The sequence below is a fragment of the Oreochromis niloticus genome, linkage group LG20, assembly GCF_001858045.2.
Source record: "Oreochromis niloticus isolate F11D_XX linkage group LG20, O_niloticus_UMD_NMBU, whole genome shotgun sequence".
NCBI classification, from domain to species: domain Eukaryota; kingdom Metazoa; phylum Chordata; class Actinopteri; order Cichliformes; family Cichlidae; genus Oreochromis; species Oreochromis niloticus.
In genome coordinates this window covers 27,384,626-27,527,339 of record NC_031984.2, presented here as the reverse complement: position 1 = coordinate 27,527,339, position 142,714 = coordinate 27,384,626, and the positions used below count along the sequence as shown (strand labels likewise).

The following is a 142,714-nucleotide window of genomic DNA, read 5'->3' as shown; positions in this document are numbered from 1 at the left end:
CATCGCTAACTAGGTAGCAACAAGCCTCTAACACAGCGTGTATGCTAGCGGCTAATCTAGCAAACAAATGAACAGAGTGGTTTTAGGTGTTGTAGAAGGATAAGATGATAAGCTGTGTGTCTTTTTCAGAATGACCTGCTTGTATTTACCTTCATTGAAGGAGTGGTCAGTGTGGGTATAGCCATGAGGCAAAAAAGACAGCTGAAGCTGAAGAGTGTGGTGAAAACATGGTGCCGCCGCCGCCAGCAGGTTTCCAAGCAGGGATTCGGGTAGCAGGAAGGCTTTGGTAAGCCCTCCAACATCCAGTCCCATTTTGTGAATGCCAATAAAAAAATAGCTAGGTGTCCATGTGTAATTTGTGTGGAACAATATTGCACAAGAAGCTTAATAGATTTAGAAAAACGATAACAAAAAAAAATAAAAAATTGAAGAACAAAAGATAAATGTCCTTTTTTTTCCAAAGTTTACTCGCCCTGCTGAGTGGTGTACAGCGTTAAGAGGCCAGCATTCAGACTCCAGAGTTTAACGACCCTAGTTCGAGTCTCTGATAGTAGTCCGTCTGCTAGAGCAGGGTAGGCCCAGAGTGAAAGACGAAGCTCAAGCCTGCCTCCATTTTTCTCTCTCTTTTTTTTTCATTTCTTTTACTTTTTTCAAGCCGCAATTAAAAGCTCAGGGAAACACTTAGTTTTAAGGCGGCCTTTAAGGCACCCTATATATCAGTCCATACAGCGGTAAGGGCCAATCTCATGTATCAGTTACACATATATCAACGAAGGAAGAAAACAGGCCCAAACCAAAGAGGTGTGCAGGGAAAAAATCAGGTGTGAGTGTGTGAAATTTACTAAGTATTGGAGTGCAAAAATGCCTGGTCTCCAGCTCATTTCCAAAAGGCTGGGTGCGTGATGTGCGCGTTGTGGTCTTTAAATAGAGGAATTTTCCCACTTTTGTTTGCCCGTCATGTGGCGACATGTGGGGGGCTAGCAGCTTAGTAACATAGAGGCCCGGGTTCGAGCCCTAGGCTCACCTACCCTACCTCTCTATGTTCATCTGCTAGGGGGAGGTCCAGGCAGGGGACCTTGGAGTGAAAATTCCAAGGCCTGGACTTCCCCTGATTTTCATTTTTCTCTGTGTTTTTTCTTTTACCTGCCAGCAACAAACAGCCCAGCCCCATTTATGGGACCTCCTTCTTGTCATGGCTACCAAGGACCACTCTTCTTCTGCCAACAAGTCATTGCCTGACAAATAATTATTTCCTATGTTTCCCTAGGGGCTTTTTTTAATCTCCAATATCTTTACATATCTTGCTAGATAGACTTCCCTCAACAGGGTTTACAAACGCCTTATCCTCTTTGTCCACTTCAAATAACTTTAAACAACTATTCTTAGATTTCTTGCAACATCTGCTGTCCTCTTGCACAGATTACGCTTTTTAAAAAACAAACAAACACTTCTTTTTTTTTAACGTCAACCACATTTTTGGAACTAGATAAATAAAGCATATATAAAAGTCACTACCAAAAACTCATTGCAGCTTCTACCTTGTTATAGGAATGTTGTTTGTGGCTCAAGATGACTTGATTTCATCCATGAAGGATACATTTGATATATGTTTTCACATATTATAGACCAACAAGTTATTATAGCAGTTTAAATACGAGCGATCGGTTTTTGGAAGACGATCATTTTTTTTAGCACAACACCGCTAAGCACCAACTCATCCATCCTTTCTCCTTTTCTTCTTTTCATGCCGCCACCATGGGAAGCGCCCACAAATGTGTCATTTCACACTGGCAGCAGGCTCGCAGAGCTAGCTGTGGTGCTTGTTCTTCTTCTCTGACTTTGCTGTTTCACCGTGTTTAGATAACGTGCCATCCACAAACGGCCGCGCTCATTTTCGTGCTTTAGCTTTGTACTCACGCGCACACACACGTGCACACGTGCACACATGCACACACACACACACACACACACACGTGTGTGTTAGTTTAGTCTGTTTCAACCTCTCTTCGTGTGGAAACACACATATCTAGAACTATTCTTTAAGGATGTCTGCATTTCACACAACTGTCTAATAGGATAAAATAATTGACATTGTATACCCAAAGGTCAAGTCTGGATAAACGTGTATATGATCTCCAACTTGAATGCAAAGCCAAGGCATATAATTGTGTGGTGTGTCAACTCTAATGTGTTTCCTCTCTGTGCAGGGGGATGACTGAAGCTATCACCTTGCTAATCCTTGCTGTCCAAACTGGCCTCATTGAGCTGCAGGTCATCCACAGAGCCTTCCTCCTCTCTATCGTCCTCTTTATTGTTGCTGCAACAAACAACTATTAATAACTATGGGCAGTTAGTTAATTATCACAGAATTCATTATCTATGGTCATCAGTACAACTCATGCTAACATCATAAATTAAGTAATACTACGGTGTACTGTCCTTCTTTCTTCATTCCTAAACAGGCAGTTTGTCTTTTTGACATCAATCTGACTGAAAGTGTGTTTGCAAAGCCTGCTATCAACCTGCCTGCTTTCTCATATGCTGGTTTTGCTGCCCGTCCCGTAGGAGTTTGTGGAAGCACTTCCGTGCAGTTTCTCTCTGTCTCTTCCTGCTGCTCTTTCCAGCGTACATGGCTTATATGATCTGCCAGTTCTTCCACATGGACTTCTGGCTTCTCATCATCATCTCCTCCTCAATCCTCACCTCTCTCCAGGTAACACACAACCGCATCGCAGTGTGCAAAAACGTTAAATTAAATAGTTTAAACTTGCTCTACCCAAACAGTTCAGCCCAATAATAATTAAACATGTATATTTGCTTGTTTTTTTAATTCCATAATAACTCTGAAACACTCTACCGCCAGGTGCTTGGCACTCTGTTGATCTGTTGTTCTCTTCATGGTGGAGGAGTTTCGTAAAGCTCCAGTGTAGAACATGGATGAAGTCATATATTGTGTAAATGGGAGCTACAGATTGCTGGAGTTTCTGCTATGTGTCACACACACACACACCAACTCTTTGCTAAGTTCTGACTGTAAACAGACACTGTCATGTAATGCATCAGCACTGTCTCTGCCTCACTGTCAGTGATTTGTTACCTCACCAGGTTGCGGTGTGCGTGGTGTGCTATGGTGTATCAGAGACTGTATTTGGCGAGTGGAGTGTGATGGGAAGCACCATCATCTTGGTCCACTCGTACTATAACGTCTGGCTCAGAGCCCAGCTGGGCTGGCAGAGCTTCCTGCTCAGGAGAGATGCTGTAAACAAGATAAAAAAGCCTCCCTACAGCTAGCAATACACAGCTGGAGCAGTATAATGACATCTGTGCTATCTGCTTCCAGGTATGAACAGTTTTTATGTTTATCTAAAGAGGATGCATGACCCAGACTTAATCTGGGGCTTTAAAAGCTAGGCTAATGTGAAATTTGATTTGTTCCAGGACATGACCAGTGCTGTGTTCACTCCGTGCAGTCATTTCTTCCACGCTGGCTGTCTGATGCCCTCTCTGTCGTTCACAACCAAGAGCCAATCACCAACTAACGGTGGAGCTACCTGAGGTACACCTGCAGCCAATCAGAACCCTGCAGGACAGGAAGAAGGCACTCTACTGGATGACAGGAAAGAGGGAGCGTCAGTAGAGCAGGAGGGAGATAATGAAACTGCCACATCAGCTGGGGAAACCTCCTCTTCCACCTCCCCCACTGGCATGTCTGCTCCCCTGCCCATCGTCAAACCTCCATTATCATCTTCCTCTTGTTCTTCTTCTCCTCTTGCAACTGATTCTGTGCTGCACCAGTCCCCTGCAGATCACTCTTCTGCATCTTCTTTCTCTACCTCTTACACATCAGACACACCCGACGCTCCTGCATCTCTCTGCCATTCTGTCTCCACCTTTCACCAACCAACTTCACAGGTACTGACCTAAGCAGAGGCGAACCCTACTAAATCCGAATCCCCCCCCTCAGCTAAAATCAGTCTCCCTTGTGGACAGCCAGGCAAACTCTACTGGTCCATCATCACAATCTAACCCACCAACTCCCCATTCAGTGGAACCTCCTCCACGTCCTCCACCTCCTCCTCCATTCAACCCCTGAGCTCCATTTTAACACACACACAACATACATACATGCATATATAATTACACAATCTAAATAATCCCCTATTCTACTTGTCCAGCTGTTTGCTGTTGGCTCTCCCATCATGTCCAACTTCATATCCATGTTATGTTTCAAATGATCTAAAACAATCTCTAAGCAGAAATTCATCACTCGGCATTAAAAAATGTAAAAAAAAAAAGAGGACAATGATCGCAGCTTTACAAAATGTTAGTACTCGTTAGGCAGTTGTCTTGGAGCAGTGAAACGTATCCCATGATAGGTGTAACCCATGCCAGCAGTGATTTCATCACAGGTGCAGTTGTTTTCCACATGTTCTTTCACAGGGATTCAAATTTAATACAAAAACAGGATGCACTAATCTCATCTCAGAATGAATTGGGAATTTTACACCATGTCCAGAAAATGTGAAAATCGGATTTCCATCACGGCTTTTTCTTTCTTTTTTTCTCCCTACAGTCATGCTTTTACCCCTTACCTTTTGATGCCTGACATTTAGGGCGATGGTTGCTCCTGCCTTTGTTTGTACAGCTTTAACTTTCACCGCTGTATATTTCGTAGTGTTTGGGTGCCACGATTTATCTAAAAATTGATCAGACTATCGATTACTGATGGTTGTATTTTATACCGTGACAAAGTCTTAACATTTCATAACGTCTAGAAATTCTCCACATTTTTTGTTTTTCACTGCTGGGTGTCAGTAGTGTTGTGATTTAGTGAATACTGAGCGTTAGCAGACTGAATGTTGTTTATTGACATTCACATGACCTAAAGCCTGGTGCTAAGCAGAGGACACATGGTATGGTCTAGCTGAGGGGTGCAGTGTGAACTCTTGGTTCACATTGAAGAACTTACATGTGTCAAGCTTTTGCTTTTATACTACTTCAATATCTGATTCAGACTTGTTTGGCTGGTCCCAGCAAAAAAAAACAACTGTTCTATTCCTCATCGCCAAACTTTTGTATTACTGTTAAAGCAACTTTATTGTTAAGGTCACACGCTGCAAATGGACTAAGGGGAAGATGGAGAGACGAGGTATAAATTAGTCCACAGAGCCGAAAAGGAGCTCGGATTTTGGCCTCATTAGCTCTAGTTTATGGTTCTCACTCGCGCTCACCATTGCAAGCTTAGCTCACTCACAGATCAACCAATCATTCACATTGTTGGTTGCTGATGGCAGGAGCCAATCAGTTCCTTTCATTAGAGACCCTGTATTTTCTAAGACCATTAGCGTTTTCCTGCTCGTCAGTCAGTTTACTCCATAAATTGTTTATACCAGCAAACTGAGCCACAGCAAACAGATTGGGCCGTTTCCTCGTACACAGACATCAGAGGGTATTTGGTTGCCGACATCCACAGAACAGCTTTGGATCATTGCTAGTAAAAAATGACATTAGTGCAAATATAACCCCAAAAGAAAAAAACAAGGTAGAAAAAACACATTGGTTGCAAGGTTATAGCACACTGGGGACAAACAGGTTCTGTGGTCAGAGTGGCAGCAAGGTCTACATATAAGTGTGCATCAGGACTTGGCATCCTAAAGTTATCAGTCTTTCACACTCGCTTCAAAGCATATTTCTTCCTCGCCGTGCTTCATCTGCTAAATGCAGTAGCAAAAAGAAAGAGTGTGTTTTTGTGGGGAAAAAAGAAGGTGTACCTCTTAACGCTGTACACCACTCTTTTGTTCTTCAATTTTTTATGTTTTTTTTGTTATCGTTTTTCTAAATCTATTAAGCTTCTTGTGCAATATTGTTCCACACAAATTACACATGGACACCTAGCTATTTTTTTTATTGGCATTCACAAAATGGGACTGGATGTTGGAGGGCTTACCAAAGCCTTCCTGCTACCCGAATCCCTGCTTGGAAACCTGCTGGCGGCGGCGGCACCATGTTTTCACCACACTCTTCAGCTTCAGCTGTCTTTTTTGCCTCATGGCTATACCCACACTGACCACTCCTTCAATGAAGGTAAATACAAGCAGGTCATTCTGAAAAAGACACACAGCTTATCATCTTATCCTTCTACAACACCTAAAACCACTCTGTTCATTTGTTTGCTAGATTAGCCGCTAGCATACACGCTGTGTTAGAGGCTTGTTGCTACCTAGTTAGCGAAGCTACACACCTGTTACTCTGTATTTGTCAATGATTCAGCACTCCTTCGGTTTTGTTATCCATTTTTAGACAGTAATGAGATCATCTGCACACTCCGCTGTCATAGCGTTCGATGTCTGTACTTTAGCCCAGACAGAACTGTGTTAAACCACTGTGAGATATTGGTCATCTGTGTGCTTGTGCAAGTGTGTCTGAAACTGGGGGACCTGATCATAAATGTGTGTCTCCATTGAGCTACAAGTGATCAAAGAAAAGTGCTTCAAAGTGTTGGTTCTGGCATATAAATGAGACAGACCCCAGTGAAATTTAACTGGGGTGATGGGTAAAAATGAACTCCTACCCACAGAAAGGCAGCAGCTCTCTGCTGTCTGTAGAGACAAGGTCAGAGTTTCTGACCGTCAATCATTTAGGGATGAAAAGTAATCTTTGCCTAAATGTAATAGTTGATTGCACTGCAGCACAGCTTTCTTGATGAGGAAGAGCAGCTGTGCTGTGTTGTCAGCTTCAGCTGCCCAGCATGCACACCTGAAATGTTGGCGGTTTCAGTTGATGGGAACAGAAAGCTATATCACTTTCAGCAAAACGAAAGGTGCTCATTGTCGATGTTATTTGTTATTTGTTTTTATGCATATATTTATACAAACCTTCCATGGTTAGACTTTATTGTTTCTCTGATGTTGCTCTGATAATGTGACTTTTTTGATGGCGTTTTTGTTGCTGAAGACAGCCAAGTGTCTGCATTTGTGTGTAGTTACTGCAGCTGTGTGTGCATTCTGCTGGCAGGAACAGGAAACAAGTGAAAGAAAACTGGCGAGCACCCTGGAAGGAAAACTTAATCGGACATAACAAGTTAAAACAGTTTGCAAGTTTCAAGCCAAACTGCTGAATCTACCGTCCAGGTTCTCCTTGACAGCGTGACTCTGTGTTGTTCTCCTTCATTCTTCTGTCTCTGTCTGTCAAATCTCAGCGTAATATAAACCAACTATTGTCACGCTCTGCTGGTCGGTGTGCTGGCTGTTTGGTCAAGAATCTCAACCACGAGAAAGTTTGTACGAACGAAGCTGAAAAACCTGTGACAGAGTGTAAAACGTTATTAGCAGCAGTGAAATAAGATTCCAAAAGTTAGTGAAATGGTAGATGCTATTTTACGGGGGAAAAATTCTTCTTGCACAAAGTGTCCCAATAAACTGAACTTTTTAATACTGAAATACATCTAATGATAAAAAGACAAGCAGCGAATTCATTGTCTGTCTTCAATTTTTGTAATAAGTTAAGGAATTAAGTGAAGAAGAGTGATTAAATAAATTGTTTCTTGCATTTTTGATTTAATGATTGTGTTTAGGATTATTTCAGAAACATGTTTAGAGGATCTTTGTAAGCCTGTATTTGCTTTAAAAGAAGGGAAGCACTTCTTCATTCTAAAGAAAAGGTGACACATTACAGATGAGTTCATAAAAAGTGTCACTGTCACTCTTTCAAGGCTCTGTCACTTTTTCTTTTTTACTGGAACAGCATGGTAAAGTAGGCCTAGGCTGCCATCTTGTGGCAGTGTGTTGTTACTATAACATATGAAATTGTGTTTCTATTGGAAATATAATTCAGCGCCACCGAGCCACTCTCTGTTACAAACTGAACCTGTTTTTTTAGACATATAAATCACTAAGCACAGTGAAGCTTTTGGTTTTGTAAAAGTGTTTCTTATTCAAAATGCATGTTGATTGTTGATGGAGGCACATATACAAACTGTCGTAATTCCTACACCGTTCACCTGATTTTGATGCAAATACCCTCAAATAAAAGCTGACAGTCTGCAGTTAAAGCACGTCTTGTTCGTTTCATTTGGGATCCATTGTGGTGGTGTATGGAGCCAAAAATGTTAGAATTGTGTCGATGTCCCAATATTTATGGATCTGACTGTATGTAGTGTATTATCTTAAAAAAATACAAACAAATATAAAACAAGTATTTTATTTTCTAAATGTAATGCTTCCTTTTAGGAGGAAGGTGGAGGAGCAGCTCCAGCAGAGCAACACCAGAGGTGTGTGGAGAGGACCGACCGCCATCACTGGACGGAGCACTGTGAGCGGAGGGGGTCCAGAGTCTGGAGACCAGGTTCTGGCTAACAGATTGAACCAGTTTTTTAACAGGTTTGATTCAGTAGCCCTTCCCTCCCCCATCCACCAGAGCTCGTCACACCTCTCTGCAACCCCCCACAGCACCGGGGACATGAAATGCACCTCACCTGTCCCCCTTTTCCTTCAACGACTCTACTGGGTCTAAGTCGTCTCCACCTGCTACGGCAGCTGAGATTCTTTGGGGTGAACAGGACAGTCCTCAGGACATTTTATGACACTGTGGTGGCGTCTGCTATTTTCTATGCTGTGGTCTGCTGGAGTGGTGGAATGGCAGAGAGGGACGGGGGGAAACTCAACAAGCTGGTCAGGAGGGCCAGCTCTGTCCTGGACTGTCTGCTGAAGTCCATCGAGCAGGTTGGGGAGGAGAGGATGTTGTCGAAGCTAACATCCATCATGGACAACACCTCCCACCCCCTGCATGAGACTGTACGAGCACTGAGCAGCTCCTTCAGCAGTGGACTTTTACGCCCACAGTGTAGGAAGGAGCGCTACCGCAGGTCATTCTTACCAGCAGCTGTCAGACTCTATAATGCAGCTTAACATTCCTTTGGTCATCTTACTCACCAGCTTGTTAGTTTACTCTACGTTTTATACATATCTCTGTACAATTTTCTCAATTTTTCTATACATATTCTGTACATTGTTACCTGTATATACGAACTTCGGTTGCTTACGTTCATAGGACCACCCTGTGTCTTCCTTTTATATTTTATTTTCCCTTGTTGTAAGAGCTCTGTAACACCAAAATTTCTGATCCGTGGGATAATAAAGGTTTATTCTATTCTATTCTGTGTTTTATATTTGTTTGTATTTTATTTGTATTTTCCTTCTGCTATCTGTAACTGAGCTGAGGAAAAAATTTCCCCGCCGTGGGATCAATAAAGTCTTATCTTATCTTATCTAACAGAATGAACCTTTTGGGATTTAGTTACCTGGATGATTGAGCATGCATCAAGACATAACTGGACCCAGTTTGCACTTTTGTTTGGAGGGAGTTACGCACCACGGTGTAAGAAATCTTCACTTTTTGTTCCAGTTTCATACATAAACACCCTTATCCTTATACAAAATATTATACTCGTTACAAAAATAGTAAATCTAGCAACATCTGTGTCTGAAACACATTTCTAATATGATTAGATCAAATTTTCACTTTCCTGAAAAGAGAGTGACACGTCCAGTTGTATAAAACCTTTTTCTATAGACATTAGCACACACTCCAGCAGCTTTTCATCCCTTTGAACCCAAAAAGTCATTGCTCAAGACCCCAAACTTTCTCAATGTAATGCTTCCTCTGATGAGAACAATGCTTTTCAGTTTCTGAAATGCAGTTGCAGAAAACCTGAGCTATGCTATTTTCATCTGGAATGGCTTATTCTTTGTAGAAAGGTTTTTCTACTCATATATTATCCATCTGACACAGAATCACAATCTAAAATTACAATATACAGGAGTGATTGTTAGTAAAAGTGGGTTTCTGCATACCTGTGTAGATATTTCCTTAAACATCAGAAGTAATTTACAATGAATGATTCTGTTGGGTTTAAGTCAACCGTGCTGGTAAACAGAAACTGTTACTGAAAGCAGCCACACAGACACCTCAGTACGTTTTACTTGCAAGGGGAGCGTCGGAGAGCAGAGCTGCCACTCGTCTGTCCAAGCAACTCCAACTCCTCTGCGTCCGCCTCACTCTTTTATTGACAACAGAGGTTGCACACAATTCACTTAACCACCAAGACAAGCATGTGTGTGTGTGTGTGTCACTTCCTGACACCATACAAAGTATGATATCAATCAACGACCTAACGTGTGTCATGCTGAAACAGCAGAAGTGAGCGTCTCGCTAATGATCTTAAATGATCAATTCTGACATTCCCTCCTGTTTGTTGTTTGTGCAAGGCACTTCTCCTATCGTTGCTGATCCACATCTGTTTTTCTGCTCTAGGGTTAGGGGCAGAGCACGTCGTACACCCCCGTAGTCTTCCTCAATGTCACCACAGGATCACTTTCCACCTTTTTCAGATTTCACTGTTGTTCACAATCTCCTCATGACGATCTGTAGGAAGCCGAGTGGTACAGCCCTCTGCCTTAACTCCTCTCTGGATTGTCGGCTGTGCTGGAAATGGTCCCTGCTTCCCACTGGTCCTCTTGGAGCCTCCTCTCCTAGTCTCAGTCTGCACCTACACCTCAGTCTCTCCTTTCATACCACTCACGTCATGGTACCTGCAATTTAAAAATGAAAGCTCCCCCACAAAGGCCTCTTTTGCCACATGGTTCTTGCCATGCGTCAACTCAACACAATTAGAGATACACAATAAAGTTGCACATTCTCTATTAAAAGTTTCAGGGCTTCTCCCCTGGAGTAGTTCCGCTCCAGGCCTGTAAACCTGCGTTAGGAGATGTTAGTGTGGTTTTCACGTTAAGTCTGTTTAACTTCTAGCTTCACCTGGAGCCTGCATCCTAGAAAACAAAATCTGTAAGTTAATACAACTTCACATTTGCAAGCAACTGTTGGCCATAAGAGTAATAAGGCATCCAACACCACAGACACCAGTGTGCCACGTGCAGTTTATTTCCCCAAATCATTAAAAACACTACTGTTGCCATAATTTCCCCAAATCATGGATCATCCCATGTATTTATTCCAAACTACTGTAAGCAGTGACTTTTGTTAAGTAATGTCACTCACTTATTTTTACACTATGAGCTCAATAGTGGTATGATAATGAGCCCAACACTAAAGTGTTCTGTAATCACTGCACATCTTGCACTCATGTCTGTCTGTGTCTGTGCCGAATCCTCCACAAACACTCTTAGAGAGAAACAAAACATTAGCAGTGGAGCGTCCTGGAGGTCAGGCCTGGATTAACAGATTCCAGAGGTGCTGCTGTGAAAGGAGTGATACTGATTTTAACACAGTATGTATTTCACATTGCACACACATTTTTCCCACTGTAACATTTAACATTTTCCAACAATACAGTGTGATACTAGGGCTGTGCGATATAACCAAAATCTCATATCCTGATATAAGACATCTATCGTCCGGATAACGATATAAATCACAAAAATTTAACATTTTCTGTCAATTCTGTGAATCTCGGGCAGCTCCACTTGCGTGAAGTGTTTCCAGCTGGGCATCGTGTACTTGGAGTCCAGTGTTTTAACCGATGCATGAAGCTATACATTTTTAGACATAAGTTGTAACAGCCGCTGTTTTCTTTGTGAGTATTTATTACACGGTGTGCTGAGGGGAAAAGCCTGTTCTAACGTTTGAGTCTAAGGTTTATTTTTTTAGCACCTGGCGGCTCTCTTTTGCTTCTCATTCATAAACAATCTGCATACTCTTTCACGTAATTCAGTTTATTTTGAAAAGTCTCAACAGGATATTGATCTTTTTTGTGAAAGGTTTATGTGGAAAATAAACAAGCGAATGGTTTTACCGTAGTTGTTGCTAATGACAACGCATAAAAACAGTCTTGTCCGTCCGTAGTGTGGTTATATTAAATATAAGAGAAAGAGAGAACTTTAAGAAATTAATATAGCCACTACAGTGACCATCAAAACGATGAAAAAAATATTGCTGTAAACAGTTTATTTTGCGACACCACGAAACAAACGATCGTCATCCGATATATATCGTTATATCAAACAGCCCTAATATGAACTTATTTAGAACTTACCTGAATGAAAATGTCTGTAGCACACCAACAGATATCTGTGGATGGTAGCGAACTGGATATCAGCGCATCTCGCAGCTGCTATCCAGGCTAGATGCCTTCTATTAATAACAACCAAGCTCCCTCACGTTGCTTCCAGGTGGGGAAAGAATAAAAAGAGAGCCAATTTTCAAGCTTATTCCCTTCCCGATCGTGCGATCTAACATTACAACCGACAACACAGCAAGGAGAACCATTGCTTTTGCTCCTTAATCCCATTGTTTGGCTTGCTAAACTCCCGTGACATCACGCGCGAAAGCTATAGAATAACACCAAATTTAAAAAAAAAAAAAAGAATGTTACTGTTACATTATGTTATGACATCATCATGATGATCAAAGGGATTTCATATGCCTTTGATCTGCGAATCCTCAAATAGGGGTAAGGATCCCAAACTTTCATGCAGTTTATTTGCAACACTTAAGCATTCAAAGGTACGCTTGAGAAACATTTTAAAACAGTTGAATCTTCAGTCACTTCATCAACACTCCAAGATGTCTCAGAATAAACACGGCAAAAGTCAACAAGCTTACGCTGGCTTTACTACAATGGACCGCCAAAATCCAGAGCCAAATTCTGAAGAGACTCATTTCCAGCTTCCACTCAAGAGGAAGCGAGCCCTGGATTATGCTGCACAGAATTGCAGAAGTCCGGACAGCTGCTCTCCACCAAGGAAAAAAAGACAAATCTGTGAAGAAAAAATTGTGTTGAAAAGACGATACAGTCAGATTTCAAGAGGCAGCGAAAACAACTCTGAGAGCTACTCTCCAGAGACAAAGAGGATGAGAATAGACACTGAGAAAAAAGAAACAGCAGTGACTCAGAGCATCCAAAAAAGTTCTTCGTCAAGGACTATCCAACTCCAAGTTCAGAAATCGAACGATATGACCTCGAGTGATACCAAAACCTCTGAAAACACACTGAAAGACAACAAGAGGCCAGAACAAGCAGCAGTGACACAGAGGTTCCAAAAAAGTTTTTGGCCAAAGACTATCCAACACCCAGTTGAGAAAATGGAGGTTACGACCTCGAGTGATACCAAAACCTCTGAAAACACACTGAAAGACAACAAGAGGCCAGAACAAGCAGCAGTGACACAGAGGTTCCAAAAAAGTTTTTGGCCAAAGACTATCCAACACCCAGTTGAGAAAATGGAGGTTACGACCTCGAGTGATACCAAAACCTCTGAAAACACACTGAAAGACAACAAGAGGCCAGAACAAGCAGCAGTGACACAGAGGTTCCAAAAAAGTTTTTGGCCAAAGACTATCCAACACCCAGTTGAGAAAATGGAGGTTACGACCTTGAGTGATACCAAAACCTCTGAAAACACACTGAAAGACAACAAGAGGCCAGAACAAGCAGCAGTGACACAGAGATTCCAAAAAGGTTTTCCGCCAAAGACTATCCAACACCTAATTAAAAAAATGAACGATATGACCTTGAGCGATACCAAAACCTGTGAAAACACACCGAAAGACAACAAGAGGCCAGAACAAGCAGCATTGCCACAGAGCAGCCAAAAAAGTTTTCCGCCAAAGACTATCCAACACCTAGTTAAAAAAATGAACGATATGACTTTGAGTGATACCAAAACCTCTGAAAACACACCAAAAGACAACAAGAGGCCAGAACAAGCAGCATTGCCACAGAGCAGCCAAAAAAGTTTTCCGCCAAAGACTATCCAACACCTAGTTAAAAAAATGAACGATATGACTTTGAGTGATACCAAAACCTCTGAAAACACACCAAAAGACAACAAGAGGCCAGAACAAGCAGCAGTGACACAGAGCATCTCAAAAAGTCCCTGGTCCAGGACTATCCGACTCCCAGGTCAGAAAACAAACGATACGGCCTTCAGCAATACCAAAACCTGTGAAAACACACCGAAAAAGAAAGAGAGGCCAGAAGACCAGAGAGAAATAAACGTGTGGATCATTGGGTCCAGCTACATCAGACGAGCCAAGGGTGAAGCAAAAGAGATTTTCGGAGAAAATTTCGGACTTAATGCCAAAGTACAGTGGTTTGGCAAAGGAGGAATGCAATGGAGGGGAGTCCTTCCTCGTTTTTATGATGAGCTATTCACACAGAGCCCACCCGACATACTGGTAATCCATGCTGGGGGCAATGATTTGGGACTCTTTTCTGCTTATAAACTTTCTTCTGTCATTAAGAAGGAATTGATGCAATTGCACACAGAGTTCCCCTCAATGACAATTGCATATTCATCCATCAACGAGCGTCAAGTGTGGAGATATGGAAGTCCAGTCGAAATCAATAAGGACAGGAAGATTGTGAATGCCAGCATTAGAAAGGCTGTCGACCGCTTTGATGGAGTGATTATTGAGCATCCGCGCATCAGGTTTTTCAACAACTCAATTTTTTTACCCGACGGAGTTCATTTCTCCAAGAAAGGAAATGAACTGTTTCTGACAAGCATCCGCACAGCCATCCAGAAAAGTCTTCAGTCACGTCACTGAAAACTGACTTGAGACATTTCTTTCACAGTCCAGAAAACCATACGTTGTTCATTTTAGGCAATGTGAACAACATATAGCTAGCGTGTGCTCTCCTTTTTCTTTTCCTCTGCCTCTCACCCCCCAACCAGTCATGACAGATGGCTGCCCCTTTCTTAGCCTGGTTCTGTCAAAGGTTTCTTCCTGTTAAAGGGAGTTTTTCCTTTCCACCGTCGCCCAGCGCTTGCTATTAAAGGGGATCATTTGATTGTTGGCGTTGATAGTTTAGAATCTAAACTAAACTAATAAACATAAAACATCAGGTGAGGGGTTCACATAGTGGGGAGCACTACAAAAACTACAAATAAAAACATGTAATTGGTGGCAAATCAAAATAAAGAAAAAAAAATTGAAAAATATCTCTTACTGTTCTGTTTATTTCCTTAAATGAACACTTGTACTTTTTGTCATAGAAGAATAAGAATATTAATATGAATATGAACACCGAGGCGTTCCCAGGCCAGCCGAGAGATATAATCTCTCCAGCCTGTCTTGGGTCTGCCCCGGGGCCAAATGCCTGGTGGCACCCTTGCCTCCATGGGCACCTTCACTCATCACTTTTGGCGCAGATAATGTATTTTATGAACTAATATTAGTAGGCTGAAGCCTTTTATTTCAGCTGTGATTGTTTTTGTTATTAAGATATATATTAATATGCTTTTTTAAGGATCAAGATGTGGGTTTGTTTTTCCAGCTTCATTAGCAGTTGTTTTTTCAGAGATCAGATGTCCTCACAGGACAACATATACAAAAATATGATTTTACAGAATATGATGCATCGGTGTGGATTAAACAGTGTAATAGTTTTGATATTTACCTTAAAGAGCAGTAACGTTAATCAATATTGCACAGATAGAGAAAATCAGCAAAGTTATTGGCTTTAGTTTTGATATTTTGCCAGTAAAACAGTTTTATGTCTCTTGAGGTCTTTTCATTGTTTTATTGTTTCTTTTGCTAAAGAAAAAAATCCCTGCCATTCCTCATTGTTAGCTAATCATGAATCCATCACTGGATCACACTCAATTGCTAGCACAATCATCATGTTTAAGGTTGTGAGCTGGTGTCTGATTTGTGTTTTCGTTAAATGAAAGACATCATCTGCACAAATGAATGCAGAACAACTTCATCAGAAAACAGAAAACTAAGTGTCTGATGCTAAAATACCACATATGTTCCCTCCTATAACAAAAATTAAAAACTAAGGATTATTTACAGTATCATATTTTTTTTTATCAGATATGTTCTTATTAGTTTGTGTAAGAATTATTAAACTGCATAGTGACAACCAAAAAAACTGGTTCACTAATGCCTTAGACCGATGTTGGACAACATGCCTTCCTCTAATATTAAGTCAGTCTTCGCATTTCTTCCAGGTAACTCCCACAGGCATGACATGATGATTAAATCTTGGATGTGTAATCTGTCGTGTGTATTATGTGCTCTCCAGCAAGATAAATTCATGTTTTTTATATAGTTTAACAAAACTGTTTGCAACACAGGGTACAGAGGCCTGTTGATTCAAACAGGTTTGTTTAGCTGCACCTTTTTTGAGTGCATGTTTTCTATGATGAGTTTTAATCTAAATAAACACTTTAATTAGTAGCTTTAAATAACAGTCATCATACCCCCAAAAATGAATCAAAGCACCCCCAAAGATTTCTTACTTTTTTGACAATATTTGCTGGTTTTGTGACACACTACTAAAAATATAAAAAGCATACAGTACTTGGTTGAGACGTAACGTTTCAACAACAAAAGTATAGATACCCCTTCCAAAATGGTTTGTTCCAGCTCGCCTCTCCCCTACTCTGGCTCTAGCTCCGTTGCTGCCAGAGCGATGGTGGCTGAGAGGCAGCGGAGCGGAGGTGTTAGTGCCTGCCTTAAAACAGGACATATTAGCTGCATTTAACCTTCAGTTAGTCTTTATATAGTTAGGTGGGAGTCAGTCCATGTTTCTTTTTAACTGAAAAACATTACACCCAGGTAACCTGCAGTGTTTAAAACTTGTTTTCCGACGATGTTTGCTACCCTACAGTTTGTCCTGGTCTGTAGTAAAATCAGCGACATTTGACCGTCCTGTTGCTCCCTTTGAAATCTATACAGCCTATTTAAAATCTAAAACTTAAAAATTTCCGTAGCCTACTGTTGTTACCACTGTCCTGTTTGAAATGGATACTAACTAGCTAACTGACTGAATGCCCATTAACCTTATAACTCCTGTTGTGTGTGTGTGTGTGTGTGTGTGTGTGTGTGTGTGTGTGTGTGTGTGTGTTTGTGTACAGAGAGACAGCCAGGTTCATAATGGATATAAGGAAGTTTTTTCAAAAAAAAGGAGCCACATTCATGTAAAAGTGTAAAATCAAATGATCAGTCAATAAAGGATAATGTTGGATCAGTGTTTCAATATTTATATCTTTTATTAGATGTTTATGTTGTTTGGTTATTTTCCTTTTGGTTGAAAGTACACTGAGAGAGGACTTTTTGTTAGTGATCTTAATAGTATTTTTTTCATATTAATGTAATTTTTTCATCTAATTGAATACAATCTATTTGTGTATGATTGTCAGTCCAAAGAAGGAGAGAGGAAAGAGGGGAATGTGAGGAGAAAGTACAAGGTCAGGAAGAACCAGGTAAGAAAACAGACAGGGAATAGTGACAGGCACAACAGAAACCGTTAAACTGACAAAGAGAAAAAAACCTGATTTTACTCATACAGTCTGGAAGTTGTGTCCTCCCTGTATTAAAGCTGCTATACAGAATCTGCAAAACAAACTGGGTTGAAACATTTTTGACCCTCTTTAACAACATTCCAACATAACATTATCATTGATTGGGGAGATTAAAATTAATGATATATTTTTATGTGGTTCAGCCACAACTCTACTAAAACCTCAGCCAGTAATAGGTAGGCCAACACTTGGACCGTCCAGTTGTCTGTATGACTGCAGTACGTGCACCACATTTGCGCACTGAATCAGAAAGTGCCAAACAGCACTGGTGGAGTGAGGAGTGTAAAGAGTGTAAAGAGAAGCAGAGTGCTCTGTTTATATTCTAAAAGTGTTTTCAGCTAGCTTGTTTCAAAGATTCTGTACTCCAGCTTTAAATGTTTTCCAAAAGCACACATACACTTATCAGTGTTTCTCAAACTTTTTACAGTGTGTACCATTGGGAAAATGTCAAGCTCTCCCAAGTACCACTATGAAAGCATGAAACTCATAAATCTTACAACACAAAATTAGTATTATTAAATTAGTCAAATTAGTATCTGCAGTAAAGATTTTTTCATACATTGTATACATTCTACCACAGGCAAAGTTGCCTCCATTTTTATATTTTTTTTATTAATATTTTGTAATAATTTATTTGTAATAACGTATTCTGTTTTGGGAGTATTTTTTTTTTTTATGTATCTGTATTATGTTATATATACTCATTAAAAGTGAATCTCTGTCCAAAAAATGCACTCAGTTTACTTTTTACTCACTATGAGCATCATTCATTATTCTCCCGCAGTAATTAAGGTTAGGATATGTATTTTTTTTATTCTAATCCATTCTTCTTTTGCAGCATTCAAATAACCTTTATCAGATTTGATGGTTTTGTTACAGCCTTTTAAAAAAGTGTTTTGTTTTTCTTTCACAAATGTGGGGATTAAATTGTGTTAAAAATGCACAAAACAGTGATGTCATGTTTTGTGACGAGGACCCAGGCACAGAGAGACTTGATGAATTTAAGAATCTTATGATTTAATAAAGAAATTTGCAGACTTGCACAGAGAGGGTAAAATTATGATGACTGATAATGGAGACAAAGACAACAGACAACAAGGACAGGGAGGAACAGGGGTTTAAATGCAAGGAGACAGTCATAGAGAACTCGGGACAACTGGAGACATTTAAGGATGCAGGGACTGACAGAGACAGGGAAGAAGTCTCATCATGATGTGTAAAGTTTATTTTGCCTGGCTGGGCAGCTCTCTGGGTGCTCAGCACCCCCAAAGCTCTGATCCTAGAATCGCCCCTGAGCAGAAATAAAACGTTCAGGAGACAAAATGTTCTGATTTAACAAAATGAAACGTTTGATTCCTCTGTGTCTTCAAATAAACCATGCTCTTTGCAAGTGTGTGAGATTTAATAGACCAAACAACACATCCTGAAAACTGATCATCTGATGAACTGACACTGAAAATGTGTCGTAGTTGTGGTCATTTGGGCCAGGTGGAAGCCTTTATGTTCTTTGTGTTTATTGTTAATAGGTGGCAGAGAAAAAGTTTAACACATTCTCTGCACGCTGGAGCTGAAAGTGAAATAAGAAGAGTTTATTAATCCCTGTGGAAATTGTGTGGTTACAGTCGCTCCAAGACAATAAGAGCAGTAACACACTGAACAAAATTAAATAACACATTACACAGTTACAAAATATAAGGTGTGGCTGTAATATATATAAATAGCTCCATTGTAAATGTCCAAAATATTGCAGAGGAGAAATATATATCATTGACATTTTAGGCTAAACTGTAACAAATTGTTATTTTCACTGTAGAACAAAAGTGTGTGTCATGCATTAGATGGAGGAGCTGTACAGGGAGATGTCCACAGCCAGGAATGATTTCCTGTGTCGTTCAGTGGTGCATTCTGGGTAATCTCAGTCTCACAGACCGTCCCAGTTCACAGCCTCTCACTTCCGGCCTTCATAGTATTCATACAGGTACTGTACAGTTTGGTCAGTTCAAATCAGATTTAGCGCTGACTGTGCTGTGAGCACCGTGCAGGTTGAGCTTCTGATATGAAGAGTCTGTTTATTTTGTTTCCATACAGCTGATCAGAGTTAGTTTCACCCAAGGTCGTTCACTAGAACAACATGTAAACCCCCAACGTGTTAAAAAAATAATGCTTTTTTGCCATTAAATTCTATTGCATGCCACTGATCACGCACATTTAATAGACATTAATTCTAATCAGAGAAACCTGATTGATCCTAGAGGGGAAATTGAGTTGTCAGAGCAGCACATATACAACAAACTCATAAAAATGAGTGTAGAAGCAGAGACATTGTTAGATAAATATTGAGCTGACTAGATGAATACAGAGATGTAGGTATGAATATAAATAAGGACAAGCAAGTGTGCAAATATATGTCGTGGTGTACAAAAGTGACGGTGCACTGAGGTGAATGAAGTCTTTACCTGTGCCCATGTTCTTCTTTTTTGTGGAACTGCCCCAAATGATTTGTGTTATGGCTCTTCACAACAATTGTACTTTCCTTTAAACATGATTTTATGGAATTAAATTATAAAAAATAATTCTAGGAAATCTTTAAGCTGAAGCGTGTCGTTCTTCTGCTGCTTCTTATCTCTGGGAATGTTAAACCACATCATATCCATCTTGGTAGCTTATGTTCCATGATGGACATGCTCCGTGTATGGGCACATTGGACTGATGCAGATGTTATTCAGATGAAACCTGGTTAAACAAATCTATTACAAGTAGGCTTATAAGTATTTATGGCTATAATGAATATAGGACAGATCAGACCAAAAAAGGTGGAGGTACTGCAATATTTGTCAAAAGCAAGTTCCATGTAAACGTCCTGTTCTGAGTCAGTGAGTCAGCAATCTGACCTTTAGGCCCTCGAGGCCTCCAAACGTTTGCACATCACAGTTGATGTTGCTATAGAACACCCTCAGGTGTTAGTGATGCCGTACACTCTTCAACGAAGCTTTTATCTGATTTGAAAGTTAACAAAATAGTTCTTATGTGAGACTTGAATTGTAACTGGCTACATCCAGTCTGAAATGAATTCAAAGCTTGCTGTAACTCGTTGATATTGGCCTAGGTTCAAATGAAATATTACAAATGTTCCACATAAATACACGGCTGCTTCAGTGTTTGCAAATGACAGTAGAATAGAATAGAGTAGAATAGCTTTTTACTGTCCTTGTACATGCAAAATGCCATGATAGTTGCTGCACACTGACTGTGCAGCAGTAAAATATAAACAGTAAGACAGCAGGAATGAATATGGAGTAAAATATGCCACATTTATGCGTCGTGACATCCAGTTTTGTGGGACTGCGTGCCCTGAAGTGACCAAAGTATTGCAAGCATCCTGCATCACCGTGTTTTCTCGTGTTCCTGCGCTGTAATTTGCCTTCAATTCAATTCAATTCAATTTTATTTATACAGCGCCAAATCACAACAAAAGTCACCTCAAGGCGCTTTATATTGTACAGTATATCCTATAATAATAGATACGGAGAAAAACCCAACAATCATATGACCCCCTATGAGCAAGCACTTTGGTGACAGTGGGAAGGAAAAACTCCCTTTTAACAGGAAGAAACCTCCAGCAGAACCAGGCTCAGGGAGGGGCGGGGCCATTTGCTGTGATTGGTTGGGGTGAGAGAAGGAAGACAGGATAAAGACATGCTGTGGAAGAGAGACAGCATGCATATGATTCAATGCAGAGAGGTCTATTAACACATAGTGAGTGAGAAAGGTGACTGGAAAGGAAAAACTCAATGCATCATGGGAATCCTTGTATGTGAGGAGCAGGATTTTGAATTCTGGATTTAACAGGAAGCCAATGAAGGGAAGCCAATACAGGAGAAATCTGCTCTCTCTTTCTAGTCCCTGTCAGTACTCTTGCTGCAGCATTTTGGATTAACTGAAGGCTTTTTAGGGAGTTTTTAGGACTTCCTGATAATAATGAATGACAGTCGTCCAGCCTGGAAGTAATAAATGCATGAACTAGTTTTTCAGCATCACTCCTTCCTTTCATTAAAATCACAAACAATCTGAGATTCACATCCTCTTGTCATTTTTTCACTACACAGAAGAGAGACCCCCCCAAACTGCTCCTGCTCTTTAAAAAGTCACGAAGTAACTTCAGTCAGTTCTTTAGCAGCAATCATCATTTACTTTGTCGTTATGTGCTGGGGGCCGTCGTCACTTCCACAGGGTTGATTAATTGTAATTGCACGTGAGTCAGTGAGGGACAGAAGGTCACTGAACAAATTGTACACTTTTAGACTAAAGTCAAAATGTGGACATTAAAGCTGTTGACATTCAAACAGCTGACACAGCTAATATACCCTTGTAGTAACACAACATGCGTTCTGTTTTCTTTGTGAGATTGTAATGATCAATATTGGTGCGTCTTTCCTTTGCCCAGCTATTTAATTTTGCACAGATGCCTCCGCCTCATCCAGGTTTTTGTAGTTTTTCCTTTTGACTAGATGAAGCTTACTGCACCATCTCTTCAACCTCACATACGTCTTACCACACTGCATTATGTGCTAAATGTGAAATACCTTCTGCGTTTCTAAAACTGATTCTGAATCACTAACTCATCGAGGCATGTTGTTCAGGATGTATCAGCTGCATGTGCATGCACAAATGTGGACATGAAGCTATAGTGAAGCAGATTAAACTAAACATGAATCTCATAAAATGATAGTGTGGGTTTGTGGCATTCATGGGTAAACAACATTCACCTTGACTGGTCCCGGTGGTTCTCGATGCACCACCCTCTTTACTAACCATTTACAAACACCAGTTGCAACCTGCCAACAACCACCAGACTGGTTTACAAACAACTAATACCCAGTTAGCAAACATCGTTCCATTCAGTGTTAACTGTAAAAAGAAGTTAAATGTTGTTTACTTAGCTGACAGCGTACGGTTAAATAATATTGGTTAGTGTAGTATTACCAAGCAATGGGGCAGCACTAGCAGTGTGAGGAACATTAGCAGTGCTGCTTTGCTAGCCCTGCAGGCTAATGTGCACGCCTTTATGCACCGCTCTGATTGGATAGTTTAAAGCTGATTATTTTGCACCGCCCACATACAACACTGTGCTTTTTTTTCCTCTATGAAATTCTCCCAAACTGCACTGTTCTTATCACACCTCATCTGTGTTATGGTCTACACTACCATGGAAGTAAACCTGAAAGGGCAGATTGTTGTTGTTTACCCAGATGTCAGTCAGTCTTAACCTGCAGGTAAGAACTCTGCAGAGTCACATTTCTTAGTACAGTGTTGTGATTTACACTGTAAGATGATAGGCTGGATTTTCTAGTATTTACACTAACGTTATATTAATCTGTGCAGCTTTTTCCTTTATCTCTTGTTGTGTGTGTCTCACTACACACACGCTGTTCAGCCAATCAAATCATTTAGATGTGAAAATGGGAGAACTGCAGGAGGTGACGGGGAAGCAGAGAGATGGTTTACATGTGAAACTCAAACTGCAGCGTTTCATTATTTTAGCTTGCTGACGCTGATGCAGCTGCGAGGGTACTTACTGCCATGTGTTCCACATGAGGGACTTTACCATGTTCTTGACCTTTGTTTGAGGATATTTTGTTTAATCGGACTTGATAACATTTTAATACCCAGCCCTCCTTAAACCAAAAAGTGCATGCAGCTAACTACCAGTGCAAATCTGTTATGTGTGTTAATAAAATCCACTGTTCTTGTCAGCTCAGAGTCATAATGGTGATGACACGTTGAGGGTAAAGCCAGGGGTACTTTCCCTAAAATGCATCATAAATGTAGTGCAGTGAAACAAACCCAGTGCTGGCTGGAACAGTAACTGTTGAACTGTTTCCTGCACACAGGGTGAAGCAAAGCACTGAGTAACATGAGGTCGAGGGACCAGATGCTGACACAGAGTGAATCCTGCAGTATGAAGCAGTCACATGTCTGAGCTCGTGAGTTTATAGCCGGGTCTAACCCACCTCTTCTCCTTTCTGCCTCAGGGCTGCCGTGCAGGTCACCTACAGCTCCACCAATCACACGTCTGTACGATCAGGGGAGCCCACTGGAGACAAGTCCACAGGAAGCATGTGGAAGATTATTCTGGTGCTGCTGCCTTTAGCTGTGTTATCAGCTGTGTGCTACTACGCCTACGCCTACATCGTGTGATGAACAGTGGAAGGATTGTGGGGCGATCGTGGCTCAAGAGTTGGGAGGTTGCTGGTTCGAGCCCCGGCTTGGACAGTGTCGGTCGTTGTGTCCTTGGGCAAGACACTTCACCCGTTGCCTACTGGTGGTGGTCAGGGGGCCCGGTGGCGCCAGTGTCCGGCAGCCTCGCCTCTGTCAGTGCGCCCAGGGTGGCTGTGGCTGCAATGTAGCTTGCCATCACCAGCATGCGAATGTGTGTGTGAATGGGTGGATGACTGGATATGTAAAGCGCTTTGGGGTCCTTAGGGACTAGTAAAGCGCTGTATAAATACAGGCCATTTGCCATCGATGTCACATCAAGATTCTTTTTTTGTGCTTCACCACTTTTTACTTGGACTCTGCTACAGTAGCTTCACATTCTGCTGTCCAACTTTAAAGCCAAAGCTTCTAGTGACCAGCCAGTTTTGAGTTTTTACAACTCTAATACTGTCGATTATGTTATTGTTAATACAGGAAAAAAGTGGGACTGTCAGGTAATATCTGTGCTGACCTTGCAGTTGCAGTTATTATTACTCTGTAGCTGTACTCTATAGTTATTACTCTGCTAGAATCATTTTAGTGTTGAAAATAATACTTATTTATCTGTTACTGGCCTTTGGTGCAGCTCCCCACTTCATCTTCTGTCTGAAACAACTGTTTTAACTCCTCTAACATTAAAGCCATCCATGTATCCTTTTTCTTATCTAATTCAGGGTCAAATGTAATTGTTGAATGACAGTTTTAAGCAGTGTCCTTTTTTATTATTTTCTATTTACCCGAGTTTTGAGATGTACTTAATCATGTGGCACCAGAGAAAGAAAACCGAAGAAGATTCAAAACACTGGACTCACACTGAGTCGTTGTGTCGACAGTGACAGTAGACAAGTTGATTACAGCGCTGTGTAACAAGTTTACACCTGCCTCTGTCCAGTTTATCCAAACCTGCTACATATGATTTAAAATGTTACTTTAAATCTAAAATGCTGTCTTCCTGCTGTTCTGTAAAGTATCACTCCTAAACAGTGTGCGTCAGTGTAACAGTGTGTAATAATAATAATAATACAGTTTCTTAGTCACTGTAAAGCAGAAAGAATTAAACTCTTAATAAAATGTGACTGACAAGAAATGTAACGAGGCAAATTGTTAAAGGTATTTTTTGTAAAAATAAAAAAAATCAGAAAATGTAATGAAGACATTTTACGAGAAACCGTATGTCTGAATATCTGACATCATTTTTGTTGCTATCTTGATAGACCACTTCTTAGTGATCTAATGTTTCCATGTTCTTCTGGCTAGAAACAGCAGCAGGCTAAGAATGACAGTAACATGGATTCTGTGTTATGGTCAGTGAGCTGGACTGTTACTGGAATGTCTCAGCAGATGGGATGCTGCGCTGACACACTGACCATGATGTGGTTTAAAGTACTGTGTGCCAGCACACCCTGCTTGGGCCCTTCTGGATCTGAAAATGAAGCCAAATGAAGAAATGCCAAAAAACTGTAGGACCTCTAAGTGCTGCTCCAGGCCGCGTGTAAAACGTCCGGCTGTATAGCATAAAAAGCATGTTTGCAGACCATTACCAACCATTTTGGCCTCTATCAGTAGTTTTGATCTTTATTTTAAAAGAGAGAGAGAGTAGGGTCATTTCTTTCCTCCACCTGATTAATTGAATTAGGGTACGGCTGCTGTGATAGGTGTCCCAGCCCACAGCCTTCTGCTGGGGCCTTGTGGACTATTTTTACTGAACTGTACCCATAAAACTGGTCTGCTGTATGGTACAGACCACTGGGGAGTAAAAAGTAGTGATGTGTCCTGTGTGTCGGGTATTTTCGGGGGAGTTTTTGTGAAGCGCGTATCGAGGCTCGCTTTGATTACGTATGCAGTGACGTTCGAGGCCCCGTGAACAGTCCGTACCACGTGACTGATTCAGGAACTGGCTCGCCGGTTCGGCTCAATGGTTCGGCTAGATTCATAATAAAATGGGCAGCAAAACACAGCTGATTTGCCCCATCACACCGTGTTGTGGAACTGGATTATGTACGTGCTACATAGTTACTTCAGCATTTCTTCTTCGATGGAACCAGCAAGGAAGAGAATTTTTTTTAATCTCATCTCTTCTAATAAAGTATGCACACAGTCATAAATATCACAAATGATAAGTACCATAATATATAAATAAACAACACTACAGATCCTATAATCTGATTTCTGTCTTTTAGTTTATTAAAAAGTGAAGCACCACACAGTTTGTGTCATTATCCAGATGTACATAAACATGATAACACAGTTACACAATCATACCAAAACTCTGTCCTGATAGTTTCCACTTTCTCTTTTGTATCAGACATACTGAGACAATATTCGGGATAAATAACCATGAAAACAATTTATTTATTCAGTTTAGAGGTTTACACATCACATCATTGTAATCAAAGAGCCTGTTTCACTTGAATCGTTCACTTGATGGTGCAGTAGAGCAAATGAATCATCACAATGCTTTGAACCATGAGTCGACCAGTTGGATAGAAAGCTTCATTTCATCACGAAGCTTCATCTCACCATCACTAGTAAAAAGCTCACCAGCACTCATGGTATTAGTCCAGGGGTCTCCCACTCCAGGCCTCGAGGGCCGGTGTTCTGCAGGTTTTAGATCTCACCCTGGGTCAGCACACCTGAATCAAAGGATTCTTTCATTCCCAGGCCTCCGGAGAACTTCAGGACATGTTGAGGAGGTCATTTAGCCTTTAAATCAACTGTGATGGATCAAGGACACGTCTAAAACCTGCAGGACACCGGCCCTCGAGGCCTGGAGTTCCCCACCTCTGATATACAGCGTTCTGCTCTACAAGCCACCTCAGGCTCGTCTCAGCCTTTTATCCACTGCCTGTGAAAGAGGGCGCCATTGAGCCAGTAAACTTCTACAGATGCATAAATAATAAATACATTGCGGTTAATATTGCAAGTGGAATCAAATACAGCATAAAACCTGTTACAGATTCATAGCTTTGAGCTGTGGGAGGACCAAGCTTCCTATAAGAAACCCACACAAACAGGCCCTAAGCAGGTTAGAGCTAAATAAAAGATGGACAGAGTCACCGTGGCTCCACATTTTGGTGTGCTGGGTTTTCCTGGAGACAGAAATGGAAAAAATCTGGATGAGAGGGTTGAGCCTTCATTATCAGTCAAGATACATGCTATTCTGTGCTAATTAACAAGTTAGTAAAAGTCTAGAGTTTCTGTTACCAGAACTGCAGCATAAACTTCTAGGATGGTCTTTACTTCTCAACGGGCCGCTTCAGTTTAATTTTTCTGTTAAAACGTTACAAACTGTTTCAGAGGTCAGGTGACTTCTGGAGTCAGTGGAAGTGAGGCCAAGTGGGCAGCTATTGGTTGTAGTGATAGCTAATAAAATCCAAACTGCTACTTTATTTAACAAAAAAACATATATAGTTTCCTGTTGTACAGTTGCTACCAAACTGGAAAGTATCCACAGAAACCCAGTTTTACACCATGCAGTACAGTTACTTTCTAATACTGATACTCCTTTTTACATAGACATATTTTAACATGGGAGAGTATGAAGTGTATTTAAAACAATAAGAACCAGCAGTTTACACTGCCAAAGAGCATATTATATTTATACGACAGAAGCTTTTAATATGTTGGAGTATCCATGTCCAGTATGTGCATTTCAGGAATTGGCATCTCTACCCAAAGGAAGATGAGGCAGTGTTAATTCCCACAAAGTTATTTGGTTGTCAGTCTGTAGCTGTAATCTTAAGATAGGACTGGCCTGTAATTGTCGAGGATGAGGTCTACTCGATGGTCCACAGCTCGCTGAAGTCTCAGTCACAAAACATTTCATTATGTTCATTCAAAAAACATTTATTTTTTCTCCAAACAAGTCTTAATTTGAACACAGAGCCCACACAGAGGTAAGGCTTCTGTGCCACAGCAGCTTTCAGTGCTTTGGTCCAAAGTCTGGTCTAAATGCCACCAGTCCTGTTCAGGTCAATGGGCAGAGGGGACGCGCTGGTACTGATGGAACAGGTGAGGCTGGTGAGCTGGGAAGAAAAAACATCAAGTTTACAAAAGCAAGAGACGCCGTGAAACAAAGAATCTGTGTTCTGTAAATAGGGGAACCTGATAGTATGACCCTGAAATCCCAGCGCTGTGATGAAGATGTTGATGAGAACCGTGAAGAAGACAAAGACTGTTGCTACATTATTCATTCTGTTGAGTTTGGCGTGTTTCCTCACATCGTTGAGATCGCACTTCACTGCTGACACACAAAACAGTGATGCAGTTAGCTACACTGATGACCACCAGAGTTATCAGGTTATTTATGGATTAGATGAACAGATACAGATGCATGTTTTATACTACTTTATGGATTTTATTAATGATTGTGTATCAAAAGTTAACTTGTCAGAAAAAACAAACTGGTGTATGTGGTCTTTCAGGTTAACTATGAGCTGATAGAAATCTCTGGGGCAAATGTAGGTGAGACACAGATATCTAGCTCAGCTAAATGTTTATTTTCCAAACTGTCGAGCACATTAAAGAGCATTAAGACTGCAGCATCCACGCACACTTTAGTTTGGGTCTACATACAAGCACCCACGAAGGACGGCTCATTGGACCACGGTCACAAGAGGGCGGCGTCCTGTTCTACGACGTAGCTCTTCATTTTTGTTTATTAGGAGGAAATACTGGCGTGTGGTCCATCTTAACATGCTTTAGCCTGTATGCTCAATGCTAAGCCCAGCAGCTGACTAACAGGCGTGTCATACATGTAACTGCTGGGAGTTCCAGTTCAGTGCACAAGCTTGGATCTGCAAAGTGTGCAACTGTATTGAGATCATTTATTATGTGAAACTTCTATTTTTTTATGAATTCATATATTTGTTTTATTTATAAAGATGTAAAATACAGTTTTGGAAATGCTGCATGTAAAGGCTTTATGCTTTGTCAAACACCACTTCTGTGATGCCTGTGGACCAGGGGTGGGCAATCTCAGTCCACGAGGGCCGGTGTCCCTGCAGGTTTTAGATCTCACCCTGGGTCAACACACCTGAATCACCTGATGAGTTCATTACCAGGCCTCTGGAGAACTTCAGGACATGTTGAGGAGGTCATTTAGCCTTTAAATCAGCTGTGTTGGTTCAAGGACACATCTAAAACCTGCAGGACCCTGACCCTCGAGGCCTGGGTTTGGACACCACTGCCCTAAAACCTTTGTATCCTTTTTACTTGGGTCATCTTTATACAATTCACTTTTAGTGTCAATTTAAAATTAGAAGGGCTTATTTCTTTTAAACCGATGACTCTTTTGCATGCAGCAGCATGCGAGACAATCCACACAGTAGTGTCCCAGCTGCAGCCATCACACCCCCAAGCCTTCCTTTTCATCTCTGGAGATTTCAATCATGTTTCCTTGTCCTCAACTCTTCAATATTTTCACCCAGTATGTGGACTGTTTTATCAGGGAAAAAAAAGACTGGACTTATTGTATGCAAATACTAAGGATGCATATACATCATCACCCCTCCCCCCACTGGGTCGCTCAGACCATAACGTGGTCCATCTGGTTCCCTCATACATACCTGGAGCCTGGAGTCCAGGGTTTGGGCTAACAGATTGAACCAGTTCTTTAACAGGTTTGATTCCGTAGCCCTTTCCTCCCCCATCCACCAGAGCTCTGCACCTCTCTGCAGCCCCGCCCCCCATAGCACGAGGGACAACAGATGCACCTCACCTGCGTCCTTTCTCCCTCAACGACTCCACTGCCTCCTCCCCCCATGCGAGTCATCAGGAACCACCCACTCACACCCCACACTGCAGCCTCTCCGTCACAGCTGACCAGGTGTGAAGTCAGCTGAGGATGATGAAAACCAGGAAGGCCACGAGTCCGGATGGAATCAGCTCCAGACTGTTGAGGGACTGTGCAGATCGACTCTGTGAGGTTACCACATCTTTAACCTCAGGCTCAGCCTGGAGAGGGGCTGTCAGACTCTATAATGCAGCTCAACATCCTCTGGTCATCTTACTCACCAGCTTGTTTGCTCTCTGCACATTTCATACATGGCTCTGTGCATCGTTACCTGTATATACGAACTTCACTTGCTTATGTATATAGGAACACTTTGTGTCTTCCTTTTATATTTTATATTGCTATAAGAACTGTAACACCCACATTTCTCATCCGTGGGATAATAAAGGTTTATTCTTTTCTATTCTAAAAATACTTTGAAAGCATTTTTCACTCAAACTGGAATAAGACAGAGAGAAGCACAGCTGTTCTTTAAGCCATTTTCATTCAGACAAAGTCAATGATGTCACTTGCCAATGAAGACGAGCAGCAGCCCCACTATGACCTGTAACGCGATGGACAGGGACAGCAGCACGATGAGGGGGACATAGAAACGATACTGCGGACCCACATAAAGGACGGTCTTCAGCTGAGACGAGTTGGCCATGAGCAAGGCCACGTCCAACATGCTCTGAGCCGCACTCTTCTTAGTGGCGTAGTGATTCATGTCAATAGGTCGGAGTGCTTTTCTAGGCTGGGCCTGTGAGAGGACAGGTTAGGTATGAGAGCAGGAACACAAATGCAAAGTCAAATAACTTTCACAATGTTTCTCCTCTCTTTAACAGTGTGACGTCTCTGCACACGTGTCCACGCTTTTTCCACACACGTTTAGTTACCTGTCCCTGAAAACATGGATGTGTGGAAAACAAGTTGAACTGGTCCTGTGTCTGAGCTGATAAATCCAGGTGACAGCCACCATGTATCTCAGAAATACTGGGAGAAAGTTTCAACCAGCTGAGACATTTAGTCCAGCTGTGTAGCACAAGGGTGCGAGACGTCACACCAGGGTGCAGCCCTGTCTCAGCCCCAAAGCCATCATTCAGCTCTCTGTACAGCTGATGAGTGGAACAGACGCTGGAGAGGGGTCGTTCCTATTTTCTCTCCCCGTTATCATGGACTTTAACAGCATAATGATGAAGTGACACTGAACTGAATCATTAATCTTTTTGTTTTTTGTGACTTTGTCATTCTGATTGTTCTTGGAGGCTGATGCGATGTCAGGGATTACTGCTGCATGCTCAGACATCCAGGTAAATCCCAAAAGGTTGGTTCTGTTCACCTGGACGTTCTCAGTTTTCATCACTGTACAGGTCATCTTTGTTATAGCATAGCCTGCACACGCCTGACGTGGATCAGAGCATTAAGAGAACACATAGTTACTTTCAGACTGCCCGTCGCTAGCTTCACCATATAAATAAATCAGGAATAACAAAAGCCAAAGACATTAAGACGACACACGGCCCCAGTCTTTGTTAAATTTATCAGTATGATGGGATTAAAAGAGACTTCTTAAGCTCACGTCAAATACCTTAATTTTATTATTGAATCACAGTTCAACATGATCCTTATTTATCTCATGCTGGGCCTTTGTGTTCATCGAATGTCAAAAATGAGCTGTTTTAGCCTTTTTGATCCACCTTTCTTTTGGCTCCTCAGAAACAGAAATGTAGAGCATCATGTGGGTGAGACTAAAGTCCTGCTAGAACGAAGCTACACCTGGTTCTATGAAAAAGCCCCATGTCTAAATGATCGGTGGGGAGAGAGCCACAGCTTTACTTTTGCTTCAGAAGTTTGGTCAGTTTGCCCCAAGACAGGATAAAAAGTTTGTTTTCCCCACACGAGCTATAACTCCATATACAACTCTGCTGCTTCCTTCAGTAACAGCTTCATGATGTGCCGACACAAACTTTAGGCATTTCAGCTACGAGCACCGCGGCCCCCGAGGGCAGAGAGGACGAGACGGGCTTGATGCTTACTCTATGTCGCCCAGTTTATTTAGAGCCATGTCCTCTGCATTAAGCGTGTGCTCTGCCATTCTTCTTCCTGCTGCTGGAGTCTGTGCTGTACTGGCTGCAGAAAAGCTCGAGGCTGGAGACAGGATCAGGTCTGGCTGCTCCTCCTGTAGGATTGTTAAGCAATTCCCACTGCATGCCTCTCTGTCACTCTCCAACACTCGTGTCATTCGTAATACAAGAACTTTGAGCCCTTTAACTGGAGTATCTCATCTTTCTCAAATGTCTTTTAATATGGCTGTACACGAATCAACACGACTCAGTGTGCCAGCCTGCCTGCAGCAATGACAAGAATTATACGTCCTTTACTCAGGTGCTCTGTTGGGTTCACAAGGGATTTTTTATCCTTTTGTTCCCATTATGATGGATTCAGACCAGTTTAAAGTTTAAAACCTAAAAACTGTGATTAGAACCCAGTTTCAACATTTCACCAAAAGTGAAGAGTTCAGCTGTTTTTAAATCTCTTTGACCAGAGTAACATTTCTCTGCTCCTGATTTTAGATTTTTATTTATTCGAATGTGTTCCAGTCTCATACTGGGTGTACAAGCTGGACAGACTGGTTTAGCTCCCCTCTGCTTTCGTTTCAGCCAGTGTCTTTGGAAAGGCTCCTCTTGTAAACAGGGTGGATGAGATAGCTGCTCTCTGTCACCCAGGCTGAGTAGAACTGTGTGAGATAGAGTGGCTGGTGGTCTGAAGGCTGAATATCTGAATCACACCACTGTACATGAGCTTGAAGCCATATATACATGAGATATAAAACAAGGACAAGTTGAGCTCACGTTCATGTAATAAGACCTTTGAACTACTGTTAATAATTGTGGCGTGATAAACAATGTTTTCATTTCTGTTTTCTTAACATGTAGTCGAGTGCTTAACAAAATATAGAACAATAAATATGAACTTCACAGTACTCAGTTACAGATCAGGAGAGTAGATTTAAAAAGCAGTAAATATGACCCTGATGACCCCTCATTCCTCCATGTTTGTTACTCTCTGAGCACCTAGACTGTGCCCTCGCTCTCTGTGGTGACCTCAGCTTTGGACTAATGAAGACGTGAACAGGCTCAACACAGCGGGAACTCTGCTCACTCAGCAGTCCACCGGTTACACTGTATTTATACTGTACTTTGTTACCCTGTACTTATACATGTGTAATGATGAAGTTGAATCCTAATAATTAGACAGTACATGAGTGATTTTGGTCTTTGCGACGCCTGGTGCTTCCTTCACCCCAACCGTAGGAACATACTTTCTTCCCACTCTGCTCTGGAGTATTTCCCAGCACGACTGCAGTGAGATGTGATGTGACCACTGAGTGTAAAATGGTCCGTTTCAGTAATCATCATGAAACAAAGAAGCATAGCAACATATTTAATGTCATCAATGATTTCTCCAAAAAACGATGTAAAAACTCTCGACCCACCAACACTTTCTGTTTCACACAACAACACGTCAGTCATGCTCAGAATAAACAGGGTGTCTGACTGCAGTGACCACACACGTCTGTCCCTCACACCTCTGTGAAACACGTCCAAGCTGTGCTGTCTCCATCTTAACACCACCAGAGCCTCCTCGCTGAATCTGATGAGTGCATCCCTCTGAATGACGTTATAAACTAAGCTGAGACAGAAAGCCTCCAATTCGCCCGATAACCTTCTCCAGTTGATCAGCTAGTGGAGAAAAAAGAGGAAACAAATAATAAACAATATGTAAGAAACTCTAAATATGAGTATTAAACTGACTTACGTAACGTGTGCTTCTCTGCTCGGCTCCAGTACCGAGGCTGCGTTTGAAGCTGCTTCACCTCCTCGCTCACGGACTCAGAAGCTTCTGACGCTTCCTTCAGCATTTCCAGCTCCTGACGGACACACACACCAAAACACGTCACTATGTTCCTGTCCTACGAGCAGCGTCAGTTTATTAGTTACACCGACCTGCTGTCAGGCCTGCAAACAGTCCGGACTAAATGAAGGTTCAGACTTAGATTCAACACCTCTGTGAAACACGTCCAAGGTATCTGCTGCCAAATAAACAAACAGAATTTCACTACAACAACCCTGAAAAGCCATTAGTCTGCAAAGCTGGGACCTGAAGAGGTTTCAGACCAGGCAGAAGCTGGCTGTACAGCCGCCTGTGTCTGCACAGCTTCCCATCAACATAGCACCAGCTGCTGGGTTATAAAAACAGAACGATCAAAACATCATTCAGTTTAAGGAGGAAAATAATTTAGCTACAGAAACAGGTTTTTGTTTCTGGCTGTAAATGTTTTTAACCGTGTCTTCACTTAGATCGTCAGTGTCTATAGAAAGAGAACAGCTGGAAGCTAATATCTGACCGGAGTTTGGGAACAGCTTCACGGCAGCCCTCTGACTGACAGCAGGTAGATCCCAGGTACTACTGAGCAAAACAAAAGAGCAGGGTGTGGGCACGAAAATGAGAACAGACGCTGTGAAATGCAGGAATTCAAACAGTAACACAACTTAAAGGGAAGCGTATGAGGTGCAGTCACACTCCCAGAATTAAGACACATCTCCATTTCTCTTCCCACTGTTGCCAAAGTCCTTGCTCATAGAGCAGGGGTGGGCAACTCCAGGCCTCGAGGGCCGGTGTCCTGCAGGTTTTAGATGTGTCCTTGATCCAACACAGCTGATTCAAATGGCTAAATCACCTCCTCGACTTGAAGTTCTCCAGAGGCCTGGTAATGAACTAATCATGTGATTCAGGTGTGGTGACCCAGGGTGAGATCTAAATCTGCAGGACGCCAGCCCTCGAGGCCTAACGTTCCCTACCCTTGTCATAGGGGGTCATGTGATTGTTGGGTTGCTCGTTCAAGTTCAAGGTAAAGAAGTTGGAGTTTGTGCAAATTGCTATCGTAAAAACTGAAGCAGCAAACTTTGTGAAAACTAATATTTATGTTATTCTCAAAACATTTGGCCACGTCTGTAAATAAGAATGTAAATGATTTGCTTTCCCTCCACCCAAACTTGGTCAACTGAGACTTCTTTTGCTGATATTTAGTCAATGATTTGAGGGCAGCCCTAAATTGATTTAATGTGCAAGTCTCTGGGACTGTGGGTGTCCAAATGACACAGGTGTGACTTTAACAGAGTGGGCTTATTTGCGAGTACCGTGCTGCAGGCCAGCAGCAGCTGTTGGACCCTCTGGAAGACTTCTGTCTCTGAGCTGAAGCTGGGGGGGTCTCTGCTGCAGTAAACTCTCAGGTCTGTCCCATAAACATGGCTGAAGGTGGCCATCAGTAGCTGGAGGTCAGACGCTGCTACACGCAGTGAGCTTGGAGAGAAAGCGGGAGGACTCTGGGCCTCGCTGTTCAGGAATACACACTGAGGGGACGAAGCAAACGGCTTTACCACCATGACAGTCGCACATGTCAAACAAGATGTTTGAGCTTTAATAACAGTTTCCCTTTTTTCTCCTTGTCAGACCTTTGACTGCAGCTGCTCCAGTGCTGACTGAGTCTCCTGTAGGAGGGCAACAAGATCTCAATTTTCTTCTCTGTTTGGCTTATAAGATGATTTTGTGTTCTTCCACAGAGCCCTATGAGGTACAGAAAAGAAGTAAGAGAGGCTTCTCACCTACAAAGAGTTGGGACAGTTTGGGAAGAAAAAAAAAAAAGAAAGCAGTGATTTCTAAATTTCCTTTGACTCGTGTTTCATTGCAGAGAATATGAACACAAAATATTTCATGTTTTGTCCTTTTCTGTCATTCAGACCTGCAACACATTCCAAAAAAGGTTGAGACAGGAGCAATTTAGGGCTCGTAATCAGGTAAATTGGTTAAATAATGATCGGATTGGAAACAGGTAATGTCTAAGCAGCACCTGAGAAAGGTCTAGTCCTTTCCTAGAAGCACCAGTTTGCAACAAATACGAGACAAAATGTTTAAAGACAATGTTCCTCAAAGAAAAATAGGAAGCGATTTGGATATTTCACCTTCAACAGTGCGTAATAGAATTAAAGGACTCAAGGAATCTGGAGGAATTTGAGTGCATAAAGGACAAGCGTAAGCTGAACAACCGCTCCGATCCCTCAGGCGGCACTGCATCGAGAACCGTCATTCATCTATAAGCGATATCACCGCATGGGCTCAGGACCGCTTTGGCAAACCTTTGTCAGGTACCACAGTACATAGTTACATCCACAAATGCCAGTTAAAACTGTACTGAGCCAAAAGGAAGCTGTGCGTTAACAGAAGTGCTGTGGACTTCTCCGGGCTCGCAGGCATCTGGGATGGACCACGTCACAGTGGAAATGTACACTGTGATCACATCAATAATTTCATATCAATTGGGTGGCTGTAGCTCAGGCGGTAGAGCAGGTCATCTACTGATCGGAAGGTTGATGGTTCAATTCCTGGCTTCCCCTAGTCTGTGTGCCAAATATCCTTGGGCAAGATACTAACCCCAAATTGCTCTCCGATGCATCCATCAGAGTGTGAATGTTAGTTAGAAAGCACTCAGAGAATGTGCTTGTGTGAATGGGTGAATACACAAGTTGTGTACAGCACTGTGAGTGTTCAGAGGAGTAGAAAAGAACCAGCCCGTTTAACATCAATCACTGTTTTTTGGGAGAAATGGACGCTGTGTGCTCCGGACCAAAGAACAAAGTTACAAAGTCCTGACTGCAGAGGAAGAGGGTACGAGTACTGGACTGTCCTGCCTGCAGTCCTGACTGGTCTCCAGTCCAGAATGTGTGGTGACAACAAAGACCCCGTACTGTTGCCCAGCTTAAGACTTGTTTGCAGGAAGAAATGGGACAAAGTGACGCCTGAATCACTTCATCGCTCGGTGTCCTCAGTCTCTAAACATCTTTAAGTGACTACATTACAAAGCAGTGCATGCTTTACTGTTGCAACTGTTTTTGAAATGTGTTGGAAGAACCAAAACTGGAATATGTGTTTATTTTGAAAACAATAAAATTCATTAAGAACACATTATTTAATGTGCTGTTGTACTGTTTTCAATATAATACAGGTCAAAGGTCATTTAACGAAGCACGGTTTCAGTTTGATTTTACTTTAACACGCGTCCCAACTTCTTCTGATTTGTGGTTGTACAACAACACAATGAATTAGATCAGGATTCACCAAGCATCCATGAATGAGTCTTTCAGCAGTGTGTGTAAGAAGAGATCATCCGACAGCAAACATACTTGATGTGTGTAGGCCAAGGGTCAAACGCAGGACTGAGTGTCTGTGTGAGGTGAGGCAGACTCTCAGCACCAAAGAACTCCTTCAGCAGCAGCTCTCCATCAGCTGCGTGCCCGGCAGACTTCACGCCGCCTGGGACCAAAGTTAAAAGCTGCTCCAGAAACTGAAGCTGCCGCCGAGGACTTGCATCACCCTTCAGAGATTAAACACAGAACCATGGACGTGTGATTACTGTTTGTATTTATTGTGATGCTGCATGTCTGTATGTGTGAATCAATAACATCACTGATTGAATACAAACACTCACCCTAATCAGGTCCACATCAGATGCTCTGCATAGCAAAAGTTCCTGCCCAAGAACAGCCACATCTGCTTGGTCATAAACCACCACAGTTGGTGTCAAGCAGCAAAAACATCTGGAGGACTCTGTGCACAGCTGCGTTACCTTTAGTCAGAACATCAGGCTCCTTGGATCTCACTGACATCGCCTTTGAACTGGTGAAGTTTGGGCTGATACTGTGAAGTGAACACATGGCCGAGTTCATAACAATGAACAGATTATTAGTGATACATGAGCAGAGCTTCTCCTACCTGCTGCAGATCCACGCTAGTATGTCCGTGCGGTGCTGTGAGGGGGAGCACAGCAGCTGCAGCATGCTGTCTGCTTCCTGCAGGTACAGACCTTCAACCAAGGGACAGGATGCAGCCTCAACACGCACACGGCACAAACACACACACACACACACACACACGAGTCACATCAAATCAAAGGAAAAGAGTCATGAGCAAAGGTACCGCGGGTCTGTGGCTCCAGCTGTAGTGTTTCTATTCGACCGCACAAGGCAGCAGTCAGTAGCGGTTTTTGATACGGGCGACACGGGCGGTTGCCCGGGGCAGCATCATGGGCATCGGCCAAAAAAAAAAAAAAAAAAATTGCTCGTACTCATGCTGCCCCGACATCATGCCAGCGCATATTGGGAATGGCATAGGCACCGTTCTATCGCCCATTTGCGGGGAGTAAGGGCGCCCTCCGTTTGCGAGGTGCACTTGCTGCTTGCGGCACAGGGAGGAGAGGACGGGGCGGCGGGGGATTCTCTGGCTGGCTGGAGCAGCATCTAATAACCAACTCGCAAGATAAAACAAAATAAAAACAAACCAACAAACACGAAAACACCAGACATCATGATACAGACTTATAACTTGCACCGGTGGGTTTTTTTCCGAAATTCTATATGCAAAAAGTGAGCGCGAGAGCCGTCGGTGCGCCTGCTCGCTGCTGAAGTCAAAGTAAACTTTATTGTCATCTCCGCTACATACAGTCCAGTATATAGAGAGACGAGACGACGAGGCTCCAGTTACAGCAGTGCAAGTAAACAAACAATAAATATAAGAAGAGTAAGAAAATAAATATACACATTAGGACTCGGGGTAAAGGGATCAATAACAATTTAAAATTTATAATTTACAGTTTGATGATTTAGTCTCATACATAACCTGTCGAAAGGGGAGGGAGACCTGCTGCTTCCAAATAGAGCACATTTCATTCATAATGTTGTAAATCCAAGCCCATTATGTATTCATGATTTGAACCCTGGGTTGTGTGAAATCCAGAAATGAACCCTAGACAAAGCGAATCTGTGATAATGGCAGGTCATGTATCCTGAAACAATCAGAATCAGAATACTTTATTAATCCCTAAGGAAATTATGTGGGTTACAGTTGCTCCAAGAAGAAATGGTAAAAATAGTAACAGTAACAGACTAAACTCCAAACAACACTTTATGTTACAGATTTTACACATTTAAGAAATAGCACTAATATTTATAGATCACTCAATTATAAATATCAAGGATTAACAGAGGTGATTATAAATAAATATCAAGAAAATTGATGAGAATATTCCAGAGTAGAAAAGAGCCTGTGTTCAGCACAATATTAATTAGTCATTGTCAATTCTTGATTTGTCCTGTTCTCATCGTATGGCGAATTATGATGGCTTTTTGGTAGCCGTTCGCATAGTATGCATACTTTCTTCATGTGTGTGCGTGTTTCTCTGGTCAAATTCAATATGGTTTCAACAAGTTTTATATTAATGTACAATCCATAATGTTTTGTGTGTGTGTGTGTGTGTGGGGGGGGGGGGGGGGGGGGGGGGAAGAAAGGACGCAGCAGGAAAACCGCTGTAAAAATATTGATGTAAAACAAATCAACTACACGGTCCCTTACAAAACATCACGAATCATTTCAGTGCATTAATGAGCCGCTCACGTCCAACTGTTTAAACACATCACGGAGCAGGGTTTAATGCTATGTGAGCACAACTATGACTGTATTTAGTTAATATTGTATTTAACGTTTACCTCCAACGAAGAATACACATGACGAGCAAGTTGTTTTTCTGTCAGAACACCCGCCATTATCCAAACCGACCTCGGGTTCTTCTTCGTGGGTTTTATTGGCGGTTGTCAAACAGCGACAGTGTGCATTGCCGCCATCCTTCGGGGTGACGTGAGGAAAGCCTGTCAGGAATGTCGGCTGATGTTTACACGACGTGCTGTTCCTGACAGTCCTCAGGGGATTTATGTCTCTTACCAAAGTCAAACTAGACATCTGTTGTTTGATATTTTATCCTATAAATCAATACGCTGTGAATCCAGCTGCCGTCAGAGAAAGACGTGGTACACTGCTTGATAAACAATATAAGCATAAGAAACCTAACATCAGACCTGGCTGGAAAGAACATGTATCTATGTACCATGATGAAGCTCGTATAGCTTATAAATGTTGGGCCATGGCTGGAAGACCTAAACAAGGCCCAGAATTTGAACAGAAAAAATGTGCGAATGCCAGATATAAGTACGCTGTTCGCTTTATAACTAAAAATGAGCAAATGCTGAGAGCAGATTCTTTGGCCAGGAAAATGCTGTGTAATAATATGACAGATTTTTGGAAAGAGGTGAAAGCTCTTAATAACTGTAAACCATCTTTACTATCAACTGTTGAAGGTGTTTCTGGGGCAGATAACATTGCAGCATTATGGAGACAGCATTACAGTGCGTTGTTTAACTGTATAAAAAGTGATCCATATGAGGACAATTTTGACATGAGTAATGACACAATAAGTGTAAGGACACATGAAGTATATGAAGCCATTCATAGGTTGCCTGATAATAAATCCTCTGGTTTGGATCACATCACTGCAGAACATTTAAAACATGCTAGTTTAAGGCTAGCTCCTCTTTTAGCACTCTGTTTCACTGGGTTTATGATTCATGGCATATTACCAGACTCAATGCTGTGTATTTTATTGGTACCAGTTATGAAAGACAAAGCTTCAAAAGTGAGCTGTTTGGATAATTACAGGCCGATTGCACTAGCCAGTATTTTATCTAAGGTGTTAGAAAGAATCTTGTTTGACAGAGTTAGTGTGTTCATCTCTTCTCTGGATAATCAGTTTGGCTTCAAACCAAAGCACGGCACTGACATGTGCATATATGCACTCAAGGAAATAGTCAGTTTGTATAGGGCTAAAAATTCATCTGTCCTCATGTGTTTCATTGATGCCTCTAAGGCTTTTGATCGAGTGAACCACAGAAAACTTTTTGATAAATTGAAGAGACGGGGAGTTCCTCAATACATCGTGAGGATTCTCTTACTGGTACGCTCATCAGAGCATGTAGGTTAAATGGGGAAGTAGTATTTCTGCCCCCTTTGGTGTCAGCAATGGTGTCAGACAGGGTGGGATTTTGTCTCCAATTTTATTTAATCTATATGTTGATGATTTGTCCATACAGCTGAGAGCCTGTAACACTGGGTGTATATTAGGTAAAACACTGATAAATCATCTTATGTATGCAGAATACCTGGTTGTTTTTAGTCCAAGCAGTGCTGGGTTACAGGATCTTCTTAATGTCTGTACTGAATATGGTGTGCAATATGACATAGAGTACAATGCTGCTAAAAGTGCTGTTTTGATATGTAGAACCAAGCAGGATAAACAGCTAAATTTCCCTTTGTTTAAACTGGCCCAAAAAACTCTTGAAGTTCATAAAAAGGTGAAATACCTTGGTCACTTTATTACTGAGCAAATGAATGATGATGATGACATTTACAGACAACGATGTAAGCTCTATGTGCAGGCAAATACTATTGCACGCAAATTCAGCTTTTGTTCACTTCCAGTTAAAGTGGCTTTGTTTAAAGCGTATTGCACACCGCTATATACTGCCCCCTTGTGGTCATCCTACAAACAATGTAGCATGCAGAAGCTGCATGTTGCATATAATGATGCGATGAGAATCCTTTGCAGGATACCTAGAAGTGGTAGTGCCAGTCAGATGTTTGTAGCTGTGGGTGTTTGGACTTTTAAAGCACTTTTAAGAAAGTTAATGTACAATTTTAGAGAACGACTGGATGGTTCGAGTAACAGTATAATTTTAGCACTCACAGATCCGACACTGAGTGGTTCCCGTTACTCATCCAGTCTGAGAAAGCACTGGTTAAAGTGTTTGTGTATTTATTGATTTATTTTAAGTAATTGTGTTTTATGTATATTATGGTTTTATATTTTTACAAATGCTTTATATACTTATTTATCTACATATATATATATATATATATATATATATATATATATATATATATATATATATATATATATAATATAATGGTTTATACCTTGTGTTGGGGGGGGGTTGTGTGTGTGTTTCTGTCTTGTTTTTATGGACAAGTCTGCCAATAAAGATTGAATTGAAAGAAAACAAAAATCAAAGTCTATCAGATAAGTTGGCAGATAAGTTCATTTCTTCAGTTCTTTTACAGTATATCAATAAGATCCACTTTAACTTTCACTTTACTGGGGCTTTGCATCAGTCGCCTTCTCCCAGCTTCATATTTCTGACAGTGTCATCAAACATGTTCTGTGGTTTCATCTTCTCCACAACTGCATTTCCCCTCACGGTGGGTTCTTATCATAAATAATGTGCCAAAACGTTATTACCTGCCTGGGTTCACAGTGGGTAGTTGTGGGTAGGACTGCGTGAGCAGGGCAACAGAAGCTTTGACCTTTGGGGTCCCTGTATGGGCCCACAAAATGATTCTGGATGGGTTTTCTAAAACCTGCCATGGTCCGGTTCCTTAATAACATTTCTTTTAGTCAAGTGATATCATGAAAGCAACAATAGCCTGAAATGTCCAAATGAATGCGGAGCAAGAAAAAAGTGCAGTGTCTAAAACTAAACAGCATGAATTTATAGAGTATGCAAATAAACTGTGATCATCGCCATAGCCAAAGAAAGCTCGTTTATAACCAGCATCGTGTAAATAAGCGCTCTGCGGAACCATCGCTCCATCCTCCAATCCAGCAGGTGGCGCCAGCGTGCCCACGGGGTGAATGTCAGCCGCAAACGAAGCCGAAACGAACGTCGGCGTCATTTCCTGGATGCTGTACGACTAGCAACGGTAAAACTCGAAGCTCTGAACGCGGTCCTCTGTTATATAAATCTGCGAGTGGTATCTGCATGGGGCGAGGCTTTTCCCGGTGAGTGAGAGATTGAGCGTCCGGAGCGCGCACGATGAAGAAAAAGGGCTCGGAGAAAAAACGCCATGTGGTAGCCTGGCTTAACAAAGCGGAGTGGGATCAGGTTCGGGACTACCTTTACTCCATGGACTCCTCTCTGCAGCGGTTTGCCTTAGACAGGATATCGGCTTGGAGGGCCAGGTGCTCTAATAGTTTTCCCGTGGCCGTGGACTGCACAGCAGACCTCGTGCGCTGCCAGGTGCTGGACCGGTCCGGACAGCTTACCGGAGATGACTTGATCCTGATGTACGGGATGGCCCTGGTAAGATTTGTTAATCTTATCACGGAGCGCCAGCAGGGGAGAAGGGCCCGGCCGCTGAGGCGACTGGCTGGAAACTTGAACATCCCCGAGTGGGTGGTGGATCTGAGGCACGAAATCACGCATCGGAAGCTTCCTTCTTTGAAATGGTGCCGAAAGGGATGTAAGGTGGTCCTGGAGTGGCTCCAGCAGGAGTATTGGTCCAGACAGCTGGGAGGAGCCCCCGATGAGCGCTGGGACTTGCAGTCGGATGGCGAGGATGAGGAAGCTGACATCAAGCACCAGGAGGATGAGCTCGTTGCCAGGCAGAAAGAAGTGGACGCCTACACAAAAGCTCGGGAGCTGCTGATCTCTTATGAGAAGGACCAGTACCAAGCTTTTGATGGGTCTCCTGAAGACAAGGAGAAGAGCTTGTGGCAGGCCCCCTTAGCAGACATGAGCTGGTTGCTGGGTGAGATCAAGCAGTTTGCACTGGAGTCCAGTGAGCTGTTGATTGATGTGCTGCTGGAGGACGGATTTCTTGTTCCTACCATGGAGCAGCTGGAAACATTAGGCTGTGCAACCTCTGACAGTGCCAGTCCCACTGAGCCCAGAGTCCCACAAACCTTCCTGCGATTTTGGCTGCCCCTGCTAAAGATGCTTAACTCTCCATCTTTCATTCACCTCTTCCTGGATAAGCTCTTTGTGGAACTGAAGCTGCTCAGCAAAGAGCCCGACGGTCACAGGTGTTTCTATATTTCTGCATGGATTTCAGAAGTCCTCCTCTGCAACAACAACAAATTTGAATATCATTTTGAGACAAAGTTGCAGAAGAAAGCCAGAATGAAGGACAGGATTTTCATCAACCGCATCCAGCTGAGGTGGCAGCAGCTTCTCTCTGCATGTCTGGATGCCCCCTGCATCAGCACGCCTCACCTGATCCAGCTCATCCTGGATGACATGGAGCACCCCCCCTCCCAGGAAACCAGAGAGAAGCTGGTCCAGCTCTGCTCCATCTACACACAGACAGAGCGCTCCGAGGCCAGCACACCTCTGCAGCAGAAGCAGCAGCAGCCCATATATACTGTGGAGATGCTGCTGGACAAGATGCAACACTCCTGGCAGGACGCCCGTCCCTTGCATTCCTCACCGATGGACTCGGAGAGAAGTGAGGAGCGCAAATGGGCAGACGTGCAGGCTGAAAGAGCACTTGCCCTCAGAGGTTCTCCGTGGCAGGTGTGCACTGATAATGTCTCATGGAAGAACTATCCCATTGGTAAAGTTCCTGGACAGTCGGACGACCCGTCGTGCCTCATGGTGGACAATTATTCGATAATGACTGTGTCTGACCAGCCAGTGGAGCTGGAGAGCAGCGCGACACGTAGCAGCATCCCAGGGGCCTCGGCTCCAGCCCGGCCAGCTGAGGGCCTCCGCTGGAGCAACAGCGACCTCAACAGACTGAAATGTGGACTGAAGCTTTTTTAAGTCTCATTCCAGCCTTTGCTGACTCTTGTTGTGCTAGAAGCAGTTTTTAAGCAAAAATACAATGTTCAGAAGACAAAATGTTGTGGGAGCTTTAACCACGAGCACAGTGCAGGTTCAGCAGTTTTTGATGTGAAGAGTCTGTTTATTGTGATTGTTTCTGTCCAGTCGAGCTCGTTAACTAAACATGTAGGCAGAAGCAGAAATAAAACGTTCAGAAGACAAAATGTTCTGATTTAACAAAATGAAATGTTCATTCCTGTGTTTTGAATTAAACCATGCTCTTTGCAAGTGTGTGACATTTAATAGACCAAACAATACATCTGAATCCTGAAAACTGATCATCTGATGAACTGACACTGAAAATGTGTCGTAGTTGTGGTCATTTGGGCCAGGTGGAAGCCTTTATGTTCTTTGTGTTTATTGTTAGTAGGTGGCAGAGAAAAAGTTTAACACATTCTCTGCACGCTGGAGCTGAAAGTGAGATAAGAAGAGTTTATTAATCCCTGTGGAAATTGTGTGGTTACAGTCGCTCCGAGACAATAAGAGCAGTAACACACTGAAAAAAAAAAAATAACACAGCACTGCCTGCTTATTTCCTGCTTTATGTGAGCTTCTGCTGTAGTTTATTGTGTGCTTTTAGTCCCAAGAAACCACCCTTTTACTGTGGCACATGATAAGATCTTCTGATGTTTGGTGTCATCTTCCTGTGATCTCCTGTGAACAGGTGGATTAATTCACTTCCAGTTTATGTATGTAGCACCAAATCACAGCAGTCACTGAACACTGTAAAGACTCTAGAATAATTCTGGAGGCACAACATTTAAAGCTCCCATCCTTCTATCCCACATACCTAAAAGTTAGTTATATCATAAATAGCCCCGTGTTTGTGTAATTGATTTGTAAAAGGCAAAGTGGTGACTTTTTCTTTTCAAGTACGTCTTCATATGGAGACAGTGTTTTTTAATGGCACAAAACAAGTCATTGTTTACAAAAATGTGTACATTTTATTGGGCAGAATGAGGTAAACAGTGAAGAAAAGTATGAGAAAACGGAGCATAGGATCTCCGGAGACTGTGGCAAGTAGAACTAGAAAAATTTGCATTTCCTGCGAAAATGCAGTGTGGATGCTGTAACGCTGAAGCTGTCTGCTAAAAATAGCTGAAAAAGCTGAAAAGAAGCAAAAAATTGTAATAACTTTGCAGAAGCATAAGAACTTAGCAAAAATGTAATTACTTAGCAGAACTGCAATATCTTAAGAGGAAACATAATACTTGGCAGAAATAGAATAGCATAGCAGAACTTAGCAGAAATATTGTAACTTACCAGAAACATGACAACTTTTCAAAAATACAAGAATTTAGGAGAAATAGTATAAGATAACAGAAAGAATATATTTAGCCAAAAATACTTAAACATTACAGAAATACTATGATTTAGAAAAATAGTACAACATAGCAGAAATACTGTGATTTACCAGAGACACTGTGATGTACTATGAGTATTGTAATTTTAAATAAATACTATGTTTCAGCACAAATACTCTGGTTTAGCACAAATATTATAACATAGCAGAAATACCATTCTATAGCAGAAATGCTATATTAAGAAAGAAAAATATAATATAGTAGAAATACTGTGATTTAGCAGAAATACTACAACATAGCTTAATAACAATGATTTAGAACAAATACTATGATTGAGCAGAATAGCAGAGGTGGGACCAAGTCATTGTTTTGCAAGTCTCAAGTAAGTCTCAAGTTTTTATCGTTAAGTCACAAGTCAAGTCTCAAGTAATGTCAGGCAAGTCAGAGTCGAGTCTCAAGTCACTGGTGTAAAAGTCCGAGTAAAGTCACAAGTCTGAAACTTTGAATTTCAAGTCCTTTCGAGTCTTTAAAAAAAAAAAAAAAAAAAAAAAGATGTTGCAGTAATATGCTAAATGTAAATATTAGACCATGTAATTTTTAAATGTTTTTCTCAACACATGATGAAATACTGAACTTAGAAAATATACACAAATTGTGAAATTGCACCTCTATAAAATGCAGCTCAATTAAACTTAGCTCCAAGAATAATTTTCACTGACAGTTCTGAGATAAGTTATGTTATTCTTGGATGCGCTTGTAGGACCGGCTTTAAAATCGCATGACAAAAATATCATACACATTAAAAAAAACAGTATCACCAACATAGCCTGGACAACATTTGCTAGTTAGATGAAGTCATCTCATCATAGCAAAAGAGAAGCACCACCATTCTTTATGCAACTTCAACTGTCGGACAAAGTTGGAAGTTGTTCCATCTCTGTCTGTGATTCTCTTCTTGCATGTTTTGCATATTGCATTTCAGTTTTTTGTTGACTACTTCATAGTTTATGTACCTGAAAAAAAAGAACTACTCGCAGCATTTTTGAGCGTTTTTTTGGGGGGGGAAAAAAATCTGGTTAATTTGATTGGCTGTGCTACAGCTCACGCACACATACGTACGGAGTGTGGTTTGAATAAATGAATGAATGAATTGAATTAATGGTGCACACTTTTTATATAATATGCATGTTAAATTTTAGATTTGGGGTGAAATATCAAGTCTTTTCAAGTAAACCGGTTTAAGTCCAATTCAAGTCCCAGGTCATTGGTGTAAAAGTCCAAGTCAAGTCACAAGTCTTAGAACATTTTTTCAAGTCAAGTCTAAAGTCATAAAATTAATGACTCGAGTCTGACTCGAGTCCACACCTCTGCAGAATAGTAATAACTTAAGTGAAAATATTGGAAAGGTAAAATGACAAGCTGAAAAAAAGGAACATGGTTAAGTTCCCTCAAAACTAATTGTTGTTCACCTGTGAAAAAAGAAAAATAAATTTAGAAAAAACAAGAAAGAACAACCAACAGATACACACAAAATCAAATATGGATACACAAATGAACAGAGAGACACACACACACAGGGTCTATGCCAGTCAACCAGTCTGAATATATTATATTTTTATCCAACAATGAGATGCTGCCCCAAAAAGGGTCTTTCTTACGGTGGCCCCTAGAGACAAAGCATGTACAAACTCCAAAACACTTACAAATTCCAAATAGCACGCACAAACTCCAAAACACATGCAAAATACAAAACACGTACAAAATACAAAACACATGCAAAATACAAAACACGTACAAAATCCAAAACACATGCAAACTCCAAAACACATGCAAAATACAAAACACGTACAAAATACAAAACACATGCAAAATACAAAACACGTACAAAATCCAAAACACATGCAAACTCCAAAACACATGCAAGCTCCAAAACACATGCAAAATACAAAACATGTACAAAATCCAAAACACATGCAAAATACAAAACACGTACTTTTGTGTACTTTTTCCCGCCAAAACAGGTGAAATACTATATTTGGTAGAAATACTATGTTTTAGCAGAAATACTATATTTAGCACAAATCTTATAAAATAGCAGAAATAGTATGATTTAGCAGAAATACCTAAAAAGCAGCAGAAAATCTATGATTTAGCACAATAGTAATAACTTAAATAGAAAAATTGGAAAAGCAAAATGGACAGCTGAAAAAATGCTGAACATGCTAAGGGTCCCTCAAATATACTTGTTAACCCTTGTGCATCCCGCATCCCTTAAAATTTATACCCATCCTTTGCCCTTCGTACCCAAAATGGTCCCCTGACAAAAGGTGATATAGCAATATCATATATGATTTTTTTTTCACATCAGATCTGTTAAACAACTTCAGACCTATCCACAGATATAAAGTTTTTCATAATTTTTTTTAATATTTTTTAGGTTTTTATGGCTTTATTGTCATAAAAACCCCTGTTTTTTGGGGGTGAAAAACTCATAATATGCAATATTTTCAAAAATTGAGTTGCAAATGGAACTATTTGGCATGAAGTTATTATAGCCTTGAATAGGTAAATAATTCATAACAACATTGATTTGGATGCATTATTATTTTTGGAGCAATAAGAGTTTTTCAAATTTACACCCATCCTTTGCCCTTCGTACCCAAAATGGTCCCCTGACAAAAGGTGATATAGCAATATCATATATGAATTTTTTTTTCATTTTTTTCACATCAGATCTTTTAAACAACTTCAGACCTAACCACAGATATCAAGTTTTTCATAATTTTTTAAATATTTTTTAGGTTTTTATGGCTTTATTGTCATAAAAACCCCTGTTTTTGGGGGGTGAAAAACCCATAATATGCAATATTTACAAAAAATGAGTTGCAAATGGAACTATTTGGCATGAAGTTATTACAACCCTGAATAGGTAAATAATTCATAACAACATTGATTTGGATGCATCATTATTTTTGGAGCAATAAGAGTTTTTCAAATTTACACCCATCCTTTGCCCTTCGTACCCAAAATGGTCCCCTGACAAAAGGTGATATAGCAATATCATATATGAATTTTTTTTTCATTTTTTTTCACATCAGATCTTTTAAACAACTTCAGACCTAACCACAGATATCAAGTTTTTCATAATTTTTTAAATATTTTTTAGGTTTTTATGGCTTTATTGTCATAAAAACCCCTGTTTTTGGGGGGTGAAAAACCCATAATATGCAATATTTACAAAAAATGAGTTGCAAATGGAACTATTTGGCATGAAGTTATTACAACCCTGAATAGGTAAATAATTCATAACAACATTGATTTGGATGCATTATTATTTTTGGAGCAATAAGAGTTTTTCAAATTTACACCCATCCTTTGCCCTTCGTACCCAAAATGGTCCCCTGACAAAAGGTGATATAGCAATATCATATATGAATTTTTTTTTCATTTTTTTTCACATCAGATCTTTTAAACAACTTCAGACCTAACCACAGATATCAAGTTTTTCATAATTTTTTAAATATTTTTTAGGTTTTTATGGCTTTATTGTCATAAAAACCCCTGTTTTTGGGGGGTGAAAAACCCATAATATGCAATATTTTCAAAAAATGAGTTGCAAATGGAACTATTTGGCATGAAGTTATTACAACCTTGAATAGGTAAATAATTCATAACAACATTGATTTGGATGCGTTATTATTTTTGGAGCAATAAGAGTTTTTCAAATTTACACCCATCCTTTGCCCTTCGTACCCAAAATGGTCCCCTGACAAAAGGTGATATAGCAATATCATATATGAATTTTTTTTTCATTTTTTTTCACATCAGATCTTTTAAACAACTTCAGACCTAACCACAGATATAAAGTTTTTCATTATTTTTTTAAATATTTTTTAGGTTTTTATGGCTTTACTGTCATAAAAACCCGTTTTTGGGGGGTGAAAAACCCATAATATGCAATATTTTCAAAAAATGAGTTGCAAATGGAACTATTTGGCATGAAGTTATTAGAGCCTTGAATAGGTAAATAATTCATAACAACACTGATTTGGATGCATTATTATTTTTGGAACAATAACACTTTATTGCAAAAAAACAAACTGAACTGACCTGAACAAACTCAACAACAAAATAAACAAAGACGTAATTTACATTTTATAGCATGAACCACAAGATGGGTGGACATATCTTATATATCTTATATATATCTAACATTTGCAGCAGTTACGATAATAATGTGCTGTTTGCACGATGAGCCCCGCTTCCACTTTTTGGAACGCTGCTCTTTCTCAGCAAAAGCCTGCCCTAAATTGACCGTGCGCTTAGTGTTGTGCGTGCCAGCGTCTGTGCATTTCGTGGCGTCTGTGCAGAAATGACTAGTAAGACCAGGCTGCAAACTATTCTCACAGACTTCAAAGGTGCACCTGAATTTTTTTTTAAAAGATCATCTTCTATCTTATTGGATAGACGATGATTTTTTTCTGTCTCTCCCTCCTGTTCTGTCCCTGTGCCACTGGGAAACTGAACTGACCTGAAGAAACTCAACAACAAACTGAACAAAGATGTAATTTACATTTTATAGCACGAACCTCTAGATGGATGACTTTTGCAGACAGGACATATCCTACCATTTGCAGCAGTTGCAATAATAACGCGCTGTTTGCACGATGAGCACAGCTTCCAAGCTCCCCTAAATTGATCGTGCGCTTCGTGTTGTGCGTGCACGCGTCAGTGCATTTCGTGGCGTCTGTGCAGAAATGCCTTGTAAGACAAGGCTGCAAACTATTCTCACAGACTTCAAATGTGCACTTGAATCCAAAAAGATAGAAAACGATCTCTCTCTGTCTCTCCCCCCGGCTTCCCTCCCTTCCACTGGGAGAGTAGCGACTCTCCCCCGTCTGCTCAGCAAACAGGTGGCTGTTTTTGCACCCCTCCCCCTCTGCTCAACAAACACGTGGCTGCTTTTGCACCCCTCCCCTCGCTTGCTGAGAGCAAATGCAAGGCTGTGTGCAAAATGAAGCAAAAAAAAAAAACATTTAGAGAGATTTAGAGAAAGGGAAAAAAACCGGAGCAGGCTGCCATTGTTTACTTCATGGAGGCGGCGCTATGGGCCGTTTTGTTTGGGACCGACACACACACACACACAGTATATATATATATTCTCAATCACATTCACACCACTCTCTTATATCAGTTCCACTACATCAAGACTATTTTATGGTGGTCAGCTGTTTTATTACCATGTATTTTGCAAGGTAAGATAACCATGTCCTGCATTCAAAACCACTGAAAATGTCTATGGTGGTGCTGTGCCTAGTATTGTGCTCATTTGATCCAAAACATATTTTTCCTTTATTTTGAAGGCAGAGGCTTAGATCCATTAGGTATTCATGAGAAAAGCATTATCACATGTCAGGATTACAGTATATTGAAAATATGTGATTATAATGGGAGTCAATGGGGCCCAAAATGGTACAAGGGTAACAGGAGGTAGTACATATGTGAATCTCCTTTACTATACACCACACCATAGAGGGGATCATTGAATTTTAAAAATAATCCTAAAACACACATCCTGGCCAAGTTTCATGCAACTGGTCTTTAAAATGACTGATATATTGAGAATCAAAAATCCAAAAGTACCCAAAATGGTCACACGAGGGTTAAGTGCCAAAAAACGTACGGAAGCAACTAGAATAAAGTATAAAGAAGAAAGAGAAACAGGAACTCAATAGTGTGGATGCTTAATCAGCACAATGACTAAACACAAATGTGTTTAGTCAGAAGAAACCAAGCCCCTGGAGAAAGGATGTAATTTCCCTTTTCTCTACCACTCTCAGCTACAGCTTTTCATAAAATGTTATTATTATTTATATTTTATAGAAGGACATGCATATGATTTATTTCTCAATATGTTCTTTGAAACCTGAATGTACAGTGGGAAGAATTGCTGAGGATACGAGGTGGTCCTATGCAGACTATATAAGACTTTGAGCTTCTAAAGCCTTTAAATAACATAAAAGATGTAGTTGTATATTGTGCCCACAAGGAGGCAATGTATGCATACAGCTTATGGTCTGAGTGCGCCTTGAGAATGACTCCAGGCCACATGAAATAGAAAACACATTATCTGCATTACTTTGTCAATCATGATGATCATTTTTATGAATATTTTGAGGGTGGACCATTTTTAAGTGTGGGATTTATACAGTTTTCATCCAATTTCCATATTTGGAGCATTCAGACAGCTGTTATCATGCCTGCAGTGCAGTGTACTTCCAAGTTGCTTCTCTCAGTTAGGAAGCATACTAAAGAAACTGACTGTTAAAACTTACCACACTGCTGAAAGTAGTAGAGAAACAGGAAATGACAGACCTGTCACCAGAGAGTTTTGTCCATGTAACCACAACAACTGCTATTTCCATAAAGTGGCATGTTTTTGTGTTTTCTATTTATTGTTGGTGTGTGTTTTTTTAACTGACTTCAACAACACTGTGAGACCGTTTGTTTAACACAGTCTTGAGCAGAAACAAAGCGGTGCCAGTTTATTTTGAGCTCGAGGTTCTTGTAACTGGTCTCCACAGAGATGGTACTGCTGGGTTTGTGTTGGTACGGCTTGCTCGGATCATTCCGGTTCAGCTTGTAGAGCGTGGGGTTGAGCTCATACCTGAAGGCTTCCTTACCCACGGTGTTGAAGTCAAAATGAAGTATTTCAGGTATTTTTTTAGGGAGAAATGGACAACGTGTACTCCGAAATTAATGCTGAAAAGTACATAGAGATTTTGGAGCACAATATGTGAACAACACATCTTTTCAAGGGACACCCCCGACCAATTCAACAAGACAATCCAAAACCACATTCTGCACACATTACAAAGTCCTGCTGTAGAGAAAGAGGGTACAGGTACTTGACTGGCCTGCCTGCAGTCCCGACCTGTCTCCAATAGAGAATGTGTGGCGCATTTTAGAAGGGCAAAATGTGACAAAGACCCCGTACTGTTGCCCACTTTAACCAGTTTCACAAAACTTAGCAAGCAGTTTGCTAACTGTAGCATGGGAGATGGGTGGTCTCGTAGGGTGTCTTGCACTGAAATCTGCTGCAATGACCCGGTTACTGCGTTCACCAGACATTAACACAATTTCGATCCGCTCCTCACGTGTTAACCTCTTCGACATTCACAGCCATTGACTGTGAATAAAGAGAAACTTGTAAATAACTCATGAAAGAATAAAGTTATGTTGAAACCAAGCACACCATTGTTTTTCTTGTGACATTACCAATAAGTTTGATGTGTCACATGGCCCTCTTCCTATTGGAAAAACTAAAGTTGTATCTAAGATGGCCGACTTCTAAATGGCCACCATGGTCACCGACCATCTTGAGGAGTTTGCCCCCTCACATATACTAATGTGCCACAAACAGGACTTTAATATCACCAACCATTCCCATTTTATTACGGTGTATCCATATAAATGGCCCACCCTGTATAATGTCCTCATAAGTGGATATCAGGCCCTTGTAGAGCAAAACTGAGTATTTTGGTCTAAATAACCCAAAATGTGATGTCCACATATGTGGACGCCAGGTCCTAGGAGATTAAGGCTGCCAGGTGTCAATAGAGGTTTTTCTGTGCTGTGAAGAAGCTCAAGAGTGAATTGTTTGTAAGGAGAGCTGTATGGCAAATAAATATAAGTTTATTCCACTAAAATTGTCCCGTCTGCCTCACTAAATCCGCTAAGGACCTGTTACACATTGGTTAATGGTAGTCATGTGACTGATACAAGCCAGATTGTTTTATTTAGCAAAACTGTGATTAATAGTTAATGTCATTGTTGAGGGGCACAGACAGGACTCCGCACGCACACACACATTTGAACATTTTTTTCAAATGAACAATGAACATTTTTTTTTCCAACAAAAGGTCACTTTGTGCACCTACCAGGAAAGGGACAGGTGTTCAAGCCCCAACCCTTTGCATGTGTCTGGTTTTATTTCATTTCAAAGTCTTAGTTGGATAGCTGTGAGTAGATTTTAAACGGAATATTTTACCTGTCATATCCCCTGATGAAAAATTTTCTGTTCTAATTTAAACAGCTGGCTCTGAATTATATTTAACATTCAAAATATTTTGCCACCGTGCTAACGGTGGTTAGCACTGTTGCCGCACAGCAAGAAGGTCCTGAGTTCAATTCCACCATCAGGCCGGGCTCTTTCTGTGTGGAGTTTGCATGTTCTTCCCATGTTTGCGTGGGTTCCCTCCGGTACTCCATCTTCCTCCCACTGTCCAAAGACATGCAATTTGTGGGGATAGGTTAATTGATTGATCCAAATTGCCCATAGGTGTGAATGCGTGAGTGAATGTGAGCACGAATGGTTGTCTGTCTCTGTGTGTTAGCCCTGCGACAGACTGGCGACGTGTCCAGGGTGTACCCCGCCTATGACAGCTGGGATAGGTTCCAGCACCCCCAGCGACCCTGAAAAAGATGGATGGATGGATGGATGGATGAATGGAATATTTTAATTCAGAATGAAACATTTTCACTGGGAGCAGAAACAGCATGTTAATATGTGGAGATCTCGAAGGCTGCTCCAGAAATTATCAAAGTATTTTTTAAATATTTGTTCAATTCTTTTCCAAACCCCAGCAGCTTTCTGTTCTAAGTTTTGAGTCTCTACTAAAATCAAAATAAAAGGATTGTAATCTGTTTGTTTTTATTCAATAAGCAGCAAAGCTATATACTATTTTTGTGAACTGGGACTTTCCCCTGTTAACCTTTGATGGCCCCCTCACCTGTATGTCCTCATCCACAGGTGTCTTATCAGTTTGCATTTTCCTTTCCTCACTGTTTTTGGTCACAGACTTAACCAGCCTAAACTTTTGCATTTTTCGCTGTCTGGGAAATAAACCTTGTATGCTGGACTGTTTTTGTCGTAACCTACAAAAATCCCTTTTGTACGCCCAGAATGCAATCCCAGCAAAAGGCAAGGTGTCTGTCCTGTGCTGGCACTTTTAAATTTAAGCCTGAGATCAAAAGCCCTGCCTCCTATGATAACTTGGCCATAGTACATGTCAGTCTGTCATAAATTCTGCTGTAATCTTGCTCTTCTTTTTTCACCTCATTATATGACTCTTTCTCAGTTATAAAACCTGGTGTGGTTCATTATGGTCATTATGGTTTCATCTTCCACATCCTGTGCAGATAGAAGGCTACAGATGAAATAAAAATGTTAATGATGATGCTCATAGTACTGCCCTGTGCCAGTGAAAACTCGATTTGATGTCTTTTGTTGTCTTTTCTTTGGCTACACTGCAGAGAATGTTAGTGATCCAGTTTGATGGAGATGGAATAACAGCACCCTCTGGTGTTTGTAGCATGAATAAATTCAGCAATCACTCATTTTGAGGCATGTACTCCACTCTGAGAACAAAGCGTTTAATGTAGTTTTCTTTGACAAATATTATATGTTAACTTCTCTATGCTCTACTCTGCCGATGACCTTACAACAGCAAGGTGCCTTCAAGCCCCCTCCCCGACCCTCTGTGACTGTAGTTTGGTAAGATGCTAAGATCTTGCGTGCACAAATAGATGTTATATCACACACTGGTTAACCACTTGTTATATAAAATATTATCTGCACTTACAATTAATAATGTAATAATTAATTAATATTACTAATTAAGATTACTTCAAATTACTTCAAAAATGACCTGCACTCCCTCCCCTCTGGCCCACTGTATAGCACTGTAAAAAGTGAAGGATGGCATGCATTTTGGACTTTTAACTGTATTTTCATTAGTTTTACAGCTTGTCCTACTGATAAAGACCTCCCCCATCGCGATTTATATTACAACAAAGTAATTAAGCTATTTATAGACATTTAAAATGACACCTGTTTTTTCACTGTCTATTATTGAAATACAACTTTGTTCTATAATTGCAGGACAGCCTGGGAAATAAGCCACCAGAATTTTTTCTTTAGTTTTTACATTTAATTCTTGCAATTTAAGCCTAAAGATTTGCGTATTATATTATATTATATTATATTATATTATATTATATTATATTATATTATATTATATTATATTTGACCTTGTTGTTTTACACCGGAAGTATTACATACGTTACCAGTGCGTTGAGGCTTCCGGTGTGCCATAATACCGCTGCGCATATTTCAGGTTTGTTTGGCCGTTTCATTCGCTCGGTGAATAATTTTAAAGTTCACTGCATTTATCCTTTCAAATTTAGATATGCACACGTCTATGGGTGTCTGAGTGATTAACATTATTGGCAGTATTAGTAGTTTCTTTCAGCACCATCTTATTAGCTGTTGAAGTTGTTTAGCAGTGATTCCCCATGTTAGCTTTCGCTAGCTAACGTTTAGTAGCTAACATGTTAGCATCCACCGCTTTAGTCATCCGATTTAGCAAGAAGTCGCTTTTCGACTGTGTTGTTCTATGTATTGGCATGTGTTCCCACCCCATAAACTTAATATTGGGTATTTTATTTTTGGTGGCGAACTGTACGTGTCTAACTACACTTGGTTGGCGTCTCTGACATATGAAAGTGGTAAAAATGACTGACGGCTGAGCAACACTTGAACTCTCCGACACACTGCACGATGACATTAAACAGCGTGCACATAGTGTATGTTATGTCCACCGGCTAAATTTGGAAATCCGCAAGTCTTTCATTGTCTTTTCCATTACTTTAGTGGAAATTATTTCAAAGCTCTAATCTGTTTTTTATTAGTAGTTGTCCAAAGACAAGACGGGGGGGTGGGGGGCGATTCTGAAGCTTTGATCCTAATTCAATTGAATGGTAAATTAAACCAGTAACTAACAAATGGTAACCTCCTTTCTCTCATGGAAGTATATGAACTGTAGTGGTTTGTTTAGTTACTGTTATTCTGCATGATTCAAACAAAGCTAAGCAGACAATACTGAACTCTGTGTGTGTGCTTGTGTTGCAAAGCAGGCGGTGGAGAGCAGACGCCGATGGGGGACGAAAAAGACACCTGGAAAGTTAAAACTCTTGATGAAATCTTACTAGAGAAGAAACGCAGAAAAGAATTACAAGAGAAAACAGATCCGAAACGCCAGAAAAATGTAAAGTATCTAGCTAATATACAATCTATGTTACACATGCATGCTGACACAGAATGCTACAAACAGATTTGTGAATTAATGTCTTAGGTCTTAGGTTATTTTCATGTTAGTATTTTATCTTAAAACCCACATGTTAATTTAGAACTGGAATATAGAATTTATTAAGAAGCATAGCCTAATTAATTTAGTCTTTAGTCTAAACATTGTTGAAGTTGCTAAATACAAAAATGTTGTGGACTTTTTTTGCATGTTAGCCCTCTTGTACTCAATGACTTCTTGTAGGCTTTAACCCCAAATTCTGGATTTCTTGTCTTGGCCAGTTCTCAAAGGGCCTTGCTTCACAGGCGGATGATCGGGAAGCCAAACGAGACACTCCGGAGGAAGGAGAACTTCGGGATCAAAGAATGGAAATAACAATTCGTAACTCACCGTATGCACGTCAAGACTCAACAGAGGACAGGTACTTGGAATTTGGGGGAAATTATGAGTGGGTAAACTGACCCATGACTTTTTCTTCTTTTTTTTAAATGTGGAAATTAGTATACATAACCAGCAGGTTAGCAGCACTAAGTTATTACAAAGTTATAAGGGCTTAAAGCTGCTATATAATGTTAATTCAGTTCACGTTTTTTTGTTATTATGCAGCAAAGCAAATTTGCTGTATCAGTTGGGACAGCACAACAGTGCAGATGAAACACTAAACATGCAATGCAGAATTACATCATCAGGGCAAGAAATTATGAACGTGCAAAATATAGTACAATACCACACAATACAGTACAGATTAATATAAATAGTAGCAGATTATTGACTTTTAAATAGTCTGCTATTTCTTATAAGTGGTCTGTAATTAGCGAAAGGGATGCAAATAATGGGAATTTTGATCCCCCTAGATTTACTTTGAGGGCCTGCAACTCAGAAAATATTCACAGTATGACGGTAAAATGTTGCTGGATATCATTAAATATACTAAAGCTGATTCTGAACTGATTTATTTATTATATTTTTTTTCGTGGAATGATCCATAAGACTATCAGACAGATATTGGTTCTGAATTGGTGCAACTCAACTCACAATGTTTTCTTTATGTTTCTTTTAGAGGGGAAGAAGACGAATCACTAGCAATTAAGCCCCCACAGCAAATAGCAAGGAAGGACAAATCTCACCACAGAAAGGAGGAGAAGCGAAAAGATAAAAGACGTCATCGCAGTCATTCTGCTGAAGGAGGTTCAGAAACTCTGCTTCACATGTTTTACAGATACATATTTTTATGTTTAGGGCTGTTTTTTCATGTGTATTTGTTACTTAAACAGCAGGAAAACATGCACGACTCAAAGATAAAGAAAAAGAGCGCGAAAGCGATCGCAGGAAACGTCACTGGGAAGAGGACAAAGCCCGGCGAGACTGGGAGAGGCAGAAAAGAAGGGAACAAGCCAGAGCTCATTCACGTAGAGAGAGGTGAGCACCATCTTTGGCCAGCAGTAAATAATCACATGTCTGTTCAGATGATTTCTGATAGTTTTGTTCCTTTGATATTGTCAGCGCTAACTTGTTTGAACATCGGTTTTGTTGAACTTTTGTTGATTGCATGTCAGAATGTTAAATCCTATCAGCGCTAATGTGTTTGATCCTTAAGAAAAAACCTGTAATTTTAAATGTGATGTTCCTTTTTAAACTAAATAAAGACGTGAAACATAAATAATTCAAGTTAACACTTAACTACTGTCCATTTAAAGAAACCAAAGAAAGCAGTGACAAGAGTGAACTTTGGATTATCCAAACAGACCTCCAGTGGACTCTGCTGGGTTTTTTTTGGATCACAGGGACCGACTGGAGCAGCTCGAGCGCCAGCGGGAGCGTGACCGAAAGCTCTGGGAACAGCAGAAAGAGCAACGAGAGCTAAAGGACCGGGAGAGGAGGGCTGAAGAGCGACGCAAAGAAAGAGGGACTCGACGAGAAGGTCAGTGAGTGTAACTAAACACGGTGTCCTTTCCCAGCTGTGTAATTTCAACACTGAACAAGAGTCATAATTTTATTCTCATGTAACTGGGGAAGCAAATGTATTTAAGCAAGTAGGCAAATGTCTCAAAATGCTAAACTGTGACTTGATGGATTGGGATTTTTAGACCCTGCAGCCTGTGAGGCAAACCTGCATCACTGATTACCTAATTAATTTTTCTCATCTAAAGTGCCATCTCACCATCGGATGCTACCTGAGGAATATGATGACAAGCCAAAACAAAGTCACCGCAGCCGTAGTCCAGTACGTGTTACCAGAGAAAGGTCTGATCACAGTGAAACACGGAAAAGTGCTTGTAAGTTTGAAGTTTTTCTTGTTTTTTTGTCGATGGTTATTCTTGACACCAATAAGAGATTATTATGGTTCCAATGTAACTCATACTATCTTTTTTTCTGCAGCATCAAAGGAAGAGAAGCCTGAGAGCAAAGATCTGCTTGCTGATCTGCAGGATATCAGTGATAATGAAAGGAAGACCAGCACTGCAGAATCCTCCCTGGGTGAGTTAAATTGTAACCTACAGATTTAGCAATTAGCAGATGTCAAAGACTCCACTACAGCAGATGATTAATATTGATAGGAATGTTCATTGATTGGTCAAACTTGGTAAGACTTCTAATCATCATCAGATGAAAAGGATGACAACAAATATCTACCACAGCTCATTATGTTGGGAAGGCACTGTAGATTTGCAGTTAATTTGCAATTTTTAAACTGGTCTTTAAAATTTCTCATTTCATTTAGCATCAGCGTCTGTTTCTGAGGAAGAGGAAGATGAGGAGGAAGATGAAGAAGAGTCCAGCAGCCAGAGTGAGGGTGAAGAGGAGGAAGAAGAGGAGGAATCTGCTTCAGGCTCAGGGCGGTCTGAGCAGAGTGCAGGTACAAATATTTGTGGCTCATGCGATTCTGTCAGTGCCATCAGATGTTTATCAAAGTGGCTTTCTTCCTCTCAGAAGACGTGAGTGAGGACGAGCAGTCAGGGGAAGATTTTGAACAGGAGCGGGAAAATGGAAATCACATACCTGCTGGTGAGTAAACCTCAGATATCAGTGGTTTTATCTGTTCAGTTACTGTGTGTGCTTCTCCAACTCAGAAGCACCAAACATAAGTGAAATGTTTACCAGTGGCCGATGGAGAGAGTAGAAATCATATTTGGACGAGTAAAGTGTTTTTTTTTTTCTTAGCCTTTTTTTTGAAGGTTAATAATATACCCATCCGGGACTCTAACTCTGTTTCTTAAAGGCACAGTCTGTAGTCACACCACCAAAAGGTCAAAACACAGAAATAGTATGAAATAGTATTCAGGCAAGAAAGAAAAAAAGTATTCCTTAAATTAAGCCCTTTACTTTACTTTAGCTGTACCAAGTTTTAAATTTGGTAACTTGATGACATCAAGGCATCTGCATAGCTAGAAATATTTATCAGCCAAATATTAGTGTACATACAGAACATTAAAAAATGTACAGAATTTTCACATTTAAGAGAATACATTTTCTGATGGTGTTTTGAAGATGTGTATACATTTTTTTTATTTTATTGTTTTGACCTTATGTCACTAAATTAATTAGAACATTAGCATGCAAAAAGAAAAGAATCTTTTAATGGCATCATTTTTAACTCAAACTAAACTATTGTGCTTTAGTAATGATGCAAAATAAATACTCTCTGTAGCACATTCATAAATGACTAAACTTGTGATTAAAAACTCCCCTTGAACACAATCTACACAACATTATCGCCACAAGCTAAAAATGTAAAATTAATCAGCATCACTAAAGAGGCATGTTCTGGTGGCTGATGGGTCACACCTCAGGTGTGTGTCACTGTGTTGTGGATGTTCCTTTCATATCTGAGAAGTTTGCTGAATGAGGATTTAGATACAAATCGCACATTGTTTGGAGTTTATTCATCTGAAAATTCCAAGAATTTACGTTTTCTTGTCAAATTTGGTATTTTATGGGTAATAATTTGTGAATTCAGATAAATGAGCTACTATTTCAAAATGGTTTCTAAATTGTAACACGTATTCATTTAAAACGCATACCTTATTTGTAACACGTAACCATTTACCACACAGTACCAGAGTCCCGTTTTGACCATGACTCAGAAGAGAGTGGTGAGGACATGGAGGAAGATGAGGAGGAGGAGGAGGAAGATGAGGAGGAAGAAGAAGCAGGGGAGGGGGAACCCACCCCTCACTCTCAAACTCATTCCCGTTCAGCCACTCCAGAAGGGAACTACATCCCAGAGTCTCCTCCAGTCTCACCTGTGGAGCTGAAGAAGGAGCTGCCCAAATATCTGCCGGCTTTTCAGGTTAGGGTGACACAAATGCTGTGCATCATCCATATGAGCGCAAATTATGGATGCATGTTATTATCTTTGGCCCATTTTCATTATCTTAAAATTTTGACTTGCATTTTGTGTTCAGGGTTGCCGCAGTGTTGAGGAATTTCAGTGTTTGAATCGCATAGAGGAGGGAACCTACGGCGTGGTGTACAGAGCCAAGGACAAAAAGACCGGTATGAAAAGAAAGATACTGATCTATTTACTTTTGTGCTCTTCAGCAGGGTTTATTGTTTTTAGTAAAACACTGACTATAGTATCATGTTCACAGATGAGATTGTTGCCCTGAAAAGGCTGAAGATGGAGAAGGAGAAGGAGGGCTTTCCCATCACATCTTTAAGAGAAATCAATACAATTCTCAAAGCTCAACATCCAAACATCGTCACAGTAAGGGTAAGAGAACATTTTGATATTTACTTGGCTATTAACATTTCACCATTTACAGCTTCTACTAATGTCTTGTACATAAATCTAATCCTTTTCTATCAGGAAATAGTTGTTGGAAGCAATATGGACAAGATCTACATTGTGATGAACTATGTAGAACATGACCTGAAGAGTCTGATGGAAACCATGAAGCAGCCCTTCCTGCCAGGTAGAGTGGATACATTGCTTCAATCATTTCTGTGTGTGAGAGAGAGAAAGATTGAAAAATGATTTTCTGACTTCAATAGAATGTAAGATCTTATACAGGGAGTGCAGAATTATTAGGCAAATGAGTATTTTGTCCACATCATCCTCTTCATGCATGTTGTCTTACTCCAAGCTGTATAGGCTCGAAAGCCTACTACCAATTAAGCATATTAGGTGATGTGCATCTCTGTAATGAGAAGGGGTGTGGTCTAATGACATCAACACCCTATATCAGGTGTGCATAATTATTAGGCAACTTCCTTTCCTTTGGCAAAATGGGTCAAAAGAAGGACTTGACAGGCTCAGAAAAGTCAAAAATAGTGAGATATCTTGCAGAGGGATACAGCAGTCTTAAAATTGCAAAGCTTCTGAAGCGTGATCATCGAACAATCAAGCGTTTCATTCAAAATAGTCAACAGGGTCGCAAGAAGCGTGTGGAAAAACCAAGGCGCAAAATAACTGCCCATGAACTGAGAAAAGTCAAGCGTGCAGCTGCCAAGATGCCACTTGCCACCAGTTTGGCCATATTTCAGAGCTGCAACATCACTGGAGTGCCCAAAAGCACAAGGTGTGCAATACTCAGAGACATGGCCGAGGTAAGAAAGGCTGAAAGACGACCACCACTGAACAAGACACACAAGCTGAAACGTCAAGACTGGGCCAAGAAATATCTCAAGACTGATTTTTCTAAGGTTTTATGGACTGATGAAATGAGAGTGAGTCTTGATGGGCCAGATGGATGGGCCCGTGGCTGGATTGGTAAAGGGCAGAGAGCTCCAGTCCCACTCAGACGCCAGCAAGGTGGAGGTGGAGTACTGGTTTGGGCTGGTATCATCAAAGATGAGCTTGTGGGGCCTTTTCGGGTTGAGGATGGAGTCAAGCTCAACTCCCAGTCCTACTGCCAGTTTCTGGAAGACACCTTCTTCAAGCAGTGGTACAGGAAGAAGTCTGCATCCTTCAAGAAAAACATGATTTTCATGCAGGACAATGCTCCATCACACGCGTCCAAGTACTCCACAGCGTGGCTGGTAAGAAAGGGTATAAAAGAAGAAAAACTAATGACATGGCCTCCTTGTTCACCTGATCTGAACCCCATTGAGAACCTGTGGTCCATCATCAAATGTGAGATTTACAAGGAGGGAAAACGGTACACCTCTCTGAACAGTGTCTGGGAGGCTGTGGTTGCTGCTGCACGCAATGTTGATGGTGAACAGATCAAAACACTGACAGAATCCATGGATGGCAGGCTTTTGAGTGTCCTTGCAAAGAAAGGTGGCTATATTGGTCGCTGATTTGTTTTTGTTTTGTTTTTGAATGTCAGAAATGTATATTTGTGAATGTGGAGATGTTATATTGGTTTCACTGGTAAAAATAAATAATTGAAATGGGTATATATTTGTTTTTTGTTAAGTTGCCTAATAATTATGCACAGTAATAGTCACCTGCACTCACAGATATCCCCCTAAAATAGCTAAAACTAAAAACAAACTAAAAACTACTTCCAAAAACATTCAGCTTTGATATTAATGAGTTTTTTGGGTTCATTGAGAACATGGTTGTTGTTCAATAATAAAATTATTCCTCAAAAATATAACTTGCCTAATAATTCTGCACTCCCTGTAGATGTTTCTTTGCTTCTGGGTTTATCTCTGAAGGTAGCTAACTGCACAATGTGCCACATTTTCTTCCAGGAGAAGTAAAGACTCTGATGATTCAGTTGCTCCGAGGAGTCCGACACCTCCATGATAATTGGATTCTTCACCGTGATCTGAAGACGTCCAATCTGCTGCTGAGCCACAAGGGTATTCTCAAGGTATACCAGGAGAGCAGTTCTAACTCTGAGGGGCTAATTGTGTGGTAATCTTAGATACCGATAATTGGGTTATCAGTAGTCTTCATTAAGAACAGTCACTAGATGACAGGACTTAAAGTCCTGGTTTGACTCTTAAATACTGTCTCACTTTTTATTTATTTTTTTAATCTTTCAAATTTGTTTTTAAAGCATAGTAATGGAGGAAATCCAAAAGGTGACTTCATTAATCCATCTTTCCAACAAGCTAGCAGCATGAACACAGTTGCATAAACAACACATGATTACTAGAATTCAATTAGAGCATGAATTTCTGGCAAAGTGTAGTGAAGACTGGATCCATGTGTAAATAAACACAATTTTACAGACATTTGTTGGTGTGAATTTTATGCAAATTGGCAGTAGATAATGTGAATTACACTCGATTGTGTAATTTTTTTTCAAATTGAATATGACTCCCTGCTGCCAGGATATGCAGTCATTTGATTTCTTCTTTAATGGTCAGATGATTTTGATATAAACACCTTCTTTAATGCTGAAATACTGTTATTTAGCCCAAACTAGAGCATTTCAAAGGTCTCCCCATCCATCTTGGATTGTAGATTGGTGACTTTGGTTTGGCCCGGGAGTATGGTTCCCCCCTGAAGCCTTACACCCCGGTGGTGGTTACCCTGTGGTACAGATCGCCTGAGCTGCTGCTTGGAGCCAAGGTGAGAATTCAAGTTCACACACTGCAGGAGTCTGATGAATCCTGAATACAATAGCTGAAACTACAGACAGTAAAGTGATGGTTACATCATCCTGACTGATTGTTTTACACAAAGGCATATCTCTCCAATAGAAGACAACATCTGTTGAGCAGTTGGCTTGTAACACACCAGATACCACAAAATGCTATTAGAGTTTTACAGTGCATGATTTATGCCGTCAGACGGCAGAGGCCCAGCGACCCGTCAGTGTGCATCCACTTTCACATAAACTCCAGGAGGAACGTGCCAGGCAGACCGTCTACTTTATGTTTCTGTGGACTGCCACTGTGTTTGTTCTTCTCTCCGCAGGAATACTCCACAGCTGTGGACATGTGGTCAGTGGGCTGCATATTTGGCGAGCTTCTCACCCAGAAGCCTCTCTTCCCTGGAAAATCTGAAATTGACCAAATTAACAAGATTTTCAAGGTAAACGCTTTCATTTGTGCTTATAAAAGGTGGGAAATTGTCAGTATAAATATTAAAGCTCTTCTTTTTACTGCCTGTAAGGTTTTCTGTCAGAGTGCAGTTCTGCAGTGAACCACAGGGTGGAGCTGCTGGTAGCTGTCACCCCAGATGATGTAGTCATACCTTTCACTAAATTATCTAAATTAGGCATAACAGCAATGTGTAGCGATGTTACTTGGGCCTCCCATGTTGTTGTTACCAATGATCAGTTCAAGTTTTAAAATGCACCAAGGACTGGCTACATGCCATGTCCGCAGTTAATGAGCACATCAGCCAAACTGGGAATCTCTTGTATCCACTTTTTTAAAAAGTATGTCTGCTGACTTGTCTGTGTCGACTCTAGGATCTAGGGTCGCCCAGCGAGAAGATCTGGCCCGGCTACAGCGAGCTGCCCGCTGTGAAGAAGATGACTTTCACAGAGTACCCCTACAACAACCTGCGAAAGCGCTTTGGAGCACTGCTGTCAGACCAAGGCTTTGACCTCATGAACAAGTAGGATTTTTAGAGACTTTTTTTACTCTTGCATAAGAAACATAGCTCCTTTCACTGCAGTGCAGTCAGGTTGTAGTATTCCAGCAATTGTCTGTTTTCATGTGTCTGTAGATTCTGTGTTTTCAAAAATGCTAAAGAGGTTATAAACCATAAAGACATCATTTGAAGAAAAGGTCAAATACATGATAAATTAGCCATTTTTAAGGAGTAGAGAATAAGTCCCATAGACTTGTGCAAATATTTGATAACATTTTCAGTGTTGAGAGAACACATATCACTGGTATACAGTGATGAAGAGCATGTATTAGGTAACAATCAGCACGGCTCCTGCAGTGGAAATTGCCTTACTTGGACGAACCCTTTTCTACCCTGTCAAATTCTGTTACTCTTTCCACAGCTTTTTATTTAGTCAGTGCACTTCTGGCAAGCTTTCTTAAAACATGACAGCAGTAGTGGATATATCCCAGCAGGAGTCCAGTTCCATCCCCCTTGTTCCGTTTCACACACACGCACTCACCATGGTGACGCTCCACAGTACAGGAAAATGTTTTAGAAAACACACATTTAATAGGGAAAATCAGTGATGGCTTCATAATTCTTTCTCTCACATTCCAAAGATCAGCTTTGTTCTGCAGCTGCGCAGATGAGCTTCTCAGCTCTCCTCTCAGATCTTTAACCAGCCACAGAAACATCTCTCTACACCTGTAAATGACAAAACCATGCTGGGCAGCTAGCTCCCAGCTGCAGAGGATGGTAACATGTTCGCTGTGCTGCTGCATGAGGAACCACAGTTTGGTGGAAATTTGGTTCATGTCCGAAATGGCTGAAACTTCAGCTGTCAGTGTACAGCACATAGGGAAGTGCTGTTAGAAAAGCTTCACAACTGAGCAGCAGAACTTTGGAGATGTATCTGGCAGGTTGACATTGCAGAGCAATGTGTTTTTTGTTGTTTGCTGTATCACACCTCCCCTGTGTGTGAAAGCATTTGAAGACCCAGATTCAGTGTCCAACTGAAGGAGGTTTCAGTTCACAACTCTTTAATCTGTTATACGTTTACCATTTCAACATGTAGTAGTTAAGAGATCCCGATTTTAATCCTCCTAGAGAGTCAGAATACTGTCCGTTTTTCTGTCCGTTTCTATCCTGTTAGATAATGAGTTTCCATTACCTGGTGTCTCGTGCATAAATAGGACCGTAGTCCTCAAATGAAAAGCAGCTGGGTCCTCAGTCAAGAAAAGGAACAAGCTTACAGGACAGGAAGAGTGCACATTTTTGTAATTCCATAACAAAATAGTGCATTGGACACAAGTAGCAGGTTTTGTCTTGTGTCGCTAGTATAGTGCTCTTGTCTTATAGGCCTGGTGTCTGTCTAATCCCAACCATTAATCCTCCTGTAGGTATCCTCTCACATTAAATTAGAGATCATTTGTTTTGTAAAATCTTTTATGTTTAATGTCTGCACTCACTTACAGAGGGTTCCCCTCACACACAGTCTGAGTCTGTGTTGCTCCTGTCATATATAATTACGACTGTTTGCAGAAACTCTCTGGCCCCTGGCGTCTGGACCACACCTTGTGTTCAGATTGTGTCACTACAGGGGCTGTTACACACTGTTATGTTCTGTTTCTTTGACTATGTAAGAGTAACTTTGCAGAATGATCAGACTGATCATTGTTAATATTATTTGGGGGGGTTGAAGATTAGGTGGGCATTCCTTCTGTAGACGACCACATTATGAATATAAATTTTTTGACATCATTTAGAGCCGAAAGTTAAAAAAAACAGTGAAATGGAGCTTTTCAAGCATTTAGATGCCAGTTATATGCCAGTGTTACCCAGTGACTGTGACCCAATAAAGTAAAAGTCAGCTGGCACATGTGTAATCTTCAGATGTTCGCATCAGACACAACCATCAGCAGGACTTTGATTACACAGAAGCTGTTAATTAGCTGTTAGGTGCTGTTAACTTACAACAACCTGTAAAGCTGCGTCAAGCCCATCCATGCATGCGTCATTCTCTTGGCCATTTCTTGTCACTATTTTTTGGCCTTGGCACAGAAAAATCGCTCTTTCATGGTTAATCCTACCTACAGAGCCCTGATTGGTTTTCCAACTGGGGAACTGGCCTTCATTGAGCTAAAAGGCAGACCCGTTTGAATAGCAGAGAAAAAAAAAACCTGAGGTGAGAGCAGCCGCTGAGGGGTCTGGCAGTTTTGTCCACACAAGAAGCCTGAGTTCTCCGAGGTAGTTTGGCATCTGTGATGAAACGCTGCGAAAACATAACAGTTAATAATTATTACTGATTGTTTTCCAGGTTCCTCACATACTGCCCCAGTAAGAGGATTTCTTCAGATGAGGCTCTCAAACACGAGTACTTCAGGGAGTCGCCTCTCCCCATTGACTCCTCGATGTTCCCCACCTGGCCGGCTAAGAGCGAGCAGCAGAGGGTGAAGCGAGGCACCAGTCCTCGTCCACCCGAGGGAGGCCTGGGCTACAGTCACCTGGTAAGAGCATTAGGCCTCACTTTTCTCCATTACACACAGCTACCAGGCTTTCTGAACGCTGCCTGTGTTAAATAGATTACAGACCTACAGGCTTCTGCTTTGTGTCCGCGTATTTCCTCCTTGTGTTTTCCATGATGAGCACTTTTTAGTTCCTAATGTTTTCAGCAGTGGTCCGGCTCACCCAGCAGCTTAGGGCCACTACTGAGATTTTTCAGTGGAATTAAGTGTTGGTATTTGCTGCCTTACACGCCAATTAGACCATGACAAGTGTATTTTTGTCTCACTTTTCTTCTTGTCAGGGTGAAAAAAAAAAAGTGTGCTGGAGCTTGTGATTAAGTATTTGGAGTGTTAATAATAATAGTCTTAATAAAAACTGTTAGTTGTAATCAGATCCCTCATTAAATTCAGTTTAGGGGTTTCCAATGTAACTAGACTAATAAAATAATATTGGTCAGTTTTGTAATAAGCATGTAAGAAGTGCAAGATTTCAAATGTATGATGAGCTGAAGTTTTTGTTAATGCCACAAGTTATGAATGTTTCCATTGTCTCTGTAGGGCGATGATGACCTGAGAGATACTGGCTTCCACCTGACAACCAGCTATCAGGGGGCATCTGCAGTCGGCCCAGGATTCAGCCTCAAGTTCTGAGCCTCAAGCCTTCAGGACGCCCAGCTGGAAAACAGAAAAAGATCCAGCAAAGACTCGTGGACTTCTTGTTTTGTTTTTTGTTTGGAACCGGATGGTATCACTGGTTTACAGCTTTAGAGCAGATCAGTATCTGATCATTTACAACTGTTACCACATAGTCAAGACTGTCTCACAGCAAGACTGATGGCTCAAACCTGTTGAATTTCCACTCTTCCTGTTTGTTTGTTTTTTGTGTTTTTTTTATTAAGCCATTTAACTAACTGAAATGTGACCATTGTAGGTCTTAAAGAGGAGAAACAACCATAAATCTATTCAAAAGTGTTGCTCTCATGTTTGACTTTTATTTTCCCTTTTATATTTCATGAGAGAGGACCAGGTTTTATAAATGGTTGGTATTTCCTGGCTGCCTGAGCTACTGTATAATGATGCAGCATTTGCTGTGTGTTCCATCCAGCATAATGTTAAAATTTAAATGGGAATGTCAGCTCTCCTGATGACAGGGAACTGATGTTTTTGCTAGAAATAAAGTTTGAAACTTTGTTTTGTCTGCCTTTTTTCCTATATTTATAAACTCTGTCCAAGCTATGCAAACACAACTGCACACTGCCAAAGGAGGGGAAAAAAAACGAAGGGAAGTTGAGCCTAAAAGAAATCCAGCCTTCAAACCAGCTTGGTAGCTGCCGTCCAAAAGTGATGTCATTCCTTGTGCTGCACACTTTGTCTCAGTACTTTGTTCTTTCAGGGGGGAAAAAAAAGAGGCCCCGGCTTGCTTTGCTTTTGTTTTTAAATGACTCTGACTTCAGAATTAAACCAATAAATTCTTTGATTTTAAGCCAAAGAAAAATAAATAGTGCAGCTTGGGTCCCTGCACGACTGGAACAGGTACTGAAAAAAAGGCCCCTCCTGTCCTGGGGCTCGCAGAGCCAGCACTAAATGGAAATATTCATTAATCAATTTTATCTATCCCCTGGACCCACTGTAGCCCTTTCTGCAGATTATTACACCTGATGTGTTGAATAAGCTTGGACAGAGAGCTGCGAGTGGAACTGACTGCTCAGTCCCTGGAGGCAGACTCTTGGCCTCAGCGTGCGACTAGTAAAGTAAGCTAGACGTCTGAGGTGTTCCATATGCGGTTTAAGGTCCGAATGGTTCCAAAGGCTGTAGACAACATTGTTTATTCTGGCTTTAGTAGCTTACTTGGGTCAGTGTGTAAATTATTTGAATGGCATGCATCTAAAGCAAGGGCTTCTGTAAGTTTTTCAGGTCCATTAAAAAAAAAAGAGACATTTGGGACATTTTGTAGAAGGCTATGGTGAGTTCTCCCAACAGTACTAATATCTTCTGGGTTTCTGTGCAACTAATTAGTCCCTATTTTTCAGAGGAATCCCGTGGGTGGCCTTGGACTCCTTCAGCTGCCTTAGCTGAAAGAGCTTTGAAGAAGTCCAGGCTTGATGAATCCAGACTGACGTCATCGTCCCGAACAGCTGATGAGAGCTGCACAGAACTTTCATCACCAAATAAAATGCAAACCACAGCATCTGCCACAAACAGCTTTTTACAGTCAGGTAGTGTTTTCCACAAAAAAAATGTAAAAAATATCTGTCACAGAGCATTTATTCTTTGCACAGATGTAAACGCATTTAACCAAAGACAGTCGACAATTTTACGTGGATACAGGAAGGACGTTTAAAAAACAAAACAAAAAATACTAGTATGTGCCCTAGTGAGTGAGGTCTCCTGGTGACCATCTGTGTGAATATGTCCTGTTCAGTGTGCAGAGGAGCCGGGCTGTTCTGCTTCAGAAGCGCACGCGTACCCTCCACGAGTAGTTAGTGAGAATTTTGTTCTTCTTCTTAACGATGCAGGTGTACGTGCCTTCGTTGATGGCGTTGGCCACTATAGTAATGTGGTCGTCTTTCAGTGAGATGTAGTTCGGGTGAGAGAACTCCAGCAGCTCCCCGTCCTTGTACCAGCTGAAACAGGAGTCGTACGTTAGAGACGGCGCTCAGCAACTGCATACTGTAGCATCACTGTAGCCAGGTAAACTCATAACATATTGGCAAGAGAGAGAGAGTGCCACTCACTGTACTTTGCCTTTCTTTGATGCTATTTTCTTCCCGCAACGAAATGTCAGCTTCTTGCCCTCAACCACCAGCTTGTGTTTGGTCCTTGGGGGAGCCGGGGTGGGAGCTACGGTGGGGAAAGGGAATTCTGAAGAGGATAGAAAAGGAAACACTGGTGAGCTGGTGCACCACAACAAGAAATGCAAAGGTCATAACTTGGTGTTCTTAACCATAAAATGATCATCTAAGATACACACGTGCAGTGTGACAACTTGCAAGATGTGGGCTAATTTAAACGATAATATAATGTTTGGGTTGAATATTAGTAATTTAATCACTCTAACCTGTAGCTGTGTTTCTATTCATATAGCCGGTGTGTGGCTCTTGGCTGACTTTATCTAACTTAGTCAGTGTGGCTGTATGAAATAAATGTTTCCCACCCGTGATCAAAGAGGAACTAAAAGATTTGTGATAACCATAAACCTCAGTTTCTTTCACTGTCTCCAGCTGTCACAGCCTTTCCTCACACTGCAGTGCCTGAAAGGAAAATGTGAACTAGGTGCAACAGTTTATTGAAATTATGCAATCATACATGGAAATACAGTATATACGGCAAAAACAGAGTTTGTGTGCAATTCTAGTGAGCTTGAAAGTCATTATTGGTATGACCACCTTTATTCTTCCACACAGCCTGAACTCTCTTGTCATTTCTTTAAGTAGTCATCAGGAATAGTTCTCCAGGGTTCTTGAAGGGCATTCAAAGCTCTTCTTTGGATTTTGGCTGCCTTTTGTTCCGTTTTCTGTCAAGATGATCCCACACTGCTTCAATAATGTCGAGGTCCGAGATATGCCAAGTTTTTGTCTAATAGCTCTTTGGGAATCATCTTGTTGGTGCAAAAATACGATTCCATGCCTGTCAAACTCTGTTATCTTTGGTATTTTTCATAGATTCAACTAAAGAAATGGAAAAGATGATGCATTTTTTTTTACATACTGGCAGTAATTCTAAAATCGTCTGTTACGTGTAGACATAACACTGATTCATCCCCTGAGTTAAGCACCTTTTTATGATTGAATGATTGATAGGTCGGTCTTAAGAGACTTAACAAACAATCAAATGAGTGAAAAAGCAGCCAATGTCCAAAAAGAAGCTGTGAAAAATCTTCAGAAAGCCTGGAGAACCATTCATCAAGAGAACTTAAAGAAAAAGTACAAGAAAGTCTGGTTTATTGGAAGCAAAAAATAAAGAAATTAAGTTATCCTGCTTTCTGCTTTAATTCCACTATATTTTGGATGCACATAGTGTCATTTGTATTCCATATTTTTTAAGGTTTAGTTACTTATTAGTTATTTTTCTTTTAATCTGCTGAAATGCTGTAATAATGTAGAATTATTGTAGGTAAAACTACCCGAGAGTACATAAGGAAATAATATCCTCTCTAGCAGCAACATTAAAGAGAAGCACAGATGAGTGAATGCATGTTTCTGCCTGATGAGTCCTTTTCCTTTAGTACTTTAAAGATATTCTGTGTGGGCACCACGCAGACTTTTGATAAAATACATCTCTGTCTGGGCGCTGGGCTGCACATGAGAGATTTTTATCAGTGTTTTAAACGCCAGGTTTCTTCACTCTGTTTATTTATATTTTCACCAAATATATACATTTCTTCATTTCAGCCCCCGTGCGATTCCCATGTTTTGTTTTGTTTTTAAATCCCAGAAAAGCCCATGCTTTCACAAATACCTCGCCAAAATGCTGATTACTGTCAAAACCATTGATAGCAGCCTTATCACGTCAGGCATCCATGCTCCTAACCTGCTGGCGGTGTGCCTGTGTTATCAGTGTAATCTCTCCCATCTGGTGACAAGCGCAACAGGCCGCCTCGTGATCAACTCAGAGTCTGCCTAAAAAACAGTCGCTCTCGTTAATGCTGCAAAAATCCAAATTGACCTTGTGTGTCTCTAACCCTCAAGCCACAGTCTGAAATTCCAGCGGTTTGGAGTCACTCAGGAATTTTCCACAGCCGTACAACGTCTCCCAATCAGCAATGAGGAACAGATTACTGTGAGCCAGGAATCGTATCCTCTTGCCTCTCTCCACACTGTCCCCCTGTTGCTGGCAAAAAAAATCTCAGAAAGCCACAGTATGTGGGGCTGTGATAGTTAAAACTGAGCCACTTCTTGTTGTGCAAAAAAAAAACAGCAGATCTCAGCACCACAGCATCCCACAATAAACCTACAGAGGCAGTTGTCTGATGAGTAACACTTGTGTAAAGCAGCCCTCAGCGAGAGAGCAGTCGGCAGGTAGCGGCCCTGCTGTGTGAGCGTTCTGAAACGCTGCCACTCTCCAGAAATAAAACACAGACTCTCCCAGCGCCAAGTGTAATCTCCCTACAAATCAGACCCTTGAAAACCTCCAGCGCAGCTCTGCATGGCTGGACCTGTTGGCTCCCGTTGCTCCATTGGCAAACGGTTCACAGCAGCTCCTTGTGCTGCTCAATTGAGAGAAAACTTTCTCTGTCTTCTTTTTTTTTTTTTTTTCCTTCCCCCTGGACTGCTGCTGCCGTTGCCACTGCTGCTTCTTACCGTAACAGAAATCACAGCTGGAGGGGCAGTGCTTCTGCATCAGTCTGCGCTTGCTCTCGCAGTAGCCTTTCCGAGCCCAGGCCGGACAGATAAATAGACGATCCAAACATCCTGGAGGAGGGGGGGGAGAGATGAAGTGAGGAGGAGGGTCAGATGGCAGCTCTTAGTCAGGCAGAAGAATTGGAACACCCCCAACCCTCCAAACACAAACACACGATCTGCTTTATGTGCCAGTGAAAATGACTCACTATACACGCTAATGACCACTCGTGAGTAGTTTGTACAGTATTCATTAATGTTTCGCTTTCAGTTATCAAACGCAAACATTGTGCTCTACATTTTGATTGGTTTTGATCAGAAGTGCGCCACTGATGGATCTTTACAGGTATATCTAGATGCGTCTAATTGCGTCTACATTCTGAGAAAGCGTTCGATTCATGCAATTCCTTAAATCATCCCAGTGGGATGTTGGACAGCTTCCTTTACAGGACATATGCAGTTTGAAGGCCAGTTGGAGTCTAGAGCCAATTTGTCATCTCATCTGACAGCGGCAGCATCAATCTTGTTTTCCTTCGGCCATGTTTAACAACAACGTTATGGAATTCTTGAACCTGTCAAACTGCCCGAGGGAATGAATTCTCCTGCAGGTTCTTCTGTCAGGCTGTTGAGAGGCTTCCCAGATGCACCGTCAGTTTTCTGCCCCTGTGAAATACTACTCGACACTCAGTGCGCATTTTCGTTCCTGATGCTGCCATACGTGTCATCAGCCTCATCATGTGTCTTGATCCCAGCTCTTTATGGGCCTCATTCATTCAATCAAGAGGCTTTGGGATGCCTTTCAATGTGTCATCTAGACAACATAAGTCCCCCAAAATCCTCAGATGTGTTATGAAAGTACAAAAAGAAGACCTTTAATGTTTGTATGAGAGAAGTTCAAAACATAAGGACTGTGAACAAACCGTAGAGCCGGTGCAAACCCCACACCTCATCCTGTGTGATAAGCTTGCGCCCTGTCAGAGTTGCATTCAGGTGCATCAAAGCTTTGGGATCCATGGAGTGCATGAGTCCCAGGACGTGACCGATTTCGTGAGCCGCCACATGGACGAGATCCGTCAGCCAAACCCCTGCAACAGAGACAGCTCATTACTTCACGCATGAAATATTAAAAGTTTCAGCAAACACAATAAAGATGCGTGCCTTTCTTCCAGCTGAAGCGCATGTTTCCCAGAATCCAATATTCGTGGTCGTCAAAGTGGATTTCGCCTGTTGGTGGGAAGAACGCGTGAGCCAGTTCTCCTGTGATGCCATCGAAACAATGGTGCAAGTGGGACTGCCAACAGTCTGTGTGGTTGACGGGATAGAAGCCTGCCAAAACAGAGAAACAGAGAGAAATAGCTCAGAGCCAAGGAGGGAAGCCCTCCCTCCATTATTCCTGCTCCGTGGAGACTGCAGTGGGGAGATGATGGATCACAAACGACAAACCCAGAGGATGACAACCATTCCTCTCATTCACTCTGAGAATTTATGCAGGACTGGAGTTTGCACCCAAAGGGGGCAGATAAAGCAGAATTTAGGGACTTTTGCCATGAGCTGATATGTCTGGAAGTTGTTAGACATTTTTTTTTCATTAAGAATTATGAAACGTGTTGAATATAAGCTTGGTAATATCGTTGCACTGCTGCGATTTAATGAGGCAAAGAAATTTCGGCAATGACAGCACAGAGAAACAGAAAAGTCTGGCACTGAGAACCAACCAAGGAACATCTTTCGAGGGAGAGATGCACCCACCGATCTTGATGTCTGCCTCTTGGTCGGCCGGCACCTCTCTGAAGGTGAACGGCGAGACGTCGCTCCACATGCCAAAAGCCTTGGCGATTCCCCGACGCGTGTCGCTGGCGTTCATCAAGTTTGTAGGGAAGGAGAGCAACCTGCTCGGAAACAACAGCATGGTGTGGTTAATAGTTGTCCCTTAACACATTCCTCTACAGCTGAGGAATCTGCCAAAACACAATAGCTACTGTTCAGACACAAAAGAATTCCCACATTCCTAAGCACAGCTCCGTTTTACTGAGACCTGATAGTTTCTAATATCACAGTTAGACAGCCACTTAATAGATTGTTGATACCATCCATTTTACTAGTGTGAAAATGACTTAAATTGGGCTATTTAAGAAAAAAATGTTTGTCTACCACCAACCAACGGTTTTTGGAGCTCCTCTAGCTCAATCTAATCTTCCCGTTAGCGGATCATTTTACAGCTCCAGGATGAATAAAGTCACTGGATCTTCTCCTGACAGTTAACACAGCTCAATCCAACTCTTTGGAAGCCAAGCAACTGTGGTGTGACTTTCAGAGTCCCCTATGTGCTCACTATTTTACAGTGTTCACAGTCAGATGATAATTCAGACCACTTTTTGGTGCTTTGTCAAACTTTTGGTGGACAAGGTTCAGTGCAAACAGTGACTTAAGATTAGAAAATGTAGCAGCTAACCCACATCAGCAGTAGTTATAGTGCACGATTGTTTGAAATCTGGAGCCTCGGTCTCTCATCTCGGTTTCTTTTTAGCACTAATATTCGCCCTCCCTTTGCCTAATTTGTATTGCTTTTGTGCATCGCAGGCTGTAAATAAATACTTGTATGTGAGCTTGAACTTGTCCCATTTGAGCTTCTCCGGGGTGAGGGTGTAGCGCTTGTTCCTGGAGAGGTGAAGCACTTGTGACCGGGCCTCTTTGCGGATCCCGATGAGCAGCACAGTGGTGTGAGCTTCTTCCTTGGACAAAGAGAAACTTTGAATGAATGACCTCACACTGTGACAGGAGTAACTGAATCCTAAAGACTCATTTGGCTTTCCTAAGAATTCAATGAGATTCAACTGGTCACATTAGTCAATATTATATTTTCAACTTTCCATCTCAGGAAAGAAGTAAGAAAAAAGTTGCATTAAGTTTGATACTTTTCACCAGTATGTTGAGTCTGATATCTCTTCGGGGGGATGACAGCTGGAGTCTGGACTCTGTTATAACTCTGAAAGGCTGCCTATGGGTGCTTTGAGTTTTAATGCTTTCATAAATATTCTGCGGCTGATGTTGAGTTGCAGAGATATTCCATAATAGTGATCACACCTCGCAATAAATCTATAACTTTCTATGGAAATGGGTTTGAGCAATAAATCCGCTTTTCGGCACTAGAAGAGGGGCTGCGATTTCTCAGTTGAGGAGCCCGTTCCCGTGCTTGACAACAGGAATGTTTCTCGCACTGCCTGATGGCTTTAATGGGGTTTTAAGGAGGCAGACATTTAAAAAGAGAAACTGCTGAGGGTACACAACTGGCAGTCATTGGGAGACACGTGCGCAGCACACGCTTTTGAAGGCGCTGGGCGAATATAGGCTTAAACCTGACTTTGTTGAAAAGTACCACTTGGTCTGTTATACCTGGCTCTTTACAAGAGCCTGACTGATGAGCAGGAATACCTTGTGTCAGGTGAAATGCAAGGGGATGAACACGATTTTATAGCAGAGAGCGGAGCAAGTGAAAGTTTTCAGTATGCTTCAGACTAAGTGTTTCTTCTGTGGTCTGACAACAAGATTAGAAATGTCCTTTCAGGGTCTAACATGCAGCCAACACGAGGCTATGGGTCATGCTCGCCAAGTCTCTTCGGGTGTGAAACTAACCAGTGTTTCCATGTGACTGCAATCATCGTCTGAGTGAAAAACAGAGAGCAAGACACCACAAATTCTTAAGAGTATTGGGATTCTTTATCACGAGCATTCAGAACACGCATAAATACTGATACATTTAGATTTTTCAGGCAAGAAATTACACAACCTCTGTTAAATCGTGGATCCGCTGATTAAAAATGGCTATAGGTTCAAATAAAGAGGTCAGATTATGCACAAGTTATCCCCGTGAGCCATTCAGTTTCAGACAATTTTTCCTTCTCTTGCCTCTCTATAATGTCATTAAGTGTGGATATCGTTAATATGGTCATATCAGGCACTCTGCTCCGATTGTGACCACCGAATCCCCAAACCATTGGCTGTTTGCATCATCTGCTTGTGAGGGGCAGCCAATCAGAGGAAAACCTTGCTTTTACAGGGGTACGGTCCTACACGAGAGGCCGCACTAACAAAGTCCTTCTAGGAGCAAGTTTTGCATTTTGGTAGTCATCTCAAAATCTCTCCAAGCAGTTATTTGTGGCTATTTTTAATTTACCTTAAACTTCAGAAGTCACTTGGATATAAAGCTGGATTCTACTGTAAAACATCAACCCCAGCATTCTTTGAGTGCCATGCCTCTTGTTTTTTTAAATAATATCTCTGACACTAAAGCCCAGTCCAAGTATAATTTTCTTTTACAAATATGAGTTTCTTGCTGAGGAAAAGCACTGAAGATGGAGAGAAAATATCAAAGTCTCTCCCTTCATTTTGGAATCTACGCCCAGTCCTCCAGTTCCTGTTCCTGCTTCACCCAGTCAAGACAAACAGATGCAGTACTTCCTCCATTTCCTTTCCCAAATAGTACTTTAGGTGGCCAGACTGTCCCACACCGTTATTTAACTTCACGATCTCTCGTGGTTTGGTGTTAAATATAACATTTCACTACCAGATTAAAGGCATAGGTCACTGTTTTATACAAAAGTTGCTTTTCCCGACCTCAGCTGACATGCTGGAGTCATGCGTTCAGTGACTTATGAGGTGTTAAAGCCAGCGCGTTTCTTAATGTGTCACGTCTTGTTATATTCACCACAAAGCTCATCTCGCGTGTTTGGCACAAATAAAGATGAACCGCAAACCCACGAGACCTCTAGACTAAACCTCAGAGCCGGTGTTCTGACAAAACGTCCTACCTATCAAGCTGTCCTACCTGTTGTTACTGCGCATGCGGCGGTGAGAGCTGACAGAGGGCGAAACATCTGAGGACAAATCCCACAGGGATCGTTTGGGGAGTCTGGAAGAGTTTAACCTCATTTCCAGAAATTGCTAAACAAGGGATTATGATTTTCATCTGAAGTCTCAGAAACTTTGAGGGTTCTAGTCAACAAAAACGATTTTCTGTACACAAATCAAAACACAGACTGTCTGTCGCATTTTTTGTCAGCACGCACATATTCATGTTAAAATGAAACAGAGTGAGGCTGAACTTTGTCAAAACAAATATTGTTAATCTCATTTAGTAATATAGAAATACTCCGTATGTTACAGTGGATAATTGCCCATTAATTTCAGTATAAATCAATGAGAAATGCTCTTTGGTTGTTCTGTTACTTAACTTCATGGAGTTGTGTAATCCCCACCAGCGGGCTTCTTGACTGACACATAATGAGAGCGTGTGGCAAAGGCAGTGACATAAAGCGATCCCTCGGCTCTATATCACAGCGGGTGGGTGGCACGGAGTGAAATGTGTGGAGAAACACATTTATCCAGTTCGCTGAAGATATTACTGCACAGGGACCCATTCCATAGACATAACCTAATAGCAGCATTCATCTAACTTCACATAATTGAATCTGATGCCTATTACCATCACTCACTGATTTCATGTGAGGATTTCCAGCTAAAAATATATTTGAAGAAACCAGACGAATGGCTTGAAATTGCACGGATTCTTGCATAATGTAACAGTGAAAGAAAAATGATGTGCATCGTTCCTAAATGATCCGGTATTTTCCTGATACCTGCTGCTCTGTTTTGCTGATTGTCATGTGGGCACAGCCAGCACAACTAATAATAAAGCAGATGTTAACCTTTGTGGATTTGTGGTAAATATATGGTGCGTTGCTTTTACCTTTTATCTCAATATAAAACAGCGTTTCATTGCTGGGTTCACCAGTACTGCCACTTTCACCATGAACTTTAAATAAGCCTTACTTTTCTACCCTCGTATGTAGTCTCCTGTTACATAAACAGTTTTGCAAATGGAGCAGAATTCTGAATGGAGTTTGGCGTTATGTGACTTCAAATGGCAAACAGCATCTTAATAACTTCATAAGCACTATGTGTCGGACTCCACAGCTGCAAGGAAAAAGTGGTCACAGCATACCTCTAACCTCCAGGTGGGAAACGCTGTGGTCTGCTGCATCCCTGCAAGCAGAAAGCTGAGCAGCACAGCAGCCAGCAGAGGAGCGAAGCCCCAGTCGCCGTTTCGTAAACTTCTGCCACTCTGACAGCTCACCATGACTGCCATAGCGCACCTCCAGGGGAGACAAAAACAAGAAGAATCCCTTCTGCAAAAGACTGCTTCACCATCTATTCCAGTGAATGCTACTGCGTGGCCATAGCACGCATCGCTGCTGGTGGGTCAGTGCTTGGGGAGCTTGTGGTCGCTGTGCGCAGCAGGCAGCGCAGTCCAGCCCCGCGGACCGACCGGGTTGTGAAAGCAGTGCAGACTGCATCAGCTCTGCTCGCCTCTCTTCCGCACAGCGCGCCTGCCAGCGGGCTGGTTTCACGTTACTGTAGACGGGGCAGGGGGTCAGTGTCGAGACGACCTAATGAAAACCAAACGCGCGCCGTCCGTCAAACCACTTGTTGCAACCGCAGGAGATGCAGCTAAAGCAGAGTCATGGGCTGATTTTTTTTTTTTTTTTTTTTTTTTTGGACACGATTATTTTTTGCACGTTTATGTAACGCTACTGAGTTTAGTCTTCTCCTCCTTACAGCGTGGCAGACATTTTTTAGGTCAGAATAAAAACAGGGCTTTATTTAGTCGGCTGTTTTGTTTAAATTACTCTATATGAGACAGTTTTAAGTGTTTATTTTAAAAAAGTTTTACAGCTTACATGTCCAGGAAGAAGAGTATGTTATGAACAATGAATGTACCACAGATAATAGATTTTGCTTGTAGCTTTCCAGCTCCAGGGGTGACACTGGGATCCAGTCGTGCGTGTACATTTGAGGTGTTCATACAAATATCGATAATACCAACCTGCTATTGGTACTGGATCGATACTAGTGCGATAGGATCAATATTTTGTTTCTATCCTTCAAGTTCAGTATGGCAGGGCAGTGCCCATCTGAGCCTGATAAACGTTGTCCAGCTGGGATGTGGAGAATCTGCAGTGCTTGGATGGAAGAGTTGAGCTTTTGTGAGGGAGACACAGGAAGTGGGTTAACTAAGCCACCCTCCTCTGTACTATCCACCTCCAGATACTGTCCAAAGCTGGGCACAGTGACACAGGCAGCTAGCACCCTTTATGGTTCTGGTTTGTGCTTGTCTAGTCTGTTAACATGCAATCAGTCCAGCTAGCTGCAGGGACATCAACTGAATACTCTAGACCTTTGGCCTCAGACAAAACTGTGTCCCTGGACTCAGAGAGGAGAGAGCCCTATCATGCAACAGCAGTTTTTCCTCACACTTTCTCCAAAAAGTGTGACCTTTTTTCCAAGATGGAGGGCTGGGGCAGGCAACAAAATGTCCAGGCACACGTCGTGCTTGTCCTTGTCATGCAAAGAAACCAAATCCGTGAGGACAAGTACAAACAAAACTACTGCAATCTTAAAATCTCTGGAAGGCACAGTTTCAAGAGGCCATCTGCAAGTTCTTCACTTAACACGTTTATGTTTTTTAGAAAAGAAAAAAATGTGCTTGCTAGACTGAATTCGTATCAGGCCTCTCTGCATTGGGGGTTTATTTGTGTCCAGTTTTAAGGAGGCATCTGTTTGTTTGAACCTTTCACACCTTGCTTCAGAATAGTGTTACTCTGTTACTGTCCGGTCGACCTCACTGCTGCTTCGTTTCTCTCTCTGCTCATTAGCAACTTCTGCTGATTCCCCTTTGTTAAGCACCAAAGCAGAAAAAAACTGCAGATATAGTTTTTTCTAGTACACCCTTGGGGGAAGTTAACAACAAAATGTTCCGGCACGTGTAGTGCTTGTCCTTGTCATCCAAAGAAACCAGGATGTTCATCACTGAGATTTTTTTTTTAATTCAAAAAGTCCAAAACCCACTTTTTTCCCCACCCCAAATTGGAAGTCTTCCTGGTTTATCAGCAGAACTTACAGAAATATTGTCTGTTCTTCCTTTTTCAGCCAGACTCAGCACAGTTGATTCCCAAAAATCTTCACAAAACACAAAACACGTGACTTTTTAAAATGAGCTATTTTTGTCCAGGTGTTGATAAATGAACATAAATTCATTCTTATTTACTTCTGGGGTTCACGTTTAAAGAGATTAAAGATGCCACTAATAGCTTGGTAAACAGTCAGTTCATTACACTGTCAATCTGAGCTGACACAAAATAGCACAGAAGAGTAAATCTGTACAGGTGTTGATTTAGTACTTTTAATATTAAACTTTCCCTTTTCAGACATAAAGACACTTCCAACTATGATGCATAAAAGGTGGAAAATGGGGCAGAAAAATCCACCAAAATGCAGGAAAGGACGTGTCAGAGATTTAAACTTGAGAGAAATCTGCTGCTTCTGGGATGAAAGTCAAACCATAAGCAGTGAGTCGAAAATAAGGTTCAGTCTAATCAAAAAAATGTTCCATGAGTTGTTCCCCTACAAGACGGAGTGACACTTAAATGGCAGTTTACACTTGCACCCTCTGTGTGACCCTGTTATGACTGTATTTAAATAGCGTAGAGGCATTTCTATCATGTGATCATTTTTGTTGCTTTTAGGTCAAATCTTGTTTGAGTGTCTCTGACTCCGGCTGGTAAATACTTGTTTTTTTCCCCGACACAGTCTGACTGACAGGAAAATCGGTGGAATTTCTCAAATTAATAAAGACTTCATAATGTCATGCCAGTTTCAGGGTTCTGGTATTATCCGTGCTGACTGACATGCTTGGCCCTGAGGACACATAAATGATATTTAATGATGATTCTGCCTGTGTTTTTCCTTCCTGTGACAAGCCAAGATGCTCTGAAGAAGACAGATCAACCAAAGTAGAACCTAATCAACATTTTTTCCTTGAACTTAACTTTCAACAAACTAGTAGCATTACTGCAGTCCTAAAATGCTTTGTTTCTCCCTCTGCTCATCAGCAACTTCTGCTGATTCCCCTTGGTTAAGCACCAAAGCAGAAAAAACTGAAGATATACAACTTATTTTGAATCGTTATCTGTTTGATTTGTTACAGTGACCAAACCCAGAAGTTATTTCATAGAACTGATTCCACTGGACCCTTTTCTAAAGTGATGTAGCTGAATGCACTCCCACATTATTTGTCTTAGATAAACTGGTCACTGGAGCGACCAATCCATTGTTGTAGTATGCATTTGTGTAAAATGTTACAACTTTTTTTTTTTTTTTTTTTACATTTTCTTACTGAGTATATCCAGTGCAGCCCAACTACTCGAGGGGGGAGATTCTCTTTTTTCCTGGTCTGATGACCTTCCCCTGAGTTTGTTGTTCTAGTACACCCTTGGGTGAAGCTGGGAAAGGTCCTCAGCCAGCTGACTGTCATCTCTGGCCAGACCTGGCTAATCTTTTTTCCCTTAAATGGCTGGAAGCTAGACCGCTTGAACTCATGCGTCACTCATCCAACCACAAACCACTCTACTTACTCACTGATTTTCTTTTCTTTTTTAAGTAGCTTAACTGTGATTGACTGAGGTGAGTAAATCACTCTTTGTTATGTGGCCAAACCACATGTGATAGTTAGATTTCTTTCACTGTGTTTGTCAGTTTGTTTGTTTCTTCCAATTATCTGTTTTGGATTGTTTTCATTGCTATGAGCACAAACAGCTTCTTGTGACCTCAGTATGCATATGATAACTATGACTATGACCACTTTTTCCTTTAAATTGTATATGTCATTGGAGGGTTGACATTTTGCCTGATTACGTCATTGTGTGTGTTTGATGATATAATAAATATATATACAATACTGTGCAAAAGTCTTGAGCCACCCTCATTTCTTTATATTTTGCTTCCAATGAGTCAGGCCTTCTTGGCATTTTTAAAATGGTCTTGAACAATAGTTCTCCAGGCTTTCTGAAGGACTTTATGAGTTGTTGGTTATTTTTGTTGTTGTTGTTGTTGTTTTTTTTTTACATTGGCTGCTTTTTCACTTATTTTCAGTCCAGTCCTTGGACCTGACCATTATCAGAGGAATGTTGTTAAGCCACTTAACACTGACCTATACATCATTCAAGCACACAAAAACGCATCTAACTCAAGGGGTGAACCAGTGCTGTGTTCACACATAACACAGTTTAGCAAAGAACCGATTTTAAATTGTATTTTTAGGTATTTTATCACCAGCTGCTTGTCACAACCCCCCCCCACAAAAATCTCTCCCATTTCTTCAGTTGAATCTACAAACAATGAAATAACACAGACAAACATAAAATAGTGTTTTCACCCTAACATGGTGACTCTCAAAGGGTTATTAGCTAAAAAAAAGTTTCATATCTTGGTGTGATGTCTAGAGTCTCCTTAAATACATTGTTACCTGTATATACCTGTATATACGAACTTTGGTTGCTTATGTTTATAGGACCAACTTGTGTCTTCCTTTTATATCTTATTTCCCCTTGCTGTAAGAGCTCTGTAACACTGAAATTTCTCATCCGAGGGATAATAAAGGTTATTCTATTTCTATTTCTAAATATTTGAGGAAACTGGACAAGTTGGAGGTCTGGAGAGAGGTACAGTGAGTGTCTGCAGCCACCTGTAAAACACGGTGGAGGCTCTGTCACGGTGGGGCTGCATTTCAGCCAGTGGTGTTGGAGATCTTCTCAAAACAGATGGAATTTTTTAAAAAAGCAGAAAAGTGCTGTCAGATTTTGATCCTCCACCACAATTGATCCGCTATCTGGATTCGGATTAGCTGTTTAAGCTTTAAGCATAGCAGTGATCCCAAACACACTGTCAAAGCATTGGCAATGTGTTTGGGAACACCATCAGTCATGGATTGGCCTCCACGGAGCCCGGACCTCAACACTACTGAAGTACTGTGGGATCGTCAAACGACAGCCAACGTCCAAAGAAGAGCTGTGAATGTTCAAGAAGCCTTAACTATTCCTGACGACTTAAAGAAATAAATGGAAGCTTGTCTAAGACAGTTCAGGCTGCGTTGAAGAACAAAGGTATTCACATCAAATATTGATGCAAGCTGGATAGAATTTCACAAACACGTTTCTTTTCGTTTTTGTGCCCTATATTCTGTATCTTTGCTTATGTTTCAATAAACTGGCCTATTTCCCATTTTCCTAACAAAATATAAAGACTTTTCCAGTGCTGTATCCATCCATCCGTCCATTTATTTTCTGCCTCTTATCCGGGTTTATATCTAAGAATAAAAAAAGAGGGCGGAACCTTTTTTTTTTACGACGCTTGTTTTCTTCGACCTTTGTACGCGGTTACACTCGTGACGGAGGAAATGGCGCCCGTCTGGTCTCGCAGGCTTTACAGTGGCCAGCCAGTCCGGTACTGTAGAAGCTGACACGTAAGCTTTCTAACTGTCTCCTTCAACACCGAGCTCAGCTTGAAGAGAAATATGGTTTTAAGTGGAGAGAGTGCCGGTGTGTGTGGGATATTGAAAACATAGCAGGTAAGAACTACTGTCAGACATTTCCTCCCCTCTGTCCCCGTACACACAGCCATTAGCTCGGATGGCTAGCACTTAGCTTTAATCCCATAATCTCAGTAGTTAGCCTCATGTTGTTTGCCCCCTTTCGAGTGCCGTGTCCTTGTCTGGGTAGCACCTGAGCAGTTTTTCTCCCGAGGATAGTTTCATCCAAATTTCAAATGAAGTTTGCATTGACAGTAAGCCGGAGTTGGGCTTTTAAACGACCCACTTAAAAATAAATTCCCTGGAACTCAGTGAGACTATTTGTCACGCAGTTCGTATTTATTCATTCACACAGTTTAACAAACAAACACAACAGGGTATGTACATGTCTACAAACAGCCTTAAACTGTGTGAACATTTCCCAGAAGATGGAGGATGTGACGTGGTTGTGTATGTCAGTAACAAAGTCTGTGTAAAACTTTCAGAAAAAAATATGTAAAAGTTTTTAGTTCTTCGCCAAAACCAAAACAGGATAGCATATCACTCCTGTTTTAGTTTATTTTAACTTTTGGATTGTTTTTATGATGACTTTTAAGGCCCTCTCTGGACTTCGCCAAAGTATAATTGAAATCATATGACACCATAAACTTGTGGTTCCAAGTCAAGGCTCTGCTAGCCATCCCTGTCTGTTTAAATCTCTCTTATAGACATTTTTTAATAATTGGGCTTTCTCAGTGTTGAATTACTTTTATGTTGTGCTGTATAATGTGATCTCTTTTGGGTGATTATTTTTCAATATCTTATATTTGCTTCTGCTTTTAATCTCCATGTACCTGTAGACTTCCTCTGCCAGTGCTGTCCAACCTTTAAACTTTGTTCAAATGTTTTACCAATCTTTTGTTTGTTTACTCTCAACCAGTAACTTTACTTATATAGCACCTTTAAAACAAAGCTTGTTGGTTTTTATTGTTACTTGCTGTTGTAAGTTAACATCGTCACATTAAGTTGTCACACCACTAAGGGTATTGGTAAGTGTTACCACAGTTTCTTATTAAGTGCATTCTGGCATTCATTTCTTTCTTAAAACTGGAGATCTTTTGTGTGTAAGGCAAATGTTGCAAACCATTACACCAAAATTCTTGACCTATTTCCTCAAAGTACTAAAGTTTGCTACCTGGCTTTGTTTAGTGTATTGGAAATGATATGTTCATATGATGGCTGTGGTTTTGTAAACATTGTCAGCTGTCCATTTTGTAAATTTATATTCTGTGTTTTTTGTTTCTTGCAGAAATCCCAGACTCGGAATATTTGGGAATATTGCTCGTGTTGCAGACCACCTTGAAGGACAATGGCCAAAGAGCAGAAACAAAGCAGGGCCGAAACGTTTTTACTTGCAGGGTCAAATGGTCATAATGGCCAGCAATGGGCAACTGGTATGAGTAACTCTGTGCAAAATCATCCTCCACCTGCTAACAAAATGTCAAGGATGGCCCGCGTTGCCTCGCATGTGAGGCACAAGTGTGCGGCCTATGTGCTAGCATTGAGGCCATGGAGCTTCAGCGCCTCACTTACGCCCGTGGCCCTCGGCAGCGCCTTGGCGTACAAACTGGATGGCTCTGTGGACTTGGTCGTTCTGATGGTGTGTGCTGTGGCCGTCCTCGTGGTTCACGGGGCGGGTAACCTTGTAAACACCTACTATGACTTCTCCAAAGGGATTGACCACAAGAAGAGTGATGATAGGACTCTTGTGGACGAAATCCTGGCGCCACAGGATGTTGTTATGTTTGGCGCTTTGTTATATTCTCTGGGGTGCTTGTGTGCCACTCTGCTTTTCTTCCTGTCTACGCTGAGGCTGGAGCACCTAGCCCTAATTTACTTTGGGGGTCTCTCCAGTTCCTTCTTATACACTGGTGGTGAGTGAAACGTTAAATTGAGTATTAACCACTGCTTATCTGTTTGTCAACACACATCTTAAATTTAAGCTGTACTACTCAACATGTTGGAGGGTCACTTTTGGTTCATAGCTTTGCAGATAATTTGTACTCTGCATCTACCCTAAAATCATTGAGGTGCGATTCAACACTGAAAAAATATATTTCACAATCTGGTGGCAGATGTTTGAGAGACAGATGACTGAAAACTGGCAAAAAACCCATCCCCACAGTTACCTGTTTGTTGAATTTGGGTGAACTGGCCCTTTAAGAAAGCATTTCTTTAAAAACATGTCAGAGATGTGTCACATTTTTTTCATGAGGTGACATCCATGCTTTCCAACAGAATGTAGTTCATCAGGACTTTTTTCTTTTTCTTTCTTTTTTTTTTTTTAAGTGTGATATTATTTTGTTTTAGGAAAAAAGTTCAGATGATTAGGATTGTCAGAACTGATTTTCAGGAAAAATGTTCATCTACCACCAAGAGATGTTGAATAACTTCTGTTAACAGATATCTGCATATGCAAAGGACACAGGTTTTGGTATGAGAACCTTTCTGGTTTTGGTTTGTAGTCTTGTGTAATTGCATGAAGGTAAACACTTCATACAAGGACTGGATTTGCTGTAATGCAGTCTGAAAACCAGATCATCTCATGACAGTGTAACTATTTATTGGCTTTTGAAAATATTTCTGCCTTGCTAAATAATGAGTGCTAGATGTAACACAAAGTATTGGCCTGAATTTACTATGATTAGACTAGAGTGCTTAGAAGATTGGTCAGCTTAAGCAGAATTTATGGGCCCGCAAATGTGTTGGATCTGTGTACATGTTTCCATTCGGACAGTGATGCCTACACCATAACCTTCCATGTAACATGATGTGCATCTCCCGTCGTCACATTGCTGAAAATGGCAGATGTAAGCATCAAGTAGGCCAGAATAAGAAGGGAGTGACAGCAAAGTTCAGTTGGAATGGGAAAAGCGCCCAAGAAACGGCAATAAAAATGCAGACAGGAGCTGCATTGGACTTTTGTAATTGTTTTTACCACTGTGTTAGTGGACAGTGCACATGTTGCCTCTGCTGGACTGCAGGCAGAGTTTATGGTCCAGCAGAGTGCCGACTGCTGGTACTTCAGGGATGGCCTGTGTGCCTGCAGAGAGCATCTGTTGTCAGATGGAGGCGATGTACAAAGTATGTGGTACAACTGGTCTAAGGGTTACTCCAGCTTGTGGTGTTGGTCAGTGAGCCACAGCGAAAAGTGAAGTTTTCTCTGTGAAGCAGCCACTGTCTGTGCTTTTCTTTCTGTATTTATTTGCAGTTCTGCTGTTCCACGTAAACTCCACTGTCACACTCTTCACTATTCCCTTCCACTTTTCAGCCAGTCACCATATGTCCGGATGATAAATTGCGCTTCAGTATGCACACGAGGTGGTGGGTTCCTAGATTGACTGTTTGATAACATAGTCAGGCTAAAGGATCACGTTATCTATCACTTAAATTTCTAACATTGTGTTTAAGTAGAGTCATTTGCAGTGAGGTGGTGGAGGGGTCGGGTATTCATAGATCCACTCAGGCTGAAGTAGGCAGAGGTGTAGGGTTACGTTTATTCCTGAAAGACTTTACCATTACAAATAATAAAGTAAAATGCATCATTTGAATGAACGGTGATGTGTTTTTAGGAATTTGATCACTGCTAAGGGAAAAAAGGTGGTGTTGGGGAACATCACTGATATAAAAACAGCAGTTTACTGGCTGTGGTAGGTACTGGTGAGTGTGTGATAATAGTTGGTCAGTTTTTCAAATTGGCTTGAAAGACTTTACATGGAAGTGACGCACTAATGAGAGGCTTAAAAAAAAAAATCGTGTCATGGGAGGTGGGGATCAAATGATTCTGACCAAACTTGTCTAAGACTAACCCAAACTTTAAAACAATGCAGTAGCCAGACTGCTGGAATACTCTTTTAAATGTACTGCCAAACCTTTGCCCGTGAGACTCGGTGGAACTCAGTTTGCTGTTTTTGACTGATCCTGTTTTCTCTTCTTCTCCAGGCATCGGCCTCAAGTATGTGGCCCTGGGAGACGTAGTCATCCTCATTACCTTCGGCCCACTGGCGGTCATGTTTGCCCACGCGGTGCAGGTCGGGTACCTCTCCGTGCTCCCGTTGGTGTATGCCGTCCCGCTGGCCCTCAACACAGAAGCTATCCTCCACAGCAACAACACGAGAGACATGGACTCTGACAAGCAAGCGGGGATTGTCACCCTGGCCATCCTCATTGGACCTATGCTGTCTTACGTCCTCTACAACCTCCTGCTCTTTGTCCCTTACGTGCTCTTTTGCATCCTCGCCACCCGTTACACCATCAGCATGGCACTGCCTCTGCTCACGCTGCCCATGGCCTTCTCCCTGGAGAAGCAGTTCAGGAGCCGATGCTACGCCAAGATCCCCCAGAAAACAGCCAAGCTCAACCTCCTGATGGGACTTTTCTATGTATTCGGGATCATTCTGGCTCCTTCTGGCAGCCTGCCATTACTGTGATTTAGTAGAAAATTCAAATTTTGTCGATTTAATACTGACTAGTTTACGTACTGATTTGTATTCATACAAAACTGTCTAAAGGGTCTCGCTGGCTTTAATTTAATGTTTAATTTATGAGCTGAACAGACTTAGCTCCTCCTTCGGGATGCTGAAAACATAATCAAGATTCTTTTATCGAGTATTGAGCCTGGTGTAATGTGTTGGTAAAAGTACGAAGTGTTGGTGTTGATTTGTAGAGGCGGGCAACATTTTCATCATATAAAGACTGAAAGTAAACCTACTGTTGCCATATTTCTAGACATGACATATAACATGATCCTACAAACATCAGTAAACCATTGCTGTCCTCTCTTCATGGTACATACTCTTGATTTGTTCATTGTGGTTTTCATTTTGGAGAGCCTAATAGTATTTTGTCAGCTTGTAATAAAAGTTACTCATACTGATGTCTTCACTTTGAATCGAAGGTAAGATTGCTTACTCATCTTTAATCCAGATGGATTGAGACAAGTAAACATCGCTAAACGTTTAGAAATCCTTAGTTTTACATTGGGTGGGGGGAAAAAAACAACAACCCCCAAATATGAAAAAGAAAATACATCACACATAATAACAGAGCAACTAATGCTTCATAATATGGACACTTCTCTCGTGTTCTTAGAGCTATACAAAGCTGGCATGAATAGTAGCGCAGTCTCATTCATACCACATAGAAAGATCATCTAAAAGTCTAAGAAACTTAGAAAAGTGACTGAACTTCTTTAGGGTTTATTTTTTTGGATGATGATGTTTCACCTCTCTTCCAAGGGGCTTCTTCAGTTCTAGAACCAAAAGGTGGAGACATGAAGGTATTTAAATTCTAGTGGGTTTTTTATGCTTAGTGGGTCAATGAATACCTCCTATCATCACATGAGCCAAGGTGTGAGTCATTACCACCACCCACAGGTTTCAGGTGAAACCATTGGAACACCTTGCCCTACCCTATCATGTGATTTATTGAGATCACATGACATGAGGTGCTTGGGAAGGGGGGCAGCCACTCCCTCTGTTCAATGATGGACATAGATGACCTCTTTTATTCCTCTTTCAAACCACCTGTGGTCTCGCTCCAAAATGTGAGCATTGGCATCCTCGACAGAGTGACCTTTAACCTTTAAGAGCAGATGTCTTATCATGTCAAAGTGGCTCTTCTTTCAACTCTGTGCCTTGGCTAGCATGACAAGGCACAGAGGTCAAACATCTTCTAACACCATAAAGAAGACCAGTCGCCTTCTTACTATGACCTGGATGACTGAAAACCCACACAGACGTGCACATCTAGTCATTCCTCCATGCCACTATAACTCCACTAAATTACATTTCTAACAGCAGGCACTAAATATAATCTGCAGTTATGTTCTAATGTACACTTATGATTCTAATACAATAATGTTGAAGTTTCATTAACAAGTGCATATTGAGCCCCCAAAAACGATGGTCATAGTTGGCCAGCAGGGGGCAGCATTGAACAGGTGTTAGGACAACAGGCACAGAAAGCTGTCACAGGCTTTGTGTTATTAAACGTTTCACGCGCTCTCTGACGTTTTGGTGTAACGACTCGGTGTTAGGCTAATTGTTTACACAGTCTATGTCTTATAGTATCAAAATCTATAAGTATCACTAATTTGAATATTAGCAGAAGAACGATGATCAAACACAGCCTCTGTGGAAAGTTATTTTAATAAAAGATCGCAGTAGAAGCTTTATTTTTATTCTTTTAATTGAATACTTTTTATTTACTGGACGTGTTTGCAGTATTCCTTTTTCTTTGTCCTTAAACATAGCTGGTAGTTTTACACTTTAACCTTAGTTACAGTGCAGTTAAGAGTCGAGTGCTTTAATTGTATTTCATTAGGAAGGCTGTCCCGAGCTTTACATTAATAATTACATGGCTCCATACTGCATTCTGCAGTATCCACCCATAGCCCAGAGACATGAGGGGCAAATGAACTGCATGTTGAAAACTGCCACTCCCATCTGATAAATGCTGTAAACAGTGGAGCACCATAACATTATGCATTGAAAATGCTATTGATATGTTGGCATCCTATAAATACTGATGAACTGAAAGGTACATTAATCTTATGTGACTGGTTGTACTTTGAGTTCATTTAAGATGACGAGAAGGAGGACACGTGAAATATAAGTCAGCACAGTGAACGATTGTTGAATAACCTTGTTTCAAATAGTTTTGCTTTCCCTTTAACCCATTTATTATGTTTTAAAGAAAGTTTAAAAAAATATTATTATCACCTCTAATGCTCTTGTTTCTTTGCACTGAAGCTACACAGGTGACATACTGGATAAATGTCATTGGTTATTATTTGAAGTCAAACGCTATAAAACACACTTACTGGCCACTTCATTAGTTACACCTTGCTATTGCCTTCAGAACTACCTTAATTCTTTGTGGCATAAATTCAACAAGTTGCTGACAACATACCTCAGAGATTTAGGTTCATGTTTACAGTATCTCACACTTGCTGCAGAGTTGCCGCCTGAACACCTATAATTGAAATCTCCCGTGCCACCACATCCCAAATGTACTAGATTGAGATGATTACTGAAGGTCATTTGAATCCAGAAAACTAATTGCCACGTACAAGAAACCAGCCAACTTTTTGATGTGGTGTGTTATCCCGCTAGAAGCAGCCATCAGAAGATGGGTACACTGCGGTCAAAAAGAGACAAATATATTCAGCAACAATACTGAGGTAGGCTGTGGTGTTTAAACAATGCTCAGTTGGCACTAATGGGTCAAAAGTGTGCCAAGATACTCCACACACAATTACACCACCAACAGCCTGAACTATTTATAAAATGTAGGATGTGTCAGAGCTTTTATGTTGTTTACACCAAACCGTCTGAATGTTGCAGCACAAATCAAAGCTCATCAGAGCAGGTAATTTTTTCCCAGTCATCTATTGTCCAGTTTGGCCCGTGTGAACTGTGGCCTCAGTCTCTTCTTCGTAGCTGGCAGGAGGGGAACCCAGTGTGGTCTTCTGCTGCTGTAGCCCATCTGCTTTAAGGTTTGTGCTGTTTTGCATTCAGAGATGCTCTTCTGTATATATTGGTTGTAACGAGTGGTTACTCGAGTTACAGCCACTGTGCCCTGACCTCTGTCATCAACAAGGCATTTTAATCAGACAACATGTTGTGCAGAAAAATCCAAGAAGATCAACAGTGTGAAGTACTCAGATCCTGGCACCAATAGACATGCCACGTTCAAAGTCACTTAAATCACCACTCGTCCCCATTCTGATGCTTGGTTTGAACTTCGTCTTGACTATGTCTATATAGCCAAACGCCTGGAGTTGCTACCATAGCTGATACCATAAAATGGGTTGGCTGTAAAGATATCTTAATTAACGACCAGTTGAACCGGTATACCCAATGAAGTGGCCGGTGATTGTATACAGTTTGTATTTGAATGAAGATTTGTTTCCTTTTTCACGAGGAGCACGTGAAGGTAGCACCAGTGACGTAACGCATGGGCGTGTTGTCATGGCTGTGTGCAGCAGAAGGTTTCAGTATTGTAAATACTTATTTGTCTTGAAGCAAGCCATGTCAGCGTTGATAGTAGGCAGCAATATGGAATTTTATTTCACTGCAAAATAAATTCGTGGAAAAGACCCGGTGAGTAGCTACACCTGTAAAATAAGCTGCCTCTTTTTTTAATATACCAGTACAGGTTGGGAAAACATGAATTAGCTAGCTAGCATTAACGTTAGAGAAGCTAGTAATACGCAGAATCCAGCCATCCCTAAAAAAGCGACGCTGATTTCTGGTCACTGTTTTACCGAGGAAAAAAGGTCTGTGTGTGTGTCACGGCACAGTTTTGACTAAATAAGAACACAGATGTGAGTCTGTCCAGCTGCCTTTAAGATGGAAGGCTTCCGTTAATTTTCCTGTTACAATCACAGCATCGTTATACTGTGGTGAAGCTGCTTGAACTTCAGTTGTCAATTCAAAAAAGCCACACTTAAGCTAGAGCGAATAGTTTTGGACTGCCTTTAAAGTGTAACAATCTGCATAACATTTGCTGTAATTAAGCCGGCAAATTTTGAGAGGTGTTTAGTGTCACGCCTTCGTCACATGAGAGGTCAGGCAGTCGATAACAAGGAGGCTTACTTTCAGTTTGTGGGGTGTCATGGTTGTTTTACTGTATCCATCAGCATTGGACAAACTTTATATTCACTGTCACCTGACTGAAAATGCTGAAAAAGACAGAACTGTGGGAGCATAAGAATAAAAAACTATTAGATTAAACGATGGGCACTGTTAGAGAAATTATTTTGTCATTGATGTTGCAGTGTCTGGCTACCCTGACAGGTGGTAAGACTGTGGCACTGTTTTTTTAAACACCTGTCATCTTTCTGGTCATTTGGTAGTGATGAATCAGAGCTCAGTTGCAGCTGCCTCACACTGGAGCAGCAACTGGTCATATAACTGGTCAGCCACACCTACTCGGCAGCATAGTTTCAGCCTTCTGCTGTGTCTTTGTCTTGTCTCTTATTGGTTCCACAAATCTACATTACAGTAATAACCTGAAGCGCCTGCTTGCTTTCCTACATCACGGTTGTGGCTAGTGTTTTAGAGAAGCAGTTCACTTTACTGCGTTTTAGGACAAATGGGGAAAATATTATGTGGAAATACCCAAGGTAAGGTATTATGCTATTTGATTTAACTTTTGGAAAGAAGTTCGAAACTTTCTTCAACACGTGGCCTGTTTAAAATAGCAGTTATTTAGAATTAATGATTTTAGTGGCCCTGTTATGGTTTGTGTTTCCATCATTAGCGCTTGGTGGCTGGAATGATACATTCTGTAAATGATGGAAAATATGGTGACCTTTTGAGTGTTTCCACATCACTTATTAAACATTTCTTGTCTTTTTAAGTAGATTTTCAAACTAAGCTAAGAAAAGGGGATTTTTGGCTGACAAGCATGCATAATATTGCATAGTGGAGCTTGATGTTAGCAGTCACGAGTGCAGTAATGGGTTTAACCAAGTGTAGCAATCCACAGGTCAAAAACAGTCTAATTTTGCTGATGTTTTAGAGTGCAGCATTTGTGCCAGAAAATTGAATTCTTCTTGGGATGGAGCAGCGCCTCAGGTGACTAGAAAAATCGTCATACTGCAGCCCAGAACTTCGCTAACCATTACCCAGGGGATGTGCTGTTAGGATCACATTAAACATTGTGGTTGAAAATGGACAGCACCTGTGTGTGCTGCATGCGAGAATGGACACATTTGGACAATGACCTGACCTAGTTCTCCCAGCAATATCTGGAAGGATGTTACCCTCCCAGGTCTGGTTGTGGCTTCCTGAATCTGGACAAGGTAGCACGTGGTAACACCTCTCTCAATCGGTCTTCTAAATCTTCTTTTGGCTCCCACTTTGGGAACAGCTTTCCGTCATTTCCAAAATCACAGCTCCCAGGATCAGCTGGTCCAAGTGAAGGAGTTCCAGTGTTTCTCAATCTTTCTTTACATCTAGTGATGGTGAAATGGAGCGTGAGGTTGACAGGTGAAGGTTTGCACCATCACCATTTCTATTATCCTGAGCTAAAAGCATATTTATATTTGCTAATGTACATTGCCAAAATGGCTGGGGTTTTTTTTTGTAGAGTGGCTGGGAGGAGTGTGAGACAAGATAAAGAGCTCCAGCTTGTGGAAGGAGCTGCTTCTCCATTGTGTCCTGTACTACCGTTTTAAGTGATTTCCGTGTCTGATCAGGATCGCCCCTAGTGCCTTAGATTTGAGTTTTTTTGGGCACATCAAATTCGAGGAAACCCTGGGTTGGACAAAGAACACACTGCTGCTATTAGATCTCATCTGGTCTTGGACCACCTCTGGGTATTTGTGGTCTGTGTGTTGTGGTAGCTTTCTTGCTGCCATTGTGATCTGTCAAGAAATTGATTGATGGGTGACACTAAAAAGTGAAGTGTGGCTATATTTGCGTTTAAGGGTGTCAGGGGAAACTTGATCAGAGTTGGTTGTGGTGTCCAGAAACACAGAGAGCATTGCTGAGAAAGGCTTTCTTTTTACCCACTCTTGTAATTACACATGATTCTTCTGCTGCCAGATTCATTGCATATCTGCAAGCTCTATTTAGCCTTTGCACACCATAACATGTTGCATAGTTAAGTCATCTGACCAAAATATTATTATTTGAAACCTGGCATTTGTTGAGACGCTTGCAAAGGGGTTGCAACTGGAGAAACGGGTTATGCTACTTGTTGGGCTCATTGCAGTTGCTACAGTTTTCTAAAGACTAATTTGCAGCTATGTGAATTACTCCTGGGGGGGGGGTTACTGGATATAACCTAGTGTCAGACTTGGCTGATGTGCTGGAGCTTTAAATGATTACAGTGAATGAATGTTTTCACTCTGTGGAAAAACAAACATTCATCATTTTTCATCATCATACTAAGTTTCCATACCGTTTCATCTGTAGTATGTTTGCATTCATGGCACGCATTTGGACTGAGCAGTGAGGCCTGGTCTCATACTCCAGGCCTGAGTACCCAGGACATAAATAGAAGTGAGCATTTGATTCTTTGCAGTGCTAAATGTGTTTGCTGTTCCCTGTTGTCTTTTGTAATAAAATCAAGGTTCTAAATAAAGCCAGCGTACCTGCTGTCTTGCAGCTATATTAAAACATCTTTTTTTCCCAGGCTCTAACAAGGCTTTTATTTCAGCAGTCCTCCCAGTCTGGTGACATCTGATGACATGTTTGTGTGTGTTTGCGTCTGCTAGAAGAGGAACTGGGTGACTGAATGCTTCCTTTTATATATATGTCTATTACATAGACAGCAGCAGCCTTGTTTACAGTGGTGGTGTAATAAACCTCATTATATGGCTGGGTCTCAAGTACTTCCTAAGCTTGCACTTGTCTTTTCACATCTTGGCATTACCGTCTGTACATTCATGTGTGTGCTAGCATGGACAGAGTGTCATTTTGGCTCACTTTTGGATCCATATTGATGATGTCTCCCACAGCTGTGGCCACATTGGAAGAGAATTGTTCAAAGCTAGGAAAGCATTGGGAATCTATCTTTCTCTCTCACTCCCCCCCTCCCACACACACACACACACACACACACACACACACACACACACACACACACACAAATGCCCGTCTCTTCTCAGTGCGAGCTTGGAGGAATCTCTGGGCTGGTGTTGCTATCTGACTAGCAGTGGTTGCACAAACCTGTTTGCGACCGAAAAAAAAAAAAAAAAAAAGAGGATTGTGGCAGATGCCCATTCATCAGAAACCATTACCAGCCCCACCCCTTTTCATTTCCCTGAGCAATCTCCCAACACAAAACACAATATCCAGACCCTCCCCCTGAACCATATGCCCCTCCCCCCTGCTCTGTGTCCTTTGCTTGTCTGCTTATTGGCAGTAAAGCGAATGTTGTCCCCACGGGCTATAAAAGAGAGGGCTGTGCATCCTTATGCAGAGCTTGATGCGCATGTGTTTGTGCATTTTTTTTGTTTCTGTAAACACAGCGTGTCAGCTTCACATGCGTGCTGCCGATGCTCACGTCCCTCAGTGATGGAGTATAGCATCAGAGGAAGCCTTTACAGAGCAAAGCCCATTGGCCTGTTTTTTATGTGAGACCACGGGAACGTCAAGCTGAATGCAGCGCTCGTCAGGCAGCCGCTTTTCCTGGCCTTCCTCCTCCCTCTCATCTCCTCCTCCTCCTCCTCCTCCTCCACCACGGCGGTAATCCTTGCTGACACAACGCACAAAGGACTAAATGCTGGCTGCATCCTCCAGCAGCAAGACACTCTCCTCTTCCTTCAGCTCTGATCCTCTACAGCCTGTTTGTCTGTACACTACAGCAGGATGCTGGTTCTGTAAGTCTGCTTGCAAGTGCATATGATATCTCTTGAAAGACATCCTGGCTGTCCTACTCCTCCGCCCCCCAGTATACCCTCCTCCTCCTATGCCGGTTCATTCAGGGAGTGCATCAGAATGAGGCTTCAGTGCTGAAGAGGCGTTTTATATTTTCCTTGCTGGAAGCTGGTGGGACCACTGGTAGCTTATTTTTCATTCTCTGATGTGTTTATGTAGCAGGATGTAGGAGCTGCTTCCTCTCCTTCCTGTTTTTGTCGGTCTCTGTGTTCACCCTGCCGCACATCACTATACCAACAGGTAAACCAGCTAAATGGGGTATGCTTTATTTAGCAAGTGATGCAACTTCAGTGATGTCCATTTAAGCAATGCTACCTGCCTTTTGTGTAAAATATTGAAATCCATTCTGTCATTCTGTTCATATTTCAAGCCCCAGCAATATATGGTAGACATATTTCCTGATTTCACAGTTTAGCTCCCAGACAGAGAAACTGATCATGTGCAGCATACATGCAGTCAGCATGTGTCCACAGCCATGCTACTACAATTGTGCCACATGTCTTTGCAATCTGTAGTAAAGCTAGCAGTCGTGCTAAGGAGGCAGACATCTGGCCGCTTGGCTGCTGCTATCTCTGTTTGATTATAACCAATCTGTCACACAAATGGCCAAACATGTTTGTCCTGGCCTGCAGGCACTGCATCACGCTAATGTACGTGTTGTGAAAGCAATGCAAGTGCTTTTGGATTTTAGTGTGTCGATTCACAAATGCAGGTTGTTTAATCACTAGTCTCCCCATCTCACAGGCATTTGCGTTTATTAGAAGTAGCTGTCACAACACTGCGTGATTGGTGAAGCGAACTAAACTCGATCAAATAAATGGACACTGGCCTAGATAAGACTTAAAAGTTCATATGTTTCAGGTGAGGTTAGTACAGCCTGGATGTTTTTATATACAAATAGCAACATGTGACTCAGCATTGATTCTGTACTTTAGGTCTGTCGTCAATTGTGCTGATTATGTATAGGTTTTTCTTTACCTCACTCAGCCAGTATGTTTTTAGAGATAAGGGATCAGGCTCGTCCAGTCTTTGTTTGTGTAACAGCTGGGTGACAATCACAATGCGAAAAATGTTCATCCTGACCTGCAGATGCAATGATCTTGCAATAATCTCAGTATGAGCTGTCAACGTTGCGCAAGTAATTTTAATTTTAGTTACAGGGAAGCCAATCACAGTTGTTCAACAGTATTAGTATAGGCAATGACTACAGAGCTATAGGGACTGCTGTCAAAAATGTTGATTAAATAGATTATTTTAGAGAGGATGATTGTGATGTGGAGAATACTGCGTTGGTTTTTAGCTTTTAAGGCAAGAATGAAGCAAGCCAGGTATAGCCAGTGGGTAAGACTTGATGTCCCCCCCCCTTTTCTGTAGGTGTCATTAATACCAAATCAAATTACCATATGCAAGTAGTCACATGTGACTCACCATTGACTTTTAAAATGATGTATTTAAGGTCTACGCCGGCCCTGATTGGACTTGTGCTTGTGTGAGTCCAGCTCATTGTATGAAAGACCACCCTTGGCAAACACATGAACTGATCAAAGCTTTCGCGTACCTCTGATGTGACAGTGCTCATTATAGCACAAAGTAATGTGTTTACCTAAAAAAACAGTCCTCTTGTGGGATTTGCACTGTTTGAGTAAAGAAATAACTTAAAAAACAATCAGTATGTTTTTCACCCCAGATAAGGCGTTGGGCGTATGTAGTCCTTGAGCAACATCTGTCATCTGTCCAAAAAAGAAAAAGAGAGAGAGAGAAAAACTGCATGTTCCAAAACAAAGATCAAAGTTCACAGCAAACCAAATACTGAGACTGCCAGAAAGGGTTCACTCCCCGGGTAGTGGGGTGACTGGAGCTTTCACATGGTCTTGCTAGTACATCCTGGATAAAAGTAGTTGAAGCTTGAGGTGTCACAGCAAACTGGAATCCTACAGCTGCTGACATGTTCAAAAGTGGACTAAAGATCATGGGAAGTGAGTATGACTATCATTATTGTGTGATATAATATGATTGGTACAGTGCTGTCATAGAGTTTTTTGATGTCTTTTTTTAAAGTTTCTAGGGTTGAAGTTTTCTTATCTGAAAACGTCTGTAAGAGTCAAGCTGAAGGCATTAAGCTTTCTAACTATGCTTTTGAACAAAGAGTTTAGTGTGAATTTGTTTTAAGAGGTGCATGGTCATCATATAGTGGAATTGTGGAACTGAAGATCTTCACAGATGAGCCACAATATTAAAATCGCCCGCCTAATAAAATAATATAGTAGGCTCCTCTTGTGCAGGGATGGGTAAAGGCCGGCAACTAAAAACATTTAGTTAAGTAAAATAAAAATAAAAACTACACTTCTGAAAAAAATTACAGCTGAAAGGATTAAATATATAAAAATATAGAGGAATAGAGCAGGGCGATATGACCAAAAATATTTATCACGATATACATTTGAAAATTTGCGATAACGATATAACTGACGATATAATTGACACTAGACAAAATACTTTACAACTCCACAACTTTATTAGTGCAAAAAACCCCATCAATGTATTTTCACTTAAACAAGCAGCTGTTTTTTATGTGCATTAAAGTTATATAAAAATGTAACAGTGCAAATTCCTTGCTGACAGTTTAACCAAAAGGCATTTCCAGTGGAAATTGGCCGACATATCCTCAGCATAACCATGTATAATATCCACAAAACTTAAAAAGAGGTTATACACACACAATACGGTAATATTATGTTGAAGCACAGCACGTATCACTCCGCGAGGCTCCTGCCTACGATAGCCGTAATGCTCCGACAATCCATCAAGCGGTGCAGGTTCGTAGCTTAGCAAAGCCATACTAAAACATTTGGCAGATTTTCGAGCACCGTGTACCACATAAAATCGTTTCGAGGTCAGTAAACACAACCAGAATTCATACATAAGGCACACGGGATTATAAGGGGCACTGTCGATTTTCAGAAAAATCAAAGGATTGATTTTGAGTGTGCCGTATTTTCCAAACAACACGGTAATAACGACGGCCCGCTAGCATGCTCTACCAAAAATAGTGCTTTGTTGTGTGTCTGACGGACGAAAGCTAAACCAGTTCCACACCACTGAAGTTGCAGCATTTTTACAAACCAATTCTGGTTCATCCGTTTCATTTAATGATCCGCTTTTGCTCTTCTCATTCTGCGTCGCCGCCATGTGCGTATGTAAACATAGGCACTGCGCATGCGCGTTTTACCCATATTCTATCGCGATATTTCATTTTCCTATCGTTGCCCAAAATTACACCGTGAATGGTATGATATGGCCCAGCCCTATAGAGGAAATACTTACTTTTAGTATCTGTTTGTTGAGGCATATGCCCTCTGTAAAACTAAACATTTTCAAACAATAATGGATCCTGTTCATTTTGGGCTGGGGTCTTTTGTGGGTTGGGCTTGTTCTTGTGGATGCTCAGTCAGCTTCCAATGAGGGAGTCGGATCAACACCTTGTGCTCTTTGTAGTGTTTCTCAATCTGCTTCAGATCTGTTTTTGCTGTGTGGCAAGGATCGTTGTCCTTCTGAGGGAGCCTGCAGTGGTCAGGAAATGCTGTTAGAACAAAATGAGCAATATTATATCACATATCAGTAGCGAGGCTGTGAGATTGGTGTCTCTATTAAGTCTATATGAGCTGCTCTCATTTGATTATGTCAAGTAAGCTAGGGCAAGCAGAAACCTGAAACAGTGAACTGAGAGTTCTCTTTTAATCTTGACACCTAAGCTGGAGAAATCTTTTTGAACATGTATTATTTACTCACGGTCCTTATTGATTTTCCCGCAACTCCTCTGGCTTCCAGATGTTTCTGACGTAAACTAGTTCCAGCAGGCTTTTACTCGCTTCTGATATTAAAGCTGATATTAAACTCTTGTGTATAGATTACACTTTGGTAAGCATTTCGGTCCGGTGACAGTGATGAAAGGAATATCAGCACAGGCAAACGGGCTCTTGTTATTAGAAATGAAATCGAGGATATAAGCCAATTTGAACATGTGTCTCTGGGCACGCAGCCAAACTGGGCCTTTGCAGCTTTGCACAGTAGCACGTATCTGATGGTGCTGGCTCTGCCAATAATAATACTCCTGACTCATTTTCCATTTTGAAGCTGCTCAGTGAGTAGAGGGCAGGACTGGGTCTTTCTGATGGTTGGATAAAGAAGTATAAATATGTAGTATCTGCTTCATCGATGTCTTCAGATAGCTTATCAGGCCATGGGCCTACATCTCTGAAGATTATGTAACAGTCTTTGTTTAAGTTGAAGTGGGGACATGTGTTTATCATTATTACTGATTCTGAAATGCTTCTCTAATCATGGACTATTTTTCAGTACGATTTATGATCATCGCTGCCTGCTCCCAGCTGACTTTATTTTAGTAAACAATAAGTTAATAAAAATGATACAAATACAGAAGAACTGACTAGCATTTCCTATTTTTAGCAGAAGAAATATCACCAGTGAGTAATAAATACATGTTTCTTCTTTGCAACTTGCGTATTCATTGTATGAGACAAAGAAATCAATCAAGGCGCTATTAGCATTGACTTATTTTTACAAACAACATATATGCACAAATAAATTAGACATAGTGTTGCTGTTGGCTTTGTGATCAGCTGCTACACATAATAATTCAATAAGGATTTTTTTCTTTGTTTTTTTTTTTTTTTGTGAAATTTTTTTAAATGTGTGTGTTTGTTTTTGCTGTGTGTAATTTTGGCATGTCTGCCTGTTGTTTGTGTGACGGACCTTACTCTCCCAGATTGGCCCTCAGCAGTGTGTATGACGGAAGCTAGGCCATCTGTTGTTGCAGGCAGAGAGCTGTAATCCAGGTCGTCTTAGCCCTCTGTCGCAGATTGGCAGTGACATTTCAGCAACACAGGTAGCCTTGTCATGACTGCCTTCACCCCCACCCCTCATAGAGAGATGTACAAGGAATGCGCGCTGGAGAGCCGACCTCTGGAATAAAAGAGCTCATGCTGCGCCTGCACCTGTTCGCTCTAATTAGATATTCGCTTGCAGTTGTCGAAATGTGGTGATACTCCAGAGTTTGACATCTGGAAACTATGATTCAGAATATCTCATATGGTTATTGGTTGTAATGCTTTGTGAAACTCGTAGACTGTGGCTACAATCTTTTGTGTGTTCTCAAACCTAGACCACCATTGAGAAGCTTATTGTTCTGTCCTACATTCTGCATAAAGTCATGCCATGACCTCACTCCTTTTTTTGCTGTTATCATAAACTACACTACAGGCTCTGATTAGGTTTGAAAGAACTGAAAAGGGGAACTGTCTGTCTGGTATTTATTTCAATGTATTTATGGGTGCACTTTAAGAAAATACGTCTATAAATATAAACACAGTATTGGTACTGTGTGCAACTACTAATTGCTGTTGTCTGTATGTCCCTGAGCCGAATTTTGGCTGTTGGAGCACTAATGAAGTAGTAAAGACTGACAGTAAATTTCATCATTAAGTCTGTTGGCACAGTCTTGTATTTGCCTTGCAACATTACATATGAGATGTGGTAATACATGAAAACATAGAGTAAATTCTAAAGTTGAAGTTGCATGAAGCTGTTAATAGCAGAGCACGCTCAATTGTTTTTACATCCGTACCGCTTTGCTGTCAAGCATAAAGTGGTAGTCACCGTTTTCTGAAATGTTTCCATGAGGTAAAAGTGTGCTCTTGACTTGAGGGCTGGTGATTCAACAGGAGGCCACTCTCATTTTCAGAAAAGATTCTTAAACAGCAGCTTTGTTGGGATTCTGTGCTCTTTTTTCCACCGTTGGTGTGTTGAGAAGAACGCTGGCAGCTACCGTCTGCCAACATAAAAGAAAAAATGCTTTGGGATGAAAGAATATGGCGATATTTTATTAATTGTGTTTGCCAAGTACAGCTTTTAGCTGTGTGTTCACCGTTTTTGCACACTGTGCATATGTTCATGAAGCTTTTCCACAGGCAAAAACACCACCTTCCTCAGCACTAAATTGTGAAACTGGAAAGGACCTAGTTGCGTAGGTAAAGCGATCCAGTGAATCCACTATGTTTTAGTCTACTTCACAGTACTGCACTATTTAATAATGATAAGATATCAGTAGTCACACTGGGTTCTCTGGAACACTGAGGGGGCTGTGGAGTGGGTGGTATTGGAGGGGGAGGGTATGTGTGGATAGCAGAACAGTTTTAAATGTAGGTGATAGGTTAGTATTTTTATTTTTATTATTATTATTATTATTATTTTCACTGTATCTGACAAAGAGCTTCTAACACTGAATGCTAAGACAGCTGGCTGCTTTTTCTTTACTCAGCTTCACTGCAGATTTAACTGTGGTATAAATATACTGACCTCCAGGGTTTCAGTTTGACTCTGTTGCTCTGAATAAGTTAGGATTGTGTTGTCGTCCAGCACTTTTCTTACTTGCATCCATGTGCAGAATGCTGGGAAGCTTCGTGAAGGCCGTCCACTGCCGCTCACAGCTTCTCTCTGTGCACGCTGAAATATTAGATAACTGGGATGTTATTTCAGTGCACAAAACAGGCTAAGCTGTCACTTTGGACAGAAAATGGAGTATAAGCAGCCTGCTTTTCCTCCTTTTATCCCCTACATCCCATATGTTTTATGTTTAAGCAGTCACCATTAATACCTAAATGACATTGTAATCTCGATAAGCGTGCAAGTGTAATCTCAGCTTCTTACAAACATCTGTCCGCCTTCTTATATAAAGGTTTTTGTTTATCTTTTAATAAACACTATGGCTGTATTGTTAGGCTCAATATTAAAAGACATGTTGGGTGTAAACATGAACAGATAATGGAGGGTATTTGGAAAGTTTAAGGATATTTTTCACACAAATATGCACAGACTTGTGGATTTAAAGATCATTTATTTATTTATTTATTTTTTCTGTTTGAGCTGTTCACAGAAAAAGCTTAAATCTCATCATCTGCTTGATTTAAAATAATAGTTGCGTGAACAGAGAAGTTATGGACTACCCACATCATCTTCTAGAGATTGTTGTCAGATATAATGCCTGATATGGACAGATATGGCTCTTAATTTCACAGATAAGCTGTTATTGCATTTTTTATTGTTCTGACTTCCAGTTTAACCAGTCACTACTAGTGACTGCTGTTACTAGTGTCTCTGTTTGTGTCAGTAACTGTAGGGGTATAAAACAATGACTGATTTAGGGTCTTGAATTCTACCACCATTATTGGTAAGTCCAGGCTGTTGTCTTACTGGTATTCCTGGAAATCCAAAGCAATCAAGTTACAATGCCTGCATTGTCTAAGTAAATTTTCTTCCTCTCCATTACAGCAAGACAAGAGGCCTCTTTGGTAGTGCTGTATGTGGAGGCAGGCCATGTATGGGTATGTGTGTGTGTGTGTGTGTGTGTGTGTGTGTGTGAGTAAGCCTGGCTTTACAGTGAATAATGGCAACCAAAAGAATGTGTACTTCTAAGGAACTGAAGATGTATTATATGACATCTTCAAATTCTTCTTTATTGAAATGCATGTTGTAGGAAAGGACCTGGTAATTATTTGAGACACACTCTATCTAAATAGCATTGCTTTAATAAACAAGGAATACTTTAAACAGTGATGGAGATGTAATGATGCGGTGTATAAAAGAGTAGATCTGATGTGCCACATGTGATTAATGGATGTAATTAGATGTGTGCTGATGATCATGGTCTCCAGCAGAAGTTTCTTTCTGTGCTGCTGACTCAAGTTTTCCCTTACTGTAAATGCCACTTCCTTTTACTTGTAGTTGTAGTCTTCAACACCCAGCAGCATCAGTTTAAACCACTGGTGCACTCAGTCAGCTGTGTGAAGTGTTTTCTCCTTCAGACAAAATGTAATTTTTTTGGTTTCTTTTGAAAAAAACAACCTAAATTAATTTATTCGCTTACACCAAAAAGAGCTTCTTTTTTTTTAAGGAGATTTAGGCAGATTACTCCATACTTACTGAGAAATACTCTGAGATTTTTTTTTTGTCTTTTTGCATTTGATTGTTTTGCTGTTATAGCTTTGTGTTCACTTGTTCATGAAGAATATGACAACAAGCCCAGGCTAGGGGAGTGTGGGTAAGATTTTTCTTGTGATTAACTCTGTGTTTAAGAAACCCCTGTACAAGGAAGTTCAACTTGATGGCTTAATGGCTGATCGTATCTGGACCAGTAGCGCCAGTCTTTGTGAGACAAAATACTTATCTCATTAGCAATTATATAAACTCAGAGTTTTGTTCATTGTTAAATCGTAACTTTGTTTATGTCACATAAAAGAGGCCTGTTTTGTTTTTTTCAGAGATCTCACCTTATGTGTTTTCAGCTTTTGCCTCATGATTTCTAGCTCAGTCTTATGAGTAGACGTTCAGGACAAGAATGAGGCCAATGTGTTGTCCTGCTAAGGAATTAAGTGTATTTGTGTGTGTGTGTGTGTGTGTGTGTGGGTGTGTGTACATGTGCACATATCCGGTCAGGGCTTGATTAGCGCAGGAAGGCATAGCATTGATGTCCAGCTGCTTTCTCCACAAGTGTGCCATTATGCACAGCAAGACCTCCAGTGAATGATCCACCACTAAGAGTAAAACACTGCTAAGAAATTAATAGGACATTTGGTATGCTGCTATTCAAGTCCCCAAGCAAACACTGATAGACATGTAGTAAAACACACTGGTGCAGCAGTGGAATGTATCAACTTCTTTTGTACTTGGAGCGCGACTGGAGTACTTGTACTGCGGCTGCTCTTTCAATGCTTTTCATCCTTTCTTTCCTTCAGTCACCCCTGATCTGTTCCCGGAAACAACCCTTGTGCCGTCCTTACCAGCAGTACCATCGGCACGAGCCGGCTCTGCACCTCAGAAGCCCCGGAGGCGCAGCAGCAGCAGACGTGACAGCGTTGCCAGGCCTCAGACGTTGCCCTCAGCCTGTCGGCCAGGCCCCAAAAGAGGCAGCATGGAGGTAGGCATGCGTGTTGTGCGCGGCCTGGACTGGAAATGGGGAAACCAAGATGACGGCGAGGGCCACGTGGGTACTGTGGTGGAGATCGGGCGTCAGGGCAGCACTACAACTCCAGACAAGACGGTGGTGGTGCAGTGGGACAGCGGCACGAGAACCAACTACCGTACTGGCTACCAGGGTGCCTATGACCTGCTGCTTTATGATAACGCTCAGATTGGTAAGTGATTTGCATTAGAGTCATATGAAACTGCTGTGAAACTTTTCAATCCTGGCACCAGTGTGATTGTAGTTATGTTACTATGCTACTGTATTGTTTTCAGTCCTTTCAGTAATTCATAGTTAACATGGTTATTTCTGCTTTTTCCAGCTTAGGAAAATGCTAGAAGCTTTGATGTTTAAGAGCGCCTTCAAAATAAAAAATGTTGCCTTTAGTTAGATTACTTTCCAAGCTTTTAATAGGTTCAAATTTGTGTAGGTAGTTATTGTTTGCTACGAATTATAGTGTTATTATAATTCTAATAGTTCTTTTAAATTTAAAAAAAACATTTGATCAGGATTTGTTTTATAATTATGTAAATGAAATTGAACTCTGTCTTATCCTGATAACACCAAGCACTAGCATGAAAGGCTCTGATAAAAAGTGAAAAATGTAACCATGTAGTTGACTCTGTATTTTTTTTTTTTTTTTTTTTTTATACACATGTCCTTGTTACACACTTTGTATTTTTGTGAACGTAGCCTTTATTTGGCCCATTTAAAGAAAGTGGGTACAGTAAGTCATCTCTTATCTTCAGCCATCAGCCATCCAGCTCAGTTTTGAACTTGAATGACACACACATTAATGCAGGACTCATTAGCATTTTTGCTCCATTTCAAGCAACATTTTTCTGCCTCACAAAACTTGCCCTTCAATTAATGGAGCGAAAGAAGAGGAGGAGAAGAGATGAGGAGCCAAGGGGGTGGGGGTCCTGAGGCACATGCTGTTTGTGCCTCAGTTTTTGCACATCTCACGATGTTAGCCTCTGCGATAAGTAACATTATTAAGGATGTGACGTATGCCGTAAATGTTTCACTGACTTAGACTCGGGGGAATGAATGGTAGTGTCCTCTTTGCTGTGAAGGTTATGACATGTTCTATCAAAAAATATGTTTCTTTGTAACAAAAATACAAACAGAAACATCAAGCCTGTTGTCCCCACTCATCATCTCTCTTTCCACTCCAGGGGTGCGTCACTCCAATATCATCTGTGACAGCTGCAAGAAGCATGGAATCATGGGAATGCGATGGAAGTGCAAGGTGTGCTTCGATTACGACCTGTGCACCCAGTGTTACATGAACAACAAGCATGACCTGAGCCATGCTTTCGAGCGTTACGAGACGGCACACTCCCAGCCGTGAGTATGACGCTGCTCGCTCTCCAGCACAGCTGATCCTTATTTAATTCTAATGATGGCGTCTTTGCTACTTTGCTGTTTTCAAATTGTGTTGGTCTCATAATGGCTTCCTTAAATCTTAATCTTAATCTGGAATTCATACATACCTGTAGGTCTGGTCAGAGTCTTCTGAACAACATCATGCGGTCACTATAGCTTGTGATTGTGATGTTGTACCTCAGTGTTATCGTTATTGTTATTGTTTGGACTTTGGCTGCGGCTGTAGTTAGTCTACAGCGCTATGTGTTAAGATGTTAGTATTTGACACAACCATTAAAAAAATGTATGTGTCCCAGCCATAATTGTAATGACCTAAGCAGAGCATGGCCACTCCCACACGAACTCTTAACGAATGTCATCACAAGACTTCTGTGGTATAAAAGTGGGCATCGTGCAAACTGCACGCCTCCTTGCTGGGGATAAATGTTTAGTGAGCTGATTCCAAGTGTCCTATGTATCCTGATGTACTGGAGTGAGTTCTCCCTTCAGAATTCACTCTTCTGCATCAGTTCACAGTACAGCTCAAAACTGCTCCAGGCACTGTCTGAATGTCAGCTGGATGGCCTGTTCTCATTTTAACGAGGTGATATGTATGACCCAGATTTCTTCTATAGTTTAGTCCCGTCCAGGTCCAACACAGTTCCATTTATTTCCTCTGAGTCTGTTGCCCGAAAAATGCTCAGAATAGGTGCATGATTCATGGCTTCTTACAAATGGTTCCTCTCAAAAGGTTTCTTTTTTTTTTGGCCCAAGAATTTGGTAATCTTGATTTTTATTAAAACCCCTTTGTTTTAAAAATTAAGTCTCAAAACTGACACATTATTTTAAAATGGGAGGGGCAGATGCATTCTTACACCCCTGCTTATAAATGTACAGCGTGATTTTTCCGGCATTGATCTTGTGAAATCCTGTTTTAATTAAATATGAGACGTATTGTTAATAAAGTGGAATTTTAGATTTTGGTCAGTTCTGTACTTGTCTGCTATGGATGGGTGGTATGGTACTGGAGCAGCACATCAATTGCACATCTGAGTGAAATCTGGCCTTTGCAGTGATCATTTAGCATTCTGACACCTGCTGGAATCTCATTTCTTTTCCTTCCTCAGTTTCTCCCCAAAACTATTGATTTTCATTAAGGTCAAAATTTTGTTTGGCTCAGCTGTGAACAGCATTGAGATGATGGAATAAAAACCTTTCTGTGAACCTCCATGTGGGTCAAAACATCAGCGCCTTCCTTTTGTCAGTACTGGGCAAGTAAATGCTAATACTCACTGACAGTTCATTTTTTATTTCATTGAGTTGGGGATTTCTTTAGACGCATTAACAAAGATAATGATTTTAGGAAATATATAGTAGTGCTATATTTCAAGTAGCAACCTGCCTTTGTTATTGAAATCTACCATTCAGGCATTGCTACAATCTCATACAGGGTGCGTAACATCTAAGTGAGACAAGGCTAAACTTGGAAAGCCGAAAATAAGACTGTACTTTATTGAGATGAGAAACCCCTTTAAATTGTTTGAGCTAGTAAATGTAAGTAGCATTTACATTCATCATCCTAAATGTTACAGTTTTGCATTGTTGTTAGTTACTATTTATACTGTAGAAACCCTTTTTGTGTGGGTTCTTTGAGATGATGGCACATTACATAGATGCTAATTTAAAGCAATGTAGAAGAATAGAAATACAGAATCTTTAGAAATTTCAAAGACTAAAATAGGATGTTGTGGGATTAATATCTCTATTTGAAAGATGTTTGAAATGGCCTTTCATAAATACTAGGTTCTATAGTATGAATGAGATTTAGAAATTGGAGCTCTTTTCTGATAACACAATGAGCCTCTCTCAATTCTGGCTTCTCAGGGAGATGACTTTTAAAGAATCAAAAATACAAATGGTATATTGATGCCTATCAGAGTCAGCCGACCTTATCCAGTCACGATGTGGATGAAATCTCCAACAGTTCAAAGCTCTTTGTCTTTTGAGTGGTTCGGTGTTTATCATTGACGGCACTCACAGCGAGCGCACAATGTTCCACGTGTTGTTCTCGATGGTGGTGAACTTCAGTGTGACTCGACATATTTTCAGTTGTTTGACTACAAGCTACATTTATCTTACTCCAATAAATATTCCAGTCATTCCTTTAACTTCTGAAAACTATGTACTGGCTTATAATTATGCCCCGCCCCTTTTAGGTGAAATTTTAGCTTTCAGAAAACATATTTTTCGATGTTATTATTTGTTATTGAGTTTTGTTTTTCACAGTGCTGATAAATTGGGTTGGATTTTCCCCTGCAGCATTAATCTTTGTTTGGAGGATGGTTTAGAACAGGGGTGCGGGAACTCCAGGCCTCTAGGGCCAGTGTCCTGCAGGTTTTAGATGTGTCCTTGATCCAACACAGCTGATTTAAATGACTAAATTACCTCCTCAACATGTCTTGAAGTTCTCCAGAGGCCTGGTAATGAACTTATCATTTGATTCAGGTGTGTTGACCCAGGGTGAGATCTAAAACCTGCAGGACACCGGGCCTTGAGGCCTGGAGTTGCCCACCCCTGGTTTAAAAGAATGAAGAGTGTGTAAAGGTTCTTTATGTAATTTTTATGCTGTTGGCAAAATCTCAAATACAAGTATTTGAAGTTAGAAATAACTTTTGTTTATGTATTTCAGAAGCATTTTTTCTAAAGGAGTGTTTTTGGTCAGTGCAACCTTACTCATAATGTCAGCACAGCCAGTGTAGTGAATGCAAATTATACAAGACAACCAAGATCATTTAATCATTTGGTTGATATAATTAACAGTTTTCTCTCATATCATTATAATGCTATGTATTTATATCTTGGAGTCTTATCAAAGGGAGATTTGTATAATCTGAGTTAAAATGAAATTGCAATCGTTGTCCCTCAGTGATACAGATTTGGAAGATTATCACATGAAAGTCACTTCTTTTCTCATCCAGTGAATGAAATAGAAGAGCAGTCGACAATGTGTGATGCCAGACACACAGCACTTCTTTATTTCCGGACCACACTGACCCATATTTCACTGACAGTATTTCAAAAGATGAATTTATAATCTGGCAGTCATGGGACACACTGATATTTGCCTGGAAGGACAAATTTAGCTTGCCTTCATAATGTTTGTGACTTCATGCAGTGCCAGCTGTGATTTATGTTAGGAAACTCAAGTTGGGGCTCGGGCTAGTTAAGAGGGACTCCTTTCATGTGGGTCAAACATGTGCAAGGCTTTAAATGCAACTTAAGCAAGCTTGATCTATTTGTAGTTTACTGTCATACTGTTGACAGAAACTTTATCGGCGGCCTGAGGGGACAATCGGAAGTGGTCAGCGTAATAAACGGCTGCAGAATGCTGACAATAAAATAGCGCCGTTACAGACGTGGTGTGGGAGCTGAGCCGGATGTACTGTACATGAGTGTTCCATTGTAATTACAGCAGATTTAGCTGGATTAGCATGGTTACCATCTTAGCTGTGAGGATTAGCATGTTAACATTTTCAACTTCCTTGAAGACATGTTTTAACAGGTCTCAGATGTGGAGCGAGTCAGGGCGCAGTTTTATGCTCACAAACCATGAAGCCTGGTCGTTATTAGCCTCTGGCTGTTGTTTTGAAATCCTTAGGATAATTTTGCAATGCACCGAATGCGCTGAAAACCCCGCAGAGTCCTGCATTTAGTTAAGATTCATATGTTACATGGTACAAAGAGGCATGTGTTTACATGCTCACAGCAGCATATGTGCGTGCCATATGTTTACGAGGAGATGGTCGGTATGCAGCTGGTTAATCGGCTCTCCCAACACAAGCACCACACACGCACTTCCAAGTGAACCCTTCGGGTCAAATCAGTACCTAATCCTTCACCGCCCCACCTGACTTCTCAGTTTTCTGCTGTGTGTTCATGTTTAAGCTACATCCAAACTATTCTCATTACTGTCCCGCAGAGATTTCTGCTGCTTTCCCTCTTCCAGGCAGAACTGAATAGAGTTGTAGCTCTGGTGGGAAAATCGCTCTCTCTCGTTCTCATTTTTTGTTAGGGATCTAAGTACAATGTGTAATGATTTTTTCTTTCTTTCCAATCTTATCACAATACTGTTTAAAACACTCCTCAAATGTGTTAAGATTAGTACGTTACTAGGTGAAGTATGGATTAAAACAAGTATCGTACTAGATTATGACAAAACATGTTATTTCTAAAGAGATCACCAATAAGTCTGGAACCTAATGCTCACACATTAAATGCCCTAAATGCAAACAAGACAGACATTTTAAACTTGCTTTGAGGTACAAGCTCTGAATGCATTTGCATGACCCACTCCTGGTATTTTTACATAGTAGTACACGTAGTTTAGCTTTGTCTTTCTGACAGATGTGACTTCTCTTTGCTTGGTAGGTCCTTGTGTGTGTTACACTGCTTTAATACCAAAGGCTAATGCTTGGATGACTGTTGATCCAGCTTTTGTGTCAGTAGGTTTAGGTCTCTTGCCCTGATCCTCATCTTGTCTGTGAGCAGCGCTGACATTTGGTCAAGCTGGATTAGAAATCTTGATCCCTTGAAAGAGAAGCTGTACTGAAAAACAAACATGTGAAACACTGAGGTCGTGTGTTTCACTGTCATGAAACGGGGACATCTGTCAGTTTATATCTTCTCTGCTCTCAAAAAAAAACACGGGTCATGTTCTCATAATAGGTTTGTTTGTTTTAATGAGCTGACTTTTTGTTGTCATAAGTAGAGCTGCTCATGATACTTCAGTCAGTTCAGTCTTTCTAAACTAAATCTGAATGGTACCATCAGGAAATGGGCAAAAATGCCTACATTCCCTCAATACTATGAATTCATGTTACTAGTCTTTTCCTTCAATTATCAAAGCTTTATTAGTAGCTTCATGGTTTGAAGCTATATATGCATGTGCATAACTATCTGGATGCACATAGTACTGCATGCTAGCACGTGCACTGTCTATGATTTGCCCTGTGGTGCCCTGCTTTCTGATAGCTCTGCTGTCTAGGATTAGGCTGAAAGCTCTGTGCTCAGATACACATCATTCTCGGCACAGACCTGTCTAAGCTCAGACCACACTCACTGTTGGTTAGCTTTAAGAAGAAAATGCACTGCTATTTTCTGCTGTGGCACATACGGGATCCTGAAAATCTGGCTAGTGATGGGGATGAAGTTAGTCAAGCCTAACTTTGAGCAAAACCCCAGCACGAGAGTCTCTATGAGACTCCCTGAGGATGACGGCTCTCACAAGGCTCTTTTTTCTTTTCAACACACTGGATTTAATATGATTTGGAGTTTATCCCATTAGCTGTTTGCTTGGAAAGGAAGCTGGGCTTTGATCTCGTCGAGAAGTATGGGAATAGGCAGCTCTTTTGCACCAAGATCTGATCAAATTTTTACCATAAAGTATGTCTGAATTTGAAGATACGGCTAGCTCACCTACGTCAGATTGTGTTCAAGGTTAATGGTGTTGAGAATATTGTGGTTTTAATAGTGTGTGTGTGTCTGTGTGTGTGTTATTATTAAGTATAGCTATTCACAGTCATTGAATTCCTTTTACAAAATGGCCTTTGCTAAGTAAGATATCATTTCTCAGCAAGTGTTACATTTTTTTCTTACTTGCCTTGCCACTAATTCCAAACTCATATCTAAGAGAGTTAATTTTCAGTTTTTAGAACTTCTAATGTGCATATTTGGAGAAGGTTTTGGGGTTGCTTAGCACCCTTCAGCATTTTCTATGATTGTTTGTTCAGCTGCGTCTTCATGCTCTTATCACAGGGTGAGCCTGGCACCGAGGCAGAACCTCCCACGAATCATCCTCAAAGGAATCTTCCAGGGGGTTAAAGTGGTTCGTGGACCAGACTGGGACTGGGGCAACCAAGATGGTGAGTGATGTGTAGGCTTATGATACCAATACCCTGGCAACACCGCAAACCCTGTGCATGCTTGAGTGTGGAAATGTTCCTCTTCAAAGTGTTTCACCATCAACAGCCCATAATAACATTGTAACCTCACAACTCATTAACCTGTAAGATGTTGTGTTAGCATGTGTCTGTGTGTACTTATATTGCGGGTGACTCATGAGCCTGTCTCACAGATGTGCCTGACTGTTTGTGTCTCTGAGAGTCCCAATTCAATCCTCGTTGTTTGATTGTTTGCGTTTTCTTTTCCATCATTGTGTAGTGGCATAAAATGAGAAAGACCATGCACCTAAGGTCTGTGGTCATAGTTTAGATAAATAAGATTAGTTTAGATAAAGTAGAGAGTTAAGAATATATGAGACATTGATTTGTGTTTTATTGCCTCCATGAATGGCTGAAGTTTAACTCTGTAATATACTGTATACTGACTTCGCTGTTGAGACTCACAAATTGTTGCATGTTCTTTTTTTTCAGATCCAAACAGCCTGCACTGGCTGATGTTTAGTTAAAATCTTAATTTAAAGTAATCTTCCACATCGATGGGCTAAATTCAAGTCTGTAAACGTTCCCTTTAAAGAAATAGAGAATGGCAACGTGTCCTTAGACTTCTTTTTTTTTGGTCCAGGGTTGTGAGAATAGCAGCGCTCCCTTTTCTTTCTAAAGAGAATGAGTCAAAATGTCCTTTTGGTGCCTTTGAAATCAGTGCCCTGGGGTTCGGTTAAGTCACTCATCAGGCCTAAATGGTGTATGCTCTAAGTGCATAAAAGACACACTGAGCATGCTCAGTGTCTTCCCAGCCTACCGTGTTGTCTTACGGGTCACTGGTTTAGTTGGTGTGTCTAGGCGCTGAAGCAGCTTGATGACTTAAATGGCTTAGCGAGTATTTATTGACATCATACAGCTGGATGTATGGATCTGAAATTATCCTGTGACACAACACGTGGATCAATAATGTGGTTTGTGTTTATTGTTTCATTATTTTGTCCTTTGGTTTCACTCAAATCAAAAAGAGGAAATTGTCAGGTGTTTGACGATGATTGTAGAAAATCATAATGAATGTTTGTGATACTTGGCAGCCCCTACAATGAAATGTTTGTCTCTCACCTTGTTTGCACTAATTTTTATTTATTTATTTTTTTGATCATTGCATCACACCACGGTCGTCTAACTTACCACCTTTCATTCTTTTAATGAGCTGGTTTTCTTTTCACTGCATTTGTCTCCCATTTTCCCCATAAACTGATGCACTGGTGTTTCTTGCATTATATCTGTGTTTGTTTCTGCACTTGTGTGTGTGTGTGTGTGTGTGTGTGTAGGTGGGGAGGGTAAGGTTGGGAAGGTAGTGGACATTCGTGGCTGGGACAACGAGTCTGGTCGCAGCGTGGCCAGTGTCACCTGGTCAAATGGCACCACTAATGTTTACCGAATGGGCCACAAGGGCAAGGTAGACCTCAAATATGTGACAGATGGCCAGGGAGGCTTCTATTACAAAGATCACCTACCAAAGCTTGGTAAGACAGACTTTCTTTTTTCAAGTATGCATTCCTTAGAAAGTTTAAAGTTATGTTATTTAGTGGCTCAGAAACTTCATTTGACTTGATGAAAAGCAGTAGATGTAAACTACTTATGTCTTGTATGTCTTATGTCAGTGCCTATCAGTACTTCTGCGTGGCATTGTAATACTGTAACACTGAGAATCTGATTACATACTGACTTTAAACCCAAGCTATTTTTATCATTAGCTTAGAAAAAAATTTCCAGTGAGTTTCAGTTTGTTGACGCTGACACCTGTTCATCCAGGAGAGCACGCAGAGCTGCAGCGTCAGGAGAGTGCAGACGGCCATTCTTTCCAGCAGGGTGACAAGGTCAAATGTCTGTTGGAGGTGGACATCCTACGACAGATGCAGGAGGGTCACGGAGGGTGGAACCCCAAAATGGCAGAGGTACAAATGCCTTCTGCTAGAAAAAGGAAAAACATAATACCGGTTGACAATAGGCAGCTTTATATAACTCCCTGTTGAGTTCTGATACAATACAGACGTACAGAGTGCTCTTCCTTGGGTTTTTCCAGCAGGTTTCCATTGTAACCATATGGACTGCTTCATGTTTTAGATAAACATGTCCTCATTTGCACGTGCCTCTAGAACGCAGCATACAGAAGATTTATATAAGTGGCTCAGATGGAGGTTGCAACAGAGGAGAAAGTAATGGAGCATCCAACTCTCATATCACAGCTGCTAAAAGGGACATTAAGGTCACAGCCATGTAGAGGAAGACCCAGGGTTAAATAGCATATTTGTGTTCGCAGTACATTTGCCGGATTGGGACGGTTCACAGAATCACTGACCGAGGAGATGTCAGAGTCCAGTACAGCAACAATATCCGCTGGACTTTCCATCCTGGGGCACTCACCAAGGTACTGCGTTACTTATTTTGTTATTTTAATATCACAGTTCATTACAGATAAATTACTTTGTTTACACTTCATGTGCTTTTTTTCCCCTTAGGTGAACACGTTTGGAGTTGGGGAATTAGTGAGAGTATTGGAGGACATGGAGAGCGTGAAGAGACTGCAGGCTGGCCATGGAGAATGGACAGACAGCATGACTCCTGTATGCTCATTTTACCTGATAATATTCGGTAGCCTGCTAATGCTAACTTACTGTGGTTTTTCAGAATTGGATTGAAAATCTTCACCTCATGTGCAGAAATGAAAACTTGAGTCACAAAAGTTGGTGAAGTAATGATCGGTTTGAAGAATGACTTTGACTTGAACCCAGTGTTTCATAACTTAGTCCAGCAACCCAGCTAATCTGTTGACTTACCCTCCGGGGGCAACAGCCAGTTTTCCATGGCTTCCGCTGTAGCCAGCGAATATCCAGGTCAGGATTTATGTGTCAGTTTGCTGTGTATTGTTCACTAATACAGATACATTGGAACATGGCTTCATTTTAGATGATAGTTAATGCTTTTCTGATGCATTTTGGCAAATGCCAGTGCTCTTTTACTCCACTCTCTATACTCTGGGTTTCAGGTTTCTCCCTGTTTATGTGCACAATGTTTACTGTGCTACTTGCAAAAGTAAAGGATCCAGTTGTTTAACGTCATCACATTACGACTGACCTACTTCATGAAAATTAGGTTGTACATGGGTGTTTAGTAAAGATCATTTATTTGTCCTTTTTAATTCTTTCTCACTTATTTATTGTGTTATTCTCATAGGTGCTGGGCCAGGTCGGCAAAGTGTTGAAAGTATATGCAGATGGTGACCTACGGGTGGCATTTGGAGGCCAGACATGGACATTTAACCCAGCGTGCCTCTCAGCCCAACCCGTGGAGGTGGATGCCAACCTCATGACGGCCGAGAACCCCAACGAATCTGGAAGTAAGGCCTCTGCCGGGAAGAGGGGGCTCATCTCTAACTCGCCAGCTCCAGCTTTATCTCCTGCAGGCTTTCAGTTATCCCCCTGCTCTCCCTCATTTCAGCTTTGCTACGCATCCTTTCTCATCCATGCTGCATCAGTGGCATCAAGTTTGTTTGTTTTTTTTTCCAGCAATGTGTAAAGTGTGCTTCTTTCTGAAATTTTCTCTGTAGCATCTCCTGATCCTGCACTTTGACAGCGAGCGGACACTTTTGTCATCATGTCACAAGTTCTCAGCAGTCTCTTAATCATGACAAAATCTTCTCTGTTTATGTGTTCAGTTCAGATTATGGGAGGCTAACAACAGAGTGATGTGTGTTTGCGAATGTGTGTGGTCAGATTACAGTGCATGCTGGGACATTTTGACTCATTCTAGCATTCATTAACCAGTTCGAATGGCTTCTTCTTCTTTTTTTTTTGCAAGGCTTGTGCGACATTAGAATTGAAGTGGAAAAAACTAACGTAATTCTCTCGTCCTCTGTTCCCTTTTCACATCCTACCCCTACACCTCCTCTTCTCCCTCGCTTTCTGACTGTGTCTCTGTTCAGGTACTGTCATCTCAGTGCTGGAGAAGCTGCTCTCTCAGTCCACAGAGCAAGACAATCCCAGTCGGCTAGTCATTGAGGCAGCGCATGGCAGTGCCAGCAAGGTGCGGGAGCTGGTGCAGAAGTATCCTGACAAGGTTAGTGCAGCACTCCTTCTCTTTGCTGCAGTCCACTGTCTGTTCCAAGAGCTCTTTACACCAGGGCTCCAGGCCTTGGGTTGAAGTCTGATTGACTTATTGAGCCAGAAACAGCAATATTATAGGCTGACATTTTCCAGTCTGTCTTATGATGGCTCAGTGCTATTATGTAAAAATGCAACTCAAACACAACTTCAGGACTCATTTGTTAACAGATTTACAAGGTTTCCCCTCCACCCTCACCCACTGACACAGGCAGTGGAAACACTGTTCAATAATTTATTGATGTAACCCCAAAGCATGACATATGTATCTTCAGGTCACACACAAGAGGGCTGAGACCTTACATTATGATAGAGAAAACCAACAATTCTCCCATGGTTTGGAGGAACAATCTCCAACACAACCAGATGGCCTACCTTAGCCAAAGAATCAAGGCATTATTTTCAGGCATTATTTTACATGTTTAGATGACCGACTGTAAAACTGGTTATGAAAGTCAGAGGTAGAAAAGCAAAGGACAGATCAGTGATTGACCCAGGCATGTAGCATGTATGGACTGATTCCTTACATCCTGTATATTGAATATATTTTCTTTATGAAGTTATTTGTAACAGTGCTTAAGTCACTCCTAACTGATTACAGGTGAAGAATAAGGCATAATCTAAAAGCTGTCAAACACTATGTTTAATAAAAAGCAATAAGTGATCAGTTGTTTAAAAGTAGAATAAAATGCTGGCATCATTTTTCACCTTTCAATCATCGCCTGTGTTCTAGTGAGGTTCTAGACTTGCTGTGCATCACTGTGTGCAATTTGTCTTCATCATGAACCAGATTTTCTCACCATCTGTCAAACCTGAGATTCATTGTTTACACAGTCTTTTGCAATTTTCAAGTTTTCTTGTTCACATGTGCTTTTTTTAGAAAATACCCAACTGGTAATTTTTAGACCTCAGATAGGCTGTGGTTTTTACAACCTCATTATCGTATTGAGTTTTTTCTCTAAATGGCATCCCTCAAACACCTCTGAGTCACATGTGGCTCCTTTTGTGCATCAGTGACACACTGAAGTGTCGAAATACTTTTGAAACCTTGCAGTTTGGCCACTGTGTGTTCGCTGTGTCGCACTCAATTTTCATTCAGTGTTGATGTATACTACTTAAATTAAAGTGAGATGTTTGAAATTTCCTAAGATGTTTTTCTTTTGTTCAATCTTCTGAAAGGCAAAAAAGGAAAAAAAAAGTCACGCGGCGAAGTCGGAGTAAATATTTATCTCTGCATTCAGCTCTGCTGTGACGACACTACTTATTTGGATTATGTGTATCAAGTGCATGACGAGCGTGGTTGTTATTCATGTGCAGATTATTTCCAACCACTCAGTGTTGAGCTCAGTTATTGTCCAGACTAGCATCAGCTCTGATGAATCTGCAACGATGTGTGTGCCCATGGCAGGTGGATATCAAGAACCAAGGCAAGACTGCGCTGCAGGTTGCTGCTCACCAAGGCCACATGGAGGTGGTGAAGGCCCTGCTGCAGGCAAACGGCTCAGTTGAGGTCAAAGATGAAGATGGAGACACGGCATTGCACTACACTGCTTTTGGGTAAGGGCACACACACACACACACACACACACACACACACACATATATATATATATATATAGATAGATAGATAAAATGCAAGTCCAAAACAGGAGCTTGTGACTGACAGATAAATGACTTGAGCTCAAGCTCATCCCTTTCCTTGTAATGTGATCACCTCTTCACAGAAGTGACTGCCTTGAACTGTTGCATAATAACCATAATAAGCCACCCAGTTAACATCCTGTGTTAATGTGATCAGGAAAGATTTCATATAATCCAAATTAAAAAAACTCAGACAGGATGTTTGTGTGTTGTGGTAAGCAACTCTTGGGCTTTTTGAAGATGCAGGTAGATTTTTTTTTTTTTCTTTTCATTTGTTGTCTCCTAGTTTTGAGTTAATATAGTTTACAGAAATTTGAAGAATCAAGTGTGGGTTAATTTGTGTCTGTTTTGGTCCAGTAATCAGGCGGAGATCGCACGGCTGCTGTTGAGTAAGGGGGCAAATGTCAACCTCCTGAACAACTCCATGTGCACGGCGCTCCACATCGCCGTCAACAAGGGCTTCACTGACGTGGTGCGGGTACTAACTGAACATTCTGCTGATGTCAATCTCCAGGTGAGAGGTGGCTGTGTGCTCAGTCCTGACCCCAGCCATCAATAAAAATGATCCAACATGTTAGTTTTTTGTGCTTGATCATTTTTCCAGTGTTGCTTTTTACTCCCTATCTTTTATTTTAACTAAATTAACTCAACTCACTCTGACTCACTCTGGTGCAGTTACTGGTTAGGAGTGATTAAGCTTATTATTAATTATCAAGCTAGTCAGTTTAGGGGGGGGGGTGGAGGGAGACCCTTGAGTAAGTGTTTAGATAGCCAGTAAGTAATCTTCTCTGGCTTTCAGTCATACTGCCCATAGGGGATTTTTCACATGGGCTAACACGCCTGCAACCAGGCCAACGATTTCCTAACTTATTTTTTTCTGCTTCAACAGTGTGGCTACTCAGCTAAAAACATGCCAGCCCAGAGTTTTTCAGCTTTTCCGTGTGGTAAATCTGCATGTGATCTGAGCATACATCTGCTTTTTTTGACCATTTCATAAAGGCGGGGAGGGCAATCAGGAACTTTTGCCTCCCTGGGTCAACAAATTGTAGTGAACCGAAATCGTGTTCAATTGACAGATCACCAGAATATTTTGTATAGAAGATGTTTAATAGACCACGTCAGTGTTATTTTCTTAAGTCTCAAGAAATTATTTAAAAACCTGAATTTGAAAAGCTAATTTGACCCTGTTTGCTTCCTGTCTTTAACAGGATTCATACGGGGACACGCCGCTCCACGACGCCATTGCTAAAGATTTCCGCAATATCATTGAGATCCTGTCCGTGGTGCCCAACATTGATTTCACCCAGCAGAACCACAGAGGCTTCAACCTGCTGCACCATGCTGCCCTCAAAGGAAACAAACTGTGAGTGGGGATGATGTAATCATATCTACACGCGCAGTCACATGTCATACACAGAAGTGAAATTAGGAAATATCCCCAAAACTTGTTGGAAAAGATTTTTTGACTTTAAATGTTTTTTTAGGCACTTGAGGCATTTTTGGAGCTCTAACATGCACCTGGGGTTTTCTAGGGGTTACCATTTAGTGTCATTAGAGTATTTTAGGACTTTTGAAGAGATTTTGCCTTGTAGTCTTGCACTTGTCACTTTGAGATTAAGAAGTATTGGGCATGTGCCTTAAAATATCACAATATTGAATGTGCCAAAGCAATAAAAGACATTTATTCCGCCAGTGTGGCGTCTGTGCTCGGGTGGAACCAGCTTTTACTTTGTGGCCTTTGAGAACTTGTCCATAGTCTTGACTGGTTTGACTATTGTTACTGGCAAGAGTTGGGGTAGTTTCTTTAGGAAGAAAATCATAGTGGGTTTCATGTACCAATCATTGCTGAATTTCTTGCAGTAGTCACTGGCATCAGTGGTTCTGCTTTGGGCTGAGCAAATTAATGATACTGTACTATGTTTCCAAATTTGGGAAACTGGTTCTGGATTAAACCTGGCACCACGTTGATGAAAAGTCAATCAAAAGCTTTGGTTTCCCCAGATCTAGCTTTATGTACACCAAACAAATTCAGGTGCAAAGTAAAAAACTTTCAGCGCCATTCAGCTTTCAGTCCCTGCTTTTTTGTTTGTATTGTTAGTTTAAACGCATGTATCTGTGAGCGTTGGAAATGTGCATGTATAGGCTTGTGTGCTTATGTGTGGGAATCTCTTCTGTGGGTTCAAATAAGGATTCAAAGGTCAGCTCTCTCAGCGCTATCTGTTACAGATAGATCTCATCTCCCACACAGCTTCTGCTGCTGTCAGCAGGCTGACTGTCAATATGAGGCAGAAATACAACAACATTTACTTTTGCATCACTTCTTTCTGTACACACTCAGTTGTTTTTTTTTCTCTTTTCCCCGGACTGTATGCATCTGTAGACATTTCTCAGCAATGCAGTTTTGAGATTCATGAGTGCGCAAAAATTCCCAAAATCCAAACAAAAGCTAAACAATGAGCCAGACATGTTTTCCCAGGAAAGACTTTATTAACACAGCAAAGCTGTCACGATTCGGCTGTAGACTTTGTCACTGCTGTGTAACACTGTTTTAGAGGCACAGAGGGAAAATACTGTACACTGTGTTACATAAACTTCACTTTGCAACGCTGTCGAAATTCAAGCCCATTCTGAAAGCGGCTCTGCACCAACGCAGACACTGTCCGGATGGGAAAGAGGTACAAGTGACACCGTTCGGAAGCTGGAAAAGGATCAGCTCAGCCATTTTACTCAACACTGAAGTGCTTAAGGCCAGCCTTCAAAGTTGACTCAGTGGTACGTGCCACAAAGGCTCTATTATTTTCTGTCTGTTGGTTTGAGGCTGATCGACACTGGAGGTTCTTAATCTTAAGCTGAGCCTTGACACAGAAATGCAGTTGATAACTGAGTTTTCTCACAATGATAGGGTTTCATATAAATGTTCCCTGGATTTTTCTTGGTGTGCCAGTATCTCCCTCTGTCCTCCACACTTCCAGGAACCTGTAAATGTAGAAAGGGAAGTCAACGGCCATCATTCTTCTCAGTAATGCGCTGCCTGTTGCCTAATGCGGTCTGTAGTGTGATTTTTCTCCATTAATTTCCGGAGTATAAACAATTTATTGCTTAAAATCACTGACTGCAGTTCTATATGTATAAATTTGTATTTTCTTTAGGTGGAAATTGGATTATTTTGATAAGGTAAAGAAATATTGCATTAAAGATTCAAATATCTAAGTGACTTTTAAAAGGTTGTTGTTTCCCTAAATGCAGCAAATCTGACTGAACATTTGCTTTGAGGCCTTAACAACCTTTTGGGAATTTTCCTTTACAAATAGCACAAATTTGTCATGGAAAATTTTCCCTGGCTTTTTAAGGGGTGGGTCAATAAGGCAAGGAAGTAATTAAAAATACCAGATTCACCATAAATTTCCTCCCCGAAGCAATTCATTCATTCAAGGCTTTAGTTCAAGACTTTAAAAATGTATCTTATGTCTAAAGTCCATAAATCTGTATGGTCAGTAAAGAACAAATGCATTACTATAGCTTACTATAGTCTGCTGGCTGTTTTTCCTGAAGACTCTCCACTATTTATTTATTGCTCTAAATTTACTTAAAAAAATGCTGCAAGTTAATGAGGTTTTCTCCTCAAAAAAGGCTTTAAAGCCTCAAATTCTGACTTCCTCCCAGTGACCCACATATCCTCAGCGCTCCCACAGCCAGGCTCCTCCTACGTATCTTATAATCTACTGACCTTGAAAAATAGGATCTCAGGACATCCCTGCACATGAGCGGTGTGTGGACAAATGTGGACTGAGCGGGGAAAAGACTTTTGGCAAGCAACACCTGCAAGTGGAGGCCGCAGTAGACAGTCATTTAATAAATGTCCGATCTGTTCTGGCAAGTGTCATATGTGCACCTCTGGGAATTTAGGCTGCTCTCCCCAGCATTCATTTAGCCTGACATCAGCTGCTGCACCAAAAACAGAGACACAGGATTTACAGTGTTCAGGATCAACTCGGTTCACCAGGTCCTTAATTTATCATCAGCAGGCCTACACTATACTAATGCACGACAGTGACTGTCTACTTTTTGTGTTTCTATGTTGTCCAATACACAGAGCAGACTGAAACTGCTTCTTTTGTTTCCCTCGTTGTCTGTTTTCTTTTCTATAGTTTTCAGCACATTTGTCCATTAGGATATTTCCACTGCTTAATTGATGGCTGCTTTACTATCCTGAGGAGTGAGTTTTCGAGAGCAGCTGTGACCTTCTTTTTTTTGTGACCAAAAGACAAGAATGTTTTGTTTATTAGAGTATTTATTTATTATAAGGAAATGGAAAAAAGGGGCTTGAGGCCAAGTTCACAAACAGTCCTGGGAAAGAAAAGAAACAAGGCTTGTTGCCAGATTTCTCATAGAGGTTTCAGCTCGATAGGAGAGACGATGCTAGCTGTATTTACTTGAAAATGAAAACTGCTTGGCTGCATTTCACCTCAACATAGTTTCATTGTTTTCTCCTCACTTTCACCACATCTGCAGCAAGTTTTTTTTTTCCCTTTTCCTCAAACCCTTGTCTTCATTTTTAGTGTTCATCTTGACAGTACTGTGTAAACTCTCTGACACAGCTAGATTTCACAGCTTAGTCACTCTTATAGCTAATAATACCGCCACGTTTTATGCTTTGTTTTGTCGTCTCGTGTACATCAAGCAGTCCTCCTGCTTTTATCAAGCTTTGATTGAAAAGCAAGCTACAAACAAGCATGATGCAAACTCCCAAAAATAACCTAATGATGACTTCAGTCCCCAGGAAAGTCATTACCAGCGTGCCTAAGATGCCCTCCAGCTCTTGCGCGTGAGTGCATGTTTGTACAAAACTGCCTCAAAACGCCAGCTCAAGTCTGAATATTCATGAACACACACGGGAGTAAGGCTTATGGAAGAAACGCAGAGAAGAAAGGGGGAGCGGATATAGAGGTGACACAGCTGAGGCTGCTGCTACCCGTCCTGAGTGAAGCTAATAAAAGGTGGTCTGGAGCTAACTTTTATAGCTCAACCGCACACACGCTGACACACACGTATAGAGCTGCATTGCAGATACCAGTGACCTCTAACACAGTGTCTTCCTAACAGCCTTCATCCATCAATCGTGCCTATACATGCCGCTTACTTATAACAGTCCAGGACCTCATGTATTAGCACTCTGCTGCTAAGAGTCCTGTAATCACTGTAATATTTTAGTTAGGTCAGTGAAAGCTGCATTAAAGTTGTCCCTGTTACTCTGATGTCATACAGTTGCATCCAGTATTTAAAAACAGTGTGTCGGGTTAAAAGAAAAAGCACAACTTTGAAAAGCATTATTTGAATTGGAAGAGTATTATTTCCAGTATACGAATTACATTTATTTATTATTTTCAGACAGACTACAGTCTCAATTATAATGCGTCATCTCAAGGCAATGCAGAGAGTGATTGGCTACAGGGCCATGTTGGTTAAAGTGTCCACGCCCCTAATTTGAAGTCCCAAAACAAAGGGATGAGTTAAAAAAATAGCGATGGGTGTTCCTTGTATGCCATCTGTTAATCTGCTTCAGCTTCACTGTGATTGCTCAGACACCAGCTATCTATGTGTGCACCACTGGTGTTTTTCAGTGAGATGCAGCAGAGTTGACATTAAAATTAAGTTAAGATCACTGGAAAGTTTGCTTCACCTCACATGGAGGCCTTCACGGACACGCTAGCTTCCCGGGCGTTCGTGAAGGCTGTCGGCTTCAATTTCACACGTCATAAAGCAAACTCGGCTACAGACCAGAGGGCAACTCAACAGTGCAGTCCATCCTTAAACTGCAGAATTAGTCCAGTGTGCTAAAGATTAAAAAAACAGTTCCAATATTGTCACTTCACCGAATGCAGCCGAATTTCAGCTTCACTTTTGTTAACCTCTCACAGTTAAGACGACTTGCTCTAATCTCTAATCTGACCAAATTTGCTCTTAAATTTTTCATGTTAGAAAACTTGAGCTTGGCTGTCCTCAGCTGAGTTGAGCACTGTGTAAGTGAGGTGGAGGTTGTGGTATTTGTCCTTGATGTAGTGCACTGTTTGTTTGAATACTGATGATGATGGTGAGCGTTCTTGTCAGATTGGCTTGTTAGCGGCTTTACAGCAGCTGCGTCTCAGTCCAAGCTCCTTTCAGAGACCAGGAAACTTGATCATATTTCCATATCTGAGAGGTTTATGCTTCGTGCCTTTTCTTCAGCTTGAGGTGGTGTTGTAGACACTTGTCGCTGTCTGTTCAGATTCAGGCACATAATGATAAGCCTACATCAATATATGATTGAGGAAGTACTCAGTGTTGTACATTTAGACTGTTTTCCTGTTATTTATACTGTAAGTGCATCATTTCATTATAATTCTGTGGAAAAACAAACAGTATTTTCCCAGCTTACAGCATAAATACATTGCACTTTTTGGGGCCTTATTATGGACTATAATAATTTTGACCCTTTTCCTTTTTTTTTACTTCTCTATTTAATATTCATTATGCTGATGTGCATGATGGATGTTCACTTTATACTCGGTATTTAGTAGAGATTTAGAACAGCTTATTTGTAATCCTGCTTTTATTTTATTTTACCTTAGAAAGGGAGAACAGGCCTTATTACATATATTTTAGTAAAATAAATGGACAGTTGAATAACTGTTTCTTTGTTTCCTGTAAAAGCCTGACTTGTTGTCCCTTTATTCCAGTGTCCCTACGTTTAAGTATTTGTAGATAAATAAAACAACATCAAATAAAATACATTGATATTCCATTCAATTCAAGTGTTACCATTATATCAATATTCAGCCGTCTCTGTGAGTGTTTGATGGGGCAACAAGCTCAAGAACAGCTAATACTGCACTTAATTTAAGGAGTCAGGAACGATGTGGCTAATTGAGTGTTGTGTTTCTGTCCTGCTGGCAGGGCCACAGAAAAGATCCTGGCCCGAGCACGGCAGCTGGTCGATGTGAAAAAAGAGGACGGCTTCTCTGCGCTGCATCTGGCGGCTCTCAACAACCACAAAGATGTCGCGGAGATCCTCATCAAGGAGGCGAGTTGACGATACGTTTGCATATTTACCCATTTAAACTGATGCTTTTGTTGTAAAACAAAAAAAAATGTATTTCTTTTTGCTCTCCTTCTTCTTCTACAGGGGCGCTGTGACATTAACATCCGAAACAACCGCAACCAGACGCCGCTTCAGCTGGCAGTGACGCAGGGCCACACAGAGTTGGTGCAGCTGCTGGTGGACGAGGGCGCTGACGTCAACATGGAGGACGAGGACGGTGACACGGCCATGCACGTGGCCCTCCTCCGCCCGCAGCTGGCCAACGTTATGCTCAGCCCATCCGTAGGTACCAGCAGCAGCGAGGAGAGCAGCGACGGATGTTCCTCCACGTCTCTGTACTGCAGGGTGAGACTGATGGGGAGGGTGAGGGAGAGGTGACATGTTGCTAAATATGTTCTTTTCATTTTTAAAAGATTCGTTCAAGGGGAGCGCCCAGTTTGATGAAACTGTTTTACTGTTACATCAAAGTTCACCACTTTGTAACTTTTGCCATTCCCGTTATCATGGGATAGATTTAAAACGTGAGTTCAGCTTTTCACAGATCCTTTACTGTTGAATTCTTGGTGTTGCTGGAAGTGGATCAAATGAAAAGAGAGCAAGAGAAAAGATGCTGTTCGACAGGATGAAATGGTGGCTAAATAAAACCTGGCAACAGGGTAAATAAAGGACAAAGACAAGGTTACTAAGACTACGAAGAGATGTAAATATAGACTGGATAAGAGAGTAAATGACGAGCAGAACATTACTTTAGAGCTGGAGAAAGATTATTGTGGGCTTTAGAGCGTAAGTGCAGGCTCATAGTAGGGTAAATAAAGGCTAATAAGGGTCGAGGATAAAATGATGAACATAAATGAATAAGTGTTACACTATTTACCTTTAGTTCTGGGGGTTAATTTAGTGTAAGAGAGTTAGTTGACTTTACCAGGTAAACAGCAGGATGAATGTGAGAAAGAGTTGGAAGGAGTCAGGTGGCACGGCCTTAAAGACGGCGTTAAATAAGGAGAAAGGACTTTGGCAGGTTGTATAAACATGACAGAAGAGTGGGGTTAACTGCGGACAAAGTAATTAGGAGTGCAGTGAAATGATACCATATATAGTTTAAAGCAGGGGCTGCATGCCCAGTAATGCTATAGACATTTGAACAATAAGCCCTCAACATTTAGGATTTCCTAAGATGACTGTGTCTTTGACTCTAACCTTGTTCTCTGGCTTTAAAAGAAAATACTGGCAGAGTTCTTGTAATTAATGAGAGAAGTGCACCCAGTGTTACAGTGGCAAAGATGGACCCGAGTATTACTGCAAAGAACGGCTACTTCTACTACTTGTAGTTATTTGAATTGTACATTGTTAACACAAACATGCTTTGTTGAGCTGTTAGGACCGCTCTGACATCATCAAAATCGGAAATAGATGGATTTAGGTCACATGATTTCCACCTATTCCTACACTGGGAAAAGAGAGGTTCCGGTAATTAGATAGATGCTAACTTTGTTTATCTGTTGTTCGATACTTGGCTGAATCTGGCTTTTCTGAAAGCTGTTAACTCACGAGAAGTAGCCTAATATTCATCTTACAGAGACCTTGACTCTTTGCTTTGAGCAGCACTTTAATTGCTGTTCCATCAGTTCGTGTTGGTATCATTGCACCAGTGAAGAAGAACGTCCTTTCTAGTCTACATGACCGCAAACACTGCAGCTCCTCTCAGCATCCTGGACACCTGCCAAGCGCACACTAATACACACACATACACAGCCATGAAGGTGGCTAGACTTAAGTGCTCAGGGCTGTTTTGGCCACTGTCAGCAGATGAGTTATTAGGAGTTCTTCCGTGCTGATTAGGAGTGCAATTATATATCAGCCTTAGCTGGGTTGCACTGTTTTTACTTCAGTTACCTAGTGTTGCTTAAATTCAGCTCCTGGAGGTTTTTAAGTTGTTCTCAGCTCTCACTGTTTGGATCAGCTGTTAGGTTTTTAAAGAGTACGTCTCTAAAATGGTCTAACATTTCTCTCCCCTCCCTTATCTTCTCTGTCCACAGCTGAACGCTACAGGTGTTCTGGGGAGTACGGAGCTGAGCATAGGCACAGCTGTCGCCTGTTTTCTAGCGATGGAAGGTGCTGACATCAGCTACGCCAACCACAAGGGCAAGAGTCCTCTGGACTTGGTGGCAGACAGCACCATGCTGCAGCTCATCAAGAGCTTTTCTGAGAAGCACAGGTAGCCGTTTGCAAAATTAGGGTTGAAATACACGAAGCGGTGGCTGATATTTTTATGATGCATAGTTCATAAAACCTTCTGACGGTCATATTTACACTCTTATGTGCTATTTTTCATTGACAATGAACCAGGATTTTAAAGACGAACAGAAAACAGTTGCTAAGGGATAAGCGCTGGTGTGTGGGAGTCAGCTGAGGTTAAAAAAGGAAGCCTTGGTTTAGTGGGGCGTTATAGCTGTGTGTTGTGTGTCAGGTTGCAGCGCCTGCAGGCCATCACATGTGGACAGGGCCTGAGCAGCGCCAGCCTGCGGCGGGTCCACACGACGCCCAACACCATGACCAACCTGGTTCTACCAACGCCGCCCGGGCCCAGCGAATGCCTCATCTGCTCCGAGCTGGCTCTTCTGGTTCTCTTCTGCCCCTGCCAGCACAGTGTGGCCTGTGAAGGTGGGCTGTGCCTTTTTTCTCTCTCTGCTGTTTGCTCCGCTTTCATTATTGAATGTCAAACAGTATTGTTATTGTTACAGATAAAAATAGACTTTGAGTCTAATTGTGGTGCTTGTCTAAACAGAATGTGCCCATCGCATGAAGAAGTGCATCAAATGCCAGGTCACAATCACCAAGAAAATTAGGCAAGGTAAGTTCTAGCTGCTTTACTGTCCGAAATCTGAAGTCTTAAATGTTTCTTGTTACCTTAATGTTTATTCATGAGATTATTTAATCATTTATGATGTCCTAAAGACGACGTCTCTGTATTCGCGGTGCTCTCTGGTCTTGTGATGTCACTGAGACGCAGTCTTGAATGGTAAATGAAAGCAGCTGCGTGTTCTGGACACTGCTGTCTCCGTGTTAACCTTATTATCTTTGAGCCATTAGCGCAGCAGGACGGTCTCATATTGCACAGCACTGCACAGTCTGCATAAAACGAACTCGTTTAATAACGATGACCTCCCTCCACAGACCAAACGGAGGTGGACTGCAGCCCCGGCACCGAGAACTCAGAGCAGCACAACCTGCTCGAACAACTGCAGTCCCGCTACCGTCAGATGGAGGAGAGGATGACCTGCCCCATCTGCATCGACAACCACATCAAGCTGGTCTTCCAGTGCGGGCACGCCTCCTGCATCGACTGCAGCGCCGCGCTTAAGACCTGCCCGATCTGCCGGCAGACCATCCGCGAGCGGATCCAGCTGTTTGTCTGAGCTTCTCTCTCCGCTCAGTCCAGAGAATAGTGAAGGGGGGCGTCGGAGAGAAGCGAGGCTGGGGATGGGCAGTGGGCAGCTGTTATTTTGGACACCCCCAGTAACCCCAACCATCCCCTTGGATAAGCCCACAGGCTGCTTGACTATCAGATGCTGTATTAAAACACTGAGAGACCACCTTGTGTTCGGAGTAGCTTTCATCGAGCAGCGCAGGCAGGAACGTGTCTATTAATTTAATTCGATTTTCAGCTCCAGGACAGATGTTTAGCTGAGTCCGAGTCAAAGTCACGAGGCGACGCCGCTGCTTTGATTGGCAAGCTGGGAGGGTAAAAAAACGCCCCTCCCCTCACTCACTACTTCTTTTCCTCACTCCCACCCAGCCTCTGCCTCGTGTAATCTGTCCTCTCTTTGCTGCTTTAAGTGGATGTCTGTCCCATCATCCTCTCTGGCTCTCTGGCCACATCTGTTTACAAGGCTGCGCAGAAATCACTTCTCATCTTGCTCCTCAGCCTGTCCTGTGAATTATGTTTGCTCTCATTTGTATCAGTCTCTTAATAATCAGTGTTAGTCTCTGCAGAGGGAGTTGGTATAACTAAAGGCTCTCTATATAATCCCCAACCAATTGTCTGTATGCAAGGGGAAATACACACTGTATATGCATGAACATATGCATATTGCAAAGCTGAAAATGACCGTGTCGTCATGGGTGATTTGTTGTCGTCGTCGTTTTCTTTCTCTCTGCTTACATTCGTGGTTTTTAACGTACCTACGAGTACAGGTGTGTATTTATGTGTGAAAGGTGGTATTACTTAGTAACGTCCTTTTTCGGCCAAAAGGTTTTTGGATTCTACTGAAGTTCACCCCCAAGCCTCTACTCAGGGTATCAAATCATTGAAAGCACTTGGAATATCCATACAGAATTAAAGAGCCACCCCCAGATGCAGACACACACACACACACACACACACACACACACACACACAGACTCTCAGACACACACACCACACACACAGATACACAGCATTATAAAGCAACAGGTTACTGAAAGGAAAGGTTGGAGTTGGGCATACTGACTAAGAACTGAAGTAGAAACACTTTGTCTAAAGTCACAGTTTCATTCTCATTAGTTAAACGAATGTTTGCAACAAAGCTGATGTTTTCCTCTGAAAATACGAGGAGAAAAAAAAGTCCACCAAGCTTCCCAGAAGCACCAGTCGGCTTCATTTCTGTGTTTCACTCTGTGTGTGGTGACCACTCAGTCTGTCTGTCACATGGCTTGTGCGGAGAACCCAGCGAGCACACACTTTAACTGCTATTTTGTTACCAAACCCACCAGATGTATTGTAAGATCTAGAATCAGAAGGGCAAAAACATGGCGTAGTCGTGTCACTCGTGTATTTCCTTCCACGTCTACCTTTGTAGTCCAGTCTTTTCAGAAGAAAGCCTCCCTTTCTCCTCTGGAGTTCTGGATTGTATATCATCCTGATATCCGTTCTTGGTGTGTTAACTTGAAGGGCTTATGCAGATATATATATATATATATGTATAAATCTTAATTTAATTTTTATTTTCGGACATAAACTTCCAGAGACACTTTTTTTTCTTCATTAGATCCCAAATTTTGGGAGAGGCAATGTTAAAAAGATGTACATTTGAATGTTTTTTTTGGGAGGGGGGTATATCCGGTCTCACTCTGCCTTTCTTATGTATAAAGAAAAAAAAAAAGGTGACAGAGAAGGAGCTGGAGAAACCAAGGCGTACCACGACATTTGCTTTGAGGAAAGAACTTTTTTTTTTTTTTTTAAATCAGTGCCAAATCGCATGAGGATGTGCATGGGCATGCACGCCCGAAATTACCTAGACGCACTATGCTAAACCCCTCTGAGCTCAAGCGAGGGTTCAGTTATTCCAGCAGTGTGAAGTGAACTAAAAAAAAAAAAAGAAGCTAATTTTCATGTTTGTTTTTTTTTAGGTTAGAATCAGAAATATTATCACAGCACACTCGGTTACTGATGTTAGCAGCTGAGCTAATGGTGTTAGCCTTTTAACTTTAGCTTACTGTTTTGAACCTCCTCGTGTTCTCAAAGAAACGTGATGTTACACACTTATGAAATATTATCAGTCCCATATCGTTTGGAGCTTTTTACAAGTATATATATATATATTTATATTTTGTGAGACATTGTCAATCAAGGGACACGTTTCTTACAGAAATTTCAGCATTTTAAGGATTGTTGGTGTTTTAAGGTGATGGGTTTACAGGCAAAGGCAATAATGTTCTAGAAAAAAAAGGGGAAGACGTTTGAGGTTTTTTGTTTCTTTTTGTTTTTTTAAGGAGGTCGCTGTGAGGGCGGGAAACAATTTATGTATAAAAATTATATTAAAGCAGCAGTTGTTACTATTGGTGTTTGTACATTTCAGCTCTTGGAGTTCTGATGTTGGCCTTACTGTCCATTCCTCCTCTGTTGATGTTTTTTCAGTTGTATTCTGTACAAAAATATTTTGCAATAAATATGGAACTGTTTTCTAAGGACTTGGGCTTCTCCTCTGTGTCATTTCTTCATTTAAACAATGAAATACCTTACCTCAATTCACTGTGCTGCATTTTCCCCTTGACTTGAAGCATGCGTGCAGAAATCAAGTGTCAGCAGCAACAGAATCAGATGCTAACCTCTGTGAATGAATGGTTAACTTATTCATTATATTTTAGATTTAAAAGGTAGCTCATTCTTTCAAATTTCACAGATTAAGCTGCATGTTTGTCGAAATTTTATTTGTAGAATAATGTGTCCACTCATATTGACACGTCTTGTTTAAAGTGATGTGACAAGATGCTGTTTTTAACAAAGGAAACCTCTCAGCTGATCAGATATCCGTCGGTTCTCCTCATGGATGGAGGCTTGAATCTATCCCAGCTCTTAATACCTGAGTTTCGAATCACCAGGTAACCTAACCCCATGCATGTCTTTGACATGTGGGAGAAAGTCTGAGACAACCCACGCAGACACAAGGAGAGCATGTGAACTCCACACAGAAAGGCCCCAGGCAGGATTTGAACCAGGACCTTCTTGCTGTGAGGTGATGATGTATTTTGACCTAAAAATAGGTCAAAAATACAATTCGAGTTCAATTTAAAGGTTTTATTTTCAGGCTAATGACTGTTTATTAGCAACACATTTCCAAAGTGTCATCAACAGAGATGATAATGTCCTTTAACAAGGTCTCAGTCTGGCCTGTGTCATGAATTTGATCAGAGTGACCCACAGTATCCTTAGCCGAACCATTACGGACTCTTCATCAAAGCAAAGGATTAAATCATGGAAAGTTTTGCTCTCAGTAATTGGTAAGAATGATCCTGTTAGTTGTCTCGATTTTTCAAAGCCCTTTTGGTTGCTGCCTCCCTCGCAAATCTCGTAGTGCCCCTTGGTTTCTCCAGCTCTCCCTGCTAATCCTTACCTTCATCAGTGCACACTTGCTTATTTTCAGACACTGTTTTCACTCCTGTTTTCACCCACACAGCAAAGAAATGGATTTCTTTGTAGCCTATGAGAAATGAAAAGTCTCCAAATGACTATTTTTATACCAGGAAAACTATTTCAATCACACTTTCCTCCCTGACTACATTTAGGAGCGGGGGGTGGGGGGTGGGGATTAAACGGAAGAACACTGACTGCAGCATCAAAGATGATTTGAAAGGTTTAAAGACTGAAATATTTAAAGTGTGTGTAATAATGGATCCCTCGACCTATTTCCTGGTCGCATCCTGCAATGAGGTCCTTCTTAGTTCTGCTAAACAGCAGGTGAGCAGGTTGTGTTCGCTGTAACCCTTTTAGTGTGGCTGGTTTCTGAGCAGCGTCTCTGGTTAAACACTGCCTTGTGCTTCCTCTTAGTCCTAATTGTCTTATGGCTCAGAAGGCTTTGGCATATGACTCAGTGCTTTGGTGACGTCTGAGGACAGGATGACAGAACAGTGGGACCAAAAATCAAACCGTGATGTTCGAATTTCTTGTTTTTGTTTGAACATCACAAAGCTGAAGTGATATTTATTTTTTTAAAAAGGTTACTGGGTTTGTCTAATCCTCTGCGATAAATGCCAGCTCGGTCAGTTTAATTAGATGGACTACAACATAAAATCATTCAGTACTCAATATGTATTTGTTTGACTTTTTGTTCACATGTTAACATCACATCTTTTATACTTGCTATATCCCAGTATTCCCGCACTTGCCATTTCATTAGGCACAACTGTTCAACCTTGGAGCTAGCTTGGTGCATTTATGCACATAGACATGGTGAAGACAACCTACTGAAGTTCAAACCGAGAATCAGAAGGAGGAAGAAAGGGGACTTTAGTGACCTTGAATGTGTTGTGGTTGTTGGTATTTCAGAAACAGCTGACCTATTGGGATTTTCCTGCGCAGCCAAGTTGAGTGTTTACAGAGAATGGTCCACAAACAACACATATCCAGTGAGCGGCAGTTTTCTGGGTGAAAATGCCTTGTTTATGCCAGAGGTTGGAGGGGAATGGCCAGACTGCCTTTCTCCTCCGAACTCTGGCAACAGTAACTCAAATAACTATTTGTTACAACAAACAGAAGAGCACAGTCCTCTCAGCTAAGAACAGGAAACTGAGGCTACAGTTTGCACAGGCTCAGTAAGATTAGTGAATAACTTCACCCCATGTCTGGTCTGGTCTGGCTACCATTAAGATGGTAGGGTCAACTTGAAAGCATGGATGCATTCTACCTTGTATGATTGGTTCAGCCTCCTGGTGGTGTAATGGTGTGTGGGATGTTTTTCTTGTTCACTTTTTACCTCTCAGTACCAACTGAGCATCATTTAAATATCACAGCCTACCTGAGTATTACTGCTGACTGTGACCAAAAGAGGTTGGCTGCACAATGCGGCATGTCCAGTGTAGCTACAGTGACGGCTGCTTTCAGCAGGGTGACAGACCAAAACTCAAATCCTTTTAAACTGGTTTATTTAACATTAACCAGTGAGTTCAGTGCACTCAGATGGCCTCCACAGTCACCTGATTTCAATCCAATGGAGAACAGGAGATTCACATCCTGGGTGTTCAGATGACAAAGTAGCATGATGCTATCATGTAAATGGACCAATTCTTATATAGTGCTTTTCTACTCTCCTGGAGCACTCAAGCGCTTTATACAAATGCCTCCTTCACTCATATTCATAGTCTGATGAGCAACTTAGGGTTAGTATCTTGTCCAATGATATTTGGCCTGCAGACTGGAGCAGCCAGGGATCAAACCACCAACCTTCTGACCTACTCTACCTGAGCTACAACCCATATCATGGCAATATGGAACAAAAGGTACCTTGCTGAATGTATGAAATTAAGGCACTTCTGCAGGCATAAGGGCCCCAGCTAGCAAGGTGTACCTTACAAACTGACTAGTCAGTGTTTTTTATTCCTGCACAATCTGGTGATGTAGTGATGAAGATACAGACAAAACCAAGGGGATGCCCTTCCTGTGATGTGAACTCAAACGTCTCGGTTACATTTTGATCATGGGGAAGTTTGGTGAAAGAAAAATACAACAACAAATTTGGCACAGGATAAACAGGAAACACATGTTAGGAGACATATATACTTTAAATATTTGTGAATAAGGAGCTGGCATCCATCCATCTTTTCCACACTTTTAATTATGATGATCACTATACTGGCATTTTCAGGTATATTGTACATTCTTCTGTCTCGTATCCTTCTGATTTTAGCTTCTGTTCCAGCTCCTCCTCGTTATTTTCCTGTGTTAGAATAAGTGTCACTCTGACAGTCTGACTCTGTCTTATTGATTTTCGTTTGTTTCACCCACCACGAACAACACGTAGACATTTGCAGCCAGTGTGTTACTATTAGTGTGCTGCGCCTCCTGCAGCAGAGCCAGAGAGATGAGGTGAGATCGCCATCTAGTGGCAGCTGGAAAATCAGAGTAATGAATGTCCTGACGTTTAAACTCGCTCTAACACACACACACACACACACACACACACACACGATGTTATGATTAATATCCATGTCATTATATCAGATAGACTATATGTGTAACGGGAAGGCAACAAGCACAGGGCGATGTCTCAGGGCTCCTACAGAGGGTGCACTTCCTCACCAAACTGCTTTCCGTGCCCTGTGTGAGCTGAAGCTCTCTCTCTTTCCATCCATCCAGTGAGGTGAAGAGTTCTTACTGGAGTATTTAGGTTACACTTAAAGGTCTATCCAACAATCTATCGAACATTAGTGCTCACAATGTTACAGAAAGGAGGCCGATAGTTGGATTGAAAGCTTTTGTGAGTGTTAAATGGCTGCTCGTGTTCTGTCTGAGAAAAACTCCAACATAAAGACACTAATTAATTTTGGGGTTTAAAATTTGTCCGCTGCGTCCTGAACCTTTCAGGAGCTTTTCATACAGTTTCCCAGTTTGACCACTTATCTCTCCACAACAACCGTGCAGGTGTAGCACTCTCCCGGTGTCATGCGGCACATTAACTCACCTGCAGATACTCATGTTCCTCCTCTGCTCCAGTCAACCAAAGAGTATTTGTGAATACTCTTTGAGAGTATTTACATGCTTCCACTAGGTCAGATCATCCACCACCATAAACTAAACTATGCTGATAATGTCTCTCAGCACCAGCCTCTCCAGTCACCTCTTTTCTCCACTTCCTCTAAGACACAGGTGTCGAACTCCAGGCCTCGAGGGCCGGTGTCCTGCAGGTTTTAGATGTGTCCTTGATCCAACACAGCTGATTTAAATGCCTAAATTACCTCCTCAAGTGTCTTGCAGTTCTCCAGAGGCCTGGTAATAGACTAATCATTTGATTCAGGTGTGTTGACCCAGGGTGTCATCTAAAACCTGCAAGACACCGGCCCTCGAGGCCTGGAGTTTGACACCCCTGCTCTAAGACATCAAAAACTGGATGTCATCAGCTTTCTCAAACTGAACTCTTGGCTGCGGCTCCTGAGTGGTTGCTCCACACAGTGGCTGGTCTTTGTCTTGATGTGGAAGGATCTTTCCAGCTCCAGTAAGATGGAGGAACCATCCACAACCTGGGTGTCATCTTGTACTCTACCCTCCTGTTGTTATCATATACCAAATCCATTCAGACTGGCCATTACGCTGAAACCCTCATTCACACCTGTCTGATCTGCCTAACAGAGGCCTGGACAGGCTGCAGTATGTTCAGGACTCACTTGCCAGAGTGCACACCTGGCAACACATCATCCCCACCTGAATCTCCATTAAAATCCTCCTCACCTACAAATCTCTACATGCCATCGCTCCTGGTGCTTTTCAGACCTTCTCAGATAAACGTCTACTCTCCTTTTGGGTCCTCGGCGCTGTTGCCCGCACGCTCTGGAAACACACTCCCCTTTCTGCTCCGAAATGCCTCGACTGCATTTTTGAAAAGCAGTTGATAAAAACTGTCATGTATTCACTGAAGCTTTTGACTTGGGCTCTTTGAAACGTGCTATTTAAATCTAATGTGCTGTCATTATTACCGAAGAACGTAAAGCTAATGATCCATATAAATGGGGTTTTTCTAACTCATAAACCTGTGTATGAACTGTATCAGCGTGACTAAGTTGGGATCCAGTGGCTGACATGACGCACGCTGCTTCAGATTCCAGTTTTTAAGTTGTCTTACAGGTTGGCTCAGACACTCACTGTGTTTACTGTATTGCCTGGTAACTAGGGGGGGGGGAAGAAAAGAACAGGTGAAAGCACAATAGGTTTGTGCGTACACTTTCACGTATCTGATATAACGAGCCCGGGGAAGGAAGTGTCATATGATTCAAAGCTCTCAGGCTCACATGATTTGGTTCTAGACGAACTTTTATTTGATCCTCCATCAGATAATGGACAGATCAGGAATAAATGCAGATTATGCCTCTTTTAGCATTATTCCCCCCACATTATAGTTTGATTCAGTCTTCTGTCAGTTTTTCTGCTGTAAAACCCAGTTTATCTGTGGCGTTATCACAGTGTGACTCTTTCTACAGAGGTGTGTTTTCAGCACTGTCTGTTTACCTGTTTGCCACATCCACAATCCCCTGAGAGTCAGCTGTTTGTTACAAGGTGTGGCACCCTGAGTCAGGAAGTCCACATATTCCTCTGTGTCCTGTTTCATTGATGAAGAGTAAAACAAACACCAAAAACCAGAATGTGTTTGTAGTCACAGAGAAATCCGGCCCAACGCTTCCTCTCAACTCTTCAGTCTTTGTGGCAGCTTTGCCCTCCGAACTCTGAGGGTCCAGTTTTGATACTTTGATGGAAGTTAACCAAAAAGATGCCGGGAGGTTTTCATGCTAAGGTTTAGTGATGCAACTCGCCCACTGGGGAAAGAAACCAGTATTCAGCCTGGCTTTGTTTACACTGTCACTAAACACCTGTTGTCCCATCAACAAGTTGCACTGCATCGGTTGCTTCTCATTCCACATACAAAACAAAATATCACCAGCAGCCGACGGGGTTTGTGTCACCGTGCTGCCTCTTGTTGCGGGAACACAGAAACGGAGTGTTCCCCACGGGATCTGCAAGCCTCATCTTCTACAGTATCTTAAGGGGGTGGAGGGAAAAGTAGATGCTTATCATAAGAGATGGAAGTTTGCTTTGTTTTGGGACATAACTTTAAAACGTCCACACCTGCAAGTTTTGCTCACTCGCTGAAATAAAGCGGGAGATAAAGGGAAAGAAAATGCGGCAGGAGGGCTCCCTTTACCTTCTCCAAATGTCACACAAGCAAAGTGAACAACTTTAAGTTCATCTTTGGAGTCTTTGAAAGAAATATGAACCATCTCAAAATTTGCTGTGACGTTTCGCACAAATAATTCAGATGGCTATTCGACTCGTGAGATGCAGCTTTGTTTCTTGCACCTTTTGCATCATTTCAAATACATTGTAAAAACATTTTGCATGTTTTCACCAGTAATACTTCTTCTTCTTTTTTTTTTAAACCCCCCCCCCCCCAAAACAAAGCAGTTAACAAACTTTACAACAACAACAACAACAACAATCTTTATTTATAGAGCACATTTAAAAACCAGCGGTATACCAAAGTGCTTAACATAAAAGACAGAGAAGTAACATGAGTATTATAAGGCCTCAGCAAAGTATCAAATATACTCACAGGTCAATGCCACTAATACACAGGGGTAGTATAAAATGCATATCAAGTAAAAACATAGTAAAAGCACAAGCCATAAAAAATATGTATAAAGAAAAATAGAGTAAGTCTAAAAGTCAGGTGCGAGCACTAACAAGCGGGAAAGGCGAGATTAAACAAATAGGTTTTTAACCGTGAATTAAAAGATTGGATAGAATCAGACGCCCGGATCACAATCGGAAGGTTATTCCACAACTCTGGTGCAGCCAGGGCAAACGCCCGGTCACCTCTAGACTTCAGCCGAGATCTATGCAGCACCAAGAGTAACTGAGTAGATGATCTTAATGCTCTGGCAGGAACATACGATTTAAGGAGTTCCCTAAGGTAGCTCGGTGCTGTGTTGTTGGTAATTTTAAACGTAAGCAGCAGTATTTTAAACTGGATGCGGTATTTAATGGGTAGCCAATGAAGGTCAGGTAGAACAGGGGTGATACAGGCAAACTTCCCAGTTCTGGTCAGAATGCGTGCCGCAGCATTTTGGACTGTCTGCAGTCTATGAAGGAGGGCAGAATGAAGACCAAAATAAAGTGAGTTGCAGTAATCCAGCCTCGAGGTCACAAAGGCGTGGATGAGCTTTTCCAGGTCCTTATGCGGAACATACTGCCTAGCCTTACAGGTCCAAAATGCTACAGAAAGAGCTGCAAGATTCAATAAAAATGAATAACACTGTCAATTATTAACAAGAGTATTTAAGTGAACATGTGGATTTTCCTTGTAATGTCCTGCAGCTCTGACCTACAAAACCTCGTGTGAGCCTGGATGCAGCCTGAGAGCCTCTGCTAGAAGTTCAGGCTACAAAACAGAGCAGATGAGGTTTTTATTGTCAGACGTCCCCCAGTCAGTCATTCCTGTTTCTTCACTGACATCTTTTGAAGAAACTTTAGAATTGTATTAGCACAAATATACAGTGATGTGCAAAATTCTTATTTCTATATAGTATATAAGGTAAAAACAGTGCTTGTGCAGTTCTAATGAGCTTGAAAGTCAGTATTTTTGTTATGAGCATGTTTATTCTGTAACACAGCCTTAGTCAGCTTTCTAGTCATTCCTTTAAGTAGTCTTCAGGAATATTTCTCCAATACATTCAAAGCTCTTCTTTAGATGTTGGCTGCGTTTTGTTCTGTTCTGTGTCGAGATGATTCCACACTGCTTTAATAATGTCGAGGTCCGGGCTCTGGGGAGGCAAATCCATGACTGATAGTGTCCTGTTTTGTGAGTTTTTGTATCCAGGTGGATGATAGTTCAACAAGGAGAGACGATATAAGAAGGACTGAACATGCTTTGTTGTGACAGAGAAATTAATTACTGAGGAACATTCCTCTGAAAATGGTCCGGTACAAGGAAGGGAATGAAAAAAGGGAAAAGTTTAGTTTTTATGTGTAAAGAAATGAATTTCATAAATGATAAAGGAAAATTAAAGAATAATTATTACACATAGACTTGTTTTCCTGATAATTTGAGGCATTTTGCCCAATAATTGCAAAGAAAGCTTCAGAGCATTCCTGAAACAATTTATTAAGTTCATTTATAAGTTCATAGCTTCGCAGTGTTGAAGAAGGACTCAAGCTTTTCACGGCTGCACTCCCACTAAGTTTCAAGAGCTCAGAGATAGTAGTAGAAGCAGCAAAGGCCAAAATATCCAGGCTTCTTTGTTTTAGTCTTACTCTTATCTAGTCTAGTCTTATCAAACCTGATGAAGCTGCTCCAGAGCTGCACAGGTTTACTGACTGTCACGGTATAGTTAGTCCTCCTGGGAAAAAGGAAAGATCCTGCGTTTAGTTTTAATGGCACAGATTGTGATAACTGTGACCCACGGGATTGAAGCTTCTCTTTAACAACAATGACTTAAAGTTTCCTGGAAGTCTCAGTCCCTCCTCTCGGTGACAAATAACTAATAAATAATAAACACATCATAAATAAGTAGCACAGGCTAATAAACATATAGTGTCACCCTCATTCAGTGGTGCACGCACAAACAGATTTTGCCTTTAATGGGAACATTTAAATCCCCAAGCAAGACAATACCTTTGTTACTAAGACAGCATCCATTGCTTTAAACAAAGGAGCAGAAATCCTGTTATTTTACTATGTCTCACAAAATGATTATCTGAGGATACAGAAATGATGCTTTTACAATCTCAGTAACAGCAAGGGGTCGGTTGTGCATTGGTGGTAAATGATAACCGATGCTCCAATTTGTGATGATTTGGGTGTATTCTTATCAAAGTGCTGATAAAATCCAAAAAAATTATATGTGGAATTGTTTTATAGGCTTTTTGATACACGATGGAAATGATGCACCTGCTCCATTCAGGAGGCGAGAACCTTGTTTTCCCCTTTGTGCTCCTGTTCTCGCCTTCCTCCCAGGCTGACTGCGGGCATCTGGTTGCTATGATGAGATTCCCACTGATGCAACACCAGCCGAGCTTGGCTCAACTCTCTGGGCACACGAGAGCCTTGTGTAATTTCGGTGTTTGTGCTCACAATACCCCACACAGGAGCTCGTTTCTTTGTGTGTGTGTGTGTGTTTCCCAGGTACAGCTGATCATTGATGCGACTCCACAGTTGCCTCAAAGCCATTTGAACAGCATTTTAGTGCATAGCCATCTCCCTGCACTACCTGCCACACCTTAACTGATTAACACTTCAATAGCGTGCCCATGCTGCAACTTGTGCACCCACCACCCCCTTCTGCATCCCCACCCTAACTCCTCCCATCCCATCTTGCGCTCATTGTAGTCAGCCAGCTGTTTCCTTGGTGCCCAGAGTGTCCCCCTTTGCTGCAGATTTGTTAAAAAGGTGGTCATTACACTTCTTATAGGATAATACAGTCCGTATGTAGTGGGACCCCCACCACAGCAGATGGGAAAACAAAGAAGGATGCAGGTTAATTAGGCCTGATGACACCCACAGGATCCGTCTTGTTTGAGTTGTAATGCGTTCACATTGTTCGGAAACCATAAATGAAACCAGATCATAGGGATTTTACTTCTAAGGCAGGTTAAAATAAAAACTCTAACCCATCACATTTCTTTCATTCATTTCCCACACCACTAAAAGAGAGGTTGTGGCTGTTTTCAGTTCCCCCGCAGCTCGTCTCTGTGCGAAACCATCGCAGACAAAGGGCGCTGCCTGTTAGTTATGTTTGCTGCAGAAGCCAGTTTTGCATCTTGGTTTGATTTGAACAAAAGAGGTCAGGAAGAGAGGCCTGAACATGACAGAGCAGCCTTGTCTCCTGCAGGCAGTCCATGGATGCAAAGTTATTTGCATAGGAAAATAGAAGTGAAGTCTTTGGAAGAGCAGGGGTTATAGCGTGACCATCGCTGGATCATTCAGTTGGAAGAAAAGTCGATAGATATAATGTAGATAATATGGAATATATTATTACTTTATCTGCGCTTGTGGCTGTTTTCACCACATTTTCTATTAGTTAAAAAAAATACAGGCAGTGAAACAGAACCAAATGAAATGTGTTGGCTCAGAAGCTGCTACAGCTCTGCCCGTGGACACAGGCTCTCCCACAGTCTGCCTGATTTGCCTCTGATGCAAATATCAACCGAAGACGCGCTACGGTGATGACGCAGCTCAGACAGCAGAAAAAGCTGCTTCAGGCAAAGGAGAGAGTGATTTGACTTTCAGTGTCAGACTGGGATTTTCTGTGCACCTGGCGAAACTGTGCGCCTCACTTTCAACGTCTCACTATTCCACGCTTTATCTCCTCAACAACTGAAAACCCCACAATTCATCCAAAAAATCCATGCATCAGTCAGGGGAGTTTTGATCCTAGATCAGCGCTATAAACAGCTGTAGTGTAGACATACAGAAAGAGAATCATCATGTGCTTCAGTGGTGTCATGAAAGCTGCGTATGTTTCTTAAAGCAACTATCAATGTGCTTGCCTTCTGTTCCTATGAGTTATGATGCTGGTGGGTGCCTGAAAACTCAAGGAACAAACTTGTCTGACTACATTAAAGACATATTTGATCAGGGCCTTAGTGTGCAGCACACTGATATGGATCTGTGGCTTTGTAAATAAAGATACAGAAGTATTTGTATAAGGACAGGGTATAAATATACACCAGATCTGTGGTAGGGTTTTAAAAGGTAGGTATACGGCAGTTAGCTAATGCAGGGTGGTGTTTCACAGCACTGTTTCAGAAATGCAAAGAGTGATTAAACGCATGCCCGGGTGACCTGTTTAGGAGGCAGATCCATTAATTTATTCAAATTCTAGTGATATTCACCTGCAGGCCTCAGCAGCTGCACTGCAGGCCTCAGTATGTTCCACACTGTTTGTCATAT

The 142,714-nt window shown here is 41.3% G+C and overlaps 6 protein-coding genes and 2 long non-coding RNA genes across 22 annotated transcripts in view; 4 read left to right on the top strand and 4 right to left on the bottom strand.

Annotated features, from left to right (window-relative positions):
* Positions 1-269, bottom strand: part of LOC109196260 (uncharacterized) — a 2,984-nt gene extending 2,715 nt beyond the window's left edge. Inside the window, exon 1 of the long non-coding RNA XR_002057789.2 lies at positions 150-269. This is a non-coding gene — a long non-coding RNA (uncharacterized LOC109196260). The remainder of the gene's footprint in view (positions 1-149) is intronic.
* Positions 270-27,177: 26,908 nt separating this feature from the next.
* Positions 27,178-39,122, bottom strand: LOC100700679 (ninjurin-1). Of its 5 annotated transcripts, XR_003215642.1 has the most exons (10): positions 38,958-39,094; positions 37,189-37,304; positions 37,043-37,113; positions 36,905-36,966; positions 36,600-36,790; positions 34,875-34,986; positions 34,560-34,772; positions 33,767-33,828; positions 33,178-33,289; positions 31,334-33,101 (listed from the first exon to the last, which is right to left on the bottom strand). XR_003215642.1 is itself a non-coding variant. In XM_019350080.2 (9 exons), exons 1-6 carry the CDS (start codon positions 39,012-39,014, stop codon positions 35,021-35,023), a joined length of 501 nt encoding a protein of 166 aa, XP_019205625.1. In that variant the 5' UTR covers positions 39,015-39,094; the 3' UTR covers positions 32,787-33,101; positions 33,178-33,289; positions 34,560-34,772; positions 34,875-35,020. The 5 variants fall into 5 exon arrangements, 3 of the variants coding, with proteins under 3 accessions (XP_025757720.1, XP_019205625.1, XP_019205624.1); XR_003215643.1 differs by lacking the exon at positions 33,767-33,828 and having other exon boundaries at positions 32,787-33,101; positions 36,905-36,946; positions 38,958-39,122; XM_019350080.2 differs by lacking the exon at positions 33,767-33,828 and having other exon boundaries at positions 32,787-33,101; positions 34,875-35,024.
* Positions 39,123-41,952: 2,830 nt separating this feature from the next.
* On the top strand, positions 41,953-44,182 carry LOC100700944 (ribosomal biogenesis protein LAS1L). The gene has a single exon (XM_019350077.2). The coding sequence runs from the start codon at positions 42,171-42,173 to the stop codon at positions 43,896-43,898; it is 1,728 nt and encodes a 575-aa protein (XP_019205622.1). The 5' UTR covers positions 41,953-42,170; the 3' UTR covers positions 43,899-44,182.
* An 11,200-nt stretch (positions 44,183-55,382) lies between these two features.
* On the top strand, positions 55,383-68,570 carry cdk11b (cyclin dependent kinase 11B). Of its 8 annotated transcripts, none has more exons than XM_013277650.3 (20): positions 55,383-55,440; positions 56,240-56,370; positions 56,691-56,830; positions 57,470-57,597; positions 57,687-57,828; positions 58,194-58,330; positions 58,560-58,685; positions 58,789-58,887; positions 59,132-59,266; positions 59,341-59,415; positions 60,465-60,700; positions 60,816-60,906; positions 61,002-61,123; positions 61,220-61,325; positions 63,055-63,176; positions 63,776-63,883; positions 64,232-64,348; positions 64,731-64,879; positions 67,194-67,383; positions 67,939-68,570. In XM_013277650.3, exons 2-20 carry the CDS (start codon positions 56,260-56,262, stop codon positions 68,029-68,031), a joined length of 2,427 nt encoding a protein of 808 aa, XP_013133104.1. In that variant the 5' UTR covers positions 55,383-55,440; positions 56,240-56,259; the 3' UTR covers positions 68,032-68,570. The 8 variants fall into 8 exon arrangements, with proteins under 8 accessions (XP_013133104.1, XP_005459888.1, XP_005459890.1 ...); XM_005459831.4 differs by having other exon boundaries at positions 58,155-58,330; XM_005459833.4 differs by having other exon boundaries at positions 57,684-57,828.
* mmp23ba (matrix metallopeptidase 23ba) lies at positions 68,097-79,244 on the bottom strand. Its single transcript, XM_003455324.5, has 8 exons — positions 78,721-79,244; positions 75,315-75,451; positions 74,469-74,608; positions 73,878-74,045; positions 73,640-73,804; positions 72,681-72,791; positions 70,116-70,242; positions 68,097-70,004 (listed from the first exon to the last, which is right to left on the bottom strand). The coding sequence occupies exons 1-8, from the start codon at positions 78,862-78,864 to the stop codon at positions 69,830-69,832; spliced, it is 1,167 nt and encodes a 388-aa protein (XP_003455372.1). The 5' UTR covers positions 78,865-79,244; the 3' UTR covers positions 68,097-69,829.
* Positions 79,245-83,978: 4,734 nt separating this feature from the next.
* Positions 83,979-89,064, top strand: ubiad1 (UbiA prenyltransferase domain containing 1). The gene is made up of 3 exons (XM_003455311.4): positions 83,979-84,180; positions 85,430-86,054; positions 88,123-89,064. The coding sequence occupies exons 2-3, from the start codon at positions 85,490-85,492 to the stop codon at positions 88,608-88,610; spliced, it is 1,053 nt and encodes a 350-aa protein (XP_003455359.1). The 5' UTR covers positions 83,979-84,180; positions 85,430-85,489; the 3' UTR covers positions 88,611-89,064.
* Positions 89,065-92,126: 3,062 nt separating this feature from the next.
* Positions 92,127-131,753, top strand: mib2 (MIB E3 ubiquitin protein ligase 2). 4 transcript variants are annotated; one of them, XM_025901644.1, is made up of 20 exons: positions 96,081-96,517; positions 96,735-96,815; positions 105,386-105,784; positions 106,791-106,962; positions 112,795-112,901; positions 114,254-114,448; positions 114,738-114,880; positions 115,246-115,353; positions 115,445-115,549; positions 116,160-116,322; positions 116,908-117,041; positions 118,494-118,642; positions 119,084-119,240; positions 119,935-120,089; positions 125,660-125,786; positions 125,889-126,149; positions 127,841-128,019; positions 128,272-128,465; positions 128,590-128,655; positions 128,979-131,753. In XM_025901644.1, exons 1-20 carry the CDS (start codon positions 96,418-96,420, stop codon positions 129,218-129,220), a joined length of 3,237 nt encoding a protein of 1,078 aa, XP_025757429.1. In that variant the 5' UTR covers positions 96,081-96,417; the 3' UTR covers positions 129,221-131,753. The 4 variants fall into 4 exon arrangements, with proteins under 4 accessions (XP_019205523.1, XP_025757429.1, XP_013133101.1 ...); XM_019349978.2 differs by lacking the exons at positions 96,081-96,517; positions 96,735-96,815 and adding an exon at positions 92,127-92,285; XM_013277647.3 differs by lacking the exon at positions 96,735-96,815 and having other exon boundaries at positions 96,082-96,517.
* A 3,083-nt stretch (positions 131,754-134,836) lies between these two features.
* LOC102076407 (uncharacterized) lies at positions 134,837-135,946 on the bottom strand. The gene is made up of 3 exons (XR_267177.3): positions 135,740-135,946; positions 135,064-135,167; positions 134,837-134,995 (listed from the first exon to the last, which is right to left on the bottom strand). It is a non-coding gene; the product is annotated as an uncharacterized LOC102076407 (long non-coding RNA).
* Between the last annotated feature and the right edge of the window lie 6,768 nt (positions 135,947-142,714).

What these genes read in the sequence shown, in the direction of transcription:
- LOC100700679 (XM_019350079.2), bottom strand. Translation starts at nt 39,014, where the DNA reads ATGGCGGGTGTTCTGACAGAAAAACAACTTGCTCGTCATGTGTATTCT. An exon ending in CTAGCGTGGATCTGCAGCAG is followed by an intron (nt 37,114 to 37,188) that starts GTAGGAGAAGCT and finishes TTCACTTCACAG; the next exon opens with TATCAGCCCAAACTTCACCA. An exon ending in CTGATGTGGACCTGATTAGG is followed by an intron (nt 36,791 to 36,904) that starts GTGAGTGTTTGT and finishes TAATCTCTGAAG; the next exon opens with GGTGATGCAAGTCCTCGGCG.
- LOC100700944 (XM_019350077.2), top strand. Translation starts at nt 42,171, where the DNA reads ATGAAGAAAAAGGGCTCGGAGAAAAAACGCCATGTGGTAGCCTGGCTT.
- cdk11b (XM_005459828.4), top strand. Translation starts at nt 56,260, where the DNA reads ATGGGGGACGAAAAAGACACCTGGAAAGTTAAAACTCTTGATGAAATC. An exon ending in CAGTCATTCTGCTGAAGGAG is followed by an intron (nt 57,598 to 57,683) that starts GTTCAGAAACTC and finishes TTACTTAAACAG; the next exon opens with CAGGAAAACATGCACGACTC. An exon ending in GAAGCAGCCCTTCCTGCCAG is followed by an intron (nt 61,326 to 63,054) that starts GTAGAGTGGATA and finishes ATTTTCTTCCAG; the next exon opens with GAGAAGTAAAGACTCTGATG.
- mmp23ba (XM_003455324.5), bottom strand. Translation starts at nt 78,864, where the DNA reads ATGGCAGTCATGGTGAGCTGTCAGAGTGGCAGAAGTTTACGAAACGGC. An exon ending in TTCCCACCTGGAGGTTAGAG is followed by an intron (nt 75,452 to 78,720) that starts GTATGCTGTGAC and finishes TCTTTGTCCAAG; the next exon opens with GAAGAAGCTCACACCACTGT. An exon ending in AAGTTCAAGCTCACATACAA is followed by an intron (nt 74,609 to 75,314) that starts GTATTTATTTAC and finishes GTTTCCGAGCAG; the next exon opens with GTTGCTCTCCTTCCCTACAA.
- ubiad1 (XM_003455311.4), top strand. Translation starts at nt 85,490, where the DNA reads ATGGCCAAAGAGCAGAAACAAAGCAGGGCCGAAACGTTTTTACTTGCA. An exon ending in TTCCTTCTTATACACTGGTG is followed by an intron (nt 86,055 to 88,122) that starts GTGAGTGAAACG and finishes CTTCTTCTCCAG; the next exon opens with GCATCGGCCTCAAGTATGTG.
- mib2 (XM_025901644.1), top strand. Translation starts at nt 96,418, where the DNA reads ATGCTGGCTGCATCCTCCAGCAGCAAGACACTCTCCTCTTCCTTCAGC. An exon ending in TACAGCAGGATGCTGGTTCT is followed by an intron (nt 96,518 to 96,734) that starts GTAAGTCTGCTT and finishes GTGTTTATGTAG; the next exon opens with CAGGATGTAGGAGCTGCTTC. An exon ending in GCACATCACTATACCAACAG is followed by an intron (nt 96,816 to 105,385) that starts GTAAACCAGCTA and finishes TCTTTCCTTCAG; the next exon opens with TCACCCCTGATCTGTTCCCG.